Consider the following 121,896-nt stretch of genomic DNA (forward strand, 5'->3'; position numbering starts at 1 on the left):
AGCAACAAGAGCAAAATCAAGGCAGATTCAAAGAAGATGCACAATCATAAAACATGAACCAGGCCTTTTAAATCTGTATTTTACTATTTAATCTTCTCTCTCCAACAAGACAGGTATAAACTATTCTCACTTTAGAATTGAGATTGAATAATTAAGTAACCAACAGTCACCAGTAAATGACAGAGCCAGAATTCAACAGGTCTATTTGGCTCCACAGCCCATGATCTTTAGACTATGATTCCATTAAGACCAGCTTGTCAATATGAAAGGCACACCTGAGAGATATTTTAGAATTGAGAAAATGAGTTAAAATTTCAGAAAAATTAGAAATTTACCACAGAATGAATACATATCACAAGGATCATATATTATTATTAGATGTATAATAAAGATTTAAGAAGGCCTGAAATCATAAATTAGAATTACCATATTCACATCAAAATTGTTAAGCATTAATACCATAACCAAGTGACATGTTTAGTAAAATGTGTATTTCTACTAAGGGAATGTAATTTTTGAAGACATTAAATATCAGGCTAGCATTCATGTTTCTGAAACAATAGCTAAAGACAGGGCAGTGCCACACTCGAGATAATTTAATCCAAGATTATTATATTCAATGAAGACAATCGCATGTGGCGAGAGTAAGCAATCTTAAAGTTTCAGTAAGCTTCCTATCCAACTGCTTCAGAAACACTCAAAATCACAAAGTGTTGAGACAAAGAATGCTTCTCTGTGGTATAACGTAGAAACAACAGTTGACTCCCCAGCTCAAATTTTCTTTCCAGCTTTAAAATATCCTGACTATTCCTTTCAGGTTTAGATTCTTATTTAACAGAGTAGACCTTAATTCAGGAAACACCATTTCTTGAGCTAACAAGAGAGACATGGGCTCTGCTTAATCCAAGATGAGCTAAACCAACTAGACTTTCTCTCCTTGTCACAATTTCTAAACTCCATAGAAAGAAGTGGCCCTGTGGCTGGTGATCAAGGGAGCTTAAAGTCAGGGCTGGCAGAAGCTGTAACTGAAAAAAACTGATAATAAATATTAAGACCAAATTTCAGAGCTAAATAAAACATTAACAGCTAGAGGGCAAATGCTGATAAATCTAAATAGCTAGACCCAAGAAGGTGGGAGTGATCTGCAATTAAACACCAAGAAAGAAAAACTAGAGAATTCCTTGACATCAATACCAAAGAAACCAAGTTTATAGTGCTGTTTATATAGAAATAGAAAGGGATAAAGACAGTAATGAATATTGTGGAATGTTTTAGGATGTTAAAAGATATAACTAAGAACTGAAGACAAGAAGTTTAACGTCCAAATTCTAATAAAAAAGGCCAGGCGTGGTGGCTCATGCCTGTAATCCCAACACTTCAGGAGGCTGAGGTGGGTGGATCATTTGAGGCCAGGAGTTCGAGAGCAGCCTGGGCAACATGGTGAAACCCCATCTCGATTAAAAATACAAAAATTAGCTGGGTGTGGTGGTGCACACCTGTGGTCTCAGCTACAAGGGAGACTGAGGCACAAGAATCACTGGAACCCAGGAGGCAGAGGTTGCAGTGAGCTGAGATCACACCACTGCACTCCAGCCTAGGAAACACGGCGAGACTGTTTCAAAATAACCAAAACAAAACAAAAAATGAATTCTAATGAAAGACAATCACATATTACAAAGGGAAAAACTAAAAATTGCAACAATCTTTTAACATAAAAACAGAAGGCAAACCAAGAATAAAAATTTAAACTATATACACAAACTGTCTAAATTCAACAACTAAAAGTGTTTCAATTTGTCATTTCAAATTGCACTGTTCACAAGAGAAAACATTAGAACTTAAATGTAACCTCCACGAGACCAAGGATATTTGTGTTGTTCATTGCTCTACCTTCAGTACCTTCAGTTTTTTGAATAAATGCAAAAAGAATGCCAACAAATACCAAAACTGCCTACTGCCCAATGCTGCCATAGCTCTGATTCAGTGCAGATGGAGTTTTACACAGGAACTACTTTTTCAAGAGGACAATTTAGAATGGAAACCAAAAGCTTTAAAAAGTGCATATTCTTTAATCCAAGAATTACTCAAGAAATTTATACATTTTTTAAAAAGATAACCAAATGCATCCCACATAGTTCCTTTACAATAAACAAAAGATAAACAACCTAGCGTCCTGTCCTATATGCGCTCTACCAGATGACTCAATTATAGTCCATCCATCCATGGAATCCTAGACAATCATAAAAGGGCATTTATGTTAACATGGAAAGTGAAGACACGCTTTGAAGAATAGGCTACAAGAGAGAATACATTATACAATCCTACTGCTGTATAAAACAAAACATCTGGAAGAATCTATGCTTAAATATTAATAGTGTGTCCCGCAAAGTGGTAGAATAATAGTGACTTTTATTCTTTTTACTTATCTCTATTTTCTCATGTTTCTGTAATGAACATGTTTCATAAAACAAAATGGGTCTGTTATAAAAATCTGAAAACTTATTTTTGAAAGAGAGCAGTATTACAGGCAGTAGTGTCAAATAAAATATTAATGTTAAATATCACACGCTCCCGTGAAAATAACCAACATTCTTAATTAACCTTTCAGTTCTGTGAATCTAATACTAGATCACACCTTGCTATTTCTGAAAATGTTAGTCCTGATAAAAATTAAAAACCATAAAAGAGGTAACAAATTGGCTGAAGAAAGTAAAAATTGGCACTTTAGCTTTGAGATCTTAAATCTACTTAAATAACACTAAGCAATACTTTGTCCAAATGTAAACCATTATACTAGCTGACATTAAGAATTATGTGGCCATCAGAAGGCACTTTCTTCAATAAAAGATGAATATTATTCAGACACAACTTTATATGTAATCTTCAACTAAAAAAAATTTGAGCTCACTTTTCATGTTACATAGCTTCAAGATAAAGACTTCTTAGAAACAAAAGTTCATTCTCACTTTGTTCAAATAGGCTTACATATCAGGTAATCACTGGAAAGCAAAACTTACATTAACATACACTATGTCAATCAGATGTAAAATCTGTGCTATTATTTGAAGTACAGAATTTAGAATATATTCTTAAAAACACAATTAACACATCCCCAACTTTCTATGCTAAAAAATAAAGAAGACTGTACTACAGAGATGCCTTGATTCCAAGTATCCCACTTACTTTCCACAACCAAAAGTTTTGTTCCAGTTTTCATAAAGCTCTAAATCTTTTGGAGAAACACTAGGTCGCACAGTTCTAAAAGCATTTTCAAAATCAATATAAGCTATGGGTCGAACTTGATCCGGTGTTATGGTAGCAATGTCAGCAGTTTGTAAACTGCGAATAGGACCAAGAGAAGCCTCCCTGCAAAGCTGTGTCATGTCTGCTCCTGAAAACGCATCAGACTGCTGTACAATCTGTTCAATTTCTTCTTCACTGAGGCAACACTGCTCTTTGGACATTAGATTAATTACTATCTGTTTCCTGGCTGAAGCTTCTGGGAGGGGAATATAAAGCCTTTTCACCAATCTTCTCCGGGCAGCCTCATCAATTTCTTGTGGCCGATTTGTTGCTCCCACCACTAGGATACGATCTTCAGAAGATGTTGTTGCTCCATCTAATTGAACTAAAAATTCTGTTTTTATCCTTCTAGAAGATTCATGCTCACCATCTCCCCGTTGAGATAACAAGGAATCAATTTCGTCAATAAATATCACAGCTGGTTGCTGACACCTTGCAACAGCAAACAATGCACGGACCATTTTCTCCCCCTCACCTACCCATTTAGAAGTTAAGGATGAAGCAGAGATGCTAAAGAATGTTGCCCCAGACTGACTAGCAATGCACTTGCCAATTAGAGTTTTACCAGTCCCAGGAGGACCAAAGAGCAAAATTCCTTTAGGGGGTCCCCTTAAACCAGTAAAGATGTCTGGCCTCAACATGGGCCACACAACTATTTCCTTTATGGTGGCTTTAGCAAATTCTACTCCTGCAATATCTTCCCAATTTACTGGAGGTCCATGATCCATAATCTCATTCATAATAAGTTCAATCATCTTTGGCTCCAAGTTCTTCAGACGCTCATCAACTGGATGTGCTGGTTCTGTAGGTCCTGCCCCGTAAGGCTTACATTGCATTCCTCCATTCTGCTCTCCCCCATCTTGCTTGGGTATAGGAGGAACAAACTTTCCAAGTATCCCTCGGGATCTACTAGCTCCTAGAGACTTTTTTACACCACCATATGAAGACCCTGATGCACGCTGAGGTTGGTGGCACTTTTTTTGCTGATCTATCCATAATTGTTCTTTTGCAGTTTTAAATGTAGGCAGGCTGCTATCCTCCTTTGGGCCATTATCTTCTGTTTTACTACAAGCCTTATTCAGTATTGGATTGGAAAGTGCATCAATGGTGCCAGAACCATAAAAAGACTTCCTCTGTGGATTTTCACAGGCAGCAGGAAAACAAGACTGGTTAGATAAGAACACATTAAGTCCTATGTTTTCTTTTGGAGAGCTGTGATTTTCCTTTTTGACATTTCCAAACAACGGTGTGACATGGAATTTTGCAGTAGCTGACTCACCTACAGGTGCTGAGAATGTAGGACAAGTCCTAGCAGTGTTAGTCACCATAGGTGGCTGGGCATTCCGAAGGAGTGTCAAAGGATTGCTCTCTGGGAAGTCTTGGGTCTGGTCTCGATCATGAGCTGAGTTAGGTAATGAGTCACTCTCTTGAGAACTACCACAAACACTAAATTTAGGAAGATCAAAGACAGTGGCCTCCTTATGGATTACCACTGATGCAAGAGCAGGTTCCAACAGAGAATCTTTGAATTTTTTGCCAGCTTGCATCATCTTCTGTACACTACTCATTTTGAAAACATTATTTATTGACAATCCAGACTGCCACTTGTCACTATCTGTTTGTTGAGATCCTGCCAAAGTTAAAATGTTTTCTGCATAATTATTCAACCCAGATTCAACATTGTCAGAATCAATAATTGCAGAATATTTCTCTGCATATTTTTTGAACAGTTTGGTAGCACAGACCTGGGAAATCTCAGAGTTTGCCCATGCATACTGAATGCGTAATATCTGTGCACGGTATGCATCTGCCTTCCGTCCGGTACATATGCCAGATGTAATTGCGAAGTAATTCTTCTGCCATTCACTCAGGTGCACAGATCTAGAGCTGGAGGTCTGCATTTTAGAGGTTCTATAACAAACAATAAAAATGAAAATCAGTATGAAGGAAAACAAAGGCAATACTTTAAATATAATTTTGAAACTTCTGCTAATCTGAAGGAAGGGACACTGGACTTTTTATTTATAATGTAGATTTATAAGGACAGGTTATAAGAGAAATATCTAGTTAACTATAGATTTCAAGTATTCAAGACATATCAATATGAAGTCTTCAAAATTAAGGACTTGATTAAATAATAATTTATATGAGTTAAATTGTTTTAGTTACATAATTTTATCTGTAGGGAAAGCATTCATAAGGTTTAAAATTAATTTTAAATTTTAAAAACAATGGAACTATAGATACATAAAGCAAAACAAAATAAACAAGAGGTTTAAGTCTGATCTATAAAACTAGGTGAATGAGCTTAAGTGAGCTTTTTACTATCACTGATGGTTTATTTTTATTTTATTTTTATTTTTTTTGAGACAGTGTCTCGCTCTGTCACCCAGGCTGCTGGAGGGCAGTGGCACTCTCAGCTCACTGCAACCTCCACCTCGCGGGTTCAAGTGATTCTCCTGCCCCAGCTTCCCAAGTAGCTGGGATTACAGGCACCCGCCACCACCCCTGGCTAATTTTTGTATTTTTAGTAGAGATGGGGTTTCGCCATGTTAGTCAGGCTGGTCTTGAACTCCTGACCTCAGGTAATCCACCCGCCTCAGCCTCCCAAAGTGCTGGGATTACAGGCGTGAGCCACCGCGCCCAGCTGGTTCTTCAGTTTTCCTATCTGCAAAGTGAGAGGAACCATTGGAAGAATCAAATCAAGCAATGACTATGAAAATAATCTGAAAACTATCATTATCCTTATCACACAAATGTAGAAACCGAGGCTGAGAGACTTAAAGAACTTACTTGAGATCACACAGCCAGTTATGAATGGTATCAGAAATCGAACACAAGCAGTTTCACTCCAGGTACTGTGCACTTCTGCATGTACACAATGCTCCTTGATGCTGCTATCCTAGGTCACAGATTGAACAGCATGGATCACAAATTTAAACTATGGCATATTTAAATGGTTTTAATAACATTCATGAATAAGTTCATCACCCTAAACAGAATGCCCTAGAATATCTCTGTTTCCTAATTTCACATAATTATTAAAAAGTGAAACTGTTACAATAAATGAAATAAGAGAACAAGCTAGCCTACTGGGAAAATGCTTTTACTTTAGATTTCTTCTGTCAAGTTATTCGCATAAGCTTCCTCACATTGTTACCTTTAAACAGAACTACAGATGTATCATATTGCTAGATATATAGAATTTACTTACATATCCACAAGAAAAATTTATGAAAAATTTTTTGTTTCCTAACAGTATTTCAATTAAATGAAAACCAAGAAACCCTACTTTAGGTTCAAGTATTTGAAATTTTGCCTTCCAAATTACTTGTAAGTACAACAGCCAGGTTTAATGCAGCTTTTATCTCCCATAATGCCTTACAAAGACATTTGTCACATTGTAAGTAGGTGTTCACAAATCTTTGTTTAAAAAACAATAAGAAAACTTAAGATCCAGAGCTTTAAAGACACTGTAATTTATTTAAAGCTGTAAAGCTAAATAAGCTAGAGTCAAAACTAGATCTGACCTCTTCTGTCAAGCAGTTCATCCTTTTTTTCACTATACCATTTTGATGTTAAACTCATTTATACAATACTGGAAATGAGAAACTGAAAGAAAGGTGACTCGGAAAACACTTGACACAAACTTTCACAATTAATATTATCATTCTCTTCCTCTCCATGGCTTCATTCCCCTTTATCATCTGTTATCCTGAAATTTCTACCATACCTCAGAGTTCTAGTCACTGTTCTCAGAATAAACCCCCTTCTCTTTTCCATCTTCACCTTTCCTTCAATATTCATCTTCCAAGTCTTACTTCTTCCTTTCAATTCAATCATTTAAATGGCAAATATGGATAACCAAAAACTGGCCATCACCGATCAGTGACACAACCATTGTCTTGTTTACCATTTCCAAGTCAATTTAACCTTCATGGCCTTTCCTAGATCTAAAAAGTATGATTAATTAGCACTGTCATATGAACTGCATTTCAATCTTCTTTATTTTGCCAATGTTCTGATTATTTTAATAATGTCATTATCTGTCTTCCTAGACAGTTGGCTTCTGCAGGGAGGAATTGTGTTCCATTCCATTCACATTGTCTTACTACCTAGAATACAGTGTCCTTTGGAATAATAGCTACTAAAATACTGACGGAGTGCCTACTCAGTACCAAGCACTGTACAAGCCTTTCATAGGATTCTATTCTTGATGCAAAACGGGAGTTAAGAGCACAGGGTCTGGAACCAGGCTGCCTGCTTTCAAATCCTGGCTCTATCATCTGCCAGCAGTGACTGCAGGAAAATCTCTTAATGTCTTTCTGCCGGTTTTCACCTATAAAAGAAGCGCAGCAACATCACTGAGCTGACAAGGTATTTTAATTCTGCAAAGCACTAGACAGAGGACTCAGCACTTAGAAAATACTCTATAAAATACTGCTTCTTCTGATTCCTCACAATGACCCCTGAAAGGTATGAGCCCTTCTTTCTCATCACAGAGATTAAGAGCTTGCCTGGGTCACAGGGGAACTGACTGACCCCCGCTGTGGGCGCCCAGAGCCCCGCTGGGCCCGGTAAATGCCTGCGGTAAGCGGCCCCGCCCCCGGACAAGCTCTGCCAAAGGAAGCCTCCCGCAGACCTGGCCCCGAGCCTGCCGTCCACGCCGGGCCCCAGCTTCCTAATCCTGGATGAGTCTGGTTCTGGGCTAGCGGGTCAGCCACCCTCCCGCTAAGACAGAAGCAAAAGGGCACAGCCACTGCCTGGCTCCCGCCTCCCACGGCCTCCCGCGAAGTCGCCGCCCCGCGACCCCCAGCATTCCAGAGGCACACGCCCGCCTCTCCCCTACGCCCCAACCCTGATGCTCCACAGGGGTCAGCAGCGCCCCTGCCCCGCCTCCCGTCACCGCATCCTACCTGCGGCTGGTCTGGGACGCTGGCAGCCTCCGAAAAGCGCGGGGACTGACGTGCGCCTGCGCGCTGCTGTCGCCCTCGGGATCGCGCCGTACGTGCGTGCGTGAGTGCGTGAGTGCGTGAGTGCGTGCGTGCGTGCGTTCGGCGCGCGGGGCGTGGGCGCGGCACCTGGGCCCGGGCACCGCCACTTAGGCCCTAGCTCCGACCAGTGGTGTTGTATGAACGCTTATTACATCATTGTGCATAGGCTTCATTTTTAAAAGTACTCCCAAATAAATACAAGGAGGCGATGGAAATTGAATGAAGATTCGAAGGATTCCCATAGAGCGTGGCTCACTTGCCCTCACCGGGAGAGCGAGCCGCGGCTCACCTGGGAGAGCAAAGCGTGGCTCTCCTGCGCCCACCCGGGAGAGCAAACAATGGCTCACCTGCGCCCACCCGGGAGAGCAAAGCGTGGCTCACCTGCGCCCACTCGGGAAAGCCAGCCGCCATCCTGTGCTGCAGGCAGGGAGCGGGCGGCGGGAGAGGAGCGGATCCACTTAGGTCAGCAGTTAAAACGTCGTTACAAGAGGCCACCCCGGCATCGCGGGGCCTGTGGCTGCGCCCCCTCTTGAATTCAGGCCTAGCACATCTCACCTCTGCCCCTCGCACCCTGCAGTCTGCGCTCCATACAGCACGTGAGCGGGTGCTCAGCAATGTTCCCTGGCTGAAAGAACCGCATAGAGTAGCATGCAAAAATGACACGCATGTTTAAGATAAAATAAGGGAGAGGACACCTGTTCTGACTGAGTCCGGCAACTCAGATCTCCCCGCAGCCAACATCTACATTCCTTTGGACAGCTCTCTGCTGTGTAGGGACACCTCCCTGGAACTTTGAAAAGCACCCCATCATTACCTTCCACTTTGTTCTGGAGCAAGGTTTCAAAAGAAGAGTGCCGTATTTTGATTAATTTAGTGAATTGGATTTTCAGACACAAGTAAGAGCATCCACTTAGTGGCCTCTGCAGTAAATAATGATATCAGATCACATAACAAGAAGACTGGAGGTTGGCGGGAAATCTGGACCTGGTGACTCAAAGAAGTCATGAAGGACCATCTCTCCATTCTGCGACCTTCTCGCCTGTGGATTTTCCTCCCCGGGCTTGTCACCTCATTGTCGAGAGATGCCCTCACAATCCAAGCCAGGCAGCCTCACATGACCAGACCTAAAACACAAAGAGGGAGCCAAACTGAGAAAGGACCTTTTCCCTCTGAACACTTCTCTCTTGGAAAAAGAAAATGTTTCCCAGAAAGCCTCGTAGCCTTCCTCTTATATCTCCTTGACTAACTGGGACCCGGATCCCTGGATATCCTTTCCTGAGAAAGAGAGGGTCTGGGGCAGGGGATAGAGAAAATGACTAGCAACTAGCAGCACATGACGTTTAAACATAAGATTTGAAGAAATGCAAGGCACAAACAATTTGAAGACTTTTTTAAAGTTTTTAAAATCTTCACAAAATAAAAAGGAATTGGACAATGCACTTTAAAAACTAGAAGACGTTTCACTGAAAACAGCATCTCCTAATTCATTTCATGGCTTAGATAGTAATAGAAAATTATTTTATTCTAATTCCATACTTTATCAACTAATTTTAATTATTTTATAATTACCCAAAATATGTCATGTAGAATGAAAATAAAAGAAAATGAAAACAGTTATATCAAGGCCAAGTCAGTTGTATGTTTACTGGCTATTTAGAAATTTCTAAATACGTGTATATTTAGAAATGACTATATAGATACTATTTGGGTAATGTTAGGGATGGAAAGTTTATGTCCCCCCAAAATTTGTATGTTGAAATCCTAAGCCCAATGTGATGGTTTTAAGGGGTGGGGCCTCTGTGAGGTGATTAGGTCATGAGAGTGGAGACTTCATGGATGAGAATAGTAAGTATCCTTATAAAAGAGACTCCAGAGGCTGGGTGCAGTGTCTCATGCCTGTAATCCCAGCACTTTGGGAGGCCGAAGCAGGTGGATCGCCTGGGGTCAGGAGTTCGAGACCAGCCTGGCCAACATGGCAAAACCCTGTCTCTACTAAAAATACAAAAATTAGCCAGGTGTGGTGGGCACCTGTAATCCCAGCTACTTAGGAGGCTGAGGCCTGAGAATTGCTTGAACCCAGGAGGTGGAGGTTGCAGTGAACTGAGATCGCGCCACTGCACTCCAGCCTGGGGGACAGAGTGAGACTGTCTCCAAAAAATAAAATACAGTAAAAGAGACTCCAAAGAACTTTCTAGCCCTCTTGCCACCACCTAAGGATGCAAAGAGTTGACAGCAACCTGGAAGAGCCCTCACCAGAACTCGACCATTCTGGCACTCTGACTTCCAGCCTCCACTGTGAGAAATAAATTTCTATTGTTTATGAGCCACTCAGCATATGGTACTTTGTAGCCCTAGACAGGCTAAGACAGGTAATTAGCAATTTTAGGTGATTTTCATCATCAAAATTTTCATGATGGCATTTTGGAGAATTCACATAAACCACTCTGTTACCCTCCTAAAAGTATTGCTCAAATACTGAATTATATTTATGCTTGCCAAAGTTAATTTTTTTCCAACAAGTAACACTAGCCACTTCATTTTGTGCTTTTGATACAAAAGCATTTCCCAATCCAGCGGCTTTCATCTTCTGGCCTGGTTGGCAAAAGTGTAACTCACTTCTGCACCCTCTCTGAACCCTAGTCTCCTCCTCAAATGTAAAACAGGAATTAACCTTTCTTACCCAGGAAGCCATTATAAGGATTATAATCAACATAAGATATAATTCTTTAATTATCAAAGCAGTTGCTGGCATGTGGCAGGCATTCAACAGAAACCGTGTTGCTATGTTATTTTTATTGTTACCATTAATATTCCTATTGGGATTGAAACCCTTATGTCATATCAAAACTTTTCCATCTTTGACAAATGAGACATATTAGGATAGTATCTTAATAATATGTAAGAGTTTAGTGCTTGAGCTATTCAATTATTAAACTTTGCTTCCAAGACCACAGACTGGTGGTATATACTGTGTGCGTGTGTGTGTGTGTGTGTGTTTGTGTGTGTGTATGAGAAAGAATATGCTGTTCTTTTCTTCTTCTGGGTAGAAGTTGTTGAGCCTTCAAGGGAAGAGGTTTTCACCTACAGCAGACAGTGCCAGTTCTCTTGGTGTGAGGGATTCTGGGAGATGGCTGCCCATTTCCATATTCATGAATTTTATAAACATGGTCTCAGATAAATGCAAGTGTACACTTCGGTGAGCTCATTTGTTTTTGAGCAGAGGGGATAATACGGCCCTAAATAATGTGCTTCCCTGTCAGCCAGGAGAGTTACATTCTGGAGATGTGTGTGTCGGTGGGTGCGGGAGGCAGGTGGTGTTGAGGAGATAGGGAAGCCAACAGGACAAAGCTCAGAGGGAAAACAGCCCAATCTAAATCCAGTTCTTTCTCTGTGTGGATTCCCACTGACTTCCAAACCTCTCAGCTCCCTGACTCAGTGGTAAGGAAGAAAAAAGTACCAGGATTGAGGGGATGGTATTCTAGCCCTCCAGCAGAGGAGTAAGATGTGTGAGCCCAGGGTGAAGCAAGTGCACAATTTTAGTAAAAGATTTTCATTGGCCATACCGAATGAATCATAAAGGGATGTGAAGAGGCTACCTCTGGCATCATTGTCATAAACACAGCTGGTGAGGGGGGAGGTGGTGTTCTCCTTGTGTCAAAAGACAAAATTATTTACAGATCAAATTGGCTTTTATTCATGATTCATGAATCCAGTAGCCTCCATTCTATAAAATAGAATTAGAGTTCCCACTGGGGAATGGCAGAACAGTGGTTTTGTAAGGTGGGAACAAGGAAACAGTATTATTTTAAAGGTTGATTGGTTAGTGTCAGCTTACTTCAGACTACTTTTCTCGTCATGGTTAAAGCAAATGGGACTTCCTTATTACTCTGACTCAGGTAGACTGAACTCTTTCTGATGGGTTGCTGTGACTCTTGTTTTCAAGAAAAACTGGTCTATTTGGGGACCACCAGCTTTCTTAAAGTTTCAGCTTGGTTAAATGGCACTTAGCATGAGTGACTCCACTTTAGTTTGGTCTGTTGGGACCTAGTGCAGGAGCTCACTCTAAAACAATGCCCTCCCATAATTTTTCTATAACACCTGAAACGGGGTAGAGCAGAGATGGAAGGAAACATTTGCTTGGGTCGTCATTTTCCTCAAGGACTGCGCTACCAATTGGAGTCAACACTTCTAGGTGCCTCCAGTTTGGTACAGTATGTAAGGGGTTGAATTGCATCCCCCAAACAGATATGTTGAAGTCCTAACCCCTGGCACCTGTGAATGTGGCCTTATTTGGAAAGAGGGTTGTTACAGCCATAATCCAGTTAAGATGAGGTCCTTCTGGATTAGGGTGGGCCCTCATCCGATTGATTGGTGTCCTTATAAAGAAAAGGAAAAGAGTCGCAGAGGGAAGAAGGCCATGTGAAGATGGGGGCAGAGATTGGAGTGATGCTGTCACAAGCCAAGGAATGTCTGGGTTACCAATAGCTGGACTTTGTAGACAGCATGGCCCTGCCAACACCTCAATTTCAGTTTCTGCCTCCAGAACTGTGAGAGAACACGTTTATGTTATTTGAAGACACTGAGACTGCCATCCATTGTTCCAGCAGCCACAGGAAACGAATGCCCTGCATTCTTACAGCACTGCGGCAGGGGTGGAGTGATTAAGAGCAGGGGCTGTGGAGTCAGCTTTCCAGGATTCAAGTCCCAGCTCCACTGCTCAGGAGCCACTACTGAGAATTGTTCAGAATCAACCCAGCTGAGGTCTGAAGATCATTTAGACCGGAGCCTGGCCCACGGTAAGCACTGCCCAGGTGCCAGGTGTTATTATGGCTGGGCTGGCCAGTTCTTCCTCTTAGGTTTCCTTGCTTAGAGTTTGGGAAGGAAAAAATAACCCACCTTGTTGGTGTTTTTTTCTACTGTTTTTAGGCTGCTTAACCTTGCTGTTTCATAAAGTAGCCAAATTCTCTTATTTTCACAGGACATTGGAATCTCAGATATACAAGGAAGCTGAAGAATTTTCTAATTTTCAGTCCAATCTCATGGACTGAAAAGTCAGTCTCATAGAAGAATGACTTTCCGATGTCCCAACTCTTGGTTTTTTCCTATCTCCATTTGAGCACCTACAAGGGAGAATTCACTGCCCTGTAAGAAAACACTTTCCACTTGCTGATAGGCTGACTTCTGAGTTTTTCTTTGTATTGAAAATCTGTCTCTTTCACTTTGTCTTTGGAGCTAGAGAGGAGACTCTTCAAATTAAAGGGAGTGTAAAATGTGAAGACAGCTGCTGAGTCCTCTTTGAGTCTGTCCTGTGAGACACCCTTCCATTTAGAACTCTTCCTGTGTGACTTGGCTCCTCTCTCACAACACCTGGGGACACATCCATCTCATAAATCCTGGGGTCTAGATCTCACTTCCACATTGGAGCACTTTGGGATTCACGAGGTCTGCTGCAATACAGCCTGCTCTGTTATCTTCTTCCTCTTTCCTCTACCATCCATTGCACATCTGTGCTCTGGGGAACCATTCACAAGTTTCTCTAAATTGGTAGCTCCAGATGTATCCAGTTTATGCAAGCAACTTACACTCACAGTGCTTTCTTATTAATTTTTTTCTACTACTTATTACAAGTGTAAGTTATGGCAAGTAACTCAGAGGTATTAAGGAAATAGATTTTGATATCAAATGCAGTTGAAAAGGCAAAAAAAAAATTCTAGTGTTTGATGTTTGGATATTTACATAATTTAGAAAAGCAATGAAATGATCCCTAGATAAAAAAGCCATTAGTCAATGTTCATATCTTTCCTCAAATGTAGACTTTCTGAATTGCATACCAGCAGAATCAGTTTCTAATTTGTCATGTCTGTTGGATTTCTGAATTAAGGGGTGCAGGTGTGGAGTCAGTGGATATTAGAACTGCCCTCCCTTGGGGTCTTCTCCTCTCTTGTTTCTCTTTGAACTGTGGCACACCCTCATGATGATCAAGGGGCCACCCAGTGACACCTGCTCCCCTTTTTGTCTTGGGCTTTCCTGCAGGCTCCTTGGTGATGGGCATGTGGTCAGCAACAAAGAGATTCTCCAGGTTTAGGGAGTATTGCTGTTTGCTGGATTTTAGAGAGGAGACATGTGATTCCAGGACAAATCTTTCATATCAGCTGTTAGTTGTGTCTAGATCAATCTGGGACTTTCCCAACACTAAGCAGGAGGGGCCTGTTATCAGGAGATACCAGAGGTCAGTAAGGAAACATCTAATTCCAGTGCCAGCAGCACTTTGTGCACTCTTTTTGACAATAACTTGAATATGTATTTAAATAAAGATGCTCTGTATTGACCACAGATATTAGTCTGAATAATCCAAAACTTTAAAAACTTCCCCACATTGGATGTGGGGTCTAGGGGCCCCCTAGGGATGGTCTAGGGTCCAAGACTTTACCTTGGTAGGCAAAGACAGGGCTTTACCCAGAAGAGAATAAATGTCTTCACTGCCAGTTACCTTCAGAAATGGTTAATCCTGGGGAGCAGATGGCATCTTTTGCAGCGTAGTTTACTGGGCAAGAGCGTGGATTCTAGAGCCAGGCTGCCTGGGCTCCAATCCCAGCTTGGTCACTGATTATATGACCTTGGAATAAATCACTAAACCTTGCAATGCCTCAGTTTTCTCACATGTAAAATGAGCATAATAATTGAGCCCGCATCATAGAATTTTAAAATAAGTATTAAATTAATACTTTAAAACACGTGTAACAGTGCCTGGCATACAGCAAGTGCTATGGGTGTGTTCTTGTTAAATAAACTGGGAGGAAGTTATTCTTCCTGTTTCTAGGGCTGGGGGATTCAGATCTGAGAACCACTTTATGGAGGAACCTGGAGAAGTCAGGAGGTGGGGTGAACTGCCATGAGTTACCTAGAAATGAGCGAGAAATCAGACAAGCTTTTCTCTCTGTTCGGTCTGTGTCTAAGCTGATGTCTTAGACTCTCCATCAAAAGGATCCAGCCAGTTCGGAGGGAGGAAATCTTCAGTCACTTGCTGGCCTCCTGCCCTGCTTCTGTACAGCATCCTCGTTGGCCCCTGCCACCCAGTCTCCTCCCTCCCATCAGGTCTCAGCCATCTTTCTGAAGTATATTTGTGGATGAGTCTGGATGAGCCCACTAAAGCAGAGAGCTGGTATCAATGATGTTGGTGGCTCACACTGGAGCCCTTGCAGCAATCTTAACTCACGGGCTGAAAAATAATCTTGTAAAATTTAGACATCCCAGCCTCAACTCAACCTGAGTACTCCACACTCCACTGGTCCTATCAAGGGTGGCCCCTGGTGGGCCCCAAAAACACAGCCTCTGTCCCCACATCATGATGGAGGTCAGGTCTTGTTTGCTGTTGAGTAGAGAACAAATGACCTGACTAAATTAGATGGGGAACTACTTGGCATCTGACGTATTTCCAGATTTTTGAGTAACAGATCGTATCATTCTCTTAGTTCACATAGATATCTGAGGTCTTTGAAATTCAAATATACTTGGTAATAACCCAAGGACCCTTTCTGACAGTGCCTTTGATAGTTCTGTAGTCTTCAAAGGACAAGAACTAATCTTAGGATTAAAACACATGTTTCTAAAAGCAAAATGGTTCCCAATACAGATAGTGAACTTAAAGTGAGATTGAGTAAATACCATATCCTTGTTGGAATTGATGTTTACAGAAGTACTCTTCAGTTGCTTATCAATCATGATACTACAGGACAGATAGACTTGTCGAGCCAGAAAATCAAGGCCCAGAAAGCCAGAGAATCCTTCCCATCACAGCAGAGACCTCGATCTCATTGCTCCAGGTTGACTCTTGGTTCTAATTTTATTTCCACAGAAGTTGAAGTCATCTTCAAGTAAAACCTGTGTATTGTTAATGTATCCAGAACAGTGCCTGACATATACTAGGCACTCAGTGAACATTTGCTGAATAAATGAATGCCGTTTAAAAACATCCAAGGATGCTGTATCTTTGTCTACTTTGGAGGGAATGTCTGTATCACAAGAATAAATTTGATACAACATAAAACAAGATGATCATCTGACACAATTAGTATTTCACTTGAATTGTTTATTAGGCATTTAGCCACATGACAAAAGACAATTTGAAGACCACAGATATAATTTCAAGTTGCGTGAACATCGATTGCCCTGGAAAATATGTCAGTGAGGCTTTCCTGCCACTTCTGATGACTGCAAGAACATGAAAATCTATAATGTTTTAATCAACAAAAATTACAGCTAATGAGTAAAAGCTATGGCCATGAAGATTAACTTTTTAATTAGCAAATAATATTTCTTTGTTGATGAGATACTAAGCAGACAAAATCACAACCCTCTGGATAACTTTGGAGAAAGACATGGGAAGCCACAGACAGACTCAGTTCCATGAAGGCAGGATGATATTTATTTGCTTCTTATTCCAGTTTTCAGATATATCTCTCTTCAACTTTTGATTCCTACAGGGAAAAAAATAGCATGAGCATATGGCTACATTAAAAAAAATAAAGAATAAGAATTGCATGTACTTCTTATTTGAATATAAAGAACAAACGTATAATTTCTCCAATGAAACAGACAATTGTGCAATGCCAAAGAGTTTGAACTTAAATAAAGGAATTTTTATTGCCAATCTGGCTTCTCTGATGAAAATTGTATTAGTGTCAACTAGAATCTCTGCCTAATTTTCTACCCTCTGTAAAATAAGAATAGTTCCTACTTTCTCTCAGAGCTATGACCACATGAATATGTGTAATAAACTCAAATAAGTACAAGTAAAATCAAGATATTAAGATTTTTATTGTTCTAATCTGTCCAAAACAACATACATGCATTAGGACTTACTATTGTATCACATATCTTTTTAAAAATTGAATTTCATTTTTACCTTTTGAATCTACAGCAAATATAATGACTCCAGAGGAACTGAGACTCCTATCGGAAACACACATTTGCTGATAAATTTTCAGAGCTACACTCTCCACATATGTTCTTCTGGGCGTATGTCAATAAGATCCTGATATGATACATGCTTATGAGATAGATGCAAACGTGGTGTTGCAGAAATGCGAGTCAGGAGCGTTTGCCTGATAGGGATTTGTTTCGTATAGAGCTTACAGCGGTACTTTCCCTCCCCTCACATAGTCTTACGCTGAGAGCAGTGGAATAACTTCAACATATAAGCCGCTCCCCACTACCTTCCAGAGATGCTTGAGATACCACTTTGGAGTTGCTCTGGGTCAGCAGTTCTTCCTCAGACCCCAGGTCTCTCTCAGCTTATGAGTAGGGGAAGGCCCTGGTTGCACCAGGGAAAGGACCTGGTTCTCAGGGCACATTTTGACTCAGAAGGTAGCCCTTTGGCTTCAACTTTCAGGAGCCATGGACAGGTCTATCACATATACCAAACATGATTTTCAACTTCTGACTTGTTGAGCACTATACTTTTTCAGATATTCACAATTAAAATCAACAGCAAAGAAGATAAAAATTGTAGGCAATCAGGAAATGCATTACATGATCCACAGATTCTAAATCCCCCACGGGTTATAATGAACGAGCCATTGCAAAAGGGAGAGGGAGAGAGAGAAAGAGAAGCAGACCCTAAGGAGGGATCACAGATTCTTCCACCAAATGGGACAAAAAGACAAAAAAAAAAAAAAAAAAAGAAACAGAAAAAGGTAGACATACCCCAACAGGATCACATTCTTAAGATAACCTAATGAAGAAGCTTTCTAAGGTTGTCTAGATTCCCACAAACATAATTTTAAATACCCTCCATGTTGCCAACACTGCATTTATTTAAAATGTGTGCTTTGTTTTTACAAATTAACTGCATGCTGTCTCCAGGGTTTAACTATGAGGGGTAAACCCCTCACAACTGCAAGAAGCCCGGTAGTCAAAACATATCCTTTCTTCAAACCATCAAGAATTTGGACGGCAAGTCGTGAGTCATAATAAATTCCCTTTTTATTGTTTTCATTAGTTGTCTAAAGGTCACCAGTTTCTTATATGAGCTTGTTATGATATAAGTTATCTCAACAAATGCTGTTTGAAGAAACCTGAAGTATTATAGAGATTGATGTAAGAATAAAAAGTAAAAGTCTAAGTTTTAAAAGAATTATTACAATGTATCATTCCTTCTACTTCTCCAGAATTAACATGGTTTTCTCTTCTTCCTGTTTTTTTTTTTTTTTTTTTTTTGAGACTGAGTCTTGCATTGTCGCCAGGCTGTAACGCAGTGGCGTGATCTCGGCTCACTGCAACCTCCGCCTCCCAGGTTCATGCGATTCTCCTGCCTCAGCCTCTGGAATAGCTGGGATTACAGGTGCATGCCACCACGCCCAGCTAGTTTTTGTATTTTTAGTAGAGACGGGGTTTCACCACGTTGGCCAGGATGGTCTCAATCTCTTGACCTCATGATCTGCCCACCCTGGCCTCCCAAAGTGCTGGGATTACAGGCGTGAGCCACCGCACCCGGCCTTCTCTTCCTTATTTTAAGGTGAGGGAAATGCACTCTGGCAGCATTGAGTGGCCAGGCTGGGCCTGTAGCTGGGTCTGGACTCCAGGAGGACACTCTTGCCACGGGACAAGGAGACAGGCAGAAAATGAGCCCAGGGCAGCCTACCTGCAGCTGGCTTCACTCCTACTCCCTCTCTGCTCGCAGCACGTCGGCCGCCAGCTCTTTGATGTGTTCCCAGGCCCGCTGCACATGGGCAGATTCCACGGTGCGAGAACAGATGGCAAAGCGCAGAACAAACTTGTCCCTGAGGTGACATGGAACCAAGTGGATTTTTTTGGCACTGTTTATTCTTTGCAGAAGAGCTTCATTCACTTTGTTGGAACCCTGGAGGGATTGAAAGAGAGGAGCTGTGCTCAGGTCTCTGAGGACTCAAAAGTCAACTGGTCATGTAGGAAAGACAGTGCTTGGCAACCCTACCGTACATCAGGAAGAAGCCGACTAACCATCCCCCTTGCGTTTACGATGTTACAAAATTCAACAAAATAATAGTAATGCACCCTAAAAGACTGCATGCATCTTCTCCCCACAGACAATTTCTCTATATTCAGATGTGCCATTAAAAGATGACCCTTCCATGGTCTAAGTTTTTTAAGGAAAATAAGGATCCCTGGATATGTAATCTACAAATATATGAGCTTAAACAGCAGAATTGGGGTTTCTGATGGCACCAGGGGAGGAGTCTCTAAATTCTCACGGAAACATAGAAGAGTCTCAGCAACCTAGAAAATGAAGCATAACGGTCAAGCTAGTGCTAGAATCTGAGAAGAATGTCCATGAACCACAGGACCGAGCAACCACTGGTGCCTCTCCAGACAAGCACGGCCCACCAGCCTGGGGTAGGGGCAGAGGCTCCACCCCTCCCACTACACTAGAGATGGAAGCCTGGTATCAATAAGCCAATGGGAAGCCCTTGCTGTCCTGCCTGGGCCCTGCTTCCACAGCAGCCGGTCTTCTGACACTTCACCTCCACCTCCCTTTGCTCCTCTGTCCTTCTTCTGTTTGCAGGCAGTGACTCCATGTCTTCTAAGCCATGGAGTCTCAAATAGAAGGAACTGAATGTGGGACACTGCATCCTAGTCACCCAAACCTCACAGGACTGCACTTCGTGGCCCTGTCTTCAGAGTGGAGAAGCAGGGAGGATGAGTGGGAAGGAGAGAGTTCTATCCACTCCATGGAACCACCTCAGATGAGCACCTGCAGGATGCTGGCACCTGGCCATAGAGCTGCGCAAATCCCCTGACCTCTAGCTATGGGCCTGAGCGCCCTGCTCCTGTTGTGCCCAGGTAGACAGTGATGGGCCAGAGGAAATTTGGAAACCGTGGGTGAACACCAAGGCTGGGTGAATCTGGATGAGGACTCAAGGATGAGGATAGAGAAAAAAACAAATTATCGTACCAAGGGAATGGAATTTTACCAAAAAGACTCAGTATGAGAGCAAACATCTGCAAAGTATAGAGCACAGAAAATGGAAGCAAATTATTTAGGAAAAATGTGCTTGCCATTTTCAAACAGACTGGATAGGGCAGTACTTCCATGAAGTAGAGGCAAGAAGCCTAGCAGAGGTGGGACAATTACAATGAACAAAGTAGGCTGAGTGCACACAGATGGAGACCAAGCAAGTTCTGGCCGTAATGAGGATGGAGGGAGAGGGACCATGATGCCATAGCAACATCACATCTGCTTTAGTAAAGAGCCACATGACACACTGAAGCATTCAGCATGAGAGGACCTGAAATTCAGATTAGAGAGGATTAGACCAAGAGAGAGTGAGGCCAAGATGGCAGATATGGAGGCAGAAAAGTGAGCCACAGTGTTTGACTAACGTGCTTCCTCCAGAAACTGGATTTGCAGACTGGAGGCACAAGCAAAGTTTTACAAAAGGAAACATTTGTCAGCTGAAAAATGCCCTGGACTTCCTTCATGAGAGGACTCACTACATGGCATGAGAGAAGAATGGACAGAAACCAGTACACAGATGGGTTTGGTGGCATCTACAAATTATGCAAATAAAATAAAAGCCATAACCTTGACGACATTATGCTAAGTGAAGAAGACAGTCATAAAAGGCAATATGTTGTATGATTTCATTTATACAAATGTCCAGAATAGACAAACCTACAGAGACAGAAAACAGATTAGTAGCCCTGAGGATGGGGAAAGTGCCATGACTGGGTGTGGGGTTTCTTTTAGGGGGATGAAAATGTTCTAGAATTAGATTGTGGTGATGGCTGCACAATTCTGTAGATATACTAAAAATACTCAAACGTAGCCTTTTTTTTTGAGACGGAGTCTTGCTCTGTCGCCCAGGCTGGAGCGCAGTAGCACAATCTCGGCTGACTGTAACCTCCACCTCCCAGGTTCAAGTGATTCTCCTGCCTCAGCCTCCCGAGTAGCTGGGATTACAAGCATGTGCCACCACTCCTGACTAATTTTTGTATTTGTAGTAGAGACAAGGTTTCACCATGTTGGTCAGGCTGTTCTCGAACTCCTGACCTCAAGTGATCTGGCCTCCTCGGCCTCCCAAAATGCTGGGATTACAGGCGTGAGCCACCACGCCCAGCCCAAATGTAAACTTTAAATGAACAAAGTGAATTATATCTCAATAGAACTGTTAAAAAAATAGAATATAAAAGTCCTAGAAGAAAACTGTCAGCAAAAACAAGAATGAAAACAACTGCTTGATAGCAGATGAGTCTAATAAGCACGATGCCAACACTAAGGTTGGTTGACTGGACACATCCTGGACATGGATGGACTGAGGCTTCTCCCACAAACATCCAGGGCGTGTCTTGCCCTCTCGGTCCTCTGTGCACCTCCCAGGTCTCATCACTTTGTGCTCTTCCAAGGGCTCAAGTCTCCTCTCCTGCTCTGCTATCTGCAGGCTTTCCCACGGCTGCAGCTCCTCCTCGCCTCAGAGCTCCAAGAGTCAAGTGAGGCAAAAGGACATAGTAGGTGGAGTGGCAGTGCCACACTCTGACTGGCAGCCCCTTGACAATGACACTGACCCCAGCCTGCTCCTTCTCCTGAGTGCTGTCTTTAATTTGAACAAGGAAGCCTCCTGGAAAGGCTTGAAATGATTGTGAATTAAAAGCTACCTCAGCCGGGCGCAGTGGCTCACGCCTGTAATCCCAGCACTTTAAGAGGCTGAGGCGGGTGGATCACGAGGTCAGAAGTTCGAGACCAGCCTGACCAACATGGTGAAACCCCATCTCTAAAAATACAAAAATTAGCTGGACGTGGTGGCACACACCTGTAATCCCAGCTACTCAAGAGGCTGAAGCAGGAGAATCACTTGAACCGGGAGGCAGGGGTTGCAGTGAGCCGAGATTACACCACTGCACTCCAGCCTGGGCAACAGAGTGGGAGACTCTGTCTCCAAAAAGAAAAAAACAAAACAAAACAAAAAAAACCTTATAAACCAAACAGACAGAGCATTTGGTCTCACCTGGCTCTGTGTACACAAGGGAGATTACCAAGGGGCATGTGTGCAGTGCATCTTAGAGCCTTTTTGAGAACTGTATCATGATTCTCAGTAGAGATGGCTTATGCCCCAACCCGTGTGGGCCAGCCTGCCCTCACCTGGTGAATGCACAGCATCAGGCAGCAAAATAACAGCACGCCACAACACAGTATCAAACAGACTCCTGTGTGGGCATCTTGTAAAGGTGCGCAGCCAGCAGCTCTAGGGTGGGGCCCAAGACTGGCTTTTCTAAGGAGCTCCCAGACAATGCTGATGATGCTGATGCTGTGGATCCACAGAAGACGCTCAGATTAGTGAGGCTATGGACAGGCCGCTGTCCTCCAAGGAGGGCCAGTGGCAGAGGTGTGGGATGGAGCCTTGAGGAAGGAAAAATGGTAAAGATTCTGCGGCCAATAAGCTATGTAAGTTAGAAGTCTCATGGCAGGCTTGAGGAAGCTGGAACAGCCGCTGTGCGTGGAAACAAGGCTGTGCAGCATGGGGCAGGGCAGGCCGGTGGGCCAAAGAATGCAGGCTTTGCTCTGCCATCTCTGGAGAGCCAGTGCCAGTGTTCGAGCATGGAGGTAATGAACAACACTTTCCCCTCTGTCACATTCACAGAAAATGAAGAATGGAATAGATGTAGACAAACCTTTAGCCGAAAGCAGACAAGCCCCAGAATGACTTCCACACAGATTTCAAAGCGGGGATCCTGGCGCACCAGTGACTCAAACTCATGGGACAGCAGGACATGCTTCAAAGAGGAAAGGGAAAATCTGTTTTTCTCATGGCCATTTAATTCAGAACTTAACTACCTAGAAAACCTTATTAGACTGCCCATGTATAATTCATTTAGATGCTCTTGGCAATTTTCCTCAAGTGCTTTTACCGTTCACTGACCAGCTGTTTCCAGGCAGGCTAAGAAACTCATTCCCTACATTAGCACAGGTCTAGTGTCTTCAGAACACCAATTGTCATTTTCTTCTGTTCATGGGACTATTCTTATCCCACCCAAACTGTCTTTTATAATGTTAGAATAAACACCGTGAGGAGGTATTTGATCATTCTGGAAGAGACAATGGCTAATGCCCATCGAGTTGCTCCTCTGTGCTTGCGGTGCCAGCGCTCACCACTGCGGCATCCTCGGGACAGCCCACAACACAGAGGATATCATGATTATCCCCATTTTGGAGATAAGAAAACAGGCTGGGAGAGGGTGAGCGACATGCCCAAGGTGCACCCGGAGGCCTTGGCTGAGCTGGGATTCTAAGGCAGCCTGATGGAGCTGCAGCTCTGTGGCTGCCACAGCTGTTGCTCCTCCTCCGCGTTTGCCACCTAGAGCTGGGCATCCTGTCCGCTCTGTCACATTCAGAAACGGCCTTCCTCTCATTGAATACCACACTGACCTTATTTCACTTCCAGATAGTTATAGAACTCAGAAGCTATTCAGATAGCATGTGATCCTAGGAGAAGGAGCCCTCCGTGGCATAGGCCCGTGCCTTGCTCATTCTAAGCCCGCGCATACAGCAGGGCCCCCATGTTGCAGGTGCTGGGGAGGACCTGCGGAAACGCGGCGCCTCGCGGGCAGGGGGTGGCTGGGACAAAAACACGTGTCATACGAGCGGTTCCTCGTCATGCCACCAGAGAGCGCCAAAGACCTCGGCCTCATGGGCGATCCCGAAAGCCGGTTCCCGCCCAAGGAGACAGGCTTTGAGCATCGCTGGACTCTGCTCCTAAGGCAGGATTGGGTCCCCTTTAAGAAAGAAGTGGGGTGTGTTTTAAACAGGAGGCAGCATGATCATAACTAGCTGTCCTTGAGCTTAAAGATGTCATCATTGTGGGGAGATAAATCCCTTATTTTTTGGCTTTCTTTCCCCAAAAAAGCTGAATTCGTCTCAAATGGGTAGAGGGGGATTTCCTACCCAGGAATTCATATACATACTCCTTTCCCAGTTCTCGCCTCCAAACAGGTCCTCATAGTGCTCGGCAGCTCCTGGAACTGTCCTCACCGAAGCTTTGGGAGTAGGCAGTTCATGGCACATCCTAGGCATTCTATGACGCTTGCAAATGGATGTGTTTATATATGCTGTGCCACAGAGGAGGTCGCTGGGGACACCTGCCCCTGCACAGCTGGTTGTGAAGTGGCAACAGGACTTAAAATGGAGGGCTGTTACCATTACTAAGGCTGAATATCACAAGTGTGCTTGTTCCCATGAAGCCTGGGGACCTCTGTCCATCAAGATGAGGCCACAGCTTAGGAAGGACACCAGGATCAGAGAGAGCCAGCAGAACAGCAGCAGGCCTTCTGCAGCTGGCTAAACGGGTGGCTCTAGGCAGGTCCAGGCTCATATTCAGGACTCAGTTTCCTCATTTTTTTTTTTTTTTTTTTGGTGAGATGGAGTCTTGCTTTGTCGCCTAGGCTTTAGTGCAGTGGCACAATCTCTGCTCATTGCAACCTCTGCCTCCCGGGTTCAAGTGATTCTCCTGCCTCAGCCTCCCGAGTAGCTGGGATTACAGGTGCCTGCCACCATGCCTGGCTAATTTTTTGTATTTTTTTTTTAGTAGAGACAAGGTTTCAGTATGTTGGCCAGGCTGGTCTAGAACTCCTGACTTCATGACTTGCCCACCTCGGCCTCCCAAAGTGCTGGGATTACATGCGTGAGCCACCGCGCCCAGCCAATTGTTATTTTTTTTAAAAAAAAAAAAAAGCAGGGGAGTGGGGCTTGGAGCTGATAAGTGGTTCTCAAATTTTAGTGCATAGAGAAGGTGTCTGGTTTGCTTGTTAAAACAGAGGTTGCTGGACCCCACTGCAGGCCAGCACTGCTGGTCTGCAAGCATGTCTGAGAACCACTGGACTAGGGAATATCTACCTTATTCTGGCAATTTTGGGGGAGAAAAACACAGTCCTTATGTTCTCATGATTGCCATTGCTCAATGAACTTCATTCTTGGCTAGATGTGGCTAAAGCACAACCTATGTGATGTTTCTACTGTGACCATCTTCCTGGACCTGATAACCTGCAATCTTAACGAAAGTGACTTAACAGATCTTATAAATAACCTCATCTCAACAACCCAAACTACAGTCTGGTTCTCTTGCCATGTATTTGCTTATTAAGACATTTGAAGTCCAGGTGCAGTGGCTCACACCTGTAATCCCAGCACTTTGAGAGGCTGAGGTGGGTGGATCACCTGAAGCCAAGAGTTCAAGATCAGCCTGACCAACATGGTGAAACCCAATCTCTACTTAAAATACAAAAATTAGCTGGGCATGATGGCGCATGCCTGTAATCCTAGCTACTCAGGAGGCTAAGGCAGGAGATTTGCTTGAACCCAGGAGGCAGAGGTTGCAGTGAGCTGAGATTGTGCCATCGCACTCCAGCCTGGGGGACAAGAGTAAAACTCTGTCTCAAAAAAAAAGAAAAAAAATTTGAATTTATTTCTAAAGTCCCGAAAGACCTCCGCAATTTTACCATGATAAATAATAAAAACAAAGTCACCTTGCGGATATAAGCCTGCAGTCCTTTGACTCCATACATCCTAAATACAAACCACATTTTCAAAGAGCGAAATCTTCTGCCCAGTGGTATCTGCCAGTGCTGAAATGAAACATGAAACAGACCATCAGTGAGGAAGATATTAAAAGCTGGCTTCCTTTTCGGCTCACCGGCTTGCCTATTTCTCTTGGAGGCAGCCGATTCCCTGGTGGCCACCCTGCTCCCATTGCCATGGCCTGTCTTGGATGGCAGGGCCCTCGGTGATGTGGGCAGAGGCTTTCTTTGCAAATCTCCAAGAGAAAGGAACACAGATGGGGACTGTTGACCTGGGAGCCAGCGATGTTCATTGTTTTCACTCAACAGGTGTTTGCGGCATGCACAGCAGGGCCAGACCCTGGGCTGTCCCCTAGGGTTCCGTGGTGAGCAAACAGGGAAGACACGGCCCTGCCCCCAGTGAGCTCACCATCCAGTGGGGATAAGGGGGTAATTTTCATTGATGTCCTTGCCTACGAGGAAGGAGGGAGCCAGAACCTGCTCTTGTCTGCCACTTCTGCCCCAGATGTTCTGGCACTGTTTTCTAGAGCAATACTGGTTCCCTCTTGGTCCTACTGATCACCATGGAGTGACCCCAAGACCCCTCATCAGAAGACACAATGTGTGTCTCCATGCTGGTGCTCCAGAGCTTTCCCTGTCCTTCCTCTGGTTTTCCCAGACCCAGTCAGTTGACTGGCCCCCACACTCTGAGGGATGGAGATGTGGTGAAGTGAGCAAGGAAGGACTGGGACGAGGAGACTGCTGGGAATTGAGCATAGCAGCACTGCGTGGTCATCTTAACAGTCATATTCTATTTCAGCTATAAAGGAGACACTGAGGAGAGCTGAGCCAGCTCCCTACTGGGCCTGGGTGACACAATGCAGCCAGGCGCGACACTCTAGCACAGCTGGGCCATCTGCCGGGTGGGACTGCTTAGCCGGAGTCCTGAGTCCCGCACCGCTCCCCAGTAGGAGGGCTTGCAGGTGTTTTTTAAAGTGTGGGTGAAGGCCGGATGCAGTGGCTCACGCCTGTAACCCCAGCACTTTGGGAGGCCAAGGCAGGTGGATCACCTGAGGTCGGGAGTTTGAGACCAGCCTGACCAACATGATGAAACCCTCTCTCTACTAAAAATACAAAAATTAGCCTGGTATGGTGGCACATGCCTGTAATCCCATCTACTTGGGAAGCTGAGGCAGGACCCGGGAGGCGGAGGTTGCAGTGAGCCAAGATGGCGCTATTGCACTCAAGCCTGGGCAATAGAGTAAGACTCCATCTCAAAATAAATAAATAAATAAAATAAAGTGTGGGTGGAATGAACAGATGGCAACTGCTTCTGAACACAAGAGAAGCAGCTCAAGGGCCCAGAGCCACGGTTCTGCAGGAGCTTCTCAAGTCAAAAGGGAAACAGGGACCCAACCTCTGACTCAGGCATTCAGTGTGGTTCCCCCCAGTTGCACACCAGGCCCTGCCCGGTGTGTTGACACATTATGTCCTTTGAGCTTCCTAGCAGCACTGTAAACAAGGGTTCAGATCCCCACTTTCTTGGAGCAAAAGCAGGTATGGAGAGTGACTTGCCCAATGTCACCAAGCCAGCATGCAGCAGAGCCTGAGCCGAACCTGCACACACAGTTGTCTGCTGGTCAGCACTGTTTGCAAGCTGTTGGGCTGCTCAAGAACTAAGCTAACTTGTCTTTTGGGAAATCTAAAAGAAGAACCCCTTATCCCACCACTAGCTGACTGACTATCTAACTAACAGTCAGTAAAACGACGCTTCCCTGCCATGGTTCAGCACGGGCGCTGTGTTCCAAAATCATTCCTCGACTGGTCAACCTCCTACAAATTAAAATGTTAGATTTCAGTCTAACATTTGGAAGAATACCAAGGTAAACTTAATTTCTGTGGTCCCGGAGTGAAAATGCACACAATCTAATTGAATGCTCACTCAAATGTGGCTCCAAATGTTGTCATGTTCTCTCCAGAGACTGAATTAGATGCACTGTCCCCTCCCCCAATATGCTCCTGGGTGCCTGCAGTAGACAGCTGTGACCCCTGTGTACCCAGCCTCACCTCCTGCCAGACTAAGTTCCCAGAGGAAAGGGACTCTGTCTTATTTGCCTTTTTAGTCCCAGCCCCAAGCCCAGCACCTGGCTTGGCATGGCGCGGCCAGCCCACATTTTGTGGAAGATTGTTGATGGACGTACTTAAATAAATCAGGAGTAAAACCCATTTGACCCTCATTCATGGGTCATCTGAAAGGATTCTTTATGTAGAAGTCAATTCATATTTGATGCTTCCCGGACATCAAATGAGCTATTTCCTGGTACTTTTTCCTCCACAGTTGATCATTTTTAAACCTGTATTTTGTCCCATTTTTGATAAGCCATCAACATCTTCCAAAAGATGCAGTTTCCTCATCCAAATAGCATGCAGGGCTGCATGGCTCAGTGGCTTGTGACCTAGGTCCGTGGTCCTGTCTTTCAATAGGTTCAGCAAACTTTTCTGAACCTCTGTCTCCTCCCCTATGAAACAGGCATAATGATGCCCACTTTACCCAGGACCGTGCAAACTGGAGGCAAATGGTGCTGTCTTACATCTTCAGTGTGCCGTTCACCATCAGAAAGAACACAGAGCTCTCTTGCCACACCTCGCGTCCTGAACAGCCTCCTCCTGGGACTAACACTCCGTCCTCGTGCCCTCATCTACTGACGGGGGATAGAACTACCAGGGTCTGCTCATCCTTTTCACTCCACACTTCCTCACTGGCCCAGTAGGCAGCCCACTATCCAGGGATCTTCTCCCCAGACTGATGGATCTTCTCCCCAGACCGCCTTAGGTTTGGGTTTCCAGCCTCTTTGAACAAAATGAGAATGTCTATGATATTCCTTCCCATTCCCTGCTGAGCCCAGCAAAGCAAATGCTCTGGGGACATTTGCCTGGAATTCACATTCAAGGTGGGAATCATAGAGGAGCCTGAGAGGTGCATGTGAGCACAGAGAGGGAAAGAGGTCACTGCATTGTAGCTAAAATAGCAGCAAAGAGAAGATGCCGGGAAATATGGCCAGGGACATCCCTGGGTTGTGGCAGATGGAGAGGGTTCAGTAAAAGGCAGTGACACTTGTGCCTGCACCCAAGGGATAGAAAGAGCAAAGCTGGGCTGAGAGGTGCCCTGGGGGCTCTGCACACCAGGGGCCCTGAGGCTGCTCCCACACTCACACCTGGCCAACTTGTGTGTGCTTTCCCGGTGGCTGCCCGGGGCTGTCGCCACATGGCCACTCCTGCTTTCTGGGGCTGGTATGCTGAGGCCTAATGCCTGTGCTTCGCATTTAGAAGCCCCTCTGCTCCAGAACAGCTTTCACCTTCTGCATTCCATCTTTCATAAGGTTCATGCATTTGTCCCCTCATCAGCCATGAAACATTGGCTGTGAACACATGATGTGCCATCTCCGGCCCTCTCTAGGAACACAGCAGCACAGAAGGCCAATTACCCCAGAGAGCCTCCCAAGCCTGGTGGATGGATGCCAGTGGGGCTGGGCTGCTGTGGTGCTTCCCATCTGCCTGGGTTCCTTTAGAAGCAACAGGCAGCCAAACAAGGACTGTCCCCACATGGCTCCTGACTCATGCACTGCCAGCCATAGTGCCAGGGACCTCAGCATCATCGCCTGCCACAAGCGGCAAGAGGAGAGCTGGCAGGCAGAGGACTAGCTAAGGACTTGGGGCATGTCCTCTTGGGCCACAAAGGGCAGGCTGGATGATCGAGGTGTCTCAGGTGTGTTTCAGAACAGGCATCAGGGCCTGCGTGGTCTGCGCCTCTGTCTCCCTCAGTGGCCTTGGAGTCTTGGAGGTGGCTTTGGGCCTCACTCACCTCTGAGTAGCTGCAGGAGCAGCTCATAGCTCCTGGTTGGAAAGGGAGTGCCAGTCAAGGGGCTGCCTTGAGATAAGGTGAAAGAGATCCAGGTCTCACAGCAGGACCAACAGGGTGGGGAGTACAGGGGCTGCTCAAAGGATGCTTTGAAAGTAGGGCTGGAGCACAGGTTGCTGATGCTTGACCTTTCCTTAACTGAGGCCAATGCCTTTCATTAAGCTAGTAGAGATAACTAGTAGAGATAACTAGTTGAAGTAACAGAAGGACAAACGCTTTTCAAAGAATGCTTGGCCCATCAAGGCAAGGTGAATGGTGGGCTCAAGTCTTCTGGATTAGCAGTGGGGAAAGGGCCTGAGGTGCTGAGGAGAGTGAGGCTCAGCACTAAAGACAGAAGGGGACAGAAAGACCCCATGAGGGTCAGGGACTGGTGGTGGAGGGAGTAGGATGAAGAACCTAGGGTTGGGAAGAAGGAGTGAGCCCTGAGGACTGGAAGGCCCTGGATGGAGCAGAAGAACAGGCTGGGGAAGCCTCAGGCAAGCCCTGCCACCTTCGCAGTCCTGCGGGCGGGTGCCAGTACAGATCTGTGATTCTTGGTGAACGGTAGAAACTGTCTGAGGAGATCATGTTCCCTGAGCTGCTAGATGCGGGCAGAGCTGGGCTGGTTTTTGTCTTGGGCAATGTAACATAAGCCAGCATTGCTGGGGATTGTGCCCCAGGCCTTTGAAAGACAGTGCCAAATTTATCTAAAAGGACTTTGGTTCCTAGAGGACTTGTTAGTCAATACGGAGTTTTTAGCAAAGCCTATGTTATTTTATGTGAACCGGAGATAGTGTTGTGCCTTTTTTTCTAATGATATCTAAGCTGGGAAGGAGCAACATTAAAAAATAATAAAATAAAAGGCATGAAGTGTTCGTGCCTGTTACCCCATTTTCAGTCTCATGCTGCAGGAAGCAGCTCATCCTCAGCAGAAAGCTGGATGTGCTAGATGCCCACTGCATAGTCATTTAGGAAAGCAAGGGACTTTCCCAGGGAAGTAGTTAAATAACAGGGAAATAATTATACCATATAACATGGGATTCTCTGTAGATTTTCTGTACTTACTAAGGCTGTGGAGGAGTGGAGAAGGTATTGCAATTTTAGTTTCGGTGCCATGAGAACCAGCTGCAATGTCGTTTGTACAGCATGTGGCCCTCATGCAACGTGAAGTCTGAGAAAGGCCATGAGCCAGAGGAGGAGACAGAAACACAGGCCACAGCGGCGCGAGGATGCAAGGTCAGGGTAAGCTGGTCCTCAGGTTATTTTTAATATTATTGTCATATTTTCCCTTCAATAATAACTTTCTAAAAGATAAGTGAGATTGACAATGGGGATTTATATGAAAGTTTTAAATGGCATCATCCATGGATCTTCCCAGTGTGCCCTTATGTGCACACACCCTGGCCTTTCTCCCTGGGTGTGGAGCTGGGTGGTCCCAGGCAAACTTTGCCAAAACTGTCCTAGGACCAGCCTTGATGGCTTGGGAAGGTTTACTGCTGCCCCCCGCCTCCTGGCTCACAGCTGTCACAAGAAGAAGGCAAGCTACCCATGCCTTTGAGGGGCAGCCCCTGCTGGGTCATCATCACACCGGCTGCTGACAATGTTTGCTCCAAACGCACTTAGACACACACCTCTGTCGGGAAATGGCAGCCTCTGCTTTGATGATGTCTGGTGCCCACCACACGTGGACACAGGTCTTTTTTTTTTTTTTTTTTGAGACAGAGTTTCACTCTGTCACCCAGGCTGGAGTGCAGTGGCATGATCTCGGCTCACTGCAACCTCTGCCTCCCAGGTTCCAACGATTCTCCTGCCTCAGCCTCCAGGGTAGCTGGGATTACAGGTGCCTGCCAGCACACCCAGCTAATTTTTGTATTTTTAGCACAGATGGGGTTTCACCATGTTGGCCAGGCTGGTCTCGGAGACCTGACCTCAGATGATCCACCCACCTCAGCCTGTCAAAGTGCTGGGATTACAGGAGTGAGCCACAGCACCCGGCCACAGGTCATCTCTTGATGGCAAAAGACAGCCAGCTCAGTGGCCACACCTCTGTTCCCCCTGAGTTTCACCCTCCCCCTTGGGTTCTATTCTTTTGATAAGCCTCGCAGTACTGCCTTTGGTCCCAAATTCCTTTCCAGACTAACACTAGAACAACCTGGCATTTTCAAAGTATGCCTCATTCAACACTTGTTTCAAATAAAAACGAGAGAGGACCAATGCATTTGAGACTAGGCTGCTGAGATGACTGGCCCCACCTGGGAGCCTTTTCTGTTCCCTGACTCCTCCCTCACTCTCCCACTGCCGCCACCAGTGCAGCCCCAGGCACACAGCAGCCCAGGGCAGAAGGGCCTTTTCCTTCCAGAGGAATGAGGGGCAGAAGCTCCTTCCCCCTCCCCAGGAGCAAAGTCCAGGGTCCAGGTTTCCCCCTCCTAACCTGAGACCTCTGACTGGGGGGCTCAGCAGAGCTGCCCGCCACCTGGCAGGACCCCCCTAATTTGTCAGTTAGGACCCAGTTAGAAGGTGCCCACCAGTGCGTGCTGATCATGAGAGTGGGGGAGGAGATGCGTGACAGCTGTGGCGTAGCCCCCCAGCACTCCACTAGCATTTGAGATTACAGTGGAATCTCCCACTTACCCGGTAGTCAGTGATAAGCCCTGGAGAAAGGAGAAAGAAAAAGAAAAAAGAAATCGTTAGACAGGTTTGTTGATCACACGCTAATCCTTTTCATTTTCCAGGTAAATTTCCTGTGTCTTCTAAGCCAGAAATAAAACTGCCCAGAGGCTGGGTCTGGGTGTTCTTTGTGGCACTTCCCAGGGTAACATATTCTAAGGGAGTGTCCCGAGAACAGGATGCCCAAAACACAAATTGGAAATGTTACACTCTCAATAGACCCCCATTAGTTTTGCTTTCTGCAGTTACATAGCATGAACATCTGAGGTTTCATCTAGTGCCCAGTAGAGAGTTAGCATTCAGATCATGTAAATCGTTCATCATTCATTCATTCATGCATGGGAAAGTGAATTTGTGATATATGGAGTGATTAGAATATTTTAAAAAGAAGAGAATGAAACTCTTGGTGGGATTATTCATCTCTGTATCCGTGGATCTTAGCAGATCTTAGTTCAGTATCTGGGACAGAGCAGACACTCAGTGAATATCTGCTGAGTCAGTTTTAACATCCAGGGATCAGTGGCTCCACATTGGTTATGAAAAATGGCTGATTTGCTTTTGAGCCTCCCCTCATGCCTAAAGCAGCAAATCCCAGGACCATAAAGGAGAAAGAACCCTGGATGCAGGCTCAGAGACGGGAGTTTCTATTAATACAAGTGAACCTGCGCAAGGCATCAGGTGAGGATTATGACAACATGCTGCAGTCCTGCTGCAAAGATCGGTGGAAAAGGGAGTCTCGTGCTCTGGGAGTAGATCCACGAATGTGGGCTGGACCAGGCACATCAGTGTTCCCTACTTCCACAGTCAACAGGGGCTGTGGCAGGGCCATAGCAGGCCCTGACCATGCTCAGCTGGGACAAGCTGTCCACCTAATACAACCCACGCCCCACCCTGCACTTCATCCACTGCACAGGAGTGCCTACATTGTATTTACAAGAACATCTGAAGTCACCACTTGGTATCATTCCCTAATAGTTATTTTCTCCACTAGCATAAAAAATGGCAGTGCTGGGAGGAGATGCAAGACCTCCACCCCCTGTTTTATGAGTGACCCTGAGATGGAAGCCCAAAGTCATACAGCCTATCTCAACCCATACGCAGTACTCTCCTTTACGACACACGGCCTCTCATTAGTAAGAGAGCTTGTTAAACAAACATAACATCAGTAGCAGCATCTGGCAATGATTCACAGAAACCACTGCAAATGAAACAACAACACTCAACAGAGTGCATGCAGGAAGCACTCAGTAAGAAATTGTCGAGGCCAGGCGTGGTGGCTCACACCTGTAATCCCAGCACTTTGAGAGGCCAAGGCAGGCAAATCGCTTGAGCTCAGGAGTTCAAGACTAGCTTTGGCAACATGGTGAAACCCTGTCTCTACCAAAAAAAAAATACAAAAAATTATCTGGGCCTTGTGCTGTCTGTGGTCCCAGCTACTTGGAAGGCTGAAGTGGGAGGATCACTTGAGCCTGGGAGGTGGAGGCTACAGTGAGCCAAGGTTGCACCACTTGCATTCCAGCTTGGGTGACAGAGCCAAACCCTGTCTCAAAAAAAAAAAAAAATTGTCAAAGAACCAGATAATTGTCATGAATGAAAATGAGGGAATGACCCACCTTTTTAGTTTCTATTACTGCACCATCTGATACGGTAGCTAGTAGCCACATGTGGCTGTTGACATTTAAATTTAAGTTAATTAAAACTAAAGGAAATTAAACTTTAGTTCTTCAACAGACGAGCCACGTTTCAAGCACTCAGTAGCCACATGCGGACTGGTGGCTGCCATATTGGGTGGTGTAGAATTATAGAAGATTTCCCTCATTGCAGAAACTTCTACAGGAAAGAAAAGCTGGAGGCTTTCAGTAGAAGAATTCAGATACAGTGTCTAATTAGTGCAAGTTCCTATCTGCTTCTCCGTGAATCTGCTTCCTTATGGACGAGTAAAGAACTGGCCCAGTTAGAAGCTTCCTTGCACTATTCTTTACTGTTAACATAAAGAAATGACAAACCTCTTAGCCAGTAGTTTCCTCTGACAATGGTTTTACTTGAACTGTGGACTACTTAATAGGTCTTATGTGCCTCATAAGACGTAAAACTTCATGAGATACCTGTGGGAAGGGCAGCTTGTATATTGGTAATTGGTAGGTGGTGCAGAGTTAAAACAAAACAAACAATGCATTGAACAAGACTGGTAAGAAATACAGCAATATATTAGCAATGTTTGCATTTGAGTGGTGGGATTACGGGAATTTTCTGGCCCAGCATTGACTCTATTTTCCAAATGTACATCTTTAATAATAAGGAATACATCTTCAAAGCCTACATGACTAGTGTAACCACTTTACCTCCTCACCAGCATTGTGACAGAATTTTCAGTTATCAAAAAAATTCTATTTATTTTGGTTCTAGTTCAACGCCTACCATTAATTGGCCAGATACACTGGCCCAAGTCAAATGAGACGACATAGGTGAAGTGCAAAAGCCAAGAATTGTGCATTCCCTGCTGTGGACCCAGAGCAGCCTGTGTCCCCTGATGCCACTTGATAACTGCCCACTCATCCCCTCCCTGCTAGATGTTGCAGGTGGGTGCTGAGCCTCCTTGGCTGTCACCAGCGCCAGTCACAGAGAGCAGGCCTACTGACCAAATGACTTAGGTGCACCTTTGTGTGCTGATCTGAGCCTTGGCTTCATCTTATTTTCTCTTCCCTCACCAACCCTACTCAACCTTCTTCATTTACTTTGCCCCCTCATGGTATTGGTGGAAGGTGATGCAAAGCCTTTTTGTAGACATTATGGCTGTCATTATGTTAAAGACGTTTCCTTGTCTGCAGGCGGTATGCTTGCCCATATTAAAATCCCATGGCTGTGCCCACCTGCCCCTGCTCCTGCAATGAGCCCAGCAGGTTCTCAGTGCTTCTAGAGCAGGAGCCTCCCCCAGGGAGCCTCCCCAAGCCTCTTTACCAACCCACAGGGAGTGGGCTACAAGGGCAAATCCAGGAATGCACAGCACCCCGTCTTCTCTGTGAGAGCCTCCTTGGATATGGATGGTCTTCCCCTAACTCCCAGGGACCTCCAGGGCAGCTCTGAGGGGAACAAGACCAGAAACAGTCCACAGAAAGCAGGCTCACATCTTACCTGAATCCTGATGGCTGTGCTTCAGGTAAGTGGGGTCCAGTCTAAAGGCTCCCGTTAAGTCTGTTCTCTTTTTCACCCTGGTTTTAGAGAACAAATGAAAGGGCTGATAACCAAGTACCCTAGACTGGACCACCTCTCCCCTCTCCCCACCTGCCTCAGCTCAGGCACCTGCTCCCAGCCCTGCCCTGAACACCACTCTGTCTGCACGGCCCTGTCTCTGCTCCAAGTACCTGGGGAGGGCGTCTTAGAATAAAAAATAAATATTTGGTCTTTGTTACCAGTTCCTGGCACACAGCTCCTAAAACTCTTGAGATCTCCTAGTGATAAGAGTGCATTTTGCATGTTAATAAGATAGCTGGCAGCTGGGGTCTCCTCGATGGCTTCTAATCTCCAGGGAGGGTAGGGGGCTGGAGATGAGTTGGCCAGTGATTTAAGCAATCATCCCTACTGAATGAAACTCCGTTAAAAACTCCTAAGTGGCAGGATTGGAGATCTCTGGGTTGGTAAATGCTTCATGATGCTGGGATGGTGGCATACACAGAGAGGGCATGGAAGCTATGTGACCTACCACCCCACTTGTACTTTGCCATTGCATTTCTTTGTTTGTACTCTTTATAACCTGTAAACCTAAGTAAAATGCTTTTTTGAATTCTGTGAGTTGTTCTAGTAAGTTACTGAACCTGGGGCAAGGGATATGGGAACCCCCCTGAGTTTGTAGCCACGGTGGACAGAACTGTGGGTAACCTGGAGACCCAACACTGTAACTGGCATTTGAAGTGGGGGCCGGCTGATGGGACTGAGCCCTTAACCCTGTGGAGTCTGACACTACCTCTAAGTAGTTACAGTCAGAATAGGAGTGAGTTTCGGACACCCAGCTGGTGTCTGCAGAGTTGGAGAATTGGTGTCAAGAGGGAAAACCACAGAGGTTAGCATTTGCCCCTCTCTCTCTTTCCAGGGACAGCATAGTGCCTGGCCCTGCTGGCATCAGTAAGTGTGTGTGGGGTGAAAATCCCAAGGGCTAATGAGACAGAAGGCCAGGATGCCCTGGGCTGCAGACAGGGGTCCTCTTTCACCTGTCTGCACACAGAGCACTCACACTGGTAGTCATTCTGCAAAACTCGGACCCAAACTCTCACTGGGCTGGCCTTTGAAGGGCCTGTGCTTCACGGTAATTGCCATTGCTCTGCTTCATTGGCAGTGTGGTGACACCATCACAAAGCAATTTTGTAGCAAATAAAGTATCCTAAGGGCAAACTAGAGAAGAAATGTTAATCTGACAGTAGCTTAGGCTTGAAAACAAATAAAACGTGAGAGTCCCTGAAAGACAGAACCCAGTGAGCACAAAATAGGATGCTGAAATGTGGCTTACCAAGGAGGTGAGAGAGAGGCTGGATTTATCTATAAATGGTCATTGAGCCTTTATTTTTGTTTTAAGGTTAAAGACAGACAAAGTCAGTAGGAATAATAAGCTGTCTAGTGTATATTCTTTCTTTGACTTGTGGAAGAAAATTGATTGCACCTAATTTTGTGTGTGTATAGGAATTTTCTTGCATCATAGGCATTTTATGGGGAGCCACTGGTTGTGGGGGGAGGTACTTTGGGTCTCTCTGCATTAGAGAAAGCTCTGTGCCTAGCCTTAAAGAGAGGGGACCAAGAGGGATGTGAATATTTATGGCTATCAGTAGAACTCTGCCCTTTGTCCACAAAGATCACACTTTCCCTTCTCATTCTCAGCAGGGGCCTTCCAGCTGTTTTTTAATTTAAAAAATTTTGCACTAATTAAAGCCATACAAAAGATGTAAAGAATAAATCACCACCCCCTGCTTATGAAATAAAACTTAAATTATAAGTATTAATAAAAGTTCAATATTCCTGTCCCTCACCTACTTCCTCTCCCTGTCCCACACAAGAGGCCACAAGGCTGAATTTGTGTTCCTACTCTTACGTAGTTCTACAAAATTTTCTCTCCAAATCCCTAAGCAATCTATATTATTTTGCACACTGCTAAACATACTGTAACATAAACTTAAGATGTATTATCTTAAATTTTATAATTCCATGCATGTTTCTATAATTTGCTTTCTTACCCCAAAATAGACCTATGAGTTTCACATTCATTCATGCGCAGGGCTCTTGCTCACTCATTTGTATGACCTCCTGGGATTTTAGTGCATGCACATATCCCAATCCATTCATTCTATCATTTCCCATTTATTGATAGACAAACTACACTGATGTGGACATGGGACCATCCCTGTGCATACTCCTGGAGCCCCTAGTGGCAGCGCCCGTCGGCCATGCATCTGCCAATGGAATAGCACAAGGTGAGCTATGTTAAGGTTGGAGGAAAGCATCTATCTACGGCCGTATTCAATAGCACCAAATCAGTCTCCACAACAGTTGTGCAGTCTGCAAGCTCCTCTTCCATATGCTGGTCAACGTTTAGTATGAAGAGACTATTGTAAACAACCTATAGTGTTTTACTGGGATTTCAATTTACATTTCTGATTACTAAGGAGGGTGAGTAACTTTGTATTTATTAAGCATATCTGTTTCCTCCTTGATAAAGAATTTTTTATTCATTTTTCTGTTAGATTGCTTATCTTGTCATATTGGATTGCAACAATTCTGTAAACATTAGAAGCCCTAATTGGAATATGTGGGGTCTGTTTCTGGCTCTCTCTTCTAATGTGCTCTACCCGTCTGTGCCCGCGCTGGTGCTACATGAGTTCAGTCGTGGTTACTTTACACACACACGTTGATATTTAAGGAGGCAACTTCCTCACTATATTTTTTTTCACAATTATCTTGGCTATTCTTGGCTCATATAAATATTATGCCAGGATATTTATTAGAATTGTGCTGAGGTCTAATATCGAGTCTTCTTTATGAACATATCATCCTACTTAGGACTTCTTTAATGACTTCCAAAAAAGTATAGAATTTTCTCCATATAAATCTGAACAGGTTTGGATATGTTTGTTCATAGTAAACATATCTTTTCTTGCTATTATAAAGAGTGTTACCTTTGTAAAAATTACACATACTGTTTAATGTAGATGTAAAAAAATGCAACCTTAAAAATGTTAGTGTATCTAGACATCTTGCTGGGTTCTTTTATTAATAATACTTTGAGGATTCTCTTTTTATTGAGGTTACATCATCTGACAATGAGAGTTTTATGTCTTCCATACTGATCCTTACATGTTTACTTCTTTATCTTTTTTTTTTTTAAATTATTATGGAGGTTAGGAAAGTCCAGTGTTGAATAGAAGTGCAGATTATGGGAATCCTCATTTTTTTCTGATTTTAAAGGGAGTGCTTCTAATATTTCACCATTAAGTATAGGTTCACTATGTTTTTTGGTAGTTACCTTTTATCAGATTAAGAAGTTCTCTGCTGTTCCGATTTTACTAAGACATTTTGTCCTGAAATGTTGTTGACTTTTATCTAATGCTTTTTCTGCATCTAATATGATAACTTTTTTTCTCCTTCTCTGTTAACATGGTGACTAGCACTTTAAATATCTTCTACTATTAAACCATCCTGCCATATCCAGATTAAACACAGTTTGGACATGGTATACTATATTTTTTAAAATCTCATTGGATTTTATTTGCTAATGTTTGACATAGAATTTTTACATTTAAGTTTGTGAGATTGTTTATAGCTTTTCTGTCTCAGCTTCTTATCTGGTTTTAGAATCAAATTTAGACTGGCTTCAAGATATAAGAGGCAGTGTGGCCTCTTTTGCTGCTCTCTGTGAATTATACTTAGGATTGGACTGATAAGTTTCCTGCAGTTTAGGATACTCATTATTTAAGAATTTGGGTATTTCTGGCCATGTGCAGTGGCTCACACCTGTAATCCCAGCACTTTGGGAGGCCGAGGCAGGAGGATCACGAGGTCAGGAGATCGAGACCATCCTGGCTAGCACAGTGAAACCCCGTCTCTACTAAAAATACAAAAAAAATTAGCTGGGCGTGGCGGCGGGCACCTGTAGTCCCAGCTGCTGGGGAGGCTGAGGCAGGAGAATGGTGTGAACCTGGGAGGCGGAGCTTGCAGTGAGCCAAGATCGCGCTACTGCACTCCAGCCTGGGCGACAGAGCAAGACTCCATCTCAAAAAAAAAAAAGAATAATAATTTGGGTATTTCTGCTGTAAGAAAATTTTACTATTGACATGTTGTATTAACAATAAGATTTTTCAGGTTTTCTATTTACTCTTGAGTCAGTTTTGGTATCATGTTTTGTTGTAGTTATTGAATATATGTGTTTATGGGCAATTCTTGGCATGATGTTACTCATAATGCTCCCTTACTATTTTCGGAAATCTCTGAAGTATCTGTAATTGTGCCATTGTATTTTCTACTACAAGTTAATCTGTGTCTTCTTTATTTTTGACCTATCTTTCCAGAGATCGTTTATGTAATTAGGCAGGCCAACTACCAACATCTGGCTTTGTCGATCCTCTCTGTTGGGTCTTTTTTGTGTATTTTGTTACATTTCTTAATTCTTATTGTTTTCTTCCTTTTACTTTTTGGAGGTTTATTTTGTTGCTGCTTTCTAGCTTAATTTTGATACTTAGCTTATGATTTTCTGGCTTTCCTCTTTTCAACTGATGTCTGTTTTGTAGGTGCTGCTTTAGCTGTGTGTGGCAAGTTTTGTTGCATCTTTCTTTTTGTTCAATTCTCAGTATTTGCAGCTTCCCATTATACTTTATTCATTGGCCCATGTTTCTAATGGGCCTGTGGTAGTCGCCTCTTTAATATTTAGGTACTAAATTTGCATTTCTTGTTAAGATTTAATGGATATTATAAAGAGAAAGAATTTTATGGAAACAGATGTGTATGTGTACTTGAGGACATACATGGGCACACACACACACGCACACAGAGAAACATGCTTTTGTGGCACCAAAGTCACCTCACATGGTGACCTCACCTGCATGAGACTTTTGGTGAGGAAAGCCTCTCTCTGTAACCAGACACATTCCTAGGGGATCAGGAAAAGGACCCTTGTGTTGGGTTGAAAGCCTGGCTCCTTACGTTTTCTTTTTTAAAAAATCTACAACACTACATAGTGCTCACTGAATGAGCACTCACGTGACCTCCTGGTCCCAATAACATCCATAAAAAATTCAAGATAATAAAGGGTTCCCAGATCTAAGTGCAAAGAATCCAAATAGATAAATAGAAAACTATCCATTAAGACTTTTAAAACAAGTTCTAGAATCAAGTCTCAACGATTACTAGAATGATTAAAACTGTTTCAGAGAAATAGAATTTTTAAAAACCTCCCAATGCAACAGAAGTGTACAAACACTATAAAATAATTTGTGGCAAAATTTAACATTTTGGGGGAAAAAAAACAGGCCATCTTTTAAATGTGGATAATATATGCCTTTCGTGTGTGTGGAATTTGAGTCTTTCTTTGGAGATCTGATATTAAAGAGGCAATAAGCTCTGGACAGAATGGCTCACATTTACAGATAAGAGATTCAGAATATCAAATGAACAATAAGAAGCTTATGAACAGAATAATTATTTCACTATAAAATGTATTTACTATGCTTATAATGATTGCCAGTTTCAGAAACTTCAATTATTTTGTCTATTTCAGTATTTAAAGAGTACAACCAAAGTGTTTATGTTAAATTATGGACTAACCATTAGTAAAATTTCATTAAACAAAAGAGAAACACTTCTAATTTTAAAGAATACAAAGAAACCAGTGAAAGCAATAAAAAATCCATTTATATGTTGTTTACTGAATTAGTGAAATTTTAAAAGACACTTTAAAAATTCACCACTTAGGATTTTTTTGCTTAGTTTAAACTCTTAGGAATCTAGAGGAATATTTGTCCTTTTGTGAATTCTGGTTCTTACAAGTGTCCTTATTATCTGTGTTCTATTGTGTTAAGGTAGATCACGTTACTGTAATCTTCTCTTAGACTGTCAAAATATTTATTTTTATTTCATGATATCTGGACAGTGTGAAAAAGCCTCTGAGTAGAGATTCTCAGCCCTCACTCTCCCCACTCCCTGTCTCCATGTTACAAGGCACCATTCGCAAACAGGCAGGGGAAGCCAACCTCGACCAAGCATGATCAGTGGATCCTGCCTCTTTGATGGGATAATAATATAGTCCCTAAAAAGCTTATGAACAGAATAATGAATTCATTATGAAGTATACTTGCTGTACTTGTAATCATTGCCATTTTAATGTAACGGTGTCTAGAGGAAGGGATGCTGTGTTCCACCTACTTGTCTTTTGCTCTGAGGCTGTACATCCTGGGCTAAAATTCGAGACTACTTCCAGTGTTTACAGTGAAAACCAAGTCAATAACAGCTTGAACAAAAGTGACCCTGATTTTGGCTCATTTACACCAAAAAACAGCTCTCATTCTCCAGCTTCTATATCCATAAGAAGTGATCCCAGTGGGTTCTATGTGCATCTTTTTGTTTGTGTTTGTATTTGTAAAACGTATGTTGCTTTGCGTGCATGCACTCTTGGTTTGCATACTGCCAGATACAGCACAGGCCACTGTGTCAGCAAGGCAATGTGAAGACTATCCACTGTGGAATGAAGAAAATAAGTTTTTGGTGGTAAGAAAATGAGGAAAAAACAGGGATGTGGGTGTTTGGGTATAGTGAGATCAAATGAAAATATAAGTTTCATAGCTATCAAATAAACAAATCAGTAAGTAGATGATCATTAAGATTATGGAGTTTAAAATAAGCTGACCTGGTTTAAATCCTTAGATATGAGGCTTATGGCTTTAACTAGTGATTTCTTGTGAGCGCTGTTATGGACCAAATTATGTCCCCCTTCCTCCGCATTCATATGTTGAAGTTCCACCTCCCAGGACCTCAGAATGTGACTGACTGTATTTGAAGATAAGGCCTTTAAGAGGTGATTTAGTAAAATGAGGTCATATGGTGGGGACTTTGAAAGGCAAATAAAAACCTGGCACCCCAATTCACTCTGCCAAAAGGAAAAATTAAGCTTAAAGCTAAGTCATGCAAGGAGTTGCCTTTCCTTTTGTTCCTAAGTAGAGAGCTACAGCTAAAAGGTTAAATATCTCCACTGGTAACTACTCTAAGTTCGTCTTATCTGTTGTAAAGTGCTATTTTACTGAGTGGGAGATGAATACATAATTGACTATTCCCCTGCCTGCTCCTTTTCTCTTGCAACACATGGATTACCATACCCTCCCTCTTTCCCTCCAGACAACTTTAATAGTTTAAGTAGGAAAAAGAACATTTTTGAAAACAAGCAAATGAAAAATTTTAAATATATAAGATCTGCCTCTGCCTGGGTCTGTTACGTCTATATGTTCAGATGTGTCATGTGGAAATAATATTTTGCTACCAATTATATGAAAGAGTTCTAATTAATTGGCCTAAAGAAAAGTAAGTTTTTATCAGACTAATAGAAACTAGCTCAGAGGCTTTTCAGTTCATATAGTTTTAGTAATCTTTGGTAAGATTAATTTGGTAAAGTTAGTCTCAAAACTCTCCCCAGTAATTTGAACACTTAAAGTCATATTATATTAAATTAAGTAATCCTTGATTTTTCAGGGAGAATTAGGGTTAGTAGTGTATCGTAGGATGTGTTTTTGGTAAAGTTTATAAAATACACGAGGATGTGTTTTTTGCTTAAGAAAATGTATTTTTCTAGTTTAGAGGACCTTTCTACTGGTGTTGAGATAAAAACCACTGTTTCTATTTAATCTTTTTTTTTGTAAACTGATGAGTCTGTATTGATATATCATGGCTAGAGTTCTGAAGTAAAAGCTATAGGATCTTTATTTGCATGACTGTTTATGTGTGCTTAGGTGTGTTTATGTATACATACATGCATTTTGTTATGTGTTGTGGCCACAAGGTACCAAATTGGCTTAAAAATAAAGGAGTACTCATAAATTTAGTAAATAATCCAAATGCTTTTCAAGTTCACATGACTTGAGTTAACTTTTAATAAATAAGCTGGCTTTAAAATTATTGGCCAAATAAAATTAGAAAGTCTTAAGTACTGTCAACACATATTATTGTTTAGATTTATTGGTCAAGTAGTTTTATATTTATGTTTGCTAAATATTATAAGGTGTCAATATTTGGAATGAGGGTTATAAAGCCATAAATGCAGCCCAAAAGAGAATTATCTTTGTGTAACTTTTGGTAAGTAAGGCATTTAATATTGTTGGTTTAATAGCAAACAGTTAATACTGAATTATTTGGCAAAAAGAAAAAACAAATACATTTATTTAACCTTAAGTTTTTTACATAGGTAAACACCTGAAATTCGCAGGCTATAAAATTGGTTAGCAGGGAAATAACTTTAAATGATGACCATCAGTTTTTATAAGTAATCTATTAAAAAATTAATTAGATAAATATAATAGAATAAATGCTTGTTAAAAAACGACATATAATTTAGAATCTAAAGTAACATTAAACAAAATAATAGATATTGCTTAAATGTCTGGGTCATTTCCAATTTAAAAAAAATATAGGAAAATGTTTTTCTGAAAAACAAAGTTTTCTTATTAAAAAGAATTTTTGTCTAATTCAAAGATTACTTAAAGGTCATTTCTAAAACAAGGTAAAAGGAAACAGTAAATAAAAGAGATGCAAAAAAATGTTATAAATATTAAGTGGTATTTTTGGTAAGAAAGATTAAAAGGAAAACAATTTTACATGACAAAAATGTTGTGTGATATATTTTTTGTCCTAAAATAAAATCACTGGTTATTTAAAAAAGAGGATGTTTGGGATAAAACAGAAACTCCAAGTATTCAGTAAATGGTTTGTGTAAGTCATAATAAGGTTTATCAAAAGAGAATTTATGAAAAAATATTTATGTGATCAAGTTGGCCATAATTAAAAGAAAATTATTTATAATAGTCTTTCTAGAAATTGGGCTTTGATATTAAAAATACACTAATAAATTAAAAAAATTGTTAGAACAACTAAATTTTCTTAAGGTACTGGTTTATTCTTAATAAAATTACAAGACATTTTAATTTTCATAAACCAAAATTTCAACTTTAATTTCATCTCGCTGTTTTCAGCTTTCTCTCCCCTTCAAGAGGGCCTGAGATAGTAACTCTTTCAACTTTTTATCAGCTCCTTTAACTTTTTCCTCTCTGGTTCTGACTGATGTTGTGGCCTAATTAAAAAATATATCTTAACTTAAAGATCTAAACTGAATGGTTTTCTTTGTTTGCTTGTTTGTTTGTTTGTTTTTGAGATGGAGTCTTGCTCTGTCACCCAGGCTGGAGTGCAGTGGCACCATCTCAGCTCACTGCAGCCTCTGCCTCCCGGGTTCCAGCAATTCTTGTGCCTCAGCCTCCAGGATAGCTGGGATTACAGACACGTGCCACCACACCTGGCTAATTTTTGTATTTGTAGTAGAGATAAGGTCTCACCATGTTGGCCAGGCTGGTCTCGAAGTCCTGACCTCAAGAAATCCTCCCACCTCGGCCTCCCAAAGTGCTGGGATTACAGGCATGAGCCACCACACACAGCCTAAAGCAAATGCTTTCTTCCTATATTATTCTCTAAATTCTTCTATGAAATAGAAAACTTATAACACAGGATGCACTCTTCCTATGTCTAACTAATTAAAGTCCTACGAAAACTGAGATTTAAAAAATTAAGGTTATTATATCCATATAACTTTCTGTATTGCTTCTAAAGTCATTGTACTATTACAGGACTTTGACTCCTGGGTCTAAAAAAGATACCAAGTCCAGCTAAATCTTAAACACTGACAGCAGTTAAAAGCCTCATCTTCAGACCCAGGAGAAGATGACAATCAAAATAAACTGTGTTCAAGAGACACAGGGCCAGAAATTAAAACTATTCAACCCCTCTAGGCCCAGGGACTATCAGAGTATCACAGAAGAGGTGGACACATAGATTGGAAGAGCTAATATTGACAGATAAAATTAGTTTAGTTTCTCTATAAATTAAACACTAATATCAAAGGTACACTGATGCAAGACCAGCATCTGTGTCCCTATGCCAGATTAACAAGGTTTTCTTGGGACATTAACCCATTCTTTAATTAAAAAATTATAAAAGGTTATAAAATGATTTATGGAAATTATATATTTTGGTCAAGATGATTAAAATTTAATAGATTTGTTTATAAAATTTGAGAGACAGATTTAATTGGCCTCATACTGTCTTTATTAGAGTTTATTGTTTAGAAAAGTAAGTCTCTTCTCTCAAAGAATAAAGGTTGTGAAATCTTTGAGTTATCGCTTTGGCTAAATGAATGACTGATTTTACAATGACCTCTGTGTGATCCTGTTCTGTCATTGGTTATTTTACCAAGGCTTTGATTGGAATGACATTTTCAGATTGCCTTGAGAAAATAAGGGTGACCTACAGAGCTAGTAAAAGCCTCTTAGAAAAACTGGCCCCATACCTTGTCCTTTACAGGGTCCTGACCTATGGTAAGTAAAAAATGTCACTTTCTAACAGGGCTAGGAACCTCAAGTTCTCTTGGGACCTTGAAAATAGAAAAATTCAACCAATTCATACAGGTCTCTATAGGCACAGAAAAATCCTTGACTGGGACTGAGGCTTTTAAAAAGGTCTAAATCAGCCGGGCACGGTGGCCCATGCCTGTAATTTCAGCACTTTGGGAGGCTGAGGTGGGTGGATCATGAGGTCAGGAGATCGAGATCATCCTGGCTAACATGGTGAAACTCCATGTCTACTAAAAATACAAAAAATTAGGCAGGCGTGGTGGCACGCTCCTGTAGTCCCAGCTACTCAGGAGGCTGAGGCAGGAGACTCGCTTGAACCCGGGAGGTGGAGGTTGCAGTGAGCTGAGATCATGCCACTGAGCCGAGATCATGCCACTGCACTCCAGCCTGGACAACAGAGCAAGACTCTGTCTCAACAACAACAACAACGAAAGCTCTAAATCTTAGATTCTTTATGAAAAGGTTCCAACAAAACCAATTTAAAAACAACAACAACAACAAAAAGAGCGAGAGAGCAAACCTATATGGCAAATGATTATTCTTGCTGCACTTTATCCAAATAATCAAGCCAATCATAATAGAACTAAAACTTATTTTACAAATAAATTGGCCCTATTATAATCTTGTATTTAATACAATTGGGGAACTGGAAAGAGAAAAATTATGTTTCAAAATAAACTATAGTACATCTGTAATAAGAGTCTAGCCTTGCCTAATGTTTGTCTGTTTTTATTATTTTCTACAATTTGGGCTGAATTCTAAAATTTTTCCTGGCTACAATTCTCGAAAATAATGTTGTCAGTTTTTTTTCCTTCTTTCTTTTCCTTTTTAATCGTGATTTGAAATCACTAAATATTAAGCTATGCTTTTCTTAAAGCCCTGTAAACTGAAGCTAGACAACGTCAACTTTGGAAGAAAATAACAGGAACCTATTTATATACGTAAATCACTTTCATACCTGCCTACTGACATAGGGACTTCAGAGTAATACGGTTTATGTCAGTTTTCCAGGATTGTTCTCCCTTTATTTTTGTTTGTTTGTTTGTTTGTTTCTCTCTCTCTTCCTCCACCTATTTTTTTCCTTCATGGGTCATGAGACTTTACAACCTGCTAAAAATGAGCTTTCCTAACCACGTGGGACCTGTCTAGAAATAAACTGTCTTAGTCACAAGAGGCCAGACAAAACCCCAAGACTAGAGACGCATTTTCTTCTAAAATGCATTTTCTGAAGACTTTTTTTAAAAGGGGAGGGGAAGAAATGTGAACGGAAAATAAAAACTTGGTGCCTCAATTTACTATGCCAAAGGAAAAAAAATAAGCTGGACGCTTTCATGCAAGAAGATACCCTTCCTTTTGTTCCTAAGCAGAAAGCTACAGATAAAAGTTTAAATATCTCTACAGGTAGCTACTCTATGCTCACCTTATCTTATATAAAGAGCTGATTTACTGGGCGTGAAGACAAATATATCATTGACTATTCCTCTACCTGCTCCTTTTCTCTCACAACACGTGGATTCAGTAATGTGACCATACCCTCCCTCTTTCCCCTCCAGCTTGCCTTCCCCTTTAAATACTGCCGGCCTCAAAATCATCTTTGGAGAAAGGCACAAACCACACCCTGTTTCTGTGATTCCAAGTTTATTCTTCCAGGAATGTCCCTAATCTTAGCAAAATAAAACATCTGAATTGATTGAGACCTGTCTCAGATACTTTTTGGTTAACAGGCCCTAATCCAATGTGACTGGTGTCCTTATAAGAAGAGAAAATTTGGACACAGGTAAACAGAAGGAAGACCATGTGAGGACAGGGAGAAGACAGCCATCTGCAAGCCCAGGAGAGAAGCCTCAGAAGAAACCAGCCTGCTGATGGCTTTATCTCAGACCTCTGGCCTCTAGGACTGAGATAAATCATCTCTTGTTTAAGCCACTTGTCCATGGTACTTTGTTAAGCCAGCCCTAGCCAACTAATGCAGGCACAGTGCCCCCAAACAGTAAAGATCAGCAATTTCTGTGTTAAAACACAAATCTTTCAAAAATCAGATTTCATCTATCAACATTCATGCCATTTTTATAGTGTCATGGGACAAAACCTGGGGTTTTGGAGAGATCTGATTTTTCCAGGTACACAGCATCTCACCAAATGCTTTGACTCTTGTTCTGTCGAGAACGCACCGGCTCAGGAGAGAAAGAGCACATTCTCTATTGCAATTTAAAAACATATTTTGGAGCCTTTCAAGCCCATAGGAAGGTAAGAGGTTCCTCAAGTATTGCAACCACCCTGCCCCACCACTGTCGCCCACTCCAGAGGATGGGAACTAACCCCATCACCCTTCTCTTGTGGCAGACTTCCAGACACCGCAGGCCTCTCTTGTGTCTTAGGGCTTACGTTTAATTCCTTCTACAAGGAATTAAACTCTGTCCTCTCTCCCTTTTCCAAATGGCCTGGCCTCATCCCTGTGTGTCCTGTGTCTCTTCCCTACATCACCTCCACTTTGTCAAATTTCCCCTCACAGGCTGGTGGCTGAACTGAACCCCGAGCGCCGGGGAAGAGTTGTCCGGGAGAGATGAGCGCACAGCCGCCAACTTGCTGGCATCAGCTCTGCAGCGTCTGCGGCAGCCTCGGGGCATCAGCTCTGCGGCAGGCACTCCACGTCCCGAAAGGCTCAACTCCTTCTCACCACCGCACTGACTAAGCAGGTTTTCTTCAGCCTTAACATACGCACTAGTTGTCTGGACCTGAGGGCAGGACGCCGCATTCATTATACTCCTTATCGTGTGTCAATATTTGCCTCCAAGATTAGGGACCCAAAATATTTCTGGTCCCTGACCGCTTCAGTTTCCTCATCTGTAAAGAGAGCGTGGCAATGTCTGTGTCCCTCAACACAGGGCTGTCGTGGGGGTCCAGAGAGCTACGAGAGGTTAGGGACTTAGAACGGAGCCTGGATGTACCTATCCGCAGTCACTAAACAGCCTTGCTGATATCACTGTTCTATCCAGGCATTGAGGAGAGCCTCAGGGCGCACGAGAACCCCTCCTCCGGACAGCCCATCAGCCCTCGCCCTGCTCAAGGGTGGTTCTAGGGCTTCCTTTGTGGAAGGCATCTGAGGACGCCTGCCCCTTGCAAAACAAAAGCATGTAGGGAGAGCCACTTGTTCCCGCCAGAGCCTGTGGATGCTCTGCCTGGTCCCTCCGAACTCCAGCTCCCTTAGAGGATTTTCCCCACTGACCAAAAACCTCAGCAGAGCGGATTTACATTTCAATCAAAGTTACCCCTCGAATAAAGGGACCTCTGGCACACGGTGCAAACTGTCCTCACTGTGTTCCACCTTGGGTGAAACAGAAAAACACAACCACAAGAATACAAAAGAATACTCACATTCATAACGGCCATGTCTTTCATAAATACTTATTTCAGACAAAATTAAGTCTGAAATGCCCACATACCAACTGGTTTTAAAATTATATAGCAGAAGTTTGGGGAAAAAGACTGACAAAAAATAATTTGATTTGTATACAAGTAAAGGACTAGAAATGTGGTTAGCCTTAAAAAAAAAAAAAAAAAAACAGGAAAAGGTCAAACGGATATTTTGGTAACCTTGAGAGCTGACATTAGTTGTTTTGTATAAAAGCTGCTTTCCTCATGCTTAGGAGGAAAGTGAAAAGTTATTCACTTAATTACATACTGAACAATTTTGCAAAGCCTTCTGAATATTTGGAAAATTTTGCAGTTTTGCATACTGTACAAAATTCATGCAAATCCTCCTGGCCCTATGATCAATCAATCAACTTCTTACTTTAAAACTTTAGAGAAACTAGTTTCTAGTGTCCCTGTATCACTGCCCATCATCATTATTTCTTTAAACATTGTGTAGGTGGTGTAATATCACCCACTTTAATGCTTTAGTTCTTTTTCTTATTCTAAATATCACCAAGGTATTATCATGCTGTTATTAAGAATTTCCGGCCAGGCACGGTGGCTTACGCCTGTAATCCCAGCATTTTGGGAGGCCGAGGAGGGCGGATCATGAGGTCAGGAGATCGAGACCATCCTGCCTAACACGGTGAAACCTTGTCTCTACTAAAAATACAAAAAATTAGCCGGGCGTGGTAGGCGCCTGTTGTCCCAGCTACTCGGGAGGCTGAGGCACGAGAATGGCATGAACCCGGGAAGCGGAGCTTGCAGTGAGCCAAGATTGCACCACTGCACTCCAGCCAGGGCGACAGAATGAGACACTGTCTCAAAAAAAAGAAAGAAAGAAAGAAAGAAAAGATTTTGAGCCAAGATCGCACCACTGCACTCCAACCTGGGCGACAGAGTGAGACACTGTCTCGAAAAAAAAAAAGAGAAGAAGAAAAGAATTTCCAGGGAAATTCTTAGGAAACATGGTTACTATTATTTTTCCTTCGCGAATACTTTTTTTTTTTTTGAGACAGAGTCTTGTCGCCAAGGCTGGATTGCAGTGGCATGATCTTGGCTCACTGCAACCTCTGTGAGGTTCAAGCGATTCTCCTGCCTCAGCCTCCTGAGTAGCTGGGATTACAGGCATGCACTATCACACCCAGCTAATTTTTTGTATTTTTAGTAGACACGGGGTTTTACCATGTTGGCCAGGCTGGTCTTGAACTCCGGACCTCAGGTGATCCACCCGCCTCGGCCTCCCAAAGGGCTGGGATTACAGGTGTGAGCCACTGTGCCCGGCCTTAGCAAATACTTTTAAGCATTTGGACTCAGATTGCTTAAACTTAGCATTAGACTAAGACTGGTTACGAATCTAAGAATGAAAACACAAGCTACTGAATTAGAAGTGTGTACTTGCATTTGTTTTCTGTCAATGCTGGATAAATCAAATTAAAAATTGTCCTTTTTAGGCTTCTCATTTCTTATGCCAGTATGTTGCAATGATATTCCCTAGATAAAAGTTTCCAGTGAGGCTAAGAATTAGCAATAATTCCATCAAGGGTTCAGAAAAGGCAGCAAGCAGTGAGCTAAGTGACTATTGTACCCCTTTGGCTCTGGCATCTTCCCTGCCAGCTTCTTTCACTGTCACCTCGGACAGGCAACTGACATCTGTGAGCAGGGAAACTTACCACATGGCAGAACAGTCAAAATTCACCAATAGCCATTTGTGGGGATTAAAGTTGAATGAATCTGCAAACTGCCAAAGAACAAGAGTAAGAAAAAGAAAACATTTTCTTTATAAATGTTTAATTATAAAGAAGACCCCATACATGATAATAAAAGTTTATGGCACAACTAATCCACAGTGGTAGGGGCCAGGTAGGGTTGCCCAGGGGAGTAGTATCTTGTAGTGGGTAGGGGAGTCTTCTGGAGTGCTGGAATTGTTCTACTCTTGATCTGGGTGGTAAGTACATGGGGGTGGGTATATGTATTTAGAGTTGATTTGTATGTTTTGCTATATCTAGATTATACCCTCATAAAATGGAACAAGAATTTTAAAATTAAAAGTTTATATTCCCAAATGAAAAGCATTTTCAAATTTACATAATCTAATGTGACATAAAATGTATCCATATTATATTTTAAATTACTGGAATATTTGGAAAAATCAGAATTGTCCTTCGCAAGTACAACGTACAGGAATTGTACTGATTTGGCCTGTGAAATACTTCATGCTTGAAGTTCCTTCCACTTGCTGAGCTAGCAAAGTTCTCAGACTACACATGTCATGATAGACAGTGGGAAAGAGGAAATTTTATTACTAATCTACAGTAGGTAGGGATAAACCCAGTTTTCATTTAATTGATGGGTTCTTTTGCCAGCATTGCTGTAACATATCAACAATTCTCCTCATTTACCTAAATGTTTCTCTCTTTTTTTTTTTTTTGAGCGACAGGGTCTTACTTTGTTGCCCAGGCTGGACATGAACACAGCTCACTGCAGCCTCAACCTCCCAAGCTCAAGTGATCTTCCTGCCTTAGCTTCCTAAGTAGCTGGGACTACAGGCGTGTGCCACCACACACAGCTAATTTTTAAAATTTTGTTTGTAGAGACAGGGTGTCTCATTACGTTGCCCAGGCTGATCTCGAACTCTTGGGCTTAAGCCGTCCTCTTGCCTCAGCCTCCCAAAGTACTGGGATTACAGGTGTGAGCCACTGCACCCCGACCAGCTCCTTTATTTTTAAAGTTCATTGTATTCCTAACAGCTACAGGCTCCCGTAGCTGGAAGATCCTGGGTAAAAACTGTGAACAACCGGCTCTGGCTGCGTGCATCAGTGTTAGGGGCTACCTTATTTTCAAGGAGAAAATAAGAGATTTCAACCACCAAGAGTGGCAGAGGAGGACACTCTGCATTTTCCCTGAGCTGTCATAAATGGTGCTTTCTTTTTCAAATGCATGTCCTGGCTTTTCAAATGCATATCCTGGTTTATCACCTGACTGGTGAACAGGAACAGGGTCCACCTTAATGGCCAGGGATTTGGCCATGCGGCTAGATTCATAATTGATACCGAAATAAAGGTGGCTGTTGCAGTGAGGCGCCAGTCTGGCCGACTCTCCTACTGGGAAACTTTTCAGTCTTCCCAAGGCCCTAGGGCACCTCCTGTCTACTTGGTTTCAGGGATGTGCACCGAGGAGGCAGCAGAAGCTTGAGGGACTTGGGGGGCGTCCTGGGAGGCATTTGGTTGGTGGATGACAACTTTCCACTGCTCTGGAGACCCAGGTTCATTTCCTTCTAGGTTTTAATAAAACTAATTTTGAGAAAAGGACAGGAAATTACAGCAAGTTTCATTTGTTGATAAAAGGAGACAAAAGGTTAAAGAGGAGCTCTGTTTGCTAGGAGTCTTATGAGTTCCCTCCTATGGGGCTGATCTGTTTAAACTTCTCTCATTACCCAGCAGTGATATTTTCCTCCTGCCGACCGGAGAGAAAGGCTCTTATCTCCAAGGGCAGGGCCACAACAGGATATTGCAGCCTCCTTATCTGCCCCACTGAGACGCACAGCCCTCAGCTGGGCATGGAAAGAGAGTCGGGAGCAATAATGCAAGAAAAATGGCAGTGACTCATTGTACAGCATGAAATCCTGTCTGCTGCTGATAGGATCTGGCTGGAAAGCCCATTGCTGTGGTGGTCTGACAATGAGGCACCCTTCTATGAAAGATGAAACCTCAAGTTGTCAGTTCATGGGGAAAAGAAGAGCAGTGGTAGGAAAAGATCACGAACCCTAAACCTGATACCCAGAGTTAGAAAAGAGCATCAAGCTCAGGCCAGCCGTGGGGAGGGCACATAAATCCCAGAGGACTGCTTAGCCCTTCCTCCCTTGAAACTGTCCCAGGACAGATATTTCAAATAATGGAGATTATCTCCATCATGCCATGCATTTATATGATACAGAGATTTACTCTTCGTTTCCCAGCACCAAACATGCACCAAACTAGCTACCGGCAATGAACTATATCAGCTGGGTACTGGCATCACATTATGAGAACTTGTCATATACTATACCCTCTCCCCAGTGCATACATAGGTCTTTGGAAGCTCCATTTACCCCCAAGGATCCATCATGTAAGTCCTAGGTTGTATTAAGTACTCAACAAGTAATTATTGAATGAATGAGTGAATGATTGTGATGCAGACATAAACCAGAATACTACTTCATTGATTAGTAGTAAGAGGATTATTCTTTCCAAAGATGGGGCCATTTGTATTCTATACCTCTGTTACCCTCTTTTCTGGTATTACAGCATTATGAGAATTCAAAGTTGTAATTAGAATAATGATTAGCAAACCTGACATGCAAGCCGAGGAAGCTGTCAAGGGAAAGTTTTTCTAAGACATAGTAGAAAATCACAAAAGCACCTAATGCAATTTCAGTATTTACTGTCTGCCAGGCACTGTTTTTAAGCCCTTAAAACATGATTAACTCATCTACCCCTGGCGACAATCCCACACCGGATGTATTCTTATAAAATCTATTTTATGGAGGATAGGGAGGATATCTAACTCGCCCAAGGGTACACAGCTAGTCTTAAGGATAAATCTAGGATTCAAACCAAGGAGTCTAATGCAGAGGACAGTGCCCTTCATCCGCCATCACACATGGGTGAGGTCTCACGACACCTCCTGCCCCTTGGCAGAAAGCATTTCTTTCTTGGCCAGTGCCACAGCTCCCCTGCTTTGCTACCTCCTTCTCTTGGACACACTGCCAAAGACTGCCTCTCAGGACCCTCTATGGCATTCAAAGCTGAGTTCTTGGGGAGAAGAGACTTCCTACCCTATGAGCCACCACCAACAATGAAATCCCGCTTGAGTCTGAAATAACACACCACAGTATATCAATAAGGTCATTTTTTTGTGTTAAGTCTGTACCAATTTACATTCTGTTGCTTTTTGGAGAAGCGGAGTGTTGGTCAATAATTTTGATTGCTACTTCTCAAAAGAAGCAGGCATTTCACTTAGCATTAAAGATCATGCTTTACAATTTCCAGAAGACTGCCTAGGGGCATTTAAATGCATTGGTAGCTTCTCGTTCAATATTGGTTAAAGTGAATATCATGTTCAGATGTATGGGCAGAACATGACTGTCATATTGAACCAGATTGTATGGAATTGCGGGTTGGTATTTTAAATTACTCTTTTGAGTTTAAGTTCATTAAGATTTTATTTTGTTCCTACTTTCCCACAGTTTTATAAGCTAACATCTATTCTTTCTGTTTGGGATTTGTGTAGATTGAAATGGAACTGTAAGTGTCAGGAGTATTTCAGGAGGACAGGCTGTATGGCTGGGGAAGGCTCTCAGCCCCTATTCTGAGGAAGTCGGAATTGGTTCAAACATAATTGGCTGAAACAGACCTCAATAGCAAGAGATTGGATGTCAGCTCCTCATGAAGGGAGAGGTCAATAACAGAGCACTGTGAAAACAGCCTTAGGGAGAGCTAAGGGTGCACCTACCTCCACTCCATTCAGAAGGTGCCGGAACTCAGGGCAGATGAATGCACTGCCTGCGTAGGCCGCATCAACGTGCAGCCACATGTCTTCCTTGTTGCCTAAAGTTCAGAATCAACTTGTGAGTCCCCAGATGGATGCCTCACCATGGAGCCTGCCAGCTGACCTCGCCCTGTCTGAGCACCTTCTTGGGTAGAGCATGCCAACAGTATTTGCTAACTAATGGCTGAATCCCCAAAAGGCCCCCTCATTCAAAGGGTCTAAAGCTGAGGGCAGTGTGTGTGCTGCTGGCCCCAGACACACCAGGGAAAATGGAAGCCACTGCACCACTTGGTTTTCTCTCCTGACCCTGGCGGCTAAGTGTAACTCCAAGGGACCATCGTGTGACAGCCTCATGTTACTCACCTGCATTTCTCTCCAGTGACACCACCCTTTCCACCCACCTGGAATTCCGTTCCTGGTTCCCTTTGCTAATCCATTCTCAAGTCCTCCCCCAAACATCATCCAAGGGGAGGTCTGCACACAGTCCACGCTGACCTCTACCTGCCTTACTCCATCCCCACCACCAGGTGAAGTTCTTTACTTTACACCATCTTAGACCATCCCCTGCTTTCTTCATGAACAGGGTTCTGTTTTCCAACCATGCATAGCAGCCTTGTGGGCAGGGGCTGCCTCATTCAGGAGCTGGGAGAGCCACAGATGTAGCACGCTCCCTCAATTTTGACAGATCTGGGCTCAACTCCCGCTTCCAGTTGCTCTCCAGCCAAGGGGCCCTAACTACTTCTCCAAGCCTCACTCTCCTCCCAGGAAGATGGAGATGAAATAGTACCCATAGGCCCAAGGGATGAGCAAGGGAATATTTACAATGTGCCTGCCAGGACCCCAGCACTGAGTAGGGGAGAAATAAATGTGGCTTCCATGGTTGCTGCCTCTCAGCCCTAGGCACCCAGGAGAGTAAGAGTTGAAGGGTGAAGGACCACAGAGAGGACACGAGCCACCCTCACCTCACAGGGTGGATACCAGTGTCAGGGTACCGTGGGGTAGGTGTCAGGGTCAGCATCTGCATTTGTAGGGATCCATGGATTCACCGTTCACTCACCATCCATGGTGCTCATTGTGCAATGAGGTGTGAGACGCTCAGGGACACTAATTAGTCACAGTTCCAATCAGGAGGGCTCCACTGTGCTGACTTCATTACCACTGGAAGGCCCCACCTCCAATACCATCACCTTAGGTTAGAATTTCAGCAAATGGACTTTGCGGGGGACACAAACGCAAGCTTCAAATTTACACCTATCTTATGATGTGATCTGAGGTTTTTCTCAACCTTACCGCTGATCTGAGCTACAGGCATGGACATCCCATGATTACTGAGTGACTCCTCAGGGAGAAACTCTGCAAATCCTAAGGCCTTGTGCTCTTCCTGGCTCACTGCTGCATCCATCTGGGGTTATGCAAGCACCAGGTGAGACTGATTCTGGGGGAGGTGATGAGCCCCTAAGCCTCGGTTCAGGTCCACACTGCTCTGTGACCTTTGGCCTCCCATGCCCTGGGGTGGATATCCGTGTCCGCAGGACACACTTGACCTTGATCCAACTGAGGGCTTTCATCCTGATGATTAAACTGAGTCAAAGCTTTGAAACGCCTTACGTCTTTTATCAGCTTTGTGGAGGACTGTGTTCTCTCTAAGCTTGCAGTTGGCCTACAACTCCTGCAGAAGGGAACTTACAGACCCCTAAAGGAAGTGGACTCTGAAGGGCTTCTCTGGTTTCCATGGGGATGCATGGAGCTGTGGGCATGCCTCTGCATTCTGCATTCTGCATCTCATATGTGATCCGCTAACAGCACACACTGCATAGCACGGCCCATCTAGGAACCAGGCAGACACAGAGACCCTCGGCCAGAGCTCGAGAAGTTGCATGCACCAGGGGCACACCTAGCCCTGAGGCAAGGCTGCCTCAGTGGGGAGGGATGGGACAGCCTCACACCCCTGCAGCTTCCTGCTGTCAGTGACTCTTTCCTTCTGAGACTTCCCTGGAACTTGCGGCAGGCCTGGCTGCCCCTCCAGCTGCACGTCCTCTCTCAGTTATGCTGGCACCTCAGGATGCAGCTTTGGCTGCCTGCCCTGTGCTATTCCCTTCCTCACTCCTTGAGATGGCCTCCCCAACTCAGCCCATACCCTCGTCCTCAGTTTCCCCACTTCCCCACCGGCAACCTAACTGACTTCAACTATCCACTTTTTGTATTCCATCTTCTTCTCAGTAAAACCTGCCAGACAACTGATCCATCCAAGCAGACCAATCTGAATACCCTCACTGGCAAATCATTTCAAATGCAATAAAAAGAAAACGTCTTTCCTAAGGCAGCAATTGGAAGAAAACCATCTTCTGATTTGTTTTCTTTGTCAAATGATGGTGGGTGAATAACTTATCTGAATTATGTTAGATTATTCTAATCATACATAGAATAAGGTCAGCTCAGGATCTCAGAACAGTCCCGCTTGGAGTTGGAGAATGCTAAATATCTGGTGATAGGAAAATGGTAGCAGGAGAGGGAAAGTAGGTAAAAGGGTGCTGACTTAATTGTTAAGGTACCACCAACAGTTAGTAATATACCACCATCAATAAAAATGGAAATGTTGGCTGGACACAGTGGCTTATGCCTGTAATTCCATCACACTGGGAGGCTGAGGCGGGCATATCATCTGAGGTCAGGAGTCTGAGACCAGCCTGGCCAATATGGTGAAACCCCATCTCTAATAAAAATACAAAAATTAGCCAGGCATGATGGCATGTGCCTGTGATCCCAGCTACTCAGAAAGCTGAGGCAGGAGAATCGCTTGAACCCAGGAGGCAGATGTTGCAGTGAGCTGAGATTGTGCCACTCCAGCCTGGGCCACAGAGCAAGACTCCATCTCAAAAATAAAGAAAAAAAAAGGAATTGTCAAAACTGACCTCCCCTATGCATTCTGCCAATGGATGAAAGGGTTTTGGCATTCACCCATGTCAGCTCCTTCTACACAACCCCAAAAGCAACCTCAGTGTTTCAAACCAAACAAATCATAAATCAAGCTCTGTCCACAGCCTCCTGCCTCTACAAAGAAGAGGGGGCCCCAGACAGCAGGAAGGCCTGAGCTGGATCCATCCAGGGGACTGTGACTGGCAGGTGACACACGCTGGCTGTCATCTCCATGGTCCAGCGGGCAGCCCACACTCGGCCCAGGGGACAGCAGGCCATGTGAGCTCTATCCAGCAGAAGACCTCGGCCCTTTAAATCCGATAGCCCTGGGGAATTACATCAGCCAGCTACTGGCCAGGACATTCAGTTCTTAGCCTGACATCTGAGTCAGAGGACTCCAAGTTGCTTGGCTGAGCTGATGAAGGTTTGCAGCTGACGAGGCCAATGCTGTGGCTGCAGTCCTGAGTCAGCCAGTTCTATCCCTTCTCCCCAGCCCGGGGCTGTGCACGACCACTTCCTGCCAGTTGTTCTTACAGCTGTGTGCCACAGAGCATAAACGGTGGAGCATAAACCCTGTGAGAGCGGGTAAGTCTATGCCACCCACCTCCCAGTAGTTCCCAGCACTGCATTCCTTGCTGTGCAGCAATGCACTCTACCTTTGGGATGGTGCATTTTCCCTGCATTAATTTATCCTCTGAATAATCGTGTGGGGAAATATTGTTATTTTATGAGCACAAGTGGGGTTTTTCTCTTCACTTTACAGACAGCATAAATGAAGCTCAGAATGTAAGATTCAGGGGTGGATCCTGGGCTGGACCCTAGCTTCCTTGTCACCAATTTCATGTCTAGCTCACACAAAGGCACCTGCAGCTTGAGCACCGGCCTTCCCCAGCTGCTGACCCCAAGAAGGGAGGCCAACGCCCAGGAGAGGAGAGTCCACTCCTCTGAGTATGGACTATGGGTGACTCTTGGGTTAGGAGAGGTGAGAACTGTGCTTGGCTTGTGCAGACTAAGGATGAAGCCAATTCCCTGGTAGCTGTTGTGGGATCTGGCACAGGCCACAGGTATGTGATCTGAAGGCCCCACTTGGGCAGCTCCACTCACAGCCGAGCGGTCAGAACATTCCCATCCCAGAGGGACAGAGAAAGGGGGAGCCCCCTGAACCAGTGTCCCTGCCCTACGAGGGTTCTTCTGTCCACAGAAGCAGCTTCAAGGCCTGCTGAGTTCCCAGAGCTACATGTCAAAGGTGAAACTCTAGAAACAGAGCTGCTCATTCACATTCACCTTTTGAAAACACAGCATCCTAGTCTCAATGAGAAAACCTAGGATCTCTGAATGAGGAAGGGAGGAGGCGAGAGTGACCAGGAAAACATCTGAAGCACAGATTATTCCTTGGTGAAATCCAGTTTCATTGTGTTGATTTGCTAAACTACCTTCAGCAATTTTCTTAACTGCATTCAGTAATTCCAAAAAAAGGTGAAAAAGGGATATACCAAAGAATTAAATTCAAGTGTGGACAATTCTCATATCAGGTGTATGCACGACCCACATATGAAGGTGGTTACTCTAAGACTTTGAAGAGTTTATTCTCCTCAACAGGGCCAACATAACCTGCAATTTTACATAACTTTTATGTTGCTCAGATTTTTTTCTTACAAATAGTGTGTTGGTAGAACTAAGCTCAGTTCTTTTCCAATTAGCCCAAATTCTGAGTTTGTGGAGTTCAAGCTAATGAGGTTTGTGTTATTGCAAATACGAGAAGAGCTGGGCAAACCATCACAATATGAAGTTAACGACAAGAAAGAGAGATCAACGAGGAAGGTTTGCTAAATTCCCCGTATACAGAGAACATTTTCCAAAAAGAAAATGGAATTGGATACTTACAGATAGGACCGACTTCTAAGAGATTGTCAAAGGAGCAGCATGTTGTGGTCCCCAGGGTGGCAACCATCTAGAGGGTAAAAAGCAGACAACCTTTTATTCCCCAGGTGCCAGTCACCGCTGTAACCTCCACACAAGCAACTGCTGCCCCATGGTCCAACCCGCGGCCATGAGCCGAGATCCCAATGAATGTCTGCTACATGGAAACGTAAGCCCATGGATGCACATTGAATCTTTGGGTGAAAGCATCACAACAGGTTAAGAGAAACAGATTTGCAGACAGAAAACTAAGCTCTGAGGTTAGAAACCGGGAAGTTGCAAAAGATTTTCCAGGGTGCCTTGGGGCAGACATGAAGCAATCTACCACCTGGACAATGATACCTATATTCTACTTTATTAAATATACATATACTATATTCTACTTTATTAAATATACATATATATGTATGTGTGTATATTTTTGTTAAATTTTAATTAATGTTCTATGTAACATTAGTGTAACTATGTTCTTATATTCCATATATACATTTTAATTTAATTATAATCTAATTAAATTTATAATTAAGTTATAATTAAAATATACACAAGTGTATATATTTTATTTTCTATATATATATATGTGTGTATATATATACATATATAGAGAATGTAAGAACATAGTTACTACTATGGAGCAGAAGCCTGGGATTTTTTCCTAGTTTGGGGGGTGTGTGTGTGTCTGTGTGTGTGCACGTGTGTGTGTGCATACACACATGTGCAATGCACAGAGCAGAGCAAGCGCAGTAGAGATGAGTCTCCCTCCAGCAGGGCCCAGACTGCCCAAGGCACTCATGGAATGCTTCTTTCAGAACAGACTTTGGCATCAGTTAAGAGTCACACTAGGATTTTGAGCAAGAGTGTCATTTACCAGCTTTAATCCGCTGCCTTTCTCTTTCTGAATGATACTGTTCCCAAAGATTAATTAAACCCTCAGGAGGTCATGAGAAAACACTGCTGACATTGAAAATAATTTTAAAAGGGATGTTCTGAGAAAGCATTGAGTGCTGTCAGTCACACAACCCAGAAAATACGGGCTAGGAGTCACTGTGGCCTCTCTCGAGCTCTGAGGAACTTGTGGTGCCACGATCGCACTGGCACAGCCTGACTGTGTTGTCCCCACACACGTCTGTCTCTCCCTCCAGACCCATGATGCTCCCAAAACCAGGGACCCTGTCTCATTGTTTTGTGTTGGGCTGAGCATTTGCACTTTGCTGGACATTGCATAGATGCTGAAACCTATTGCTGAATTGAAACAGCTCTCTCCAAAGGATCAAAACGCACATTATGTTTACAAAACCAAAGGGCCTAATTGATTTATGGATGTCATGCAGTCTAGATAATGAAATTTCTTTGCAGATGCGACAAGAGTGTGGAATAGAATTAAATTTGTGTGACCTTTATTGAGCCCCCTGTAAAGTCTTAGCAATGCCATGTGTCCTGACGATAAAGATAGAGAGGTCAGAAACTCGTATGTGAGAACCCCAGTTCGAGACCTTTCTGGCTCCATTTCACCTATGACTGCCTCGCATTTCACCTGGAAACCAACTTTTCCTTTTAGAGAGAGACAAAGTGTTCATGCCCAGGTAGCACAGAGTCAGCCTGCGGAAGGTTCATCTCACCAGCTTTGCCCTGCTCCTCTCACAGGTGGCTGGGCTGGACAAGGTACTTCTCAGACAGAGCGATGCCTGCTCAGGGACCAGAGTTTTCCATGCCAAACCCCGGGGCGTGGGCCCAAATCAGGTCCTGGCTGGACTCTGGAAGGGCTCTCTGTGTCACTGAGCTATGCCCAAGGGAGTCAGTCCCCCAAGGGGCTACCCTTAGGCGCAGGAGGGGCAGTCTGTTTAAATGTAGGCTTTCTTCTTGTTCAGGATGGTGAGCCCAACAAGTCAGGAGAGGACTGCCATTAAAAACAGCTTGTTCCTCACAGTCCCCAAGGGGAGGGGGACATGGGGAAGCACCAGGATCAGTTGGGCAGCAGAGGGGTGGGGGAAAACAGCGGCAAGGGCCTCTGTTGTGGTTTCCACAGGAAGAACCAGGCAGGGCAAGGGTGAGCAGGATTAGGATCGGCTGGTTTGAATAATTTCAGTGGGCTCTGGGGTCGCATTTGGTCTGCTCCAGGTCACATTTGGAGCAGTGGCTGTCCCTAGATGTCTGGTACCTAGCCCTTGAGTGGTCAGGGCAGGAGGATAGTAGCCCAGAGTGTGAGAGCCCCACAGAGGAGATACTGGGGTAGGAGCTCTGTACTGATGATTTTGCATTTCAAAGGTGAATTTACTTTTTTCTTACAAATTTGTTTGAGTTCAACACACCGGGGCCTGTCGTGGGGTGGCAGGAGTGGGGAGGGATAGCATTAGGAGATACATCTAATGTAAATGACGAGTTAATGGGTGCAGCACACCAATCTGGCACATGTATACATATGTACAAACCTGCACATTGTGCACATGTACCCTAGAACTTATAATAAAAAAGAAAAGAAAAGAAAGGTGAACTTGCAAGTGAGTCCTTTAAGAGCTCTAGGAACCCCCTCTCCCTGAGAAGGGCAGTCCCTCCAGGGTCAGCAAGACCCAAAGGTGTCACAGCATCAGAAGCACAGATAGTAAAAAGGCACAGTGAATACAGATAGTTAAACCATGTATGTGGGGCACAGAGACCTGGGCTGGAGGCCCAACTCCATGTCACATTGGCACCTGGCTGGGCTTTATTTTTCTTACCTACGAAGCAACGTATTGCACTTACAGACCTGCCCGGTCTATCAGGTGCCAACGGGCTAACATCTTGCATACCTCAATGTTTCTCCTGGTGCTGTCAGCATCCTTTCTTAACCTCTGGATGTCCCCTCCTCATGTCAAGCATCAAGAATTCTCCGCATTTGTTTCATTTTGGCAAGATAAGTCATTTAGTGGGAATTGAAGTCAGTGTGTTGTTTTTCTCTGCTATTTGCAATTTCATCTTGACATATAATTGAATGTTAAAGCACTTTGTCTAAGACATCTGGCTACTCAGTTTGTAGAGCATGAGAGTCTTAGAATGCCTTATCTTTGTCCTTAAGAGAATAGCGAAAAAGCAAAGAATGACTTAACAATATTAATATTGCTTGAAACTTATTTTCTCAACTCCCAGAGTCATATCTTAGAAATGACATATCTCTAGTTTAGCAATTCCTTCTGTTTCATCTGACTTTCTTCAGTTAAACACTAAACTAAATGCAATAACTTTTTTTTTTTTTTTTGAGATGGAGTTTCACTCTTTTTGTCGAGGCGGGAGTACAGTGGTGCGATCTCAGCTCACTGCAACCTCCACCTCCTGGGTTCAAGTGATTCTCCTGCCTCAGTCTCCCGAGTAGCTGGGATTACAGGCACCACATCCAGCTAATTTTTTGTTTTTAGTAGAGACGGGGTTTCACCATGTTGGCTAGGCTGGTCTCTAACTTCTGACCTCAGGTGATTCACCCACTTCGGTCTCCCAAAGTGTTGGGATTACTGGCGAGAGCCACCATGCCCAGCCAATAACTTCAATTATTAAAATTAATATATTAAATGTGCCCTTATTAAAATTATTTTCTCTCTATTAATGTGTGCATAGAAGAGCATCTAGAGTGATGTTCACCAAACAGTAATACTGCATTTCTCTTAAGATTTTGGTTAACATAAACCTTTATTCTTAGATTCTTATGTAATTACTGATTTTTTTTGTTCTGAGTATGAAACATCTTTGCAGAAACAATAAAACCCGGCCTTGTCCTGGCAGTGGCCTAGGTTGAGAATAGGGGCGATGTTCTTTGCGGCTAACTCTGCAGCAGGCCTAATGCTGACAGCCTTTCCTATATGATATTTAATTGCCACCACCTTATGAGATAGATATGCTCGTGATTCCCACTTTACAGTTGACTTATGTGAGGCTCCAAGAGGTGGGTAATTGTCCCAGGACACCCAGATAGGCAGGAGCAGACCAAATGTGACCCCAGGCTTGGTTAGCTCTTGTTGTCCTGCCACACGCTGGGCAAACAGGACCCCTGGGACACCAGCCCCTGAACATCAGTTAACGAGCTCAGCACCTGGGCCATGCCAGAGGCCCCCTCCAACAAACCCAAGCACTTTGCTGTGGTAAGGAGGAGGCCTGGGGGCTGCAAGGACAGTGTTCTAAGTGGCTTGTCTACGTGGGGCTGAGCTACAAGTCAGCCTGTCCTAATTCTCAGAAGCCACTTTAAAGCCAGCACCTGCTCCGCTCCAGGCTCTGATTACTCAGGCTCAGCATTGCTCAATGACGCTAACCTGATTCCAGGCGCTCTGCAGAGGCATAATCACATTTGTGCAGGGGGAAGGAGGGGTAGGGGACAGTGCAGGCCTCCATCTCAAAGAGCCCGCAGTGTTCCTGCAGTGGCAGAGCCCAGCACGACCTTCTCTTCTGCATCCTTGCCCCTTCGACTAGCCCGCTGTGCTCAAGTAAGTGCCTCGCAGGCATCGCCCTCTGTGGCCCGACCTTATCAAGCTGGCTCATTAGGGAAGCAAGCTGTCCTGAGAAACAAGGGGAAACTTTATTACAAGCCCCAAGCCTGTTCATGGAAGGGCAATGATTCAGCTTTTCTGGTTCAAACCCTGCCAAATGTGCCCCTTGCCCTCAGCAGCAAGTCTTCAATTTTAAGGGATCTACAGCCCCTTTGAGAATATAATGAAGACCATGTGGCTACATCCCAGAAGGACGCATATAGTCATTATGCACATGCCCAGTTATAACCACAAGGGCAGTGAGACAAGGCTCAGGCTCCAACCCCTCTCCTATGAGGGCCCGGACTCTCTCCAGCTTTACAATCCTTTGGCTGCCAGTTAAAGACAACAAACAAGGTGCATTTCCTGGAATGTCCTGTGCTTTTCTAATCTCTGTACGCTGCAGCCCTCTTCCCTCCAACAAGAAAGGCACCATGCCCAGAAGTACCTGCCTGGATATCCCCTGACACAGCTCCTGTGTTCTCTCTCAAACAGGCTTTCCAAATCCCCTCTAGGAAGTTTATTTGCGCCCTCTACCCATGTATACATGCATCGTTCTCATCAAATGGTGTGGAGATGGGAACATACCTGTCTTCCCCACCAAGAACCATGCTATGAGGAAAGGGACCATGGCTCACCACACACCTCCAGGGCTGGTACGGTGTCGGTGCATGGGGCAGTCTACAGCAAAAAAGTGATTCTCCTCTCTGATCCGATACCTACAATTGGCCCACATCTGTGGCTTCTGTCAGCAGAATGTTCTGGAATTTTGGTCTTTAGGGCAAAATTCCAACAGAGGCATATTAATTTGGTCCTTCCATCTTCCTCAAAGAAAATAAAATTTGATTTTGTTTCTCTTAATGAAATGTGTAGTCTTCTCTTTCGTGCTTCTGCCTCCTCCACCAGCTCCTTCACATGCACAGATAAATCTCTCTCTCAGCACATCTCCCTCGGCCCAACTTGCTCCAGCAATGGCACTATTTACTCTTCTTTCCTTCACAGGCAGACTTCTTTATAAAGGAATCCATTCCCACATTTTTCATTTCCTCATTTGCCCAGTGGAATCTGAATTTCATCCACGGACACTCTAGTAAATAAACTCCTAAGAAAATTGTAAATTACTCCCTCTTAGCAAATGAATGAATGAATGAATGAATCAGTCATTTCTTAGTGCCTGTATTACTTGGCACCTCCAGCAATTTCACCATTACATTTCTTTCAGTAGAAGTCACTATTTTAACATTATTTTTATGTTTAATAACTCTTTATAAAGAAACTTTTGGTATAAATTGGTACAATGTTTTTGAAGTAGAATGTGACAGTATGTATCAAAGTCTTGGGGAAAAAAACCCCATCTCTTTCATTAAGTAATTTCAGGGCTATAAATCATTCCCAAGAAATTCTGATAAGTAAATTTTCTCATTTACTTATCTTACTTATATAAGATACTTACGTATCCTTTTTTTTTTTTTTTGAGATGGAGTCTCACTCTGTCGCCCAGGCTGGAGTGAAGTGGCGCCATCTCAGCTCACTGCAAGCTCTGCCTCCCGGGGTTCAGGCCATTCTCTCATCTCAGCCTCCCGAGTAGCTGGGACTACAGGTGCCTGCCACCATGCCCGGCTAATTTTGTTTTTGTATTTTCAGTAGAGAAGGGGTTTCACTGTTGTAGCCAGGATAGTCTGGATCTCCTGACCTCATGATCCGCCCACCTTGGCCTCCCAAAGTGCTGAGATTACAGGTGTGAGCCACCGCACCCGGCCACTTATTGTATCTTACTTATTTACTTTGTTTACATAAGTTATTATAGATAAGTAAATAAGTAAATGAATAAAATTTTTAAGTGCACCAATTACTACAAGAAAGAATGTAAGTAGGCCGGGTGCTGTGGCTCATGCCTATAATCCCAGCACTTTGGGAGGCCAAGGCTGGCAGATCACTTGAGGTCAGGAGTTCAAGACCAGCCTGACCAACATGGTGAAACCTCATCTCTACCAAAAATACAAAAATTAGCCAGGTGTGGTGGTGCACATCTGTAATCCTAGCTATTTGGGAGGCTGAGGCAGGAGAATCACTTGAACCTAAGTAGCAGAGGTTGCAGTGAGCTGAGATCACACCACTGCACTCCAGCCTGGGTGACAAAGTGAGACTCCATCTCAAAAAAAAAAAAAAAAAAAAAAAAGTAAGTAAGATGGCAGGGCGCGGTGGCTCACGCCTGTAATCCCAGCACTTTGGGAGGCCAAGGCGGGCGGATCACGAGGTCAGGAGATCGAGACCATCCTGGCTAACATGGTGAAACCCCATCTCTACTAAAAATACAAAAAATTAGCCGGGCGCAGTGGTGGGCGCCTGTAGTCCCAGCTACTCGGGAGGCTGAGGCAGGAGGATGGCGTGAACCTGGCAGGTGGAGTGTGCAGTGAGCCGAGATAGCGCCACTGCACTCCAGCCTGGGCAAAAGAGCGAGACTCTGTCTCAAAAAAAAAAAAAAAAAAAAAAAAAAAAACTCAAAGGTTTAACACTAGCTTATTGCTAGGATATTAGGATATATATATATATATATATATATACACACACACATATATATATATATACACAAACAAAATAATATATAATTTATTTAATAGGAGTTCATAAAATATGAATTTTATGAATACATAAAATACAAATACATACATATATGTATATATATGTGAATTCCTATTAAATAAATTACATTTATATTTATTTATGTTATATGTATGTGTGTACATATATGTATATATCAGAGAGATAGCTGGGAAAGATAGAGATATAATAGAGTACTATGCAACTTTTTTAACAAAATTATACTTTTATATAATATATAATGACCTGAAAAAAATGCTTGTAATATTTGATGTAAAGAAAGAAAATCTGACTAGGCATGGTGGCTCATGCTTGTAACCCCAACACTTTGGGAGGCCAAGGCAGATGGATCACTTGAGGTCAGGATTTCGAAACTAGCCTGGCCAACACTTTGGGAGGCCGAGGCAGGCAGATCACAAGGTCAGGAGATTGAGGCCATCCTGGCTAACACAGTGAAACCGTGTCTCTACTAAAAATACAAAAAAATTAGCCAGGCATGGTGGCACACGCCTGTAGTCCCAGCTACTTGGGAGGCTGGGGCAGGAGGATTGCTTGAACCTGGGAGGCAGAGGTTGCAGTGAGCCAAGATTGCGCCACTGCACTCCAGCCTGGGCGACAGAGTGAGACTCCACCTCAAAAAGAAAAAAAAGAAAAAGAAAAAAAATTGATTCACATACTAAGAGAGAAGAAAAGATGGAATTCTATAAAATGCTCAGTTAAAACAAGAGAAGGCAAAGAATAGAAGACCAAAAATGAAACAAAGAATAAGAGCAGCAAATAGGAAAAGGTAATAAATATTGTAGATATTTATCCAACTACATCAATAATTATTTTAAATATCAATGGTCTAAATGCACTAATTGAAAAGGGTAATGGGTGCACCAAAATCTCATAAATCACCACTAAAAAACTTATCCACATAACCAAACACCTCCTATTCCACAAAAGCCTATTGAAATAAAAAATTAAAATTAAAATAATTAAAAATAAAATAAAGCACACAGACTGTCAGAATGGATAAGAAAACAAGACCCAACTATATTTTGTGTATAAGAAATGCACTTTAAATGTCAAGATACAGATTAAAGGTATAGCGATGTAGAAAAATATACCATGCTAACACCAATGAAAATAAAGCTGGAATAACTATATTAATTTTAGACAAAGTGGATCAAGAAAATTGTAAAAGAAAATTGTCAGGGATAAAAAAGAACATTACAGATATAGGGTAAAGAGGAGATGAAGGAGTAGGAAGCACCAGGAAATCTGTCTCCCAGCTAAACAAAACTTTTACCTACTGGCAGAATCTGTTTGATGCAATTATTTTGAAACTCTGGGGTCTATTGAAGGCTTGCAACTTCAATATAAGGGTTGGACAGTAAAATACAGTTAATTTTGGTCAATTTTAGCTCTAGTACAGTAGTACCTACCCATCCACCACCCCCAGGCCCATGGCACATAGCTGAGCATGTGTCCCTGGAGCAGCTTGCACAGAGCTTGCAAGAGCCAAAGTGAGAAAAAGGAAACTGTCCTCCAAATATTGGGAGTCTGTACTTTGATTGTTGATTGTTGATTACTGATCCCAGTCACAGGTGCAAAGAGGTGGTGGCCATTGTTGTACACCCTGCCCATTGCTGCAAGACCCACTTTATCCAACTGAAGTGACTTCTGGGGGATAAAAAGGGCCAGTGACTTTTTCCCCCCTTATTTTCCTCTTTTCCCTTTTTAAGGATACAGACAGTGTGAAGACTTGGATATTCAAAGACTAACGCCTATGTAGGGGAAATTAGAAAGTCATCACACATACCCAGAAAAGACACAGGCTCAGAAAATAACTGAAAGAACCTTACATTTATACCTAAGGCCAATCATCATGGCATATGGGAGGCAGGACTAGATTGAGATTGCAGCACTGGACAGAGCAGCGTGTGGAGGCTCACATTTGTGAATTTTAGCTCCAGGTTGACTGCAAGAACAAACCAGCAATCCCGAGAGGACCCACAGACTCTGTGAAGGAAGTGAAATGCTCCTGCAGGTCTCAGGAGACACCCTAAGTACTGCGAGTGCCCCAGCTGCAGAAGTGGGAAAGGGAGACCCTCCTCTCCTGAACACACACCCCCCACTAGAGAAAGTGAAGGTCTGTTGCGGGAGAAGTTTCCGACTTTACCTGGATCTGAGTCAATTTAGAGAGTCGAGCAAAATATAGGGGTAGAGGAAGCAGCAGAAAGGCCCTGGGAACTCACTGGGTTCCCAAGCAGGTCATTCCTGCTGGCACCACAGGGATCCATTGGGAAGGCAGCCAGAGGAGCAGTGGGTAAAACTTCACAGGGAGAAGGAAATCTCCAGCTGAACATTGTAACAGTTTGAATGGATGAGAAGCCTCCTGGCCAGAACTCGGGGACGGTGCAAATCTGGTGTGCAGGCTCCAGAGGGAGGGGAAAAACCAAGCCCTTTTCTTTCATAGCTGGGAAGTAGGTAGCCTGGGGCAAGTTTTTATGCCCCTCTCGCCCATGCCCAGAAACAGACTTGGGGCTGTTGGCAGGGGCACGGTGGGAGGGAGACAGGCCCTTTGGTTTGTGTGGGAGCTGGGTGAGGTCTGTGACTGCTGGCTTTCCCCACTTCTCTGACAACCTGCATGACTCAGCACAGGCAGCCATAATCCTCCTAGGTATACAACTCCAGTGACCTAGGACTCTCACCCCCATCCCCCACAGCAGCTGCAGCAAGACCCACCCAAGGAAAGCCTGAGCCCAGACATGCCTAGCCCCACCCCCGCCTGGTGGTCGGTCCCTACCCACCCTAGTAGCGAAAGACAAAGGGCATATAATCTTGGGAGTTGTAGGGCCCTGCTCACCACTGGGCCCTCTCCATACTACTACAGCTGATGCTCTCTGGAAAGCACTACCTCCTGCAGAAGGCCAACCAGCACAAAATCAGAGTATTAAACCACCAAAGCTAAGAACCCTCACAGAGTCCATTGTACCCCCTCCCCAACTCACCTCCACCAGAACAGGTGCTGGTATCCATGGCTGAGAGACCCATAAATAGTTCACACCGAAGGACTCTGTGCAGACAACCCCTAGTACAAGCCCAGAGCTGGGTAGACTGCCTGGGTGGCCAGACCCAGAAAAGAGACAACAATCACTGCAGTTCAGCTCACAGGAAGCCACATCCATAGGAAAAAGGGGAGAGTACTACATCAAGGGAACACCCTGTGGGACAAAAGAATCTGAACAACAGTCTTCAGCCCTAGATATTCCCTCTGACAGAGCCTACACAAATGAGAAGGAACCAGGAAACCAACCCCAGTAATATGACAACACCTGGCTTTTCAACACCCCCCAAAAAAATCACACTAGTTCACCAGCAATGGATCCAAACCAAGAAAAAATCCCTGATTTACCTGAAAAATAATTCAGAAGATTGGTTATTAAGCTAATCAGGGAAGCACCAGAGAAAGGCAGAGCCCAGTGCAAGAAAATCCACAAAACAATATAAGAAGTAAGAGGAGAAATATTCAAGGAAATAGATGCATAAAGAAAAAACAATCAAAACTTCAGGAAACTTTGGACACACTTTTAGAAATGTGGAATGCTCTGGAAAGTCTCAGCAATAGAATTGAACAAGTAGAAGAAAGAAATTCAGAGCTTGAAACTTTGGACACACTTTTAGAAATGTGAAATGCTCTGGAAAGTCTCAGCAATAGAATTGAACAAGTAGAAGAAAGAAATTCAGAGCTCAAAGACAAGGTCTTTGAATTAACCCAATCCAACAAAGATAAAGAAAAAAGAATAAGAAAATATGAACAAAGCCTCCAAGAAGTCTGGGATTATATTAAACCTAAGAATAATCAGTGTTCCTGAGGAAGAAGAGAATTCTAAAAGCTTGGAAAACATATTTGGGGGGAGTAATTGAGGAAAACTTCCCCAACCTTGCTAGAGACCTAGACATCCAAATACAAGAAGCACAAACAACACCTAGGAAATTCATGGCAAAAAGATCTTCACCTAGGCACATCAGATTATCCAAAGTTAAGATGAAAGAAAGAATCTTAAAAGCTGTGAGACAGAAGCACCAGGTTACCTACAAAGAAAACCTATCAGATTAACAGCAGATTTCTCAGCAGAAACCCTACAAGCCAGAAGGGATTGGGACCCTATCTTCAGCCTCCTCAAACAAAACAATTGTCAACCAAGAATTTTGTATCCAGCTAAACTAAGCATCATATATGAAGGAAAGATACAGTCCTTTTCAGAAAAACAAATGCTGAGAGAATTCACCATTACCAAGCCACCACTACAAGAACTGCTAAAAGGAGCTCTAAATCTTAAAACAAATCCTGGAAACACATCAAAATAGAACCTCTTTAAAGCATAAATCACACAGGACCTATAAAGCAAAAATACAAGTTAAAAAGCAAAAACAACAAACAAACAAAAAAAGTACGCAGGCAACAAAGAGCATGATGAATGCAAGGGTACCTCATATTTCAATACCAAAATTGAATGTAAATGGCCTAAATGCTCCACCTAAAAGATACAGATCCACAGAATGGATAATAACTCACCAACCAACTATCTGCTGCCTTCAGGAGATTCATCTAACGCATAAGGACTCACATAAACTTAAGGGGTGGAAAAAGGTATTTCATGCAAATGGACACCAAAAATAAGCAGGGGTAGCTATTCTTATATCAGACAAAACAAACTTTAAAGCAACAGCAGTTGTAAGAGACAAAGAGGGATGTTATATAATGGTAAAAGGCATTGTCCAACAGGAAAATATTGTAATCCTACATATATATGTGCCTATTACTGGAGTTCCCAAATTTATCAAACAATTACTACTAGACCTAAGAAATGAGATAGACAGCAACACAATAATAGTGGGAGACTTTAATACTCCACTGACAGCACTAGACAGGTCATCAAGACAGAAAGTCAACAAAGAAACAATGGATTTAAACTATATCCTGGAACAAATGGACTTAACAGGTATATACAGAATATTTCATCCAACAACCACAGAATACATATTCTGTTCAACAGCGCATGGAACTTTCTCCAAGATAGACCATATACTAGGCCATAAAACAAACATCAATAAATTTAAGAAAATTGAAATTATATCAGGCACTCTCTCAGACCACAGTGGAATAAAACTGGAAATTATCTCCAAGAGGAACTTTCAAAACCATGCAAATACATGGAAATTAAATAAACTTCACCTGAATAAGCACTGGCTCAAAAACGAAATTAAGATGGAAATTTAAAAATTCTTTAAACAGAACAACAGTAATGACACAACCTACAAAAACCTCTGGGATACAGCAAAGGGGATGCTAAGAGGAAAATTTATAGCCCTAAACACCTCATCAAAAAGACTGAAAGAGCACAAACTGACATTCTAAGGACACACCTCAAGGAACTAGAGAAACAAGAAAAAAATGAAACCCAAACTCAGCAGAAGAAAGGAAATAACTGAGATCAGAGCAGAGCTAAATGAAATTGAAACAAAAAAAAATACAAAAGATAAATGAAACAAAAAGCTGATTTCTTTGAAAAGTTAAATAAAATTGATAGCCCATTAGCAAGATTAACCAAGAAAAGAAGACAGAGAATTCAAATAACCTCACTAAGAAACGAAACAGGAGATATTACAAGTGACACCACTGAAATACAAAAGATCATTCAAGGCTACTATGAGCACATTTATGCACATAAACTAGAAAACCCTTAAGACATGGAGAAATTCCTGGAAAAATACAACCCTCCTAGCTTAAATCAGGAAGAATTAGATACCCTCAACAGACCAATAACAAGCAGTGAGATTGAAGTGGTAATTTAAAAATTACCAACAAAAAAAGTCCAAGATGAGACAGATTCACAGCAGAATTCTACCAGACATTCAAACAATTGGTACCAATCCTTTTGACACTATTACAGAAGATAAAGAAAGAACCCTCCCTAATTCATTCTATGAAGCCAGCATCACCCTAACACCAAAACCAGGAAAGGACATAACCAAAAAAGAAAACTACAGACAGATATCCTTGATGAACATAAATGCTAAAATCCTTAACAAAATAATAGCTAACCAAATCCAAAAACATATCATAAAGATAATCCACCATGATCAAGTGGGTTTCATACCAGGGATGCAGGGATGGTTTAACGTACACAAGTAAATAAATGTGATACACCACAGAAAGAGAATTAAAAACAAAAATCACATGATCATCTCAATAGATGCAGATGCAGAAAAAGCATCTGACAAAACCCAGTATTCTTTTATGATTAAAACTTTCAGCAAAATTGGCATAAAGGGACATACCTTAATATAATAAAAGCCATCTACAGCAAACCCACAGCCAATATGATACTGAATGGGGAAAAGTTGAAAGCATTCCCTCTGAGAACTGGAACATGACAAGGTTACCTACTCTCACCACTTCTTTACAACATAGTACTGGAAATCCTAGCCAGAGCAATCAGACAAGAGAAAGAAATAAAGGGCATCCAAATCAGTAAAGAGGAGTCAGACTGTCACTGTTTGCTGCCAATATGATTGCTTGCCTTGAAAATCCTAAAGACTCCTCCAGAAAGCTCCTAAAACTGATAAAAGAATTCAGCAAAGTTTCTGGATACAAGATTAATGTACACAAGTCGGTAGCTCTTCTATACACCAACAGCAACCAAACTGAGAATCAAATCAAGAACCCTTTTATAATAGCTAAAAAAAAAAAAAAAAAAAAAAAAAAAAAAAAAAAACACCTTAGGAATATACCTAACCAAGGAGTTGAAGACCTCTACCAGGAGAACTACAAAACATTGCTGAAAGAAATCATAGACGGGGCCGGGCCTGGTGGCTCACGCTTGTAATCCCAGCACTTTGGGAGGCTGAGATGGGCGGATCACAAGTTCAGGAGATCAAGAACATCCTGGCTAACATGGTGAAACCCCATCTCTACTAAAAAATACAAAAAAAATAGCCAGGCGTGGTGGCAGGTGCCTGTAGTCCCAGCTACTCAGGAGGCTGAGGCAGGAGAATGGCATGAACCTGGAAATGTGGAGGTTGCAGTGAGCCGAGATCATGCCACCGCACTCCACCCTGGGTGACAGAGCAAGACTCCGTCTCAAAAAAAAAAAGAAATCATAGATGACACAAACAAATGGAAACACATTCCATGCTCATTAATGGGTAGAATCAATATTGTGAAAATGACCACACTGCCAAAAGCAATCTACAAATGCAATGCAATCCCCATCAAAATACCACCATCATTCTTCACAGAAATAGAAAAAAACAATTCTAAAATTCATATAAAACCAAAAAAGAGCCAGCATAGTCAAAGCAAGACTAAGCAAAAAGAACAAATCTGGAGGCATCACACTACCTGATTTAAAACTATACTATAAGGCCATAGTCACCAGAACAGCATGGTACTGGTATAAAAATAGGCATATAGACCAATGGAACAGACTAGAGAACCCAGAAATAAATCCAAATACTTACAACTAACTGATCTTCAACAAAGCAAACAAAAACATAAAGTGGGGGAAAGGACACCCTTTTCAACTAATGTTGCTGGGATAATTGGCTAGTCACATGTAGGAGAATGAAACCGGATCCTCATCTCTCACCTTATACAAAAATCAACTCAAGATGGATTAAGGACTTAAACCTAAGACCTGAAACTATAAAAATTCTAGAAGATAACATTGGAAAAACCCTTGTAGACATTGGCTTAGGCAAGGATTTCATGACCAAGAACCCAAAAGCAAATGCAATAAAAACAAAGATAAATGGCTGGTACCTAATTAAACTAAAGAGCATTTGCATGGCAAAAGGAACAGTCAGCAGGGTAAACAGACAACCCACAGAGTGGGAGGAAATCTTCACAATCTATACATCTGACAAAGGACTAATATCTAGAATCTACAATGAACTCAAACAAATCAGTAACACGAAAACAAACAATCCCATCAAAAATTGGGCTAAGGACAGGAATAGACAATTTGCAAAAGAAGATATACAAATGGCCAACAAACATATAAAAAAAATGCTCAACATCACTAATAATCAGAGAAATGCAAATCAAAACCACAATGCAATACCACCTTACTCCTGCAAGAATAGTCATAATCAAAAAATCAAAAACATTAGATGTTGGCATGGATGTGGTGATCCAAGAACACTTCTACACTGCTGGTAGGAATGTAAACTAGTATAGCCACTATGGAAATCTGTGTGGAGATTCCTAAAAGAACTAAAAGTAGAACTACCATTTGATCCAGCAATCCCACTACTGGGTATCTACCCAGAGGAAAATAAGTCATTATTAGAAAGAGATACTTGCACATGCATGTTTATAGCAGCACAATTCACAATTGCAAAATCGTGGAACCAACCAAATGCCCATCAATCAACGAATAAATAAAGAAACTGTGGTATATATACATACAATGGAATACTACTCAGCCATAAAAAGGAATGAATTAACAGCATTTGCAGTGACCTGGATAAGATTGGACACATTCTAAGTGAAGTACCTCAGGAATGGAAAACCAAACATTGTAAGTTCTCGCTGATATGTGGGAGCTAAGCTATGAAGACGCAAAGGCATGAGAATGATACAATGGACTTTGGGGACTTGGGGGGAAGAGTGGAAGTGGGGGTGAGGAATAAAAGACTACAAATGTGGTGCAGTGTATACTGCTCAGGTTATGGGTGCACCAAAAGCTCACAAATCACCACTAAAGGAATTTACTCATGTAACCAAATACCACCTGTACCCTAATAACTTATGGGGGAAAAAAAGTTTACACCTAAGGCCAATTTTCAGCACAGAGGTAGTCTACAACAATCAAAACCAAAACAAACAAAAACCAGTAAATCCTGAAGATGGGCAAGAATCTACTTTTCACAGTTACTATATTATTAGTGATAGAACTCTAAGGAGAAACAGATAAACTCACTCTTATAGTTGGAGACTTTGTCACCCCTTTGTCAGAAATGGACAGGTCCAGCAGTCAGAAAATAGGTAAGGATATAATTGAATGGAAAAGTACCATCAATCAACTGGATCAAATCAATATTTGTAAAATATTTCATCCAATGACAGCAGAATATATATTCACAATCAACATTCACCAAGATATACCACATTCCAAGCCATAAAATACATCTCAACAAATTTAAAATAATGGACATTATACAAAGTATGCTCTCAGACTGCACTGGAATTAAATTAAAAATCAATAATAAAAAGATAGCTGGAAGACCCGAAAACTCTTAGAGATCAAACAACACATTTTAAGGTCAAAGGAGAAGTCTCAAGAAAAATTTAAAAGTACTTCAACTTCAATGAAAATGACAATAAAACTCATCAAAATTTGTGGGATGCAGTGAAACAGTACTTAAAGGGAAATTTACAGAACTGAATGCATACATTAGAAAAGAAGGGAAATCTAAAATCTATAATCTAAGCTTCCACCTTAAGAACCTAGAAAAAAAGGCAATTTAAATGCAATGTGGCCAGGTGCAGTGGCTCATGCCTGTAATCCCAGCACTTTGGGAGGCCGAGGCAGGCGGATCACCTGAGATCAGGAGTTCAAGGACAGCCTGACCAACATGGTGAAATCCCATCTCTACTAAAAATACAAAAATTAGCTGGGTATGGTGATGCATGCCTGTAGTCCCAGATACTTAAGAGGCTGAGGCAGGAGAATTGCTTGAACCTAGGAGGTGGACGTTGTGCCACTGGATTCCAGCCTAGGCAACAGAGTAAGACTCTGTCTCAGAAAATAAATAAATAAATAAATAAATAAATAAATAAATGCAATGTAAGCAGAAGAAAAGAAAAGAAATAATAAGAATTAGAGCAGAAATCAATGAAATTGGAAATAAGAAATAAAGAAAAAAGCTGACTCCTTGAAACGATAAATAAATTTTAAAACATTTATACAGGTTAAGAAAAAAGACACACATTGCTAATATCAGAAAGGAAAGTAGAACCATCATTACTAATCCTATGGACATTAAAAAGATAATAAAGAAACAAAATGGATTCCAAGACCACAAATTCAAAAACCTAAATAAAATAGACCAATTTTTTGAAGGATACAATTTGCCAAAACTCAGACAAAGAGAAATAGATAACCTCAATGGTGCTACATCTATTTTAAAATTAGATCAATAATTAAAAACCTTCTAAAACAAAGAAACCATGCCAATTGGATTCACTGCTGAGTTCTGCCAAACATTTAAGGAAGTGAGGATTACTTACAGAAAATAGAAGCAAAAGGAATACTTTCTGACTTATTCTATGAAACCAGTATTACAAAGACATTGCAAGAAGGAAAACTATAGACCAATATCTCTCATAAATAGAGATGCAAAAATTCTCAACAAAATATTAGCAAATTGAATACAACAATGTAAAAAAAATTATATATCACAACCAAGTGAGATCTATTCCAGGATGGAAGGCTGATTCAACATATGAAAATAAATTAATATAATCTATCATTTCAACAGGCTGAAGGACAAGAATCTCATGATTATGTAAATAGATACAGAAAAGTGTTTGACAAAATTCAACACTTGTTCATAATAAAAACTCCTAGCAAACTAGGATTCGAGCAGAACATCCTCAACTTGATGAATGACATCTACTCTTAACATCATACTTGATGAATGAAAAACCTACTCTTAACATCATACTTGATGATGAAAAACTAGATGTTTTCCTACGAAGATCAGGAATGAGGCAAGGATGTCTGTTCTTACTACTCCTATCAACATTGTACTGAGAGTTTCAGCTAATGCAATAAGACAAGAAGAGGAAATAAGAGATATACAGATTGGAAGGAAAGAAAAAAAAGCATCTTTGCAGATGACATGGTTATCTGTGTAGAAATCCCAAAGAATAAACAAAAACAAAACTCTCCCAGAACTAAGTAAGCAATTATGGCAAGCTGTAGGATAAAATGATAATATCAGACAAAAGTTAATTGTTTTCTTATCATCCAGCAATTAAAAAAATGAAATTTGAAAATAAAATAAAAACCATTCCCATTAGCACCAAAAAAAGTAAAAAGAAAAAAAAAGAACGAGCTTTATATGAGGAAAACTACAAAACTCTAATGAAGAAAATTTTTTAAAAGATGTAAATAAATGTAGGCATATTTCACATACATGGATAGGAAGTCTCAATATCATCAAGATGTCAGTTATTTCAACAAAATGTGTAAATTCAATGCAATCCTATATAAAGTCCCAGAAAGTTATTTTGTGCATTTTGCTAAACTGATTCTAATGCTTATATGAAGAGGCAAAGGACCCAGAATAGTCAACATAACATTAAACAACAGTGTTGGAGATCTGACATGACACTACCCAAATTGAAGACTTAGTAGAAAGCTATAAATCAAGACAATATGGTATTGGCAAAGGAAGAGACAAATAAATGAGTTGAACAGAAATAGATCTGCACAAATGAAGTCAACTGATCTTTGACAAAGGAACAAAAGCAATTCAATGGAGGAAGTGTAGTATTCAATAAAAGGTGCTGGAACAACTGGACATCTGTATTAGTCCATTCTCACATTGCTATAAAGAACTTCCTGAGACTGGGTAATTTATAAAGAAAGGAGGTTTATTGTTCCATTACAAAGAAAGGAACTATTGGTTCATAGTTCCACTGGCTATACAGGAAGCATGGCTGGGGGGAGCTCAGGAAACTTACAATCATGGCAGAAGGTGAAGGGGATGCAAGCACATCTTCATATTGCCAGCAAGAGAGAGCAAAGGGAGAGGTGCTACACACCGTTTAAACAGCCAGATCTCATGAGAATTCACTCATGATCATGAGAACAGCAAGGGGGAAATCCATCCCCATGATCCAGTCACCTTCCACCAGGTCCCTCCCCTAACACTGAGGATTACAATTCCACATGGATTTGGGCTGGGATACAGAGCCAAACCATATCAACATCTACATGCAAAAAATGAATCTAGACATAGACCTTACACCTTTCACAAAAATTAACTGAAAATAGATCATAGACCTAGATCTATTTTAATGTTTTAAAGTACAAAACTATAAATTTCCGAGAAGATAATATAGGAGAAAACCTAGATGACCTTAGGATTGATGATGAATTTTTGGAGACCACACCAAAAACATGATCCATGAAAGAAGTAATTGATAATCTGGACTTCATTGTAATTAAAACTTCTGCTCTGCAAAAGACATTGTTTAAAGGATGAAATGACAAGCTAAAGACTGGCAGAAAACATTGGCAAAACATATATCTTGATAAAGGATTGCTACCCAAAATACACAAAGAACTCTTAAAACTCAATAATAATGAAACAATCCAATTAAAAAGTGGGCAAAAGACCTGAACAGACATCTTACCAAAGAAGATGTTCATGTAGCAAATAAGCACATGAAATAATGCTCAACGTCATATGTTATTAGAGAATTTTCAAGTAAAATAACAATAAGATACCACTACACATCTATTAGAATGGATAAAATAAAAAACACTGAAAAAATTAACAGCTGACAAAGATATTGAAAAACTGACACTAACATTCATTGTTTGTGGGAATGCAAAATGGTACAGTCTCTTTGAAACACAGTTCAGCCTTTCCTTATAAAACTAAACACACTCTTACCATATGATCCAGCAATTGTGATCCTTGGTATTTACCCAAATGAGTTGAAAACTTATGTACACACAAAAACCTGCACACAAATGCTTATAGCACTTCATTAATAATTGTCAAACTTGGAAGCAAACAAGATGTCTTTCAATAGATAAATGCATAAATGAATTGTGGCGTGTTCATATCAGAAAACAGCATTCAACAATAAAAAGAAATAAACTAGTACAAAAAGACATGGAGGAAACTTAAATACATGTTAGTGAAATAAGTCAATCTGAAAAGGCTACATATTGTATGATTCTATCTGTATGACATTCTAAAAAAGAACAAATGATGGAGACAGCCGAAAAGATTAGTGGCTGCCAGTGGTTCAAGTGGAGGGAGAGAGGGATAAACACGTGGAGCACAGGGGATTTTTATGGCAGTGAAACTATTCTGTATAACACTGAAATGGTAGATACTTGTCATTATACACTTGTTAAAACATATAGAAAATTCAATAGAAATAGTGACCTCTAAGGTAAATTATGGATGTTATGTATTGGTGAATCAATTTTAATAAATGTATCACACTACTGCAGGATGCTAATAATGGGGGAAATGAAGGTTGGGATATAAGAAGGTATATGTTCTTCCTACTTATTTTTCTGTAAGCCTAAAACAACTCTAACAAAATTAAGCTTATTCATTTAAAAAATCAATCCATCATCCAATTAGAAAATGGGCAAAAGACATAAAGACACATGTCATTGAGGAGGACATATAGATAGTGAATAAGCACATGAAAAGATGTTCATTAGTTATCAGGGAACTGCAAATTAGGACCATGATAACATATTAATGCATATCTATCAAAATGGATAAAATAAAAAATAGTGACAATACCAAATGCTGGTAAGGATGTAAAGAGCCTGATTTTCTCAAGCATTGATAATGGAAATGTAAAATAATACAGTCACTCTGGAAAATACCTTGTCAGTTTCTTTTTTTAAAAAAATTAAATGTAACAACTACCATAGGACCCTTAATTGCACTCTTAGGCATTTATCCCAGAGAAATAAAAGCATATGTCCACCCAAACACCTATACATTAATGTTCCTGGATGCATTATTTGTAATAGCCAAAATATGGAAACAACTACAATGCCCCTCAACAGGTGAATGGGTAAACAAACTGTAGTATAGATAATATGGTACCAAATCTCTGTGGTGCAGCAACGAAAAGGAACAAACTATTGATACATGCAACAACTTGGATGGATCTCAAGACCATTATGCTGAGTGAGAAAAGCTGATCTTGAAATGTCACATATTGTATAATTCCATTTATATAACATTCTCAAAATGACAAGAGTGTAAAGGTAGAAAACATATCAGTGATTGCCAAGGGTTGATGATGGTAGAAGATCAGGAAGGTGAGAGTGACTATCAGGGAGTAGCAGAGGCAGACCTTTGTGGTGCTAGAGGATTTCAGTATTCTCATTGGCATGGTGGCTGCATGAATCAACACTTGTGATAAATGACATAGACCTATACACACACAATGAACCAGTGTCAGTCTCCTGTCTTTGATATGGTACTATAGTTATAAAAGTTGGAACAATTAGGGGAAATTGGGTAAAGGGTTAGTACGCAGAATTTCTGTGTGCTAACTTTGTAATTTTCTATGAATCTATGATTATTTCAAAATAAAAAGTTGGCCAGGCACAGTGGCTCACTCCTGTAATCCCAGCACTTTGGAAGGCCGAGGCAGGCAGATCACCTGCAGTCAGGAGTTCGAGACCAGCTTGGCCAACATGATGAGAACCCGTCTCCACTAGAAATACAAAAATTAGCCAGGCGTGGTGGTACACACCTGTAATCCCAGCTACTCGGGAGGCTGAGGTAGGAGACTCACTTGAACCTGGGAGGCAGATGTTGCAGTGAGCCAAGATTGCATCACTGCACTCCAACCTGGGTGATAGAGTGAGACTCTGTCTCAAAAAAATAAAATAAAATAAAATAAATTAAAAATTTTTAATGTTTAGAATTATGAACATGACATATTTATCAGCTAGGCATAGCTAAAGAGATTAATTGGTAAATTGTAAATAAGTTGATGAAGCATGGAGATTAAAAAAAAAAGAAAGTGAGACATGTAAAAGGGCATAAGAGATATATGGCAGTCTGCAGAAAGATTTAACATATACATAATCAGAGTCCCAGAATGGGAGGAGAGAGGAAATGAAGAGAGGCAAACTTTGGGAAGATAATAGGTTAGAATTTTCCAAAACTGAGGAGAGACACCAAATTACAGATTCAGGAAGTTCTGTGAAATCCAAGAAGAGTAAATAAAAAGAAAATTATCCTTGTATCACAGTAAAACAAAGACAAAAAGCAAGCAGCACCTCCATTGGCGGCACAGAAGGAAATGTCATATTTTTATATGTTCTTCATCATCACAACATTAAAATTACAACTGACATCTCAACAGAAATCATGGAAGAAAGAATTCAATGGACTTATACAAAGTACCAAAAATAAAAGTAGCTACCAAACACTCTAGAATTCTATACCCAGAAAAAATATCTTCCAAAAGTGAAGGCACAGTAAAGACACTTTCAGATTAACAAAACTGAGATAATTCATTGTATCAAATTCACACTAAAAATTTCTAAAGGGAATTCTACAGACTAAAAGAAAAGATGCTGAATGGAAATAAGAAAATGCAGAGATAAGAAAATGGAATAATATGAAATAATTAATCCAAGAAGAGGCAAGAACATAGAGAAAAGCAATCATATAATAGTTGGGCCAAATAAAAAACAAATAGACAGTAGATAACATTTAAATGTATCAATAACTACCTTGAGTGTAAATGAACAAAATAAATATCAATCGTCACACTGGATTTTAAAAACAAATTTTTAAAATAGCAACAATCAATGCTGCTTTCACAGGATATATCTTAAATATAAATGAACAGGGAGGTTGAAAGTAGAATGGAAAATGTCTATATCATGCAAACATTAGCCAATAGAAAACATATGTAATTATAGCAATGTCAGACAAAGTAGGCTGCAGGACAAAATGCATTACTAGAGATATAAAGGGCATCTCCTAGTGATAAACGATCATTCACCAGGGAGATATGACAATTCTAAATGTGTATGCACCAAATTAATATGCTTCAAAATATGTACACAATTTAACAGATATAAAAGTGGAAATAGTCATATCTACACTCATAGTGTGAGATTTTTAACATACCTCTCTCGGCAACTAATTTGCATTTCTTTGGTTATTAGAGGATCAGAATCGGTTTTGTGTTCTTAGTTTTTTGTGGTTATATATGAAACTGACTTCATATATTTCGCATGTTTTCCCACTGGAATGTTGCCTTTTTGCTTATTGATATGTAAGCCTTCTTTTTAAGATTTACTTTACGACATATGCTATAAGTGGTTCTTGCCAGCATTTGTCTTTTTATTTCATGAGTTTTGAAATTTTTGTAAAATACAATCTTCTCAACATTTTAAGTGATGTTTCCTGCATTGTTTTCATTCCTGAAACCTAAAAGAGTGTGTTTTGACAGATTTATTTTTCCCTAGACAGAGTATTCTGAGTCTTAATATTGACACTATAGGTTCAAAGAAATTCACCTTATTTAAATAGAATCTATTCAAATTGTACTGAAATTGTTTGTGGGAATTTTAAGGGAGATCTTTCTTTCTACCTGAATGATCTTTCTTCCAAATCTTTATTTGTTTGACAAATATTTATCGAGCTTCTGTTCAGTGCCAGGCACTGTTTCAGGAGCTAGGGATAAGGCAGGGATTCAAATGGACCTTCCCTCCCCGCACATTCTGTTGGGAAGAAGGAAGCAGTAAACACATATAGGAACAAACCTGTATGGCCTGTGGAGATGAACGCAACGGAGAAAGATAAGACTTTTGGGATAAGATGGCAGGTACACCTTGATCCACTGGCAGACTCTTTTTGCATCCTTCAAAATGTCTTGGCTGTCACCTTGCTCTGCGTGCTAACTTTGAGCCATGTCAGTTCTTCCACATTACACTGTGGAATTGACTTGAATTGACAAAACAAAAAAATGGAGGTAAAAAGCGTTTCTCAAAGATTAATTCTTTTTTTTGAGACAGAGTCTTGCTCTGTCACCCAGGCTGGAGTGCAGTGGCGCGATCTCGGCTCACTGCATCTCTGCCTCCCGGGTTCACGCCATTCTCCTGCCTCAGCTTCCCGAGTAGCTGGGATTACAAGCATGCGCCACCATGCCCGGCTAATTTTTTTTTTGTATTTTTAGTAGAGACGGAGTTTCACCTTATTGGCCAGGAGCCACAAGTGCTGCCGAACTTACAAAGAAAGGAATCAGGCCAGCCGCTTTGTCTCTCTCCAGGGCTTCCTGCAGGGCAGACGCACGCATGGCGAAGTTGCCATCTGAGGGGATGGCTTTTAATTTCACTCCACCAATTAACCCAGCTCTTTCCACTGAGGAGTGTGCCTGGAAAGAAGACAGCAGAGTTGGATTTGTACAGGTGTGTGCATGCAGTTATTACCAGGCCCTGGATCCGCAGAGAGCAGCCAACATTGCAAACACAAGGTCCCTCTTAACGGCACAGGAGGCAGAACTGCTCCTGACTGCTCCCTCTCCCCTGCACCTTCATGAGACCCCTTTTTTCCTGGAGTTGTTTCTGTTCCTGTGGAATCTTGCTTTTAAGTTTAAAGTATCAGGCACTAACAAGGGTAAAGTGCTGGGTCAATATTTATGAAGTTTTTCATTTGTTTGAACTCAAGGATAAGTGGCGAGACCCTGGAAAGTAGATCCCAGAGGTGGACTTAGAAATCCTAGGCTCAAATCTGTGACCTGCCCCTGACTGTGGAGCCTTGGGGAGCTTGGTGGCCAGGCTCAGTAAACAGTACCTGGAGGAAAGAAACCAGCCAGGAGGCATCACCACTGTGGCAGATCCATCCTGTCTCAGAGATTCTCAGGAAAGGCAATTCTCATGAAAGCCGGCCACCTTTTGCCCTGCAGCCCCCACCGCCACTGTCTCCTGCTTGACCCTACCCAGGGGCCTGAGATCACAGAATAACAAAGCTGCAGTTAGGGCCGAGGACTTTGATCCCCATATCTAGTTTCTCTGCAATGGTGCTCGGAAGGCCAGATAATCACAACAGAAGTCCGCACTGATAGAAAAGGTGACAGAGCCAGTCGCGGTGATGTCTCCACACATTTATTTCCTTCTTAACTTGATCTATCCAGTTCCCACCCAAGAATCCACCCCTTCCCTGTAGTTCAGGTCTCTATTTAGTGATACCTGAGGAACTGTTCTTAGATTTGGAAGGATGCTGTTTGGTTTGGTTTGAATTTGACATAAAACCAAACATTCGGGTCTTGAAGTCTTGGCTGATACCCCCACAACACACTCACCTGATCGGATGAGTAAGCCACCAGCTTCTCCATGATAGCGGCCTGTGTGAGCTCTGGGGACGCTGCCTGCAGCCGATGGATCACTTTGGTCCGAGCGGCCAGCAGGGCCACCAGGGTGGCTTCACTGGCACTTCCCTAAATTCAAGAGAAGGTCCAAATGAAATCCCAAACATAGCAAAGGCATTGGTACCTACACTATTGGAAGACATATTGTTTTGTGTCCATAGTTTTCTTAAAATATGAGTCTGAAATGGCAACATTCACTCTCCTTTGCTTAGGAGAAAACTAATATTTTTGACACCTGAGACCACCACTTCAGCTGTTAGTATGAGTTTGCCATTGGTGGGTCTATTTTGTGTAACAGCAGCAGCTAACATTTCTGACCACTTCCCTGCACCAGGTATTGTGAGAGCTTCTCCTCATGGACTGCCCCCAGCCTGGCCTAGGACGACTGCTCCTGTCTCTATCAGAGGAGAATGGCCCAGGGCACCAGCATGCACGCCTGACTCTGCGTTCATATTCACTCGGACAGAGCGATTTGCATTTGTTTATAAAATAGGGGTGCATTTTCCTTGAGACTAAGAGATGCCTTAAAGGGTTTCTTTTGATTCCTAATGACACGGGCTGAATTGTGTCCCCCCAAATTCATGTGTTGAAGCCCTAACCCCCAGGACCTCAGATGTGACCATATTTGGAGATAGGCTTTTTAGAGAAGTAATTAAAAGAAAATGAGGTCACATGGCTGGGCTCTAATCCAATCTGACATGTTTCTGATAATAGGAAATTTGCCTATAATCCCAGCACTTTGGGAGGCAGAGGAGGGTCGATCACTTGAGCCCCGGAGTTCGAGACCAGCCTGGGCAACATACCGAAACCCTGTATCTATAAAAATACAAAAATTAGCCAGGCATGGTGGCGTGCCTGGTAGTCCCAGCTACTCGAGAGGCTGAGGTGGGAGGATGACTTGAGCCTGGGAGGCGGAGGTTGCAGTGAGCCGCAATTACAACACTGCACTCCAGCCTGGGCGACAGAGTGAGACCCAGTCTCAAAAAAATAAATAAATAAAAAGAAGGGGAAATGTGGCCCCCAGACATGTGGGTGCACAGAGGGAAGACCATGTGAGGACACAGGGAGAAGGTGGCCATCTGCAAGCCCAGGAGAGAGGCCCCAGGAGAACCAACCCTGTGGATACTTTGATTTTGGACTTGCAGCCTTCGGGACTGTGAGAAAAGAAATTCTTCTTCGATCCACCCAGTCAGTGGTATTTTGTTAGGGAACCCCTGGCAAACTAATGGATTCAGGGTCTGCTATGTTATCCCATTTAAGTTGTAAAAATAATCCCATTTTTGTGTTTTATCATCTTCAGGTGGGGAAACAGATGTGCAGAGAGGTTCACTAACTTGCCCCAGATCAGCAGCTAGGTAGGGCACGGTTAGGAGTGAGCCCACGCCTGTGCTTTTTAGGGTGCCATGGGCCTAGAAAGGTAGGGGCGGCCAGCACCTTCCCTCTTAAGTAAGTCCTAGAAGAAACCCATCTACCGACCAGTATGAAAGGACATTAGAAAGGGCAAATAAAAGAAGGTAGGTTCTTGTTGACTCTGAAAAAGTTTATAACATGATAAGTTTTTACAGAGAAATATATAATAAAATAATTAAGTAGAAATGCTAACCTCTCTTCTTAACATTCGATGCTGTCTTCATTGACCCTGATTTCTCATTTTGATTTTGCCTTGACACTACTTTTACTTATTCTTTTGAGCCAACCCACATCCTTTGGAGGGACAGTAATATTGAAAGATAAATACATTTATTCATGTTTCTGTAGCACTAATGGATGGGTTCAAATATACAGATATATGCTTCTCTTAATTCAGCATCTAAAATGGGTACTTTATTTCCTTCAGGCTATATTTTCATGAGCAATGATTTTAGACATTGTTTTAGGCCAGGTTTACAAACCTCGGCCAGAGGAGAGAGAAGGGGAGAAACCAATTTTGGCTGGCAAAGCTAAATCAGCCATCCCAGGAAACCCAGGCTCCCTGAGAGCAGGCACTGTACCTTACTTACACTTCTCCTATGTACCCCATCATTCCTGTCCCTGATTTCCTCCTGTCCCCCTATCTGCCCCCACACATGTTTTGTTTGTCATGTCCCACCCATTCTCATTGGAAATGTAACATGAAAAGCCTAGTGGAAGGTACAATTCCCTGTTCTGATGCTTGACAAGCAGGCGTGACTGCAGCTTCCCCGGCTAAATTCTACCCTCTGCTTGAAGCCTTGGAACGCAGGTGTTCATTCTCTGAACATTCTAATGAAATGAGTCACCATGAATCACCTGAATCACCATGACAACTCATTATGGCTTTTCTCTGGGGGGGGATGGGGGAGCTTAGTTCATGTCCTAAGAGAAAATTCACCTTCTTAAGTCAACAAAATGATGTTTTAAAAGCCTGAAGGAGCAAATCGTCAGTAGCACATCTAGAACCACACCACCCCGATGCCACCAGGGTGGCCTGGTGGCCTCAAGCATGATGTCAGGTGGAGCTCTCTGCACTTTGCTGGCAGCAGATCTTCGCGGAGAGAAGCACGGGGAGGGTGACATGTGGTACAGAGCAGGAACGATGGCTCTGTGCGATAGCGGCAGACAAAGGTTGCCATGGCAAGCCTGCTCGGGAGGTAGGAGGGGATGCTGGTAAGGTCTGACGCTTCTGGCTGCTGATGCCGTGAGCAGAAATGTCCTTTCATCTTCAGTTTTTTTCGAAGCAAAAAATTGTCTTTTCTTCCACAAGAGCTTTAAAACCCAATTAAGAGACCATTTTCCCAGACCACATTTGTCCAGCCTCACAACAACAGTTTGCCGTTTGACTCAGACACCCATCACTGCGCTGACGCCCACAGCTGTGATTACAGCTCTGAGGGGATCAATAATGCAGGCTGGCTCACAGGCTGTCACCAGGCTCCTGTGCTCTTTGGGGCCTCACCAATTACAGACAATCAGCCTTGTCTGCTGAGAAGGGTGAGCTTCCGGTGGCAAACACAGATCCCATTTCTTCCTTTCATCCAGAAAAAAACTGAGTGGATTGGGCTCACAGGAAGATTGTGTTAAAGCGGGGGCTGAGAGATGCCAGGAATATTCCTACCCAAATGCTAAAGACTTGTATGGTCTCTCAAAAATGAGGTTGTCTTTAATGAAACGAAAATGCAGCCCATAGTAGTATGCACATCTCTGGACACCAACTCAAGCCTATGGTCAGGGATGAGCTGGTGTAACAGTCATAACTCTGGTTGTCTTTCCTACTAGCCTTGGCTTTAATTCACTTTTGCTGTTATGCATGTTCTACTAACTTTCTGGGACTCAATATCCTCATCCATGAAAAAGATTGTCCATAATCCAATCAATCTTCATAAATATTTTGAGGATGAAGACAATAACACAAAGCACAAGACATAGGCTAAAACATAGCCAAGCTCATAATTGCTATTCAATGAAAAGTAGCTCTTATTATAATAGACACAGCTTATATTATGAGGGATTGATAAGATTTTTTTGAGGAGTATATAATTAGAGGAATCATCTGCTGAAAAAAATTGAATATGAAATTGTTTTTGTTATAAGATGCAATGACCTAGAAATGCTTCAATTTTTGTTTTATTCCATTTGGATTTAGTGGGGAGCATAAATGTTAAACATGAATACAGCCAGGAGAGTCCTAGGAGGAAGGTGATCATCTTGGAAGATTGTTGCACTTCATCCTAAAGGGTGTCCTCCAAAATTTTTTTTATAAGAATGGAAAATTTGATGCAACACAAATATCTTAGGTATTATTTATATATTTATATAGATTGTGATGCATCATAGAAAATCATGGAGTAATACTTTTTTCAAAGAATATTTAAATAGTGGGAAATGCTCACAATAAAATGATAAGGAAAGCACCATGCAGAAAATCCATATGCATAGTATCATTTCAATTTTGTTTGTATACATATATTCACATGTAGATACTGAAATAACACAGGGAATATGACAAGAAAGCTCCTGTGTCTTTTCATTTTTACCATGAATGTCCAGTATCTAGGTGGAAAGGGGACTTTTTTTTTTTTTTTGAGACAGGGTCTCACTCTGTCACCCCGACTGGAGTGCAGTGGCGTGATCTCAGCTCACCTCAACATCCACCTCCCGGGTTCAAATGATTCTCCTGCCTCAACCTCCTGAGTAGCTGGGATTACAGGCACATGCCACCATGTCCAGCTAAGTTTTGTATTTTTAGTAGAGATGGGATTTCACCATGTTGGCCAGGCTGGTCTTAAACTCCTGACCTCAAATGATCCACCCGCCTTGGCCTCCCAAAATGTTGGGATTACAGGCGTGAGCCACCGCACCAGGTCCATAATCACATAATCATGTGGAGAAAACCATGAAAAGCTTCCTAAAATATAGAAGATAACAAAAAAGGGAAATATCGAAAGAAAGAGAGAAATCATGGAAGAGGTACCCAATCTGTGGAAAATTGAAGTCCCTGAAAAAGAGTGACGTGGCCCACAATAACTAACATACAGTAGAAGAAAAATCTCCACACTGCACAGAGCTGAGTCTTGAATCAGCAGGGCTCACCAAATGCTAGGGAGGGTCAAAATGAGGGGAACAGTCTGGGTGCAGTGGCTCACTGCTGGATCTGTCCTGCAGACCCTGGCCGATGGAGGAAATGAGTGCTCAGACACAGGTATGCAGTGTAAGAGCAGCTAAGTGACTGCCTGGCTCTAGTGGCCAGAGAGCAGCCCCGAGAAGCTGGAGCAGCTTGCTTTTATTGAGTGCAAGCACAATGCTGAAAACCTGGAGCAAACACAACCTGTAGATAATTAACATTTATTGTTCCTCTTTCAGGGAATGTCACGTGCAAGGATGTTCCAAGGTCAGTTCCTGGACAACTTCTAACAAACAAGCTTGACCAAGATAAATTCCCCTACACTCCCTTGTACCTACTCCTTATCCTCTGCCTCAGGGTTATAGAACAGCTGCCTTCAGCTATTCTGCCATGGAGCTTTGCAGAGCCTTCTGACCTTTCAGAAGGCCTGCTCCTTTTCCCTATAGTTTCTCCCACCACTCTGACCGATCTCCTACAGCTCACACCTGTAATGCTAGCACTTTGGGAGGCCGAGGTGGGTGGATCACCTGAGGTCAGGAGTTTGAGACCAGCCTGGGCAAAATGGCAAAACCCTGTCTCTACTACAAATACAAAAATTATCCAGGCATGGTGATGGGCGCCTTGTAATCCCAGCTTCTTGGGAAGCTGAGGCAGGAGAATGGCTTGAACCGGGAGGCAGTGGTTGCAGTGAGCCGAGATCGTGCCACTGCACTCCAGCCTGGGCGACAAGAATGAGACTTCGTCTAAAAACAAGACAAAATTAAAAAAAAAAAAAATGAGAGGAACAAATGGAAAAGAAATGGAAAAGTAGACCTTGTCCCATGTATAAAACTAAAAGAAAAAGTAAGTCGGCCACCAACATCGAGGCCTCTTGTAAAGGGTTAGACCATGCATGCCCTTGCCTGGAATCAAAACCACGCCCTCTGCAGGCACGCAGCTGTCCCACTGGGTCCCTGAGTGCTGCTGCCCTCTGTCCCCTGGAGAATCAGGACTGATGTTCCAGAGGCTAGAAAGCCATCTGGCCCTCACCAAGGCAAAGTGCAGCTGACAGAGCACTGGCTGCAGACAGTGTGCAGTAGCCCCCTCCCCTCGCTGGAAGGGCACCTGTGACAGCCTATCCTTGCTGTGATCTTGGCCAAGGAGGCTTCTCCAGCTGCATACTCACTGACCAGAAGAAAATTGTGCTGGGACTGAAGCATGATTCATTTGCTGAATCATTGCTGAGTCATTGTTGCTGCTACGTAGAATGGTATGGTTCACAGCAACGTATTGAAGCTTTGCTTACAACATAGCTGACGTTTTCTTTTCTTTCTTTTTTTTTTTTCTTGATGGAGTTTCCCTCTCGTCAACCAGGCTGGAGTGCAATGGCAAGGTCTTGGCTCACTGCAACCTCTGCCTCCCAGGTTCAAGCAATTCTCCTCCCAAGTAGCTGGGATTATAGGTGCCCGCCACCACACCTGGATAATTTTTGTATTTTTAGTAGAGACAGGGTTTCACCATGTTGGCCAGGCTGGTCTCAGACTCCTGACCTCAGGTGATCTGCCTGCCTTGGCCTCACAAAGTGCTGGGATTACAGGCGTGAGCCACTGTGCCTGACATTTCATTTTCCTCAGCTCCCCGTTTAATATCACTTATGTCTGATGGAAAAAGAGATAACCAAAGAATGCGAAGGAGGAGCACGTGGAGGGATGACTCTGAGCCTGGCCACAGGGCCTGTGGGTCATGGAGAAGGCAGTCATCAGCCCCGGCATGTGGCCTATTCAGGAATCTGGGTGTCATCCGGATGAATTAGCGTTCACATTTTTTGGCCCAGAGTCTAGGAATAGGCATTATAAGCAAGTTCCCTCCATGACTCTGAAGCACACTGGATGTGGTAGGCACATTAATGCACCCTCATTCCCAGAGATTTCAGGTCTTGGTCCCCAGAATCTGTGACTGTTTCCCTTCCAGGGAAAAGGTGACTTTGCTGATGTGATTAAGTTAAGAACCTTGACTTGAGAGATTATCTCAGATTGTCTGGATGGACCCAATCCAATCATATGTGTCCTTAAAAGTGGAGACCCACTTTCCAATCTTATATATGGTCACAAGGAGATGCGACCATGAAAGTGTGAAAGGAAAATAAATCTTGGGACCCTCAAATCACTAAGCCAAAGGGAAAAGTCAAGCTGGGAACTGCTTAGGCCAAACCTGCCTCCCATTCTATTCCTAAAAGAGATAGCTACTAAGATAAAAAGCTACATGCCTCCCTCACAAGGAATTTCCTTTTGGATGAAGGACAGACAGAACTCAAAGTCACCCCTCTGCCCACTGAGATAGCTGCACATCTGATGGCCTCCTTTGGAAAGGCTAATCAGAAACTCAAAAGAATGCAACCAATTGTCTCTTATCTACCTATGACCTGAAAGCCCCCTCCCTGCTTCGAATTGTCCCACCTTTCCAGACCAAACCAATGTACATCTTACATCTCATGTCCCCCTAAAATGTATACAATCAAGCTGTGCCCAACCACCTTGGACACATGTAGTCAGGATCTCTTGAGGCTGTATCACAGGCACGCATCCTTAACTTTGGCAAAATAAACTAAGTTGATTGAGACCCGTCTCAGATATTTGGGGTTTACAAAAGAAAGGTCAGAAAGATGGGACACAGCTGGCTTTGAAAATGGAAATGGGGCTGTGAGCCAAGGAATTCTGGAAACCTCTAGAAGTCAGAAGAGGCAAGGAAGCAGATTCACCCCTGGAGCCTCCAAGGTGTCAACTTTGGTTTTAGCCCAGTAAGACCCAGGTCAGACTTCTGATGTACAGAACTGTAAGATAATCAGTTTGTCTTATTTTGAGCCACAAAATTTGTCACAACATCAATAGAAACAAATACATAAAATTATCAGTCTTGTTGCTCATTCTCAGGACTGGAAGTGGAGAGACTTGCTTGCTAGTTTCGCGTGGCCACACTGGCCATGTGCTCTGCACAAAGGTGTTCTCCAGTGTGTGCCTCACTGTCCTCATCCACTGAATGGGCCTTCACCAATTCTCAGAGCCTTGTGAAAGACAATATCTGAAAAGGAAGCCCCTTTTTCCCGAAGTTAACAATGCTTTCCTAATGAGACTATCATCTACTTGACATGAGAAAAATGATTAAGGGAGAGTACTGGGTTCAATATAGTTCATATTCCATGCTAGGAAGTTTTTTTTTTTTTTTAATGCATCAAGTCCAAGTCATCCCAGTGCCATTTGTCCTGCAACCCCAGTGGAATAGAAATTCCATCATGATTGTCTTTTGTCTATCTTGTTTCCTGGTGTAAGCTCTGACACACAGACACTCTCAATAGATACATGTTTCATGAAGAAAATGAATTCAGTTGCTGCATAGAAGCAGCAGCATCTTTAAGTAAATGATTGGTTCAAAGACAAATAGCATTTATAGCCTCTGAAGCCTGGTCACATCTGCCACCTGTGCTGTCCTCCGAGGAATATTACAGGCTCTGAGCCACACAGATAGAGTCTATAGCTGGAAGCCATGGGGCAAGCTACCTAATGTTCTGGACCCTAGTTTCCTCTCCTGTAAAAAGGGCTATTAAAATGTTTCTTCACTTGTAAAAAGGGGTACTAAAATGCATAGTGTTGTTGTGAGAATTAAATGAGTTAATGCCTGGAAAATGCTTAGGCACAGTGGCCGGCGATGGGGAGCCCCACACAAACGATAGTTGCTATAGTTGTTACTTCCACGCACCTGCTGTGAGATAGCGGCTGTGCTACCTACCATAGCTAGGGGCCTGGGGAACTGAGTGCCCTGCCCTGGGGAAGCGAGTGAAAGACAGCACTGGGATCCTAATACAGATCCTGCCAATCCCAAAGCCAGCATTTTCCCAAGAGCTTGGTTTTGTTTATTCTCCAGGAGAAATTTGAGGAACTAACAAGAAGCATGAGCGCCTCTTTCCCCACCTGCGGCTACAGTCCTGTGCAGAGCCCATGCATCCCAAAAGTGGCCCTCATAGCTCCCACCTTACCTGGATCACTCCTCCCCCTTCTCCAGCTTTCTCATTCAAAAATGCCTTTGGTAGTTCCAGCATCTTCCCGAGCCAGTCCATCATCACAGTCTCCAGCTCTGTGCATGCTGGGCTTGCCGCCTGTGGTGGGGGAAGGGAAGGGATTAACCGAGGGCCAGGCATTGCAGAATTTGGGGAGCAGCAGTAACAAGGGGATTTAACCTTCCACTAAAGCCCAGATTAAAATCACCCAATCTCAGATGTGATTCAAAGGCCTGAAGGCTGTTTGACCTAGAATCATGCAAGGAGAGCGGTTGGGAAGGAACATACGGGCCACCATAATGAACCTTACTCCACTGAGCCTCACTGCATGGGCACTGCGGGCTTGCTAGTATATTCATTTGTCATTCACAGAAGGGTCCAGAAAGCCCACTGGTGGACTTTCCTCCATAGTCACAAATGAAGGGAATGAGAAAGTGGGCGCTGGGCAGCTGTCACCCTCTGGGCATCCCGAGAAGCCATTGATCTTGTCTTTTAAACTCCCAGTGACTTTTCTCTGTGAACTCTCCCCTCTCTCTGAACAGGCTGGTCTTGAGCCCCATCCAAAGGTGGATTGAGCCTCCACCTTCATAAAAGTCTCCAACATAAGGGGTCCAAGATGTTCTCGTGCCTAGATGTGCACAGCAACATCCCGATGCGTCACCAGTAAGATCTAAGTGAGAAGAGTGCATTCTCCCTTCTGGTCAGCCTCATCCTGCTGGGTTCTACCTGAGCCTGGCCAAGCCCAGCTCTACCAGGAGCCTATGCTCTCTGCTAGGGACGAGGTATCAGGCAACACAGCCTGAGAGGTAGTGAGGCACTCCCTTCAAGGCCTGAGGGCAATCAGACTGTCCCAGAATGAGCAGATAGAGATGGATGCCAAGTACCTCTGCGGGACAGAATGGATTTGGACCAGCAGAGCTAAATGAAATCTGCTGCAATATCCAGTGATAGAAAATGCTCTTTAGGAGAGGGTGTGCTCAGCCCAGGCCAGCCCTGCCCAGCAGAGAGGGAGGACCCAGTGCCTGGCAGAGGAGCAGCACAGACACTGAAGAGCCCATCTGTGGGCTCTTCAGCCCTGCCTGTGGGGCCCATGATGCCTGCTCACCCGGCAACTTCCAGTGCCCCAGCCCAGAGAAGAGCAAGTGCCAGGCTGGTGAAGCAGAGGTGGCTCAGCTGGGCCCTGTGGCTCAGTGCTGCAAATTCCTAATTGACAGCTCCTTTACACATCACAGCATGCCACATAGACCGATGCCCACAAGTCCACCTGGCTCCAAGCCACAGACAAGGTGAGTGCTCTGGACCCCGAAGGCCAAGGACAGCCCCTGGCTTTTGAGGAACTCCCCAGGGTGCAGCAGCCCTCGGACACTGGCCATCAGCAGGCAGCTCTACCTCCAAGCTCTCCGCATTTGGGAGGAATGCATCTTTCCTGTAATCTGTGTCTGGAGCACAGAGCCATGGGCAGAGCCAGCCCTGCCTGCCGTTCTTCTGAGTAGGGACTTTTTAGGCTTTTTACCTCCAGATAGGGTGGGACTGGTGGTTTGCAGGTGGGAGCTAGGCCCTTTTCCAGAGACCCCCCTGCTCCAAGGCTCTGGACACATCTGATAGGCTGGTTGGAGCCTCTCCCCGGGCAGCAGCCCTGGTGGAGGACAGATGGAATGAGACAGGGGCAGTCGCGGTTTTCAAGCTTTGGAGGATATAGAAATTCTCTGAGCTGCTTGTAGAAATGCAGATTCCCAGGCTGGAGCTGCAGAAACTCTGGGCCCCAGACCATGATGTTAGTTCATACCAAGTGCTTCCAACACAGCCTGTGCAGAATGGGCTTTGAGTTGTTGAGACTTTCTCTGTTCTCAATCGCTACTTTCTCAGAGGCACTGTCTCTGGGCTGAATCCTTTCTCCTCCCTGCAACAGTAGCCCGTCTGCCCACAGACAGCACCGCCATCTGCTCAGGTCCCTTGTGCATAGGTACCATGTCCCCACCCCGGGATCCCACCACAGCCAGGACCCCTTCCCGAGGTGCATCCGGACACTCACCCAGGAGAAGCCGATGCAGCCAATGGCCCCGCACAGCATGTCCGCAAGCATGGCCGGGTACGAGCTGGCAGTGGGGAAGTAGGCGAAGAAGTAGGGGCTGTGCCAGTGCGTCACCTGCATGGAAGGACGGAGCAGCTGCTGAGGACTGAGGAAAGCCTGGCCTCAAGAGAGCGGGGGACCCAGGTACCCCCATGGCTCCCAGCTGCCAGATGCAGCCAGACCCAGAGTTAGGTGAGTGCAGTTCCCCAAATGTCAGCCATCCCATTACCTTCCTCCATTATTTCGGAGCATTTACACATCACCTTACTGTCCCCACTCCCTTTAAACCAGCTCCCTTTTTGACACTGGAATGTATTTGCTAGCTCAGAAGGAAAAGTTCTATCTCCAAAATAAAGTGGAAAATCCTTATCATTTTCCATAACAAAAGAAGTCTCAAAAAACCACACTGTGCTTTAAGTTCTTGCTCCGGTGCTCTCGTCAGTGAAGGCGCTGCCCCAAGGCTGATCTCTTTGTGCCAAAAGCTTAGTTTTCCTAAAACTACTCTAAAAAATAAAGTCTCCATTAAAAAAAAAAAAAAAACCAAGCTCCGGATTTTCGAGGTTTCTTCAGTCAAGCCACAAACATGCATCTGGTCTTCCCGCTGCCCCTGGCTCTTCTAGAGGAGCTGAGGCCTTCCCTCCAGCCAAGCAGCTGGATCACCCCACAGATGTCTCGCTTCTGCTGTCCCTCAGCCTGGCCACTGTCCCTTGCCATTTGCCCTGGCTAGGGGCATCCCACCTTTCTCCAGCCCATAAGGTGAACACCTGCCACTCCCTGGGTGAGGCACAGAGGAAAAGCTCATGTGGGCCAGGGAGGAGATCCATAAGGGGTAGTGACAGCTCCATGTGGTATACTTGGGGACAGGGGGTTTCAGGATCCAGGAGGCAAGGGTTGTGGTGGACACCCAGGCAGGGAACATTTAGCAATGGTAACAAGGGGCCAGCCTCAAATATCTTGGAGTCTGGGAGGACGATCAGGGGAGGACAGAGAAGGAGCAGGTGTAGCCTAGTCTTTGGGTCTTTAATTTGTTCCTGCCAATGCGGTACCTGCCCTGAAGGAACAGAATAAAGTCCTAAAGCCCTCAGGACAACCCTCAGCCCCTGTGCATGGAGAAGGTATAGAAATTGCCATTCAGACCCCTCTCAGGCTGTGACCACGCACTGGTTTCTGAGAGACATTGCCCCGTTCTGCATTGTCCCCTGCTGGTGCTCCATGTCCATCCTGCCTGTGGGAATAGCATGGTGTTGGGAGCACCCCTGGACTGCAAGTCCAGCAGGAACCCTGATTTGCTGGGTTACCCCAGACAACTGACTGCACCTCCCTGGGCCCTGTCATCCCCTCAGATAAAATGAAAGCACGTGCTCTGACGCTTCCTCCAGGTCTGGCTCAGAATCCCAGCAGCAGAGGATATGCTCTATCGGGCTTGGCTGCTCTGCTCTGAATGTGAGTATCTGTACACCATTCGCATCGAAATCCTAACCCCCAAAATGATGGCATTAAGGGACAGCGTCTTTGGGAGGTGATTAGGGCATGAGGGTGGGGTCCCCTTAATAAGATTAGTGCCCCCCAACAGTGGGATTAGTGCCCTCATAAGAAAAGGCAGAGAGCTGGCTACCTCTTGGTTACGTGAGTACACACTGGGAAGACGGCTGTCTGTAAACCAGGAAGAGAGCCCTCACCTGAACCTAATATCTTGATCTCAGACTTCCTGTCTCTAGAACTGTGAGAAATCAATGTTGTTTAAGCCCCCAGTCTACGTCCTTTGATATAGCAGTCCAAGCTAAGATATCTGTAAGATATCTCTTACAATCTGGGAAGAGATGCAAACATTTATTTCTCAATAGCACTCATCGTTAAATATATGTTGTCTAAGATGTAGCATGAGCAATCCCCCTGATTGTGAAGGCAGCCAACTGAGAGAGCTCACCAAGAACTAGGAGTGTTCAGTAAGGTTTATTTAACAACCACGGCCACCCCAAGTCTGCCAGGGCTTGGGGAGTGGTAGAGAGAGGGAGCTAACACAGTCTAGGCTTGGAGGCTCAGGTGTGGGAGGTTGGTGATGAGGCTGAGAGGCCGAGAGGAGCTGCACAGGCTGTGATGCCTTCAGCACAGCAGGTCCAGGCCCACGACACTGTTAGGGGCTGAAAAAATGCTTAAATTTCTTCTGTAATCAGGAGGAAAAAACAGTGAACTTTCAGGTTAAAGAAAAAAAATCGATGTTAATATATTCATCTTTATGCCAATGCATTTGTAAAGCATAATTTTCCATATTTCTAGGGAGGAAGGAGCCGACAAAGACAAAGCGCCCGGTGCCCAGGAGGGTTTAAGAGCAGCCCTGCAGCTGACTAGCCCCTCAGCACCTGGAGGGCCCACGTGCCTTTGTCTCTCTCCCCTTCCTGTGGCCTCTGGGCTGGAAAAGGACAGAAGCGATTCTTGATTAGGGACAGATGTGTGCTCTTTTGCTTCACTCTCCGCTGATATTCACAGCAACTTTTGAGATGGCTGGGCCTGCACTTGCTCCGCTCACGGCTCGAGAGCTCACCTGGTTTCCTGCGATCACACAGCCAGCAGTTCGTGGGCTGCAGCTCCCACCCAGGGACCTTGCCCAACGCCTGTGCATTTCCCAGCTCAGCTCTGCGCAGTGAATGCCCCCATAGAAGGAAGCAGAAAGACTTCAAATCCTCCCTTACTCTCCTGTACTCCCCACTGCCTGACATTTAGCCACACCTCTCCCAAAGGGTTTTATGCTGAACAGCTTAGTGTATTTGCACAATTTCTAGAAGAACCTGAATCCTGTTCTTTGCTCAAAGCGTAAATGCCAAGTGAGAATCCCCTGGAAGAAGAAATGTGAGCAGTGTGGTGAGAGAGGCGCTCAGCTACTGAGAAACCAGTCCCTGAGGTCCAGGGCCGGAGGCCTAGTCTCAACCCATGATCAGTGGACTGTAACCTTGGCTGACCTTATGCCTTCCCAGGGCCTTGGCATTCTGTCTGGATTGAGGGAGTGGGTCTTGATGGTCCCAGACCCCTCTTCTATGAAAATCACATGTCGTTGCTCATAGGCCTTACAACCACAGATGTGCTGGGTTGCGGCAGCGATCAACCAGTGGAGCCCATGGAGATTTTCCCTGCCTGGACTCTGCACATTGTTGCATGGAAGGGCAGGTTTGGCCACCCTCATAAACATTCCTGATCTAGAAACTGGCCGGGCTGCAACTCCCACCCAGACCCTGACTAGGCCAGAGCCACTTTAACCAACAGGCTTTTAGATGAACTCCTTGGCAGAGAAAATCTACTGTGGAAGCGTAAAGCTGAAGGGAAGTTTCTCTGAGCTCCAACTCTGCTGCCCTGTGAGTGAGTATCGGAGACAGCAGCCAGTCCCGTTGATTTCTGCCCTCCGTGTACCCCAGGCCTACTGGCTTCAGAGAAAAAGGGCTGCCTTGGTGGGCAGCACCACGCTGCCCACTCTCAAATAAACTAAATAAAACGTTTCTTCCACATATGCTAATTACCCATTGCTAAACCCAAGGATGGTGGAAGTGTGCTTTATTTGGGGCAATTGACTTATTTGAAAGCAGCCACCAGTGTCTTGCTTCCTAATGTATATGAGGACACGCTCTATGTACCGAGTGTCTCTGGGCAGGGACTGAGTCTCAGGGGACCTGGGGGAAAGAGCCTCACTGCCCTTGGATTTGGATTTTAATCCTGACTTCATCGTGTACTAGCTGTGTGACCTGAGGTGGACCACCTAACCTCTCTGAGCCTCAGTTTCCTCAATTGTAAAATAGAAATGACAAAAGTTTCTCTCCAACCTGACTGCCATAGGGATTCCTTGAAACAACGCACATGAATTGCTCAGAGCCAAGTAGGGGCTATGTGAGTTGTAGCCCTCCTGTTTTCTGACCTTGGATACACACTTACCCCAGGCATGATTATCTTCTCAACATCGTTGATGATGTCCTCAAACGTGTCTGGCTCCTGAGGGGCAGCGGCAGGGATCAGCGGCCGCAGGTACCCGGGCTCCACGTCAGGGTAGACCTGGCGTCCCTCAATGCCTTCCATGTAGTTGGCCACGTAATCCACCATCTCCTTCCCTCTCCTTCGGAATTCACTTGCGTTCATGGTGTCTGGGCTCTGTCAGAGGTGAAAACTGCAGAAAGAAAATGATTCAGTGAGCAAATTTTGCAACGTCTGAACTGGAAGGCGGGGATACCAAGCAAGCCGTGGGTAGGGACACCTGGGCAGTGACTGCATGCCCTGGAGGCCACTTGGATCCCAAGTAAGGGGCGCTTGCCCTCCATGTCTGTAGGAGGTAGAAATGGCACTGGATTTGGGACTGAGGCAAAAGCTGCTTCTCCTCTTCACCAGCTATTCAACTGGGAGCAACACAATGTCGCTTTATTTCAATAGACTAGAAGCACACGTTTATTTTCATGATCGATTCCAACTTTAATGACAAACACTGGTCCAAGTCCTGCCTCTGCCCTTACCTGCCTTTGAAAGAGACAAGCTTGCCCCTTAGAGCCCCTCTCCTCATCTGGGAAATGAAGACTGTGATGCTGACCTCTCAGGAGGGCATGAAGGCAGTCACACAATGCACACAAGCCTCAGCTCAGAGCCTGGGGCAGCACACCCCCTCAAAGTTAGTCTTCTTCTCTCCTCTTGATTCTGTCACAGATGGAACTGCACCTTTACGCACCATCTGCTTTTTAAAACTAATGCTCTCCTCCCTCTTTGCATAAGTAATATGCAGGCAATTCTCATTATTGCTGGTAGCTGTGTTCTATCTACAACAGTTGCCATGGCCATAAACTCTGAATTAGGGAATACTGAACCATTTCTTCTAGGGGAAATACAATTTCCTGAAGCGTGATCCCAACATTTTTGTCAACAAATCAATACATAAACTTTTCATGTGTTTTTAAGAGACACTTTATTTAATATATATTGATTCATTAACATTGGACTCACAGCCAACAGCACTGTAACTCCTGTCTGGGGAAGCTTCTCTAACACATATATTTTCTCCATAAGGCACGTCTTGTGCATAGGATGGCTAGACAGCACTTCTGCACCACATTTGGGGGTCATTTTAAACAGCAAAATCACCAAGAAGAAAAACATAAAAATGTGAAGGATGTGGCACAGAGAGAAGGACACGTTTACATTATGAGAGCTGAAGCAAGAAGGTAGTGTGTCCCTTTGTTCAGCCTCAGCTGGGAACATACGCATTGGACAAGCATATTCTCCACTACGCTACACATATGTACGTCCCTGAGTGGTCTCAAAAGCACCATGAGTATTGATATTTATTGACATTGGGGGTTACAAATGAATTTTAGCAAGTAGGAGAATTTGCATAGGTGGAATATGTGAATAAGAATCAATTGTATTTTCAAAACAGGACAGTGAACAACACAAAGAAAAAGATAAGCCTAAAATCCCACAACCCAAAATTCTGGCACATGTCTTTCTAGAATTTTTATTTTACTTTATTTTATGTGTTTATTTTTTTGAAACGGAGTTTTGCTCTTGTCGCCCAGGCTGAAGTGCAATGGCACGATCTCGGCTCACTGCAACCTCTGCCTCCCGGGTTCAAATGATTCTCCTGCCTCAGTCTCCTGAGTAGCTGGGATTATAAGCACCCACCACTATGCCCAGCTAATTTTTGTATTTTTAGTAGAGGCGGGGTTTCACCACGTTGGCCAGGCTGGTCTCAAACTCCTGACCTCTGGTGATCCACCAGCCTCGGCCTCTCAAAGTGCTGGGATTACAGGCATGAGCCACTGCTCCCAGCCTCTAGAATATTTTCTATTTATGAGAGACAATTGCATGCTAGGGATGGACTCACAGCCAACAGCACTGTAACTCCTGTCTGGGGAAGCTTCTCTAACACATGTATTTTCTCCATAAGGCACGTCTTCTGCATAGGATGGCACAAGGAAAATGCATAGGGATGCATTTTCAAATCTTTTTCATACTCCAAAGTTTTGCAGATGAGGAAATGGAAGCTCAGAGAGGCAATGTGACATGCCCAAGATCACATGACCAGTAATTGCAGAAATAGGATTCAAATTTATAGCTGGCTCCAGGACAAATTTAAGATAAATTTTCCCATGGGAGTTAAGTGCTTAGGAATACTCTAAATTCACTGTTATTAGCAATGGTGATGACCTTACTATCAGCTTCCAGCACTTCTCTACTTTCCCCATTGTCCATGCTGGGATTTTTAACAATTTTTGTGAGGTTAAAGGTGGTAAAGAAAAATTGTTCACCAGACCCTTGTTAAAAGTGACAAGACAGATTTTACTCAAGACCACGGCAATAGGGATAGAATGTTGCAAAAGGGGAGGGACTGAACTCAATTCCAAAAACAACAGGGGCACATAGGGACTTACAGCCAACGGTCAGGTGAGAGGGTCCCTGGGTGGAAAATTACTAAGAGGAACTTGGGTAAGTATCAAGGGTGGAGGGGAAAAAGGAACTCTGGATGAGATACCAAAAGTGGAAGCACATGAGCCTGATTGGACATCAAAGTTGTGCTCAGAAGGCCAAGGAGGAGACTTGGCTAAGCTCTTCCCTCTTGGGCCAGAGGAGCTTGGCTGATGTTTGGTCAAGGTACTTTGACAAAGGTAAACCTGCTAGAATGTGCTTTTCCTTCCATTGGCATTCTCTCTAACATTTTTACTTCCATGTTCTCTGTTAAATGAACAGTTACAGAAGTTTTTATGTCATTTCAAGGCTTATTAGATCCAGCCCCCATGTTAAAGCTATTGTTTGAGGATGCATTTCTCAGCTAGTGAGTGCTTGAGTGGCAGTGATTGAGACGTAAGATTAGACTCTAGATTACAGCAACAGCAAATGCCAAACTAACAAGCATGAGAACAACCACAATGACTGTCTGAAGTTCTGTTGCACCTTTGTGCTTCTTAAGCCAACGACCAAGGAGTGTCCTGTTCACCAGCAAAACATCATGGCCATGTGCTAAAGCAGCCAGCTTACAATTCCTTGGGGCCTGCAGGCTTTGAAATTAGTTTTTAGTTTGAAGTGACTGTTTTTTTTTAATTTTGCACATACAGTGAAACTTGGTTTTCACCTCAAGTGGAAGTATTTCAAATTAATATGACTCAAATTTTTAACTCAGATGGTATCACACTGCAGATCTTTTTGCTAGCCTGTTTTTCTTTACTAATTTCTAAGTACATTTCTCATGTTGATAAATACTTTTTCTTTTTTTTTTTTTTTTTTTTTGAGACGGAGTCTTGCTCTGTCACCCAGGCTAGAGTGCAGTGGTGTGATCTTGGCTCACGGCAACCTCTGCCTCCCAGGTTCAAGTGATTCTCCTGCCTCAGCCTCCCGAGTAGCTGGGACTACAGGGCATGGTGGCACACACCTTGCTAATTTTTTTTTTGTATTTTTAGTAGAGACAGGATTTCGCCATGTTGGTCAGGCTGGTCTTGAACTCCTGATCTCAAGTGTTCTGTCTGCCTTGGCCTTCCAAAGTGCTGGGATTGCAGGCATGAGCCACTGCACCTGCCCAATAAATACTTTTCTATTGTGTGATTTCTCACAAGTATTTCACAATGTGAATGTACCATATTCACAACATGTACCTCTATTGTTGAGCATTTATATTATTTCCAATTTTCACCCACATAGTGGGAAGCATTGGTGTATCCCAGTGGCCAACACTCCAAGACCGAGAGCCAAAGAAAGGACTGCGAGTCACACCCTGATTCTATGTATTAGCTATCATAATTGCATGTATTAGCTATTATAATAGCATGTATTAGCTGTACAACCCAGCGTAAATTGCTGCCATGCTAAACCTCATTTTCTTTAACTGGCAACAAAAATCGTGACAATAATAGTATAGGTACACCCCGTTTTATTGCATTTTTTACAAATAGAAGGTTTGTGACAACCCTGAATCCAGCAAGTCTATAGGCACAATGTTTCCAAAAGCATGTGCTCACTCAATGACTCTGTGTTACATTTCAGAAACTTTTGTAATATTTCAAACCATTTCATTATTATTAATCTGTTATAGTGATCTATGGTCAGCAATCTTTGATGTTACTATTGTAATTGTTTTGGGACAGCATGGACCACACCCACATGATGGTCAACTTAATAAATTTGTGTCTGACTGAACCACTGACCCGTTATTCGCCTGTCTTCCTTTCTTTCCTTGGGCCTCCCTGTTCTCTAAGATGTGACAATATTGAAATTAGGTCAGTTAGTAACCCTGCAAAGGCCTCTAAGTATTCAAGTGACAGGAAGAGTAGGTAGTATGTCTCTCACTTTAAATCAAAAGCTAGAAATGATTCAGCTGAGTGAGGAAGGCATGTCAAAAGTTGAGCCAGGTCAAAAGTGAAGCCAAACAGTTATCCAGGCTATGAAAGCAATGGAAAAGTTATTGAAGGAAATTAGAAGTATAACTCCAGTGAGCACATGAATGCTAAGCAAAATAGCCTTATTTCTGATATGGAGAGTGTTTTAATGGTCTGAATTGAAGATCAAACCAGCCACAACATTTCCTTAAGCCAAAGCCCAATCCAGAGTAAGGTCTTAACTGCCTTCAATTCTATGAAGACTGAGAGAGGTGAGAAAGTTGCAGAAAAATGCCTGAAGTTAGCAGAGTTTTTTTCATGAGGTTTATGGAAAGAAGCTGTCTCCATTACATAGAAGTGCAAGGTGAAACAGCAAGAGCCAGTGGAGAAGCTGCAGCAAGTTATCCAGAAGATCCAGCAAAAATAATCCATGAAGGTGGCTACGATAAACCATAGATTTTCAATATAGACATCATAGCCTTCTATTGGAACAAGAAGCCCTCTAGGGCTTTCATAGCCAGAGAGGAGAAGTCAATGCCCGGCTTCAAAACTTCAAAGCACATGCTGACTCTCAAAGGGGGTAACACAGCTAGTGACTTTAAGTTGCAGCCTATGCTTACTTATTATTCTGAAAATCCTAGGGCCCTTAAAAACTATGCCAAATCTACTCTTCCTGTGCTTTATAAATGGAACAACAAAGCCTGGATGACAGCACATCTGTTTACAGCATGGTTTACTGAATATTTGAAGACTATTGTTGAGAGATACTTCTCAGAAGGAAAGATTCCTTTCAAAAATATTACTGCTCATTGACAATGCACCTGGTCACTCAAGAGCAAGATGTACAAGGAGATTAATGTTTTCATTCCTGCTAACTCGACATCCATTCTACAGTCCATTGATCAAAGAGTAATTTAGACTTTCAAGTCTTATTAAGAAATGCATTTCATAAGGCTGCATCTGCCATAGATAGTCATTCCTCTGATGAACTTCAGCAAAGTAAATTGAAAACCTTTTGGAAAGAATTTACTATTCTAGATGCCATTAAGAACATATGTGGGCCGGGCGCAGTGGCTCACTCCTGTAATCCCAGCACTTTGGGAGGCCAAGGCGGGTGGATCACGAGGTCAGGAGATCGAGACCATCCTGGCTAACACGGTGAAACCCCATCTGTACTAAAAATACAAAAAAAATTAGCCAGGTGTGGTGGCAGGCTCCTGTAGTCCCAGCTACTCGGGAGGCTGAGGCAAGAGAATGGCATGAACCTGGGAGGCGGAGCTTGCAGCAGTAAGCCAAGATCACACCACTGCACTCCAGCCTGGGCGACAGAGCGAGACTCTGTCTCAAAAAAAAAAAAAAAAAAAGAACATTTGTGATTCATGGAAAGAGGTCACAATATCAACATTAACAGGAGTTGGAAGAAGTTGATTCCAATCCTCACAGATGACTTCAAGTTTCAAAATTTCAGTGGAAGAAGTCACTGCAGATATGGTGGAAATAGAGAACTAGAATTTTAAATGGAGCCTGAAGATATGACTGAATTGCTGCAATCTCATGATAAAATTGGACAGATTAGTTGCTTCTCGTGGATGAGCAAAGACATCTTGAGATAGAGTCTATTCTTGTTGAAGAGGCTGTGAGTATTGTTGAAACAACAGCAAAGAATTTAGAATATTACATAAACTGAGTTGCTAAAGCAGCAGCAAGATTTAAGAGAACTGACTCCAATTCTGAAAGAAGTTCTACTGGGGGTAAAATGCTATCAAACAGCATCACATGCTACAGAGGCATCCTTCATGAAAGGAAGAGTTGATCGATGCAGCAAACTTCATTGTTACTTTGTTTTAAGGAATTGCCACAGCTACCATAACTTTCAGGTACTACCACCCTGACCAGTCAGCAGCCATCGACATGGAGGCAAGACCCTGCACCAGCAAAAAGATTATGTTTGCTGAAGGATCAGATGATCGTTAGCATTTTTAGCAATACATTATTTTTAAATTAAGGTATATACTTTTTATATATAATGTTATTGCACACTTAATAGACTACAGTATAGTGTAAACAGAACTTTTGTATGCACTGGAGAGAAAAAATTCATGCGACTCCCTTTATGGTGATCACCTGGAACTGAATTTGCAATATTTCTGAGGTGTGAACACCGAAAATTTGAGACAGGTCTCAGTTAATTTAGAAAGTTTATTTTGCCAAGGTTGAGGACACATCCGTGACACAGCCTCAGGAAGTCCTTATGACATGTGGCCAAGCTTGGTTTTATACATTTTAGGGAGACAGGAGACATCAATCAATTTGAAAGAAGTACATTAGTTCCATCCAGAAAGGTGAGACAGTGCAAAGCAAGGCCCTCCCGCTGCGGGCTCCCAGGTCACGGTAGGTGAGATACAGTTAGTTGCATTCTTTTGAGTTTCTGATAAGTCTTTCTAAAGAAGGCAATCAAAATATGCATCTATCTCTGTGAGCAAAGGGATGACTTGAATAGAATGGGAGACAGATTTTCCCTGAGTGGTTCCCAGCTTGAAAGGGCCTAAGATATTTTCCTTTCACAAGAGGTATGCCTGTAATACCTTGAAGAACTTTGTGTAACAACTAAATAAATAAATGGTAACAAATTAGCACTCAATAAATGTCAGCTATTAGCTTTTCCAAATAATCCTAAAATGTGCAACCTCTTGTTTACATTTCTGCACACTTTCTTTTGCATTAAAAATTTATAAAAAGGAGAACACTTATTTTATAATTTATTTAGAACAAATTCTTCTAGAGATAAATATTTTTAGTGTCTTGAAAATATATTGCCAAAATTTCCCCTAAAACATCTTTTTTTTTTTAACCAAATTACTTTCCCAATAGGGATTGTATAAGAATGCTCATTTTACCATACAATCACTGGGCTTGAATATTCATTTTAAGTTTAACCAGCCTTAATGATTCCGTTGTACTTTTTTTTTTTTTTTTTTTTTTTTTTTTTTGAGACAGGGCCTCACTCTATCGCCTAGGCTGGAGTGCAGTGGTGTGATCTGGGCTCACTGCAACCTCTGCCTCCCAGGTTCAAGCAATTCTCCCGCCTTGACCTCCTGAGTAGGTGGGATTACAGGCGCATGCCACCATGCCCGGCTATTTTTTTTGTATTTTTAGTAGAGACAGGGTTTCACCATGTTGGCCAGGCTGGTCTCTAACTCCTGACCTCAAGTGATCCACCCGCCTCAGCCTCCCAAAATGCTAGGATTACAGGCGTGAGCCACCGCGCCCGGCCCCATTGTACTTTGACTAATGAAGCTGAATAGCTTTTTCGTGTGTTTCTTTGCCATTTGGATTACTTTTTTAATGAATTTCTTGCTCACTGCATTCTTTTCCACTAGGGTGTTAGATATTTCCTATTTAATTGTGAGAGTTCTAATATACTAATAATTCTACTCTTACGTCTGTTAAATGTTTTGCAGGCATTTTCCTCATTTTTGTTGGACCCAATTTGCTTATAATTCTATTCTGACCTATGAGAATGTCAATTTTTATGTAGTGAAATCTCATAATCTTTTCTTCAGGACTTGTACCTGATGTGTGACCATTAGCAATGCCTTTTGAAGCAAATATTCTAGCTATATCTATTTGCCCTCCTGGGGGGCCACACATGTGAGGCAGCAAGCTGAAGACTCAGAAGGGGTAGCTGGGAAAGATTCAGAAAGACGCTCAGCTTCTGGGGGTACAGCTTTAAGTCACAGCACCAGGCCAAAGCATGTGGCTCTGGAATAAAAAAACACAACAAGCAGACACATACCACATACACCAAAAGAAATATTCCTAGTCAAAGTGTAAAGTAAGACCTGGTTCTTATACTTTAAATTATTCTCTGTTATTTATTCACAGATTATTTCCCACAAAGACCTTTTTAGAAGGCTCTTAGCATGAAGCCACAGAGAATCTTGTGCTCATTTGTAGCTGTTTGATATTTTATGCCCCCAAGCTGTGTAAATATTAGCTGGAAGACTTAGCCTATGATAAAGGCTGTGGCTTATGCCTCTCCAGGCCCTTGAAATAGCTTCTGTTGACATAATCTGCCCAGTGTTCCAGCAGCTGCACACGACACTATTCTCCACACTATTCTCTACCCCACACTATGCTCCATGCTGCGCTATTCTCCATGCAGCCCCTGTGGTGCATTGCCTGTGCACGGTGAGCCGGCTGCCTCCCTGGACTTCTGGCTCAATGTCTTTTTGCATCAGCAACAGTCAGAGCTCATCTCCAGCCCCACACGCTTCAAGAAGAGATGGACTCCCCTGAACTCCCTCAGACCTCCTGATTGACCTGTGGGGTTATTTTGTTGTAATGCAACATTTCAATAACACCCTTTGCTAATGGTGGGCTTCTCCAAGCAGGGTCCTCAACTTATTTATTTTTGCATTTGCAGGACCAGTCAGAGGCCCTGGACAACAGAGAGCACTGTAGGTATTTGCTGAATGATGAATGAATGAATGATATTTGGTCCTCTAGACATTTTGTTTCTGTAATATACCCTATTGGACTCTACTCTCTACCTTTGAGACAATTCAAATCACCAGCCCCTCACATATTTGCCACAAGGAAGAGTCACAGGAGACACTATGGCTCAGGAGCCACAGCCCCTCCCACCATTGAGTCTTGACCACTTCCACCTGTGCCATCTCCTGTCTCAGTCCCTGCCCAGCATCTAGCCCTCCATGCTCAGCACTTGACTAAGTGTCCCGCAGTCTGGGCACTGCAATTTCGCTCTTAGGACTTCTCTGCCACAGCCACTGAAGAGAACGCAGCCCAGGCCCCTAGCACCACGGGCAAGCCCATCCATGCCACTGTGCATGTGAGGTAGTGGATTCCTCACAAGCCCGGAGTGGGGATGGCAACCATGCACTGTGGATCTGTCCATGGTACTGCCTGTTCATGCACGCAAGACATGATTTTGCTGCAAACACCGGGACACTGGAGACTTTGTTCAGCCTCTCTTGACTTTCCTTTTCCATCCTGATGAAAAGAATAGGGTTGACATTTTTTACACTATTCCAGAAAAAAGGAGCCATAGTTTATGTCTCAGAAAACACGTAAGCTTTTGGGACTGAGGCTCTGGCTCACTATCCCCCTCAAGCATATAGTTATAAATCCAGGCACAACACTAATTTGGCTGATTTCCCCCTGGATTAGCTGCTTTCTTTTTTTCTTTTCTTTTCTTTCTTTTCTTTTTTTTTTTTTTTTTTTTTTTGAGATGGAGTCTTGCTCTGTCGCCCAGGCTGGAATGCAGTGGAACGATCTTGGCTCACTGCAACCTCCGCCTCCCAGGTTCAAGCGATTCTCCTGCCTCAGCCTCCTGAGTAGGTGGGACTACAGGTATGCGTCACCACACCTGGCTAATTTTTGTATTTTTAGTAGAGATGGGGTTTTACCTTATTGGTCAGGATGGTCTTGAACTCCTGACCTCGTGATCTGCCTGCCTTGGCCTCCCAAAGTGCTGGGATTACAGGTGTGAACCACCGTACCCAGCCTGACTGGTTTCTTGATGGACATTTTCTCTGTGGGTTCAAAGACCATAAAAATATTCAGTAGGAGAAATGCTTCCAAGCAAGACCATAAAGAAGTTTCTAGCCATGAGAGCTTTTTAATCACAGGAGAATGGCTATCTGATAAACTTGCCTCAAAAAAAGATCCTCTAAGTTCTTTCTTTAACCCTTAAGACTCTGGTTACACAACAGGCCACTAAGAAGCTTTACATGAGCATTTTTGTCAGTGGCCAGGAGGCACGTGAATAATCTAAATCCGCTCACAAGTGGCCTCCAGCTACACCACCAAGTGTCAGGCAGACCCGAGGTCAAGAGTCACTGCTTTCAGTTACTCTGTTACCTTTAACCTCCACCCCTTTCTGAGGCTCCTTCTCAGCCTCTGTGAAAGCAAGAATGCATGCAAATACCTCCCTCCAGTGCTGCTGGGAAGATGAATGAGATGACGGGGTGAGAGCCTGCTGCAGAGTCAGTGTTCAGTAAAATGTTTTCATTAATAATAGGGCAACTGTGGGGGGCAGGGGGAGAGGGGAAATATGAGGACTCTCTACTTTCTGTCCAATTTTCCTTTACACCTGAAACTGCCGTGAAAGTCTATTAATTTTCTTTAAGTAAAAAATAAAATTATTAACTGGGCAGAAGTGGCCTCATTTTGAGGCTTTTGAGGCCGGCTTCCTCAGCTCCTTCCTTCCTCCTTTTCTAGGACACATTATCTTCACTTGTATTTCTCTTCCACAGCTCTCAAACTCATCTGTTTACAAACTGGAAATCCACTGTTTTGCAACTGCTGGGTTTTTTTAGCTTACAAGACTTAGGTAGCGCTGACAGATTTGTCAGATTCTTTGATGAGATAACAGTCAGGGACTAGAGCCAGAGTTAGTGCTCAGGCCTACTTTCCATACAACTGCTCTTCTCAGAGACTGTGGTCCTCAAAGCCGATTATTCTACATGATTGACCCCAGGTTCCCGCAGCATTCTTCAGAAAGTCATGAAGATTCTGTGTCACTGAGGCCCTTAGCACATGAGTTTTCTCAACTACAGAGAGAGAAACATCACAGACTTCCTCACATGGGTAAAAAGCAATATAAATAGAAAGTGTTCTGGGAGGCAGCATGGCGCTGCGGGGGAGAAGGGTGGACTCTGGATCCAGAGAACTCGGCTTGCGTCTTATCTCCAAGGCTTATTAGCTGGGTGACCTTAGGTAACCGAGGAAGCTCAGGTAACCTCTATGGCCAATATGATGCACTCCCATCCCTCGGATGGAGAGATGGGAGAGACTGTGCTCCTGGAACCAGGATCCAGGCTGTCCGTGCAAAGCTGCCACCAGGTCAGGCTTGCCGGGACAGCAGGCATGGAGGAGGAGGCTGAGCTAGTGTCACGGGGATGGTGGTACCTCTGCCTTCGAGCCTCCCACTAAACCTCCCATTGGCAGAACCCTACCACAATCCGGGTGTCCTGGGTTCCTGAGAAGCATGGCTTGTGTGGTTTGGAGTCAGTGGGGGAGACAAGAGATCTGTTGGAAACGAGACCCAGGACAGGCTGACATCTTAGCTCCTTTAATGCTTTATTGGTGAGAGCTATTACTATGCTCATTTTAAAAGGGAGGGACCTGGGACCCAGAGAAGGAAAGGACTGTCCCAGGTGTGAAGCTGGTTGCAGCAAAGCCAAGGCAGAACCCCTGTTTCCTTCATCCTGTAGGCCAAAGTGTCTGTACTTATAATTGACACAATAAAGCCAGGGCACCACACACACACATACGCACACACACTTGCGACTGTCTTACACTTGTACCACTACTTTTATGTAAACCCGGGTGTTCTTGTTTAAATAGGCACTCTCTCATTGGTCTAAAAAATAGTTAACATTGATATGAACTTACATGTGCCAAGAGCCACGTTAAGCTCTTTGCCTGGTTCTCGTATTTAATCTTCATAAGAACCTTGTCAGGACTACTATTACTCCCTTTAACAGATGAGAAGACCGAGGCACAGAGAGGCTGCACAACTGAACCAAGACTCCACACCTGCTATAGTCAGATGAGGCCACAGTTGAATTCCTGCAGTCTGGCTCCTGAAGGCACCTGAGAGAATGTCCTGGACTCAAACACAGGTACAGAGCATCTCTAACAGCTGTAGCCAGATGCATATCAGTTGATGAAAAGAGCATGGCTTAAGTAACTTCAGGATTAGAAACTTGTAATACCAGTTTCTCCTAGGGCTGCAAGGAATGATTTCCTGAATGCCTACTGAGGACCACAGGGGCACCGCAGCTTCCACGGTGCCTTGTTTGCTTATAGATCATGTTCGTTACAAATGGTAACCAGAAAGAGAAAGGGTTTGGGCAGCACTTGGCTGGAGGTGAGACCATGGCCAAGCCCCCTATCTTAGTCCCTTTGGGCTACTATAAAAAGTACTATAGACTGGGCAGCTTATAAACAACAGACAATGATTTCTTAGAGTTCTGAGGCTGGAAGTCCAAGATTAAGGCCCCGGCAGATTTGGTATCTGGTGAGGCTTGTTTCTCATAGACATAGCCTTCTCTCTATGTCCTCACATGGTGAAAGGGGTGATGGGTCTCTCTAGGGTCTCTTTTATAAGGGTACTCATTCCATTCATGAGGGCTCTGACTTCATGACCTAATCACCTCTCAAAGTTGCTATTTCCTAATACATTGCAGGTGAGGATTTCAACATAGGAATGTTGGGAGAAACACACACGTCCACTCCATTGCAGCTCCACTTGCAATCTGTACCATGGCCATCATCCTAGGCACCACACAGAACCATGAAGAGAGTACAAGATAATTACAAGGTAGATGCTCGAAGCATAGCATTTCACTCGCCACACCTGTGCAAATTCAGGAGGAATCAAATCCATCATCTCAAGGGAGTTTCTGTCCAGAAAGGAACTCCTGTAAGGGACTTTGCACTGGGTTCTAAGTCCCACTCCGCCCAGCTGGCCTCCTTGGCGAGATTGGTCTGCGTTGGAAAATGGAACTGCCACAATCAAGTGGAGCTATGCTTTCAGCACTACAATTCCACGGGACAGTCCTCCTCCTCCTCCTCATGAAGAGTAGAAAGAATGGTGGATTTGCATTCAGAGAAAACAGCTTGAGTCCATAGCTCTGCGGCAAGAGGCATGCAGCTGCTGGCTGATGTCTTGGCCTCTCTGAGTGTGTTTCTTTACTTGTAAAATGAGGCCACAAGCTCACGCAGGCAGAGAGCACTTTGGACTGTAAACCTGTGTCTAGCAATTATTATTATTGATGCTACAAAAGACAGGCAGAAGCCTCTTCTTCTGAGGTAGCATAAGAGAAAAGGGAGAAAATTTCTACAACAAACAAAGATCAAAATTCAGGGGAAAGCGTTGCTCCTCTGCTGACATGAAGGAGGAAGGAGCTTTGTGCAGCTGTTTCTTATTCATTCCCTGTTTCATAAACAATGCTCTGTCAAAGTAGATTCTTGGCCAACAATTATCCATGGAAAGGAGCCATAGAGAAGTTTGTCTTGGTTTTCAGTTTTCCTCCCATGGAAAGATGCTACTTCCACTCATATCTCTGTAACCATGCTGTGACCTAAGTTAATGCTGGCTGGAAAAATTCATAACTTGAGCAATTTCCAAAGACAAAAAAGAATGCCAAGGACATGAAACTGGTTGATATTATTCCATTTTAGTCCTGACCGTAGACAATTCAAATAGTTGCAATGAGGATGTGTGTATGACTGGGTATCCTTTTTTCACTTGACGTTTTTCCTTTATGCCTAATTACAATATGCAGAATTTCCTTAACATAACGCTCCTATTTGCACTTATTAAGGGCTGCTGAGTGAGGATTTCACCGTGTTCCTATGACACCATCCATCCCCACTTTGCCTGTTAGCTGTTTGCTGTTATGGGCAGCACCGTCATGAGTAGATGCCACCCCACCATCACCATATAGGTCGCACCTATTGGGTCTGTCTCTCAAAGATATTAATTCCCCAGTGGAATTGAGACATGTGAGTTGTACAGTTCTTTTTGCGTGTTGTCAATTTCTTTTTGAAAAACTGGAATGATACAGAAATGTCACCCACCATCAGGCATTGAGCATAGACACTCCATCTCTGTAAGCTTTGCTCCTTCATTCACATTTTAACTTTAAACCTTAAAACATTCAAATTTTATTATTTTCATTCATGGTTGCTAATTTTGAAAGTTTATATGATAACTACTAGGTAATTTTAACTTTTCTCCTTTGTTTTCATTTTATTGAAGAGTTATGTCAGAAGAAACTTTTCAGAAATCACCCCCCCCTTACAAATTTTTTCCCTTATTTTTTCTCAATTCTTTCCCCCTTTCTCTTGCAGTCACATTAATAGTTCACAAGAGATCATAACCATCTGCCTTTGCTATTGGCTTGAGACAATTCGAATTATGTTCTAGCTGGTTGCTTCTTTTCATCATAGTCATAATATCCAGTGCCCACGACATGTCCTGGTTTACCGTCTATTACAAACACAGGACACCTGCACTGTGAATCTATTTAGTATGCTTTGGTACACTCTTTGGGGAGTCCTTATGAGCCAATTTGGTGGTAAATATTGACTTTTACATTCACAGTGAATGCTTCCCTATTCCTCATATTGAACAGCTGCTGGCCTGGGGCCTGGTGTTGCTAAGAAGCCTGCACTTGAGGTGCCCCCCTCCAAGAAAAAATCCTGAGAATCTGTTGAACTTTGGTTGCCACATCCTATTGTCCAAGAAACCAAACAAATCAGCAGTGCTCAAGCTCCTGATAAGCTCGTGGTATACATTATCTCCCTGAACACGCTCACAACACTGCCAGGCCAGTAGAGTTATTGCTGTTTAACTTGACCACAGCCACACAGCCAGTAAGTGAAGGAGTGGGTGCTGGTGTTCTGAAGCCAGCATTTTCCTAACACACCTTTGGCCTGGGAATCCACTTACACCTGCACTGTCAGCTGCCTGTGTCCTCACCATGGCCAGAGATGAGACCACAGGACTCTAAACAGGGCTCTCACTGGGGATGGGGAAGGTGGTGCCTGCAACCCAGAGCGTGGTCCAGGGCTCCTGCCTGGTTCACTGCACATGAGAGAACAGGGGAATGTGGCTTCGGGTGGGAGTGCTGAGCCCGCAGACACACGTCTGCCTCCACCCACCTGGGCTGATCCCAACAGAAACAGGCAGAGGCTCAACAAACTCTGCTGCCCTCCATGCCCCAAGAGAAGTGCCTCTCCCCTACCTCCTCCAAAGCAGAAGAAATGTTGAATAGTTGCCATATACAGGGCAGCAGTGTAAGCCCTTTACCTATATCCTCCTAAACTTCACATCAGCTCTGCAAAGTAGCAGCCTGATCCCCTTTACAGCAATGCGAAGAGGCTGAGGGAAGCATGCAGCAGGCACGGAGCTCCTCTCAGCCCGCACAGCTCAGAAATGGCTTTCACACTTGCCTCTGTACAAACCAGAAGACCAGGACCCTCTGCTGTCTCTCAACACAGTGGGATTCTAACCTTTTCTACGAGGTCCTGTGCCCATCGCTGTCCCATATGCCCACGAGGTGCCTCTGGGCTCCCTGAATGTCTTCCTCCAGAAATGCCAACAAGCACCAGACAAACACAAAACATCAGAACATTTCTTTTTTTTTTTTTTTTTTTTTTTTTTTGGAGACAGAGTCTCGCTCTGTTGCCCAGGCTGCAGTGCAATGGCATGATCTCAGCTCACTGCAACCTCCGCCTCCCGGGTTCAAGCAATTCTCCTGCTTCAGCCCCCTGAGTAACTGGGACTATAGGCACGCACAACCACGCCTGTCTAATTTTTGTATTTTTAGTAGAGATACGGTTCCACCATGTTGGCCAGGCTGGTCTTGAACTCCCGACCTCAGGTGATCCACTCGCCTCAGCCTCCCAAAGTGTTGGGATTACAGGCGTGAGCCACTGCGCCCAGCCGCAGAACACTTCTTTTAAAATACCCGCGTAGTGTGGTTTTCCTAGAGCCGTTCCCTAAACTTAAGAGCTGACTCAAGTTGAGTGTCTGAAAGTAAAACCTTCAGAATAATCAACATCTTGAAGAGCAGAAAACAAAAGTAATTAGATCCCCCAGGCTATCTCTTTGAATTTGTGGCAAGGGGAGTTAAGGGGGATTTATTTTAATTATTTTCTTCACACTGGCTGTGTGTAGAGGCCCACCTAGCGTGTGCCCAGAAGACAGGAAGAAAAGAAACTGCTGAGAATGGCTTGATTTTGTTTCCTTCAGAACCATCCAGACACCCCTTAACTTGCTCCGTGGTCAGCCATCCAGGATGCCTGTGTTCTAGTCTGGGGTCACCGCACGCTGCCAGCAGGACTCCGGTGCCCCCAGCAAAAGGAGTGTTTTTCTCTGGCACCCTTGACAAACCAACAGAGGACCAGCTTTTGTGCAGTGATTGTCACCTTTTGGAGGGGAAACTCTGCTTATCTGAATGAGAAATTTTCGCAAGGAGCTTCGCCCTTGGAGTCTTCAAGAGAGAAACAAGCTTGTGGGAAGAACCCATGTCACCTGCCTGAATTTCGCTTGGAAACTGAAGAAAACAGGCTGTGGAGGGCGCAGCAGACCACTCAGCAGCATTTTCAGTGACCTCACACTTTCCTCCCTTATTCACAATAGAGCTCTCATTTATTGAGCACCTATTGTGTGCCTGCCCCTTTATAAAATCAAACCTGGTTTTTACTATGATCTGGGGGAGGATGCTGTTAATTAGCTCCTCTCCTTCACGTCTGAGGAAGGAAAGGCGGCCAGGGAGGTGTGCATCTGAATGCAAACCTGAGTCTGTGGGGCTGCATAGCCTCCTTCTTTCCCACCCATCGTGTGGCCTCCACGGTCTCTACATGCACATGAGCCAGTCTGGAAAATAATTTCCACTCACTTAGTTATGTTGCTGTCATGGCTCTAGGAATGTGGCCTAAAAAGCAATCCAAAGTTTCAGATTCTCTGCCTGACCTGTTGCTTGCAGATAGCACAAAAAAGCAAGCCGACCTAGGTTGGTGCCTATTTTCTTGAAAAGTTCCTGTAAACCCTGTGTCACCTGCACACACTGAATGCTCAGCTGTCCCTGTCAGCCGAACCTCCTTCCTCCTGCAGGAGGGGAATTCAGCACAGCTAGAATCAACCGGCAAACCTCCCACCCCAAACCCCAGGGTCACGGCCATCCAGAGAGCTGGACGCGTGAGCCATGAGGACAAAGAGCAGTACTCACAGGCAGCCGGGAGTGACTTGCTCTCTGTCCTCTCTCTCTCCTCTCCACAGTGACAGTTAAGAGGCACAGAAGATGTGATTGCCATTTATGTAGACAGAGTGTCTGCCTCCCCGAAGCCAATCAGAGCTGCCGGCTCTGCATTATTTACTGAGCAGCATCCCTCCACCCTCCCACCACCTCCTGCCCCCACTCTGCCCCCAGGGGGAGACAGCCATCCTAGCAGGATGGAGAGGAGCATCAGGGCCTGCTGGGACTGGGGAGAGGCCAAGGAAAAAATGGGCCCTGTGTTCCCAGGCACTGTGTAGGATGCAGATTTGGGGCCAGGGCTCCTGGGACTCTCCCAGCAACTCTGAGAACCCCCAGGCTCCACTCCAAGAGTGAGGAAGGGACGGCGTGGCATTTGGGGAGTGCTCACTCTGGGTCTGCTCCTTCTGTGAGGGACTATTAGGACCCTGTGATACCCGGGAGGCTCAGGGTCCCAAGCCCACTTCCCCAGATGAGAAAGTGAAGTGAGATGTAGATTAGGTGTTGAGCCGCATGCATCTCAAACTCCTGTGCTGTTACCCTTAAGCCTATCAGCATCTAAAACATGGTTTGGGCTCAGTCTCTCCTGCCACCATGGGGCAGCAACAGGGAGGATCATCTTCCCCACCTCCACCCCCTCCCCCCACTCCTGGTTGATGGGTGCAATAGAAGGAGCAGGACTCCGTTTCTCCTGAAGGTGCACGCGGAGTCATGTGAAGCTAGGAAAGGGGCCTGGGCTTTGCAGAGGAGGAAGAGTGGAGAACAGCGTCCACTCAGATGACGAGCAGCCTGCAGGTGCCCCTGCCCCGACCACACACACATGCACACACACCATGCACACTTATGCATGCACACACATACACAAGCATACATGCATGCATGTTTATACACACTACACACGTACAATAGCACATGCATATATGCATGCATACCACACACACATGCACACACACACATACCTATGTGCATGCATGCACACACATACACATACCACATCCAGGGCTTGTGGCACAGTCCAGAGCTAGAAATCCCCCAAGGAGAGCCATCCATCCTCTGACTTTAAGCAGCATCTTTTCAAGGAAGAAGCTACCCCTCTAGAGCAGAGATCCCCATGGAGCTGGGACAGAGGCAGCGGCCTTCCAGGCAGCAGAACGTGCCATGAGTGCAGGGGCTGCAGGGCGGGGACCTGGCAGTTGGTACAAGTGAGGGGATCCTGGTCTCAGCCTGTGCATAAGCAGCTCCCTCCAGCAGCCGTGCAGGGACCTGCAGGCAGCAGCCACGTGGACAATGGAGGCAGTAAGGAGATTAGGCCCCATCTGCACAGAGGGCAAGATGGGAGCTGCCCAAGCGTCACCATCCAGGAGGAGCCAGAAGCCAGCAGCAAGGTGGCTCATCCCCCCAAACACTGTGAGTTCAGCCATGACCACAGAGGAGAGGCAGGCCCCAGCCATGAGCATTGGAGGTCTGTGGGAGGGGACAGTGTCGAGCTGGACAGCCAGGCACTTCTTGAGCTGAAACTCCTCTGTCCTGAGGAACACAGACTCCCACTTTCTTGCCCCTGGCAATGCACCCATGAGAAAGAGCCCTGGTCAGGGAGGACTGGCCAGGAGCTTGGGGGCTGCAGTGGGTGACTGAGCACAGGGCTCCTACAGGGCGGAGCTGGGGCTGCACTGCTCCCTGGGTGTGTGCCCTTCACCCTGCACACGGCTTGGGCTACACACCAGGGGGACACAGGTATGAGGAGGTGCTGATATTTTATTATCATTTATGTATAAATAGTATTTAATCTCTATTTTGTTTTTCTTTGATACATGAGTTATTCAGTAGCTATTCAAAAAATGTCCAGACTGCTGGGCACGGTGGCTCATGCCTGTAATCCCAGCACTTTGGGAGGCCAAGGTGGGCACATCACCTGAGGTCAGGAGTTCGAGACCACCCTGGCCAGCATGACGAAATCCCACCTCTACTAAAAATACAAAAATTAGCTGGGCACAGTGGCAGGCACTTGTAATTCCAGCTACTCAGGAGGCTGAGGCAGGAGAACTGCTTGAATTTGAGAGGCGGAAGTTGCAGTGAGCCGAGACTGTGCCACTGCACTCCAGCCTGGGTGGCAGAGTGGAGACTCCATCTCAAAAAAAAAAAAAAAAAAGTCCAGACATACATAGCAATATTTGCTTATTTTTTAATTGAATTCTAATTTAATTAATTGGATTGAATTGCAGTCAGAGAACATGTTGGTGTGAGAGCAGTTCTCTGATAGATGTTGACTTTTGCATAATGCCACTTAAGACACTTAAGAAAGTGTATTTTCTAATTTTTAGGTATTTGATTCCATATATGTCCAATAAAGCAAGATGATTACTTTTGTTTTTGAAATTTTCTAAATGTTTACTAATGTTTTGTTTGCTAAATCTATCATCCAGTTTACTATAATTGGTAAAGATGGTGGATTTGTTGATTTCTCTCCATAGTTGAACCAAGATTTTCTTTATATATTTAAGGCTCTATGTATCTTTAAAACTGCAACATGTTCTTGGCAGAGTACAACTTTCATAATTTTATTTTATTATTATTATTATTATTTCTTGAGACAGAGTCTCACTCTGTCACCCAGGCTGAAATGCAGTGACTCGATCTCGGCTCACCGCAACCTCCGCCTCCCACGCTCAAGTGATTCTCCTGCCTCAGCCTCGTAAGTAGCTGGGACTACAGGTGCACGCCACCACACCTGGCTAATTTTTGTATTTTTATTGGAAATGAGGTCTCACCATGTTGCCCAGGCTGGTCTCAAACTCCTGAGCACAAGTGATCTGCCCGCCTTAGCCTCCCCAAATGCTGGGATTACAGGCGTGAGCCACAGCATGCAGCCCTCATTTTATATAATAATTTATTTATTTATTGAGTTGATTACTCAATTGACCTTGTTAAAATGTGAAAACTCCGCTCTTCTTCCACATCGTACCTGCATTCAATATTCCTGAGACTCTCCCCTTTCCTGGAGACCAGGGTGGCGTGAAGCTCAGGGGTGGCACTGTAGGCAGATGGCTGTGTCTCTTCAAACTTATTTAGTAATTTTTAAGAGTCTGAAAATTATGATTTAAATATTAAGCTGCACCAACATGTCCCTGGTTTCAAAAATGTCACATATCCACTTTGCCAGGACTTCCAGGGTAGAGTTCTATAGGGTCATCTTCATCCTACACCGCATCCAGATAAGCACAGGGAGCAAGGCTGAATGCTAGAGGGACTTACCCCAGCCACGGGAGCAGCGCTTGTTGCCCTGGACCTACACACTGGATTGCTTGGCTGCCCAACAGCACCAAGTGAAAACGGGCTACATTCACATTTCGTCTCTGCCAGCTGCAAGATCTTATGCCATCCTCCTCCCCTCCTCTGGCTGTTTGCTCACTTGTGAAATGGGGATGTGACTGGAGGTGAAGAAGGCAAACCTTCTTCTAGACAGAGCCCAATGTAAACTGACCACTCAGAAGTAATGGTTTTAACTCACGCATGATGGAGAGCAATGATTTCCATCGATTAAGCTTTGATTCTTATATACTTCCGACAACAGACTTAAAACCAGGAGAACTTCGACTCCTCGAAGTCGATAACCGAACAATTCTCCCAATAGAAATTCCTATCCGCATATGTTTTCAGATGGGAATTGTACTCAGCATGGCAAGTTGGTGGGAAAGATCTTCTAATTCTCCTCAAATCACACTGCATAGGTAGACACCAAATTGACCTCTAAGTAAACTATAACATACACCAAAAGGAGAGAGCCCTGACGGAGCCTCAGATGTTATAAAGGGAAGGGCAGAGTTCACATTTACTAATCACCTCCATAAAATCATGGGATTTAATCCTCACAAGGTAGATACTAAGAAAATCCTCATTTACAGAAGAAACAGAGGCTGGGGGAATAAAATACCCAACACCATCCCTGCTGGTGCATGGAAAAAATAGAATCACATCTGGCCTGCATTTGCTACTGAGCCAGTCATGAAATCATTCCCAGCACCTATCAAACATGTGTCACTGGAGTGACTGTGTGTGCATGGAGAGCCACCAAGTGCACAGCCCCCACTGAACAAAAACCCCTGCCAGCCTGCAGCAGAAGAGAAAGCAGCACACAAGCTCCCTCAAGTGAGTTAACCTTTAAGCAAATGTTCAGTAACATGGGGCCAGAGAGTCAAGGTACATGTTGCTGTTTTCCACTACTACAATCTGAGTAGGTATAAAATCAGAGACTTACATGCTGGAAATTCGAATTCCTTACAGGGCTACTCTCCTTGATGGGATTCTCCAACTTTGGGGACTGAAGAGCATGTGGAGAAGTTGCTGAGGCACTCGACACTGAGACAGTCACTCTTCTTGAAACTCCAAGCCACACGTTTCCCTCTTCTTGCATTTCCAGCCACATGTGCCAGTTAAACATTAATTCCTGATGGTGACAAAGGTCAAGGAAATCTTGAGAAATAGCTCGCCTCTGGGAATCCTGAGAGCACATTCTGAGAGACTGTTTCATTCCAAATCCTGGAAGCTTGGATCTTTCTTATGTAATTCTACATACATCCCACCTTTTACTAAGCAGCCCTGATTTCAAGTTTGGAGCCCATTAAGTCATCTGATATGTTCCAGCCCTGCACCAGGTGATGCCTGCATTGCACACAGCCTCCTGCCCCTGAAGGCAGCCCCAAAGTAAGCCTGCACTTCCCGGTGCAGCACTCAGCAATATGGGTAAGATTTCCAGGTTCAGATATCAGCAGAACCCAGGAACTCACCTTCCTTCCCCAAATCCATCAAAATCATAGTTGAGATGCATGAAACAATACTCTGGAATTTGGACAAATTTATAAAAAAAAACCCAAAGTCGATAGAATTTTATGAGAGCACAAAGCAGGGCTGAGAAAGCCACATTGAGAAGTTGAGCAGGCACAGCCTGCAGGGATCTTAGGAGCTGGTCTTTCTGGCAGACCCCCAGCAGCTCCAAGCGTGGGGCTCGGTGGGTGTGAAGAGCAGAGTGAGAGTGAGGCT

The 121,896-nt window shown here is 43.6% G+C and overlaps 2 protein-coding genes across 8 annotated transcripts; both read right to left on the reverse strand.

The window, feature by feature from the left end:
* Positions 1-2,049: 2,049 nt before the first annotated feature.
* Positions 2,050-8,343, reverse strand: FIGNL1 (fidgetin like 1). Of its 4 annotated transcripts, none has more exons than XM_063815376.1 (4): positions 8,220-8,277; positions 7,482-7,642; positions 6,097-6,205; positions 2,050-5,214 (listed from the first exon to the last, which is right to left on the reverse strand). In XM_063815376.1, exon 4 carries the CDS (start codon positions 5,202-5,204, stop codon positions 3,180-3,182), a length of 2,025 nt encoding a protein of 674 aa, XP_063671446.1. In that variant the 5' UTR covers positions 5,205-5,214; positions 6,097-6,205; positions 7,482-7,642; positions 8,220-8,277; the 3' UTR covers positions 2,050-3,179. The 4 variants fall into 4 exon arrangements, with proteins under 4 accessions (XP_063671446.1, XP_063671445.1, XP_009451332.2 ...); XM_063815375.1 differs by having other exon boundaries at positions 7,037-7,642; positions 8,220-8,269; XM_009453057.5 differs by lacking the exon at positions 7,482-7,642 and having other exon boundaries at positions 8,220-8,343.
* Positions 8,344-16,365: 8,022 nt separating this feature from the next.
* Positions 16,366-121,283, reverse strand: DDC (dopa decarboxylase). Of its 4 annotated transcripts, none has more exons than XM_003318447.4 (15): positions 121,115-121,283; positions 99,654-99,882; positions 95,697-95,810; positions 93,644-93,763; positions 84,990-85,124; positions 83,919-84,062; positions 59,763-59,829; positions 54,927-55,021; positions 51,107-51,174; positions 35,518-35,594; positions 32,350-32,369; positions 25,791-25,889; positions 22,944-23,045; positions 18,940-19,158; positions 16,366-16,774 (listed from the first exon to the last, which is right to left on the reverse strand). In XM_003318447.4, the coding sequence occupies exons 2-14, from the start codon at positions 99,852-99,854 to the stop codon at positions 18,958-18,960; spliced, it is 1,443 nt and encodes a 480-aa protein (XP_003318495.1). In that variant the 5' UTR covers positions 99,855-99,882; positions 121,115-121,283; the 3' UTR covers positions 16,366-16,774; positions 18,940-18,957. The 4 variants fall into 4 exon arrangements, with proteins under 4 accessions (XP_003318495.1, XP_519096.2, XP_009451337.1 ...); XM_519096.5 differs by lacking the exon at positions 121,115-121,283 and adding an exon at positions 116,836-116,943; XM_009453062.5 differs by lacking the exon at positions 121,115-121,283 and adding an exon at positions 115,115-115,182.
* Between the last annotated feature and the right edge of the window lie 613 nt (positions 121,284-121,896).

This window comes from Pan troglodytes, chromosome 6 (assembly GCF_028858775.2).
Source record: "Pan troglodytes isolate AG18354 chromosome 6, NHGRI_mPanTro3-v2.0_pri, whole genome shotgun sequence".
NCBI classification, from domain to species: domain Eukaryota; kingdom Metazoa; phylum Chordata; class Mammalia; order Primates; family Hominidae; genus Pan; species Pan troglodytes.

What these genes read in the sequence shown, in the direction of transcription:
- DDC (XM_003318447.4), bottom strand. Translation starts at nt 99,854, where the DNA reads ATGAACGCAAGTGAATTCCGAAGGAGAGGGAAGGAGATGGTGGATTAC. An exon ending in AAGGGGGAGGAGTGATCCAG is followed by an intron (nt 85,125 to 93,643) that starts GTAAGGTGGGAG and finishes TCTTGAATTTAG; the next exon opens with GGAAGTGCCAGTGAAGCCAC. An exon ending in TGCAGGCTTATATCCGCAAG is followed by an intron (nt 23,046 to 25,790) that starts GTGACTTTGTTT and finishes TCCTCTTTGAAG; the next exon opens with CATGTCCTGCTGTCCCATGA.
- FIGNL1 (XM_009453057.5), bottom strand. Translation starts at nt 5,204, where the DNA reads ATGCAGACCTCCAGCTCTAGATCTGTGCACCTGAGTGAATGGCAGAAG.